This window comes from Hyperoodon ampullatus (genome assembly GCF_949752795.1).
Source record: "Hyperoodon ampullatus genome assembly, chromosome: 3".
In the NCBI taxonomy this organism is placed as follows: Eukaryota; Metazoa; Chordata; class Mammalia; order Artiodactyla; family Ziphiidae; genus Hyperoodon; species Hyperoodon ampullatus.
Window position 1 is genome coordinate 27326181 of NC_136916.1, and position 144179 is coordinate 27470359.

Sequence of the window (144179 nt, forward strand, 5' to 3'; positions counted from 1 at the left end):
AATATATGCACGTGGTAAGCTGCGAGAGGTAAAACTGCCACTCTCAGGAATGTGTATTATTTTACCATTTGAGTAACATGCCAAGTACTGCTCTAAAATATTCTTAGCAATTGATATTCCCACCAAATTATGTGGGAGGAGTTACTCGAGACAGCGACTGTTTTCAAACCTTAAATCTTTGCCAACTGGATTGGCTAAAAATGGTTTCACATTTTAATTTTCTTAGTTCTGAGTCTGAGGGTCTTTCTTTTTTGTTGGTCATTTGTAATTCTGTTTTTGAACCAACTCTCCCAATTTTTTGATTGGCATTTTTCTAAGAGATTTGTAAGAATTATTTGTATACTAAGGCCTTTTTCTCTCATGAGATTTGCAAATTTTTTTTATGGTTTGTTGGTCTTTTGTTTGTAATGATACTTTTGTTGCACACATATTTGAGAATTTTTACTGACAAATATACCAGTTTTTTTCTTTATGGATTCTGGATTTTTATACCATACTTATAAATAATTCCTAAATTATGTTTTACATTTACTCATCTTTTATGTTTTTATGAGCCCGTTTTATATTAAATGCATTGACCTATCTGGAATCTCTTTTGGTGTAAAGAATGGGTCAGTATTGAACTGATTTATCTCAACTTCGTTTCTTAAACAATCTTTTCCTCAATGACTTAAAATGCTTCCTTTATCGTATATGAAATTTCATATGTTCTGGGTCTATTTCTGGACACAGTATTCTGGGTCCCTGAGATCAATCTGTCTTTCCCCTCTTGAGCAGTAGCCACCTAGGCTGGTTTTCTAGGGTCGCAGGGGGACAAATACAACACTCTGGGGTCTTAAACAACAGTCATTCATTGTGTCTCAGTCCTGGAGGCTGGAAGTTTGAGATCAAGGTGTCGGCAGGGCTGGTTTCTCTGGAGGCCTCTCTTCTTGGCCTGTAGACGCTTTCTCCCTGTGTCCTCACATGGTCGTCCCTCTGTGTGTGTCTGTGTCTTCATCTTTTAAGGATACCAGTCAACTTGGATTAGTTCCCACCCACCCTAAACAATTTTATGTTAATCACCTCATTAAAGACCCCATCTCTAAGCAGTTAAATACTGAGGTCCCAGGGGGTCAGGGCTTTACAATATGCATGGGTGGGGGGGACACAGTTCGGCTTCTAACAGCATCTCATAACCATAGACAAAAGATGGGTCCAGCAGAAGCTAAAATCAGTTAGAATATAAACTCCTGTCTGTTTAATCCGTGGTGACTCGGGTCATTGTCCACTTTCAAAGCACTACTAAATGATCACAAATAGATAGTCCAACTTTTAGTTTCCCTAGAAATACATTAGACAAGAACACAAGGGTAGAAATGGGCCCATGAGTCACAGCAGACAGAATCTGCTTCCAGCTTATCTCTTAGGACCAGATTCCCCCCTCCCCTGCACACCATACACTTGCGGGGAAGCAGCACAGTGGAGAAGGACGTGCCGAAATCCCTCAGCAGCCTGTGCTTTGCCTCTGACCCACTTCCTTCTGCTCCAGTCACTGAGCCTTAGTTCTCTCTCTCCTTGGACGTGGACTTCATATTGGAATGTAGTCCTTCCCAACTTTGTATTTTCAAACTCAGGTGCCCTAAAGACCCTCGCATTAGAAATAAGACCAGTTCTGCTCTTCCCACTTTGGGAATATTATCAGTATTGCCCAAATTTGATATTATTTAATATTTGATAATTATCAGTTCCCAAATTGATAATATAGATAACATTATCAATATTATTGATACAAAAGTAATTGTAATGATTAGTACGTTAAGAGATCTGTTGAAATCAATCTACTTGAATGATGATATGGTCTCTGAGTTTAAAACAGGACCAATTGAGAATTAATTAAAAACAGCTTTTCCCCCATTGAGCTTTTTATTGTATAAGTATCCTGTTGCCTCTGGCTTGTTTCCAGTAAAAAGCCATCTCACTAATGAATATTTATTTCACTGCCACAAACAATAATACATTAAAATGCTGTATAAATGCTATCATGCGTATTCTTTTCCATCCTCCAACCTGCAATAGTACTCATCTATTCTTTCTCTGACAGATATTTGTATCAAAGCTCCAAAAAGTGATGTGTGAAAATTCAATTACAATATATTTTTTTCTATTTCTGGTGTGTTAAAATTCCCCCTTCACACAAGTAAGCTATAGTATTGTAGAATGTTTTGCTGAAAAAAAAAAACAATTTGGGAATAAACTTCACATTTGTTTCATGAAATAATGATTTTGACCAGTAAATAAAGTCAAGAAAGAAGCTCCGGGGAAAAACAAAAAAGAGTGAATGGATATCAACAGACTGCCTCTTTTTAGGAATAGAAACCCGACAATTTTGTTCTCAAATATCAACAACAGATTAGTAAGACATTAATTTTTACAACTAAATATTTTGTTTTTAAAGATTTCTGGCATTTCATAATATAGGAGGTGATTTATTTTAACATTATAGTAGGTAGCATAATGGCCCCAAAACATGCCACTTCCCAATCCCTGGAACCTGTGAGTCTGTTGTGATTTGTGGCAAGGGGAAATTAAGGTTGCCAGTCAGATGACCTTAAAATAAGGAGATTATTTTGGATTGTCTGGGTGGGCCCAGTGTAATTACAAGGGTGTTTAGATAGGGAAAAGGGAGGCAAAAGCATCAGATCCAGAGAAATGGCATCGGAAGAAAGACTTGGACCAGCCATTGCTGCCTTTGAAGTTGAAAAGAAGGTGCCATGAGTCAAGGAATGTGGGCATCCTCTAGAAGCTGGAACAGGCAAGAAAAAGGATTCTCCCCAAAGCCTCCAGAGGAAACACGCCCCTGCTGACACCTTGATTTTAGCCCAGCTAGACCAAAGGTCCCATAAAAGTAGGGGCCATGTCTTTAATCTCTGCCTGAAGAGGTAATTTCTAAAAATTTACCCAAAATTTAGCAGCAGAAAAGTATGTAGCCTGTCCTAGGAGCTCAAAAAAATTTTACCAACAAGAGAGTGATTATGAACACATTGCACTCCTACCTTGGAAACCGATTACAAAATTATTATAAAGTGTTACAAGTATTGTAAAATGATTTATCACATAAAGCAAGTAATTCATGACCATGGAGCAGCTAAAAGGTCAGACATGGAGCCTTGAACTGGATGGTTCTGTGTGGTAACCAACTGAGTAAACCATGGTTTAGTTTCGCAAGTTACCAAATCGTTCACAAAGAAACAGTAGCTTTTGAGTTGCTGTTAAAACATCTGAAACATATAAAACAATTAAAATTTGAGTAATGGCTACCCTTAGAAAAGAAACATTTGAAGAGAATAAATGTTGTTTTTGGCAGTTTCTAGGTTATAATTTTTTCCCTCTTCATTTTCTCATTTCCATCTGGCGATGAACCCTTTTCCCATATCCTTCGACATTCTTTCTGTATCCCCTGTCAGTCATGTTCCTTACACATGGTCAAGAAAAGTCATTCACTCTCAGTGTGATTTTGAGAAAATGGGTATTGCATTTTAAGCATTTTGCTGAATTTGGAACATAATTTTCTCCCACTGCGGTATTTCAGGCATCAGTGCATGCATGCTGAGGATGATGGGGTGGGAGGGAAGGTCCTTTCTCTGCTTCGACTCCAACTTAAAATTGCACCATGGGTCAGGGGGCCAACCTAATGACTCATTCTGCGGGCATTTTAATCTTCAGGATTTTTCTATTACAGAGAGCAGAAACAAAATTCAAACTACATGTATTAAAATCATAAGTGAGAAAAGTAAAACTTCTAAGTCCTTAGAAGTATAATATCACTGTGGCCTTGAGGTATGTACAAAGTGATTTGAAGTAGCAATTCCACTTTTTCCCCATGTAATTTACAAGATTTATTGAATCTGTTCTCCAGTGACCTATTGTAGGTGTCTGTTCCTGGCTTTTTCTAGATTCCTTCAGCCTCTTTGCCTCTCTCTCCCTCTGTGTTAATACACATTATCTTATTTGCTATAGCTTTGTAGACTTAATAAATCTAAAAGTCCTTAATAAGACTTTTTAAAATTCCTGCTAAAAGAAGTTTCCCACACTGTGCTTCAAAATTGCTTTGCCTGTTCTTTAGCCTTTTCTCCTTCATCTCTATCTTAGGATCACCTTGTGCTCATAATCTGTTGGGATTTTTATCAGAATTGCATTGCATTTTTGGAGGGGAATGACATCCTTATCATACTGAGCTTCCTGTCCATGGAAACAGAACCTCTTGCCCTTTATTTAGGTCTTTGTTAAATGCCTTTTGTTAAAGTGTTATATTAGGTTCACAATTAAGATCTCCTTTGACTCATTCCACTCAAATGCAAGTATATTTTCCCCACTCAAGTGAGAGCTTCAGCATGCATCCGGATTTTTTTTTTTTCTAATTTGTGCTAGATAGATAGATAGATATAGATGTAGATATAGATATATGAAAGATAGTGCATATCACTATTTCTACTATCTGTGTAGTATTTATATAAATGTGTTACATTTTATTTAAGAAAACTCCTCTTGGTAGACTTGTATGTTCAATATTTGTTGTAGTCAGACAGTGCTGCAGGGAACATCTTTATTTATACATTATTGTGCCCATGTGAGAATATAGCTGTAGGGTAATTTTCATGAAGTGAAATTTCTGGTGGATGAGTACATGCATTTAAAATATGTATAAATGATGCCAAAGTGCTTTCCAAAAGGTAAATATATATAGTATAGCTCCCAGAGCATAAAAATACCTGATCCCTGTAACTTCACAGACCTCACTAGCCTTGAGTTTTATCAAACTGTTACATTTGATAGATAATACCTCATTGTTATTTTAATGTACCTTTTCTTAACCATTAATCCTGGCCTTTTTGTCTCATAGTTATATGTAAATTTGTAAAGTTTTTTTTTTTTAAGTATTAAGGATTTTAGCCAAGAGGAATCTCAAAAACATCTTAGGTTTTCTAAAACAACTACTTAAAACACCCAAAGTTAAACTAATTGCAGGGGAAGAGGTGATGTGCATCAGAGGTGAACATCAGGGAATGTACCTAGAAGTAGAAATGAAATCAAAATCTGCCAAATTATGTGAATTTCTGAATGGGTCATTTTAAACAGACAAAACAGAAGGCTGAAGTCAGTGTGTGACCAACGTCAAAATTAAGACCTAAGATGACAAAACTATAGGACCTTAGGGTTGAAAGTCCACTCGGAGAAAATTGGGACCTCTTTCTCTTTACAGACGATACCGTTTTTATAAGCTCAACAGAAAGATAAAATGCTTTATGCAAACTTATCGGTAATGAAATGTTCAGTGGTTGCAAACAGGTGACACAGAATAAACATTTATTGAGTGAAAAAAAATAAAGAGTGCTAGGACTGCAGTTTGGGTTTTAGTCTGAGGCTGTTTCCCCTTATTTCATGTTATCAGCACTGAGTCTGTTGACATTTTATACCTTTCCTTCATGCCAACTTTGCAGACACACACTTTGCATTTCCAGCAGTCATCACTTGATTGCTGTTTATGAAGGATTCAGAAATAAGAGATTTGCAAAAGCATGCATTTTATCGATGACACGCAATCCTGGAAAACAACATATTCAGTTAAACTATTTCATATTTTCCTTCTGGAGGTAAAAGAACTTTGACATCTTGGTTCTTAGTTTGCTAGGGCTTTGTGACAAAGTACCACAAACTGGGTGGCTTAGCACAGCAGAAACTCACTGTCTCATCATTCCGGAGTCCAGAATTTGGAGATCAAGGTGTTGGCAGATTGGTTCATTTTGAGGCTGTGAGGGAGAATCCGTTCCTAGCTCTCCCCCAGCTTCTGGTGTTGCTGGTAATCCTTGGGTACCTTGGCTTGTAGAAGCATCTTTGCCTTCATCTTCATGTGGTCTTTTCCTGTGTGTGTCAAGGTGCCTAACTATCCCCTTTTAAAAGGACACCAGTCATATTGGATTATCATTTTAACTTGTTTACTTCAGTACAAACCCTATTTCTGAATGAGGCCACATTTTGAGGTTCTGGGGGTTAGGACTTCACCATATCTTTTTGGGGAGATACAATTCTACTCATGACACTCCGATATTCACTTGATTGCCTTTCTATGTCCCAGGCACAGTCTATTCTGAGAATGCTCACTTGCTAATCTTACTAGCACAACGTTTCATTATAACATAGGATTTTTTTTGGTAACACAGGATATTGCATAGACAATTTTTGATGTTTCTTTTCTACCTTGCAAAGATTTGTGTTAATGTAAATTGAGATTACATATGAATGTTAATATTATGTTGGTGCTGCTCAAAATAATTATGTATAAATTCTTAGCGTGTATGTGTGGGTCAGCCATCAGTGAGGTTTATCCTGTGGAAACATTCTACTAAGTGGCAATTACTGGATTTCTGTAGCATTTATTCTTCAGAGATCAAAATTCTAGAACCTTCCAGTGCCTCAGTTTCCTGCACAATCACAGCAGGGTTAATAACACCCAACTGTCTCCTCCAAGATCACAGAGATGTTGTGGGTCTAACATTTATCACCCAAATTCTCATCAGAGGAAAGGTATTTGCACGGAGTATGTTTGTGTCCGTACCTTCTCATCATTACCCTTGTTTGTCCTGGTTCAGCTGGATTCTCCACTGAATAACTGGTTAACTGCAGAATCCTCCGCATTGTGGAGAGGTTTTTGTAGGCTTTGGTGACTTTTCCTTGCCTTATTACCCTTTACGTTGCTGTCAGAGCGTTTCGTGTTCAAATCAGTTGCACCTGTCTACTTATTGTTCTTTCTTTAGAGCCTGGAGGAAGGAAGGGGCAGGGAGATATGAGTCCCTTTGAAGTCGTGGGATGGGGGAGGGGGTGGGTGGGATGCGGGAGTCGAGAGAATGGAGGAAACAAAAGCTCTGAGAAACTGAGGTCAGACTCGGGTCCTGCATTCTTCCAAGTCCCTCCCATACCGTGCCCAGGTGTGTTTAATCCCAAATGCCCCTGACAGCCCACAGCCTCCTGCCGGCCCACCCACTCATGCTCTGCCCTCCTGGAGCCAATCCCTGAGGTTCGAGTAGGCCACGTGTGTAGTCCCCCCAGGCACGAAATGCTGGTGGGGAGCTGCCCTGCGGTTTGCTGGGGATATTCTGGTTGGGACCGTTCGTAAGTAAGAGCATGACATCATGGAATCGTGGCCGTGGAAAGCAGGTGATGCAGTCCTCGAACCTTATCCACGAAGCTACACAGCCCGGGGCTAGGGCACCCGGCAGGAGCCTCAACCTGGACGCCCTTCTCACTTCACTGCCGGAGACCTGCTGATGGACGCCTGTACGCACAACTTCCATTCCGTAGACCAGCGTCCACCTGTGGCCAGAGGACCACGCAATTCACCTGGCTCAGCGTAAGTCCGCCCCTCCCCTGCACACGCCCGCCCCTCCCCTGCGCAGGCCCCGCCCCTCCCTACGCCTGCCCGTGGCTCTCAGCCCCGCCCCCCGTCGCTTCGCCCTCCCCGCCCTCGAGTCCCGCCCCGCCGCAGCGGGGCCCGCCCCCTTCCTCGCCAGCCTATTGGAGGAGCCGTCGCCCTGCGCGCTGGCCAATAGGGTGGAGGCCGGCTCGTCCCGCCCCGCGCCGTGCGTCGGGTTAAGTGGGGTCACGGCCGGCGGTGCGCTAGTCGGAAGCCATGTGGCGCAACGGGTGGAGAGGCAGGGTTGCTCTGCGGAGGCTGAGGGGCCGGTAAGAGGCGGCGGGGAGCGGGGAGGAGGAAAGGGGGAAGTTTGTGGGGAGCGAGGAAGGGGAGGGGAAAGGGAAGCGGGGAGGGAAGGTGGGCGGCGAGGGCGCCGGGAGCCCGGCGGGCGCTGGAGGCCTCGGGGTCTCTCTCTGGTCCGGGGTGCCGCACCTCAGCACCTTGTTCTGGGGCTCCCGGGGTCACTCTGCTTGGGGGCTCCGTCATCCCGGGGCCCCTCTGCTGGGGCGTCCCGCACCCCCGGCCCCCTCGTTTGGTGGCTCGTGCACCCCGGGGCCCCTCGCCCGGGACCTCCCGCTCCGAGAGCCCATCGGGATGGCAGAGCAGCCCCTCCAGTGGCCTCCCCCCAGAGGAACGGAGTTCCTGTCCAGTTACCAGGGTTGGGGTGCTGCAGCCAGGAAAGATTGGGGTACAGCCGTCGAGGACCTGGCCTGACCCCTCTCACTCCGGGCCTCCCAGAGCGGTGGCCCTGCGTGCAGGTTGTCGGGGTTTTTGAGGTGAAGATTGTCGTTGGTGTGGATTTTAATGCGAGAATAAAAATAGGCGGCAGTTACGGGTCTAATTAGGCGTTAACTCCAGTTCCCTGTGTGTAGTTGTGGGCAGGGAGGCCTCAGGCTCCGCAGCTGCGCTTACTTACCTGCGGCCTTGATGAGAGTGGCGACTCGGGGAGTGGAGGAGGTTTGTGTTTAATGAGAAGGTTTATGGAAAAGGAGTGTGTTTAGCTGCAAACCATGAATGACTATCATTTGTTTTGAGTTTGTAAAATAGGACAATATTTTACTTTTTAAACAAAGTGAATTGTTTAGTTTCATGCTAATTCACAGAATCTTGTTGAGTATGTAAAATACCGCAACATTTTACGTTTTAAAGGAAGATGAGTTGTTTAATTTCACGCTAATTCACAGAATCTTGTTGAGTTTGTGGTGGAGTTTAGCTGCTGTTAGCCCAGGGGAGGGAGCAGGGGGTTGTCTGTTGTTGGGCTGCCCTTATTGGTGTTTTGGGTTAAAATCCTCTATCTCATAATTGTAAGAGTGGCTAAATCGGGGAGGGAAGTGTTGGTTGTTTATAGAACATCCCGTACTATTGCCTGATATTGAATGAGTCAGTGTATTCTGTGCTTATCTTATATAAAAGAAATATTTTGGGGATACATCGTTAATGTAGAAAACACCATAAAACGTATAATGCAGTTGAGAGAAAAATTATTTAAAAATAAGCTGTGTCACCATTACCCAGTTTAAGATTACACCTTACCCATCCATCATACGTCATAATTCTCCTCCCTCTTAAATGAAATCGCCCTTCTGGTTTACAGAAATAACCTCCTTATTTTTCTTTGTGTTTTTACCATCCATCTATCCTCCCATGATACACCGTTACCTGATTGAACAGTACCTGTTTAGATTAATATTGTGTCTGTCCTTTGTAATTTTTTTTGGCTTAGCATCATGTGCCCACATCTTTGATACATACAGTTGTAGTCCATTCAGTCTTAGGACTAAGTTTATCAACTGAATAGTCCACAATTTATGTGTTCTCTGTTGCTGGACATCTGGGCCACTGGGGTTTGGGACTCTTGGGAATGGTGTATGCGTGTGTGTGTGTGTGTGTGTGTGTGTGTGTGTGTGTGTGTGTGTTTGTACACGTACGGGTGCGGGCACCAGGGCCTGAGCGCAGGTCTCCAGGGCACATACATCCAGGGGAATGAACTGCTAATCTGAATAAGGCCAGTGCTCTTCCGCAGTCTCCATTCAGTGTGCACACCCAGTGGCTGTGTGTGAGTACCTGGTAATAACTAGACTTCTTGGTTTTCACCCATTTGGTAGGTACGTAATGGGACTTCATTGTAGACTGAATTTATTGGCATACTGTGATTTTGACATGAGTTGTTTTTTACACAAGGGAAATGGGTGTCATAATTGTATTATAGTTATTTATGGACATGTACAAATAAAAGGTTTTCAACATTTATTTATTAGTTGACGTTGCATGAGTTGAGATAAAACTGAAAGAACTTTAATGGAAATTTCCTGGAATGTGTTTAGAAGATGCAGGTTTTCATTTTTCTTTGAATTCTTTATCCCATGACAGCGTTTTCATTATGTTGCTGAATTATGTTAGCTAATCTCCCTGCAAATCATGTAACTTTGATTACTTTCCTTAAACATAGCACCGCCAGCCTCGGAGCATGGAGGTGGGCGAGCACCATGGCCTGTGAGAGGGCGCTGCTGCGGTACCGGGTCGGAGAGAAGATCCACGGCTTCACTGTCAGCCAGGTAGGCCCTGTGTGCTCTTCCTGTGTCAGGTCCCAGAGCGGAGACCGCAGGGGGTTTTCATCTGTGTCCCCAGGCCCTGGCTTCCTCCTGTTTCACAGCAGGTGCTCAAAGGAGCAGAGTTTGCAAATGAAGGGATTTTCTGACTCTTAAATGAGTACAGATCCCTAACCCCTTCCCTGAACCCCTAGATGCCTCACATCTTTTCAGAGCTCAGAAAGTAAACTCATTTTTGTTTCTGCATCAGTCGTGACTGGTAATGAAGACTGAAGGCCCCACATCTATTCAGGTCAAGTTTCACCGTCGGCTGAGTTTGCTCCAAACTTAGGCAAAATCTTTCTGTTTTTGAGCCATTTGGGTTTCAGGATTATAGAAAAGAGATTGTGGGCCTATAGGTACTTAAGTTTATGTAAAAATGGGTTTTATTTGGCTATTGCTTTGTTTGGCTTAAACTTTCACATTGTTTTTTTCTTTAATGCTATAATTGAAAACAATGCACATCATATAATTGACTGGTTGCTGGTTTCACACTGTGCTTGACACTCTAATGAGAACAGAGGCAAGCAGCTCCCAGTCAGAAGGACACGTGTGCAGCTGCAGGACAAGGAACAGCTTGCTGAGGTGCAGAGAGCAAGAGGAAGACGCAGGAGAGGGGGCTGCTGGGCGCTGGGTGGGGACGGGTTTGTGGAGCAGGAAAGGAGAGCCGCCATCTGTCTCCAGGAAACGGGAGCGGGCCCAGCGCAGGGACAGGGAGTGTTCAAGGCAGGGTCCAGGAGCTTTGAGCCACTTAGAGGGGTGTGGGCGAGAGCATTTGTGAGGCCCCTAAAGACTTCTCAGGGGACTTGGGATTTCTAATACAGTTGTGGTTAATAATGCGTTGTTCAGAGACTGATTCTTTTCCTTTATGTTTCAAGTTTTGTAGAAACTTAGTTTATGGTAAGCTATCATGCTTTTTAGAAACAGTTACTGTGAAAGCTGTTTATGAGGCAGACTGGTTTTAAATTCATTGATCACATCTTACAAAGCACAGTTGTGAACTCTGAGGTATAAATGATTTCGAGACATAAATGATTTCATAGGTATAGCTTACGTGGGCATCAGTAGAACACTTGAAGCACATAGCTTTTGTGGCAGGGCCCCCAGAGCAGGCTCAGGACACCCGAGTTCTCATCTCTGCCCTGCCAGTAAGTTGTCAGCGAAGACAAGCCACTCTCACGGCTGTGTGGTGGTTACGATGACGTGGTGCTGCGGTTGAAGGAGAGGGGCCTTGACACAGTTGCTTTAGTACCGAGGACAGTGGAAGTTACGGAAGCACGCACGCATACACAGCCTCCAGCAGGGGTGAGAACGGGTTTGCCTCTGTGGGGAGTGATGTGTACCCTCATGGACCCTCCCACCAGGAATAAGTAAATGGTGATAGCCCCAGCTCACCGCCAGGAACTCATAAACCGGTAGAGGCAAAGTTTAGCCCCAAGAGCATCCTTCAGCTGCCCCAGGCTCAGGTCCATCCCTGTGTTTACCTCCTGGCCGGGCTGTTCTGAGCATCCCCGGAGATGAAGTGTGCGAGAGACACCACAGACATTCCACGCGAAAGCCTGATCTCCTTCGGGGCAGCCTGGTGTGACAGAAGGGGTCTCAGTCCAGGCTCTGTGGTCTTAGCAAACCGTCTCATCACCCTGATGGGGTGGGAATGCTTGCTTCCCAGCGTTACCTGTGGCGCAGTCAGGAAATCCCTAGCCAACAGTGAGCATTGAGGAGAGAAGGTGTGCCTTGTCCTCAGCCCCGGGTCCTGCCTTCCTGGTCTATGGGCTCTGCACGTGGTGGTTCCTGCCAGTACTGCCTTAGCCTCAGGCAGGCGAGCTGGTCCCACAGCCATGGATGCACTGTCACCGTCCTGGACGCCTTTCCAGCCGAGCTGAGTTGTTCCTGTTTTCCTCGTTGGTTCAGGTAACGTCTGTTCCTGAGCTATCCCTGACCGCCGTGAAACTCAGCCATGACAGCACGGGAGCACAGCACTTGCACCTGGCCAGAGAGGACAGAAACAACCTGTTCAGGTGTGTGCTGCGTCCTGAGGTCTCGATCTGGATGCTCTGCTCGGAGCATCTACTGCACCTTCAGCAGTTCACAGGGAGGGTAGAGGAGTTTCCCTCCGCTGCTCCCCACGGCCGGGCGGCGGCTGACCGGGTGTGGGCCCTGTCCCCGCAGCGTGCAGTTCCGCACCACCCCCGTGGACAGCAGCGGTGCCCCGCACGTCCTGGAGCACACGGTCCTGTGCGGCTCTCAGAGGTACCCCTGCCGGGACCCCTTCTTCAAGATGCTGAACAGGTCGCTGTCTACGTTCATGAACGCCTTCACGGGTGAGACGCGGTCTGGGGACGCAGCCTGCCTTCCTGCAGTTTCTGAGATTGCGGGAGGGTTGGGGTGTTGGCACTCAGGAGACTGGGGTAGATTTCCCATTCCCTGTCTGGAGGACGTTAGAAGCTTAATCATTTGGGAAAGCCAAATTGTGGTTGATTATAAAACCTGGAGTTTAGGAAAAATGTGTCTGAGTTTTGTCTGGAAAAGGTGACAGCCATTTTCTTTGGGGAGTAAAGTTATAAAGCTCAGCCTCTGGAGCTTAGGTTAGCGGTGATGGTGCTGGTGTCTGGGTGGTGACTGCAGGAAGCCGGGCAGTGACGGGCTGGCGACGGGGGCGGCTGGGCACACGCAGTGGGCGCTCCATGGGCCAGGCCGTCTCCTCTGGGCCCACGGTGACCCCGGCGCCAGACCTGCCGCCCAGAGTGGGCGCTGCTGCCTCTGTGCCCCTGCCAGGTCAGGCCTGCCGTGAGGCCGAGACGGGGCTGAGGTGGAGGAGTCCTGCGGGAACTGCTGTATTTAAAATCACCCTCTTCATTGTGTCCAGCTAGTGATTACACCCTGTACCCATTTTCTACACAAAACCCCAAGGACTTCCGGAACCTCCTATCCGTGTATTTGGATGCAGCCTTCTTTCCTTGCTTGCGGGAACTGGATTTCTGGTATGTTGTGATTGGTTAATTGATCTTTACCTTAGTGATAGAGTCACCGTCCCCATGTAATTGTTTGTTACTCTTTAGTCAGGAAGGATGGCGACTAGAACATGAGGATCCCAATGACCCCCAGACGCCCTTGGTCTTCAAAGGAGTCGTCTTTAACGAAATGAAGGGAGCGTTTGTGAGTGTTTTCCTTTTTCATGTTGGGCTAAATTATCTTACTGTATGAAGTGTTGAAGTACAAATAGGCTTGGTAGTTAGTTGGCATCCTCCCATGTCACAGTTTTTTCACTGTGAGAACAGGAATTAGCGGGCACAGTGCCGTGAGCAGGGACTGCAGGACGGTGAGCTGGACAGCAGTTCCCAGCTGTGATGTGGGAGCCACAGTGACCTGTGACCTGCAGGGTGTCAGCCAGGTGAAGACCGCGTTTCTGACGATCCCGAGTGTCTTTTCCACTCTCTCTTGCCCGAGTATACAGTGGGGTTTACAGATTTAATTACAAATCAAGGTATGAGTAAAGACCACTGCATAGAGTGAACGTCTCAGTCAGGCGGGTCACAGGGATTTTTGGCTCCCGGTGCGTGTAAAAGTTACGTGTACACTTTACTGTAGGGCTTAAAAGTGTGTGGTAGCACCACGCCTGAACAAACCGTACACACCTTAATTAACATCACTTCATGGCTGAAAGATGCATCGGTGGGCGTCCTCCTGTACCACGAGAACGGTTGTCCTTGCGGGATGTTGGTGGGTGTGCTCCCAGGACGTGGCTGATTTGTTGAATTACACGAACAGTCCCTGCGTTGGTCTTCACGTACACGTGTACTTTTACTTGAAGACAGATAACGAGAGGATGTTCTCGCAGCACGTTCAGAGCCGCCTGCTTCCCGACCACACGTACTCAGTGGTCTCCGGAGGGGACCCCTTGTGCATCCCGGACCTCACGTGGGAGCAGCTCAGACAGTTCCATGCCACACACTACCATCCCAGCAACGCCAGGTGACTGCCTTGTGAAGTTCGGTGCCAGGTGTTTGCTTTCCTTGCACTGTCATGCTTCTCTCCAGTTCGGCTTGGAAAGGTTTGCTTAACAATTGTGTGCGTGTAGACACTCCTTCGGGTCTGCAGCGGTAACTCTCACACACCCAGCACGCTGAGGGCCCGGCCTGCGCGCCCGCCTCCTCTGCGGCTCAGCTTTGTGCTGAGCGGGTGACGGGAGGCTGGCAGGTCCTCCTCGCAGGCTGACACGGACGCTGGAGAGGTGCCCCCGAAGTGGCGGCTGCATCAGTAAACCTCAGAGATTTACTTCCTGATAGATTGCTTGTGTAAGATACCGTTAATAATAAAACGCTAATAGCCGTGTTTGCAAATACATTAGGCGTTCACGTAAAGTCATACTTGCAAGATTATTTTAAGTGCAAAATTCTTAAATTTAAATTATGAAAAGCCTAAAGCATCTAGGAGAGTGTAGAGAGTAGAACAACGAACTCCGTACACTTACCGCATAGCTTCATCCTTTGGACGTGTACGTAGGTACATGTAGATACATGCAGATATGTTCGAGGATGTTCTTTTACATAAGATACTACCATTTTCACGTTTAACAAAATAAAAAATAATTGATTAAAACCACCTATACCTCAGCCCAAATTGATTTTCCAGTTGTCCCCGAAATATTTGATCAGATGAGGCCCACAAACTGCCTTTCCCCGCCGTGTCTCCTAAGCACCCTTTCTACTGGGACAGTTCCCCCTCCTCATTCTCATGGACCAGGCCCCCTCTTGACTTTCTCGCCTCCTGGGGTGTCTCGCCGCTTCTCTGGTATCGGCAGACGTGCTCCTGTGTTTCCTGAGAGCTGGACATGGGTCCAGAGACTGCCTGCACCCTCGTAGGTGATGCCTGCGGCACCCAGCGGGGATGCCAGGGCTGGTGGGATGGTGATGACGACCTCGCTCCACTGAAAGCCCGCTCCCCCTGCGGACCCAGGCCGTCTGCTGGGGTGGCGTGCTGGCCCCGAGAATATTCAGGCTCCTCACGGCCTGGGAGCGGCTCTCGTGTTCAGTGATAATTGTTGCCTGGAGCAGTTCCTGTGATAGGGTTTGCAAATTTTCTGAAGAATTCTGTAATTTCTTCTATATTTATTGGCTGGGTTTCTGTAAAGAAGAGTTTACCCTGAAGCACGGTTCTCCCGGGAGAGGCGGAGGGTGGGCAGTGGGAGTGAGGCTTCCCCCGGCTGTCCAGTTGTGGGGGCGGGCACTCCTCCAGTGACGACAGAAAGGACTTCTTTTTAGTCTTGTTTGAATTATTTCAGTTTTTAAAATATCGTTACAACCTCATGGAAACGTTTTCATATATGTATATATTTAAGGTGTGATCAAGTGAAATTAAAATAAATTTTTTTAATGCTCAAATTTGCCCCACTGTGGCCTAAGGAAGTTCCTTGACAGTCATCCTGTCTTTCTGAAGGTCTTTAGTCTTCAGTAACTTCACTGGTTTCTGCCCCAGCCCCAAATCCAGGCTCATCCTGCCCCCAGTCCGTAGCTGGCCTTTTCTCTAGGGAGTTTGGAGCTAAATGCAGACGGGCATATAGAGACTGTGTTTAGATGGCACCAGGGGTGCTTGTTGCCACTGGATTATCACATTCTAAATTCCGAGTGGGAGATGTGACGGGATCTTCAGGTTGCTACTTCCCTAGCCCTTAAGCGTAGCTCACACAGCATTCTATTACAAAGATGAAGTCTGTCATTGTCCTCTTTATCCCCGATGAATAATATGTTGTCTTAAAAACATGTGTGACCTGAAACTTGTAGCCTAAGTTTGAAGTTTGTGAATTAAATTTTGTTTGGTAGTCTTAGGTGGATTATTGTGTTACTGTAGCTAAGGTCTTAAGTATTTTAATGTGCAACTTATTTGGTTTTTGAAACACCTTTATAGTAGATTCAAAATGAAGAGCAGTTTTTGCCAGAGTACATTTAATTAATCCCTTTTGTACAATTTGTGTTTTGTTTGAACCACATCTTGTAAAAAGAGCAAAAGCCTCTTTGTTGTTTGTGGTTAAGTGAAAAAAGGTGTTCCTGTGTGAAGTTCACTTCAGCGTGGAAACTGGCTCGTTATCGGCTGTCATGTCCTGCACACCCTCCAGTTCATACAAAGCCGTCTGTGTTGATTTCTAATCTTTTAACCTAAAATAAACTAAGGTATTCTCTCAAAATTTCAGGTTCTTCACTTATGGTAATTTTCCGCTAGAACAGCATCTGAAACAAATCCATGAAGAAGCACTGAGTAAATTTCAGAGAATCAAGCCATGTACCGCAGTGCCAGCCCAGAAGCCTTGGGATAAGCCTGTAAGTGCCGGGTCCAGAGTCATCAGTGTCACCAGGCCTGTCAGATACGTGATACGGAGGCGCGGGCGTGTGTTAATAGGGTTTTCAGATGCCGTGGGCTGTGCCATGTACGTAACAGCTTTTCAAGCCTGAAGAGCAGTTATTTGTTTGGGAGGAAAGTTAATCTAGTGAAAAGTATCCCGTGGACCGTTTTACACATCAGGTAACCTGTGCTTGTTTGAAGCCCTTCACACATGCTCTGTCCTCTTCCAGAGGGAGTTCCAGATCACGTGTGCCCCGGACTCGCTGGCTGCGGGCTCCTCAGAGCAGACGACCATCAGTGTCAGCTTCCTCCTGCCAGAGTGAGTGTGCGTGGAGCTCATGCTGCTGACCCAGTGGGGACGGGGTAGCTGGGAGGTCGGGGGCGGAGGACTCCACTTGGGCGTAAGTGAGTGGACGGTAAGAATTGGGGAGTCCAGCAGTGTTAGGTGTGGGGTGTTTTTAACAACATCTGGCATGGTTTGGGTTTAGTGTTGGGGTCGGGGATGCCTCTGCGCGTGAGAAGAGCACTGTGAACTGTGGCCTTGAAAGAACCTTGTTCACACGAGACTGTAATCCCAGAGGCCTGGGCCCGCAGGAAGGGGTCCTGCCGCGCTGTCGGTGTCTGCCCTCTGCAGCTGCACAGCCTGACCGAATGGCCCCGTTTCCTGTGTGTGTCTCATTTGCGTGTGGGCGGTGCGGTTATACTGAAACAGTGCATGTCAGAGTGCTGGGCAACCCTGTCGTGTGATAGCATGCGTGTGCAGCTCTGTTAGCCTCAGGGTTTGGGAGCCCCAGAATGCCAGCATATGAGAGCTTTGAATATCAAAAAATACTCTCTCTACCCATGTAACTGTTAAAATAGAGGTTGAAATGCAAGAATTTCTAGTAGAATTTCAGTTTTGGGGGGAAATAAGTGTCAATTTAGTAGTGATTTTAATAATTTTGAAAACATATGGGCCAACCGTTTCCCTTTTTTCCTCCCCCCTCCCGTTTTTATAAATGAAGCATCACTGACACATTTGAAGCCTTCACGTTGAACCTTCTGTCTTCACTCTTGATCAGTGGCCCCAACTCCCCCTTCTACAAAGCCCTCATTGAATCTGGACTCGGCACAGACTTTTCCCCTGATGTTGGGTATGTTTTATTATCAGATCAGATCATTTGTCCACGATTAGGGGCAATTTTGACATTTCACAGTGTCTGGACACATTTTAGGTTGTTACAAGTGGCAGCTCATGGGCGGGGGTCGGGTGTAGATGCTCCACATTCCATAGTCACAGGACGGCCCTCTTCCCACCCCAGCTATGGTTCCAGGACAAGCTGTTTGTGTCCTCTGCAGGGGACATTTGGCAAAAAAAAACAAACAAAACCCAACAAGGTAGCTCTTCCAAGATCTCAGAATGGCATACTGCTGCCTGTTTTAAAAATCAGGCCATTAAATATTCTTTGAAGTCTTAAGATTTTGTAAAACTCTCTAGATTTATTCTGCCTTAAATCTAAAATTTAAATTGTGATTTTTAGAAATGTTAAAAGGGCATGAATGTAAATGTGACCAGTTGTGTCTGAGCAGCAAATACCCGAGGACGCTGCTTTACTGGCTTTCTCATGGGGGAGTCCTTGCCTGTGTCCTGTAGAGGATTTGATCTCAGTAAAGCATCTTATATACGAGTGATGGAGGCTGTACAGATTCTAACGCATTACCTGCTTTTGTATCCCAGGTACAATGGCTGCACACGGGAGGCCTACTTCAGCGTGGGCCTGCAGGGTATTGCAGAGAAGGACATTCAGACAGTCCAGGACCTCGTGGATAGGACACTGGATGACATCATCGAGTACGTGCGGTGTCTGTGGGGTTGGGCTGGAGTCCCCCCCTCCTGAGTGTAGGGGGCACTTTACGTCACAGAACACACGCTTCTTCATGGGAGCTGCCTTGTTCAGAAACATGGATTTCTTCTCAACATCTGAGTTCTTGGTGTTTCTATAGGAAAGGATTTGAAGATGATCGAATTGAAGCCTTACTTCATAAAATTGAGATACAGATGAAGCACCAGTCTGTCAGCTTTGGACTCACCCTGACGTCTGTGTGTATTGCTCAAACACCTCATTTCTCTTTTTGTTACCTTTATAATTAGTGGTTCTTGAAAATATAGATTGTTATTCACAGCACCTTTCATTTGAACCTTGAAAGTTATGGTGTTTCGGATCGGATATAAAATTACTGTTAATTTAATTTTAATAATACATTGGCTTGTCTTTTTACTAGCTTACTTCATTAGCTTTCCGATGTCTTATTTTTTAATAGGTTTATGCAGAGTGCTTTAAACAGATAGGGATTTATGATAAATATTAGTAATTATATTTTCCAAAAAGTACTTTTTGAACCTGTGCTTTTTAATTTGCTAGGAAAAAAACTCACATAAAATGAGTTTAGTTTTCCTTCTTCTAGCCAAAGAATGACTTAATTTTTGTCATGAGCAGTCATCTGTGGTATTTTTAAATATAGAAACTGATTCTTAATGAAAAGATAGGCTTGGATGTTGGCTGAACCGACACAGAGTTTACAGGTAACGTGCCACATGTTGTGACCCCTGTTGCAGTACGTAGCTTCCTGCTGGAATCATGATGGGGACCCCGTGGAGCTCCTGAAGCTCGGGAGTCAGGTGGCTCGGTTCCGGAAGTGCCTGGAGGAAAATCCAAAGTTTTTGCAAGAAAAAGTAAAACAGTATTTTAAGGTAAGAAACTTGGAGGATTTATGTCTGTAGTTTTGAAGTTGAATTTTATAACAATGAAGGGAGCGTTAGGAATATAATCTACATTGTATAAGTCCATTTCTGCTAATAGGCAGGTGATATAATTTCTTACTTACAAATTAAAATTGTAAATGGTTATATTAGCTTTAAAAATTCAATTTTCCAGATTCTTAGGTTGGTTTTATATGAATATGTGCATGTGTTTTTTTTACATATGAATGCGTGTAGGTATGTGTATAACAAAACATCTGCCCGTGTTTTTGTCGTGTTTTGGTAATAGGATATATAGGATACGAGAAGAGTCGCCTAAATGTGTAAATGTTCTGGTGGTTTTTACCAAGGCGTCTTCTGGTGCTCGCTTGTTTGTCTCCACAGATTTGTGGGCTTTTGTGCTTGGTGTGTGTTCCTTGGTGGATGGTCACTGATAGGACAGAATGTCATCCACCTCCCTTGCCCTGGGGGTCGGGGGGTGGGGGGACAACACCATCCTGCCGTGAGTGGAAGCCACGTTCCTGTGCACCAGCATTTGGGGCCATTAGGCCAGCAGTCTCTCTTGAGTTACGAGTTATTTCACATGAAGTGCTTGTCGTGCTGTAATTCTCCCACTCTGTGTAGTGTCACAGGTGAGCCTTTTGCGTGCGTGTGTTTCTAGTGGCTGCGTAAATCAGAGGCACATTAAGTCACCTAACATTTATTTTCACGTTAGGGCAATATCTGTTTTGTCCTCATAATTTATAAAATATTGAGTGCAGAATTTAGTCCCAGCCTTTGAGAAGTTAACAGTATAATGAAGACTAGATAAAAATTAAATTCCTTTATTCTGTGTTATTTTCCATTTAGACTAAAGCCAAAAGTTTATAATACTAAAAAGTGCAAGTGGTTTCTTTGTCCAACCAACGTGTAAAGGGAATGTCGAATGTCATCACGTTTGTGGTTAAGACGTAGTAACCACAGTGGTCGTGTAACAGCACTGGCTTGTGTGGAACACGTGGTCCCCGCAGAGCACATGGACCTCGAGGATTGCGTGTGGCTCACAGGCTCTCCACACACAGCCCTTTGGGGCGAGTTCTGTTGTTGTGACTGTGTGAAATGGGAAAATGGAACTGCAGGGCCCCGAGACCACCCTGCTCAAGGCTGGCTCGGTGCTGGACATGATAAAATCTTGTTTTAATTTGGCTTTTTTGTTGCAGAATAATCAGCATAAGTTGACTTTATCAATGAAACCAGACGACAAGTATTCCGAGAAACAAATGCAGCTGGAAACAGAAAAACTGAAGCAAAAGGTCAACTCTCTTTCACCGGAAGACAAGCAGCAGATCTATGAAAAAGGTCAGGCCTGGTAATTCCCTCGCCTTCACCCAACCCCACTGTGCTGTTTAGGGATAAGTGTCGTTTCAGCCAACAGTCCTCTGTTGGTTGCCTATGGAGTTCTCTGTTTGGTGCAGTGGGTTCAACCCCAGTAGGATTGACCCTGTTTTTAGAAAATCCACCCTGTGATTCAGCAGGAAAGGCAGGCATACTGGAAAAGAGGTGGCTTTATAAGGTTTATTCATTCACAGATTTTACAAATGCCTTTTCTATACCAGGGGCTGTAATAGGCCACTAAATGTGTGTTGTGTTGCAGTACATAATTAACTGCAAATAGGCCCTGTGTGAGCTGTGGGTTCAGGAGAGGCAGGTCTCGGGGGCGACACAGGCCTTGAGCTCCTCATGGAACCCCCCCTCCACCCCAGTCCCTGTGGTGCAGGTGCTATGAGCACAGAAAGGGGTCTGTGGTATCTTCCAGTGCTAACCTGCACTGCCTGTAAAGCCCGGTGGTCCTACTCCTGAGCATTTACCCAAGAGAAGTGAAAGCATCGGTCCACATGGAACTTGAGCCAGCCTCATTTCCACCCACGTGGTGTCCACACAGGGAAATACTGTGAAATATCCACACAGTGAAATGCTGCTCAGCCATAAAGGGGACCAAAATACTGATACACTCAATATCCGCGAGTCTCAAAGCATTGTGCTAAGTGCACAAAGGAACACCTGTGTAACAGGTTCATTTACCTGAAGCCCTAGAAATGGCGATGCTCTACTGACAGAGGCCGGTGAGTCCGGGAGCACAGTGGGGATCACCTGCGGGGAACCTTCCGGGGGTGATGGCACCTTCTGCATCATGATACCTTTGTCAGAATCCATTGGGTTGTATCTTTAAAGTTGTGAATTTTATCGTATGTGACTTATGTATTAATGAAGTCTATTAATATATATATGCATACACACAGTACACGCAAATACATATACACCCCCCAACCCCCCCCCGCCAAAAAAAGTTGGCTGGGATAACATGAAGAATTTATCAGGCTTGTCAGGAGGTGGATATGACTTGAAGTGAAAAGTAATTCCCTTTTATCATGCTAAGTTGGAGGTGATATAATTTTGTAAAGACACAATTAATGTCAACTTATAACCTATTTATAATCTCTGAATTCTTCTTTAGACATACAAAGAGTTAGTTACTTTAAGCTCTTGCATAAATTTTTTTTAATTGAAGTATAGTTGATTTACAATGTTGTGTTAGTTTCTGGTGTACAGCAAAGTGATTCAGATATAGCTATAGATTCTTTTTCAGATTTTTTTCCATTATAGTTTATTATAAAATATTATTTTTTTATACAGCAGTTTCTTATTAGTTATCCATTTTATACGTATTAGTGTACATATGTCAATCCCAATCTCCCAGTTCGTCACGTCACACCTCACCCCCCGCCCCCTTCGCCACTTTCCCACCTTGGTGTCCATACGTTTGTTCTCCACATCTGTGTCTCTGTTTCTTCCCTGCAAACCAGTTCATCTGTACCATTTTACTAGGCTCCACGTATATGCGTTAATATACGATATTTGTTTTGCTCTTTCTGACTTCACTCTGTATGACAGTCTCTAGATCCATCCACATCTCTATAAATTTCATTCCTTTCTATGGCTGAGTAATACTCCATTGTATATATGTACCACATCTTCTTTATCCATTCGTCTGTCGATGGGCATTTAGGTTGCTTCCTTGACCTGGCTATTGTAAATAGTGCTGCAATGAACATTGGGGTGCATGTGTCTTTTTGAATTATGGTTTCTCTGGGTATATGCCCAGTAGTGGGATTGCTGGGTCATATGGTAATTCTATTTTTGTTTTTTAAGGAACCTCCATACAATTCTCCATAGTGGCTATATCAATTTACATTCCCACCAACAGTTCAAGAGGGTTTGCTTTTTTCCACACCCTCTCCAGCATTTGTTGTTTGTAGATTTTCTTTTTTTTTTTTTTTTTTTTTTTTGCGGTATGCGGGCCTCTCACTGTTGTGGCCTCTCCCATTGCGGACGCGCAGGCTCAGTGGCCACGGCTCACGGGACCAACCGCTCCGCGGCATGTGGGATCCTCCCAGACTGGGGCACGAACCCGTGTCCCCTGCATCGGCAGGCGGACTCTCAACCACTGCGCCACCAGGGAAGCCCTTGTTGTTTGTAGATTTTCTGATGATGCTCATTCTAACTAGTGTGAAGTGATACGTCACTGTAGTTCTGATTTGCATTTCTCTAATAATTAGTGATGTTGAGCAGCTTTTCATGTGCTTCTTGGCCATCTGTATGTCTTCTTTGGAGGGATGTCTATTTAGGTCTTCTGCCCATTTTTGGATTGGGTTGTTTGTTTCTTTAATATTGAGTTGCATGAGCTATTTATATATTTGGAGATTAATCCTTTGTCCGTTGATTCATTTGCAAATATTTTCTCCCATTCTGAGAGTTTTCTTTTCGTCTTGTTTGCAGTTTCCTTTGCTTTGCAAAAGCTTTTAAGTTTCATTAGGTCTCCTTTGTTTTTTTGTTTTTTCTTTAGGAGGTGGATCAAAAAAGATCTTGCTGTGATTTATGTCAAAGAGTGTTCTTCCTATGTTTTCCTCTAAGAGTTTTATAGTGTCCAGTCTTACATTTAGGTCTTGAATCCATTTTGAGTTTATTTTTGTGTGTGGTGTTAGAGAGTGTTCTAATTTCATTCTTTTACATGTCTGTCCAGTTTTCCCAGCACCACTTATCGAAGAGACTGTCTTTTCTCCATTGTATATCCTTGCCTCCTTTGTCAAAGATTAGTTGACCATAGGTGTGTGGGTTTGTCTCTGGGCTTTCTATCCTGTTTCATTGATCTGTATTTCTGTTTTTGTGCCAGTACCATATTGTCTTGATTACTGTAGCTTTGTAGTATAGTCTGAAGTCAGGGAGTCTGATTCCTCCAGCTCCGTTTTTTTCCCTCAAGACTGCTTTGGCTATTCAGGGTCCTTTGTATCTCCGTACAGATTTTAAGATTTTTTGTTCTAGTTCTGTAAAAAATGCCATTGGTAGTTTGATGGGGATTGCATTGAATCTGTAGATTGCTTTGGGTAGTAGAGTCATTTTCACAATATTGATTCTTCCCATCCAAGAACATGGTATATCCCTCCATCTGTTTGTGTCATTTTTAATTTCTTTCATCAGTGTCTTACAGTTTTCTGCATACAGGTCTTTTGTCTCCCTAGGTAGGTTTATTCCTAGATATTTTATTCTCTTTGTTGCAGTGGTAAATGGGAGTGTTTCCTTAATTTCTCTTTGCCATTTTTCATCGTTAGTGTATACAAATGCAAGAGATTTCTGTGCATTAGTTTTGTATCCTGCAACTTTTAACAGATTCATTGATTAGCTCTAGTAGTTTTCTGGTGGCATCTTTAGGATTCTCTATGTAGAGTATCATGTCATCTACAGACAGTGACAGTTTTACTTCTTCTTTTCCAATTTGCATTCCTTTTATTTCTTTTTCTTCTCTGATTGCCATGGCTAGGACTTCCAAAACTATGTTGAATAATAGTGGCGAGAGTGGACATCCTTGTCTTGTTCCTGACCTTAGAGGAAATACTTTCAGGTTTTCACCATTGAGAATGATGTTTGCTGTGGGTTTGTCATATGGCCTTAATTATGTTGAGGTACATTCCCTCTATGCCCACTTTCTGGAGAGTTTTTATCATAAATGGGTGTTGAATTTTGTCAGAAAGCTTTTTCTGCGTCTATTGAGATGATCATATGGATTTTCTTCTTCAATTTCTTAACATGGTGTATCACAATGATTGATTTGCGTGTATTGAGGAATCCTTGCATCCCTGGGATAAACCCCACTTGATCATGGTGTGTGATCCTTTTCATGTGTTGTTGGATTGTGTTTCCTAGTATTTTATTGAGGAATTTTGCATCTATATTCATCAGTGATATTGGTCTGTAATTTTATTTTTTTGTAGTATCTTTGTCTGATTTGCTATCAGGGTGGTGGTGGCCTTATAGAATGAGTTTGGGAGTGTTCCTTCCTCTGCAGTTTATTGGAAGAGTTTGAGAAGGATGGGTGTTAGCTCTTCTCTAAATGTTTGGTAGAATTCACCTGTGAAGCCATCTGGTCCTGGACTTCTGTTTGTTGGAAGATTTTTAATCACAGTTTCAATTTCATTACTTGTGATTGGTCTGTTCGTATTTTCTTTTTCTTCATGCTTCAGTCTTGGAAGGTTATACCTTTCTAAGAATTTGTATGTTTCTTCTAGGCTGTCCATTTTATTGGCATAGAGTTGCTTGTAGTAGTCTCTTAGGATGCTTTGTATTTCTGCGGTGTCTGTTGTGACTTCTCCTTTTTCATTTCTAATTTTATTGATTTGAGTCCTCTTCCTCGTTTTCTTGATGAGTCTGGCTAATGGTTTATCAATTTTGTTTATCTTCTCAAAGAACAGCTTTTATTTCTATGGATGTTTGATATTGTTTTCTTTGTTTCTATTTCATTTATTTCTGCTCTAATCTTTATGATTTCTTTCCTTCTACTAACTTTGGGTTTTGTTTGTTCTTCTTTCTCTAGGCCCTTTAGGTGTAACGTTAGATTGTTTATTTGAAATTTTTCTTGTTTCTTGAGGTAAGCTTGTATTGCTATAAACTTCTTAGAACTGCTTTTGCTGCATCTCATAGGTTTTGGATCATTGTGTTTTCGTTGTAATTTCTCTCTAGGTATTTTTTGATTTCCTCTTTGATTTCTTCAGTGATCTCTTGGTTATTTAGTAATGTATTGTTTAACCTCCATGTGTTTGTGTGTTTTTTTATTTTTATTTTTTTTTTATTTTTTTATTTTTTTATTTTTATTTTTTGCTTTATCACAAATTTAATCAGTTATATGTATACATATGTTCCCATATCCCCTCCCTTTTGCGTCTCCCTCCCACCCTCCCTATCCCACCCCTCCAGGCGGTCACAAAGCACCGAGCTGATCTCCCTGTGCTATGCGGCTGCTTCCCACTAGCTATCTACCTTACGTTTGGTAGTGTATATATGTCCATGCCGCTCTTTCACTTTGTCACAGCTTACCGTTCCCCCTCCCCATATCCTCAAGTCCATTCTCTAGTAGGTCTGTGTCTTTATTCCTGTCTTACCCCTATGTTCTTCATGACCTTTTTTTTTCTTAAATTCCATATATATGTGTCAGCATACAGTATTTGTCTTTCTCTTTCTGACTTACTTCACTCTGTATGACAGACTCTAGGTCCATCCACCTCATTACAAATAGTTCAATTTCATTTCTTTTTATGGCTGAGTAATATTCCATTGTATGTATGTGCCACATCTTCTTTACCCATTCATCCAATGATGGACACTTAGGTTGTTTCCATCTCCGGGCTATTGTAAATAGGGCTGCTATGAACATTTTGGTACATGTCTCTTTTTGAATTATGGTTTTCTCAGGGTATATGCCCAGTAGTGGGATTGCAGGGTCATATGGTAGTTCTATTTGTAGTTTTTTAAGGAACCTCCATACCGTTCTCCATAGTGGCTGTACCAATTCACATTCCCACCAGCAGTGCAAGAGTGTTCCCTTTTCCCCACACCCTCTCCAGCATTTATTGTTTCTAGATTTCTTGATGATGGCCATTCTGACTGGTGTGAGATGATATCTCGTTGTAGTTTTGATTTGCATTTCTCTAATGATTAATGATGTTGAGCATTCTTTCATGTGTTTGTTGGCAGTCTGTATATCTTCTTTGGAGAAATGCCTATTTAAGTCTAATGCCTATTTACGGTTTTGTTGCCTGTAATTGATCTCTAACCTCGTAGCGTTGTGGTCAGAAAAGATCCTTGATATGATTTCAATTTTCTTAAATTTACTGAGGCTTGATTTGTGACCCAAGATGTGATCTATCCTGGAGAATGTTCCGTGCGCACTTGAGAAGAAAGTGTAATCTGCTATTGGATGGACTGTCCTATAAATATCAGTTAAAACTATCTGGTCTATTGTGTCATTTAAAGCTTGTGTTCCTTATTGATTTTCTGTTTGGATGATCTGTCTGTTGGGGTAAGTAAGTCCCCCACTATTATTGTGTTACTGTCGATTTCCTCTTTTAGAGCTCTTAGCAGTTGCCTTATGTATTGAGGTGCTCCTGTGTTGGGTGCATATATATTTATAATTGTTACATCTTCTTCTTGGATTGATCCCTTGATCATTATGTAGTGTCTTTCTTTGTCTCTTGTAACATTTTTCATTTCAAAGTCTATTTTATCTGATATGAGTATTGCTACTCCAGCTTTCTTTTGATTTCCGTTTACATGGAATGTCTTTTTCCATCCCCTCACTTTCAGTCTTTATGTGTCCCTAGGTCTGAAGTGGGTCTCTTGTAGATAGCATATATATGGGTCTTGTTTTTGTATCCATTCAACGAGCCTGTGTCTTTCTTTTTTTTTTTTTTTTTTTTTTTGCAGTACGCGGGCCTCTCACTGCTGTGGCCTCTCCCGCTGCGGAGCACAGGCTCCGGACGCGCAGGCCCAGCAGCCATGCCTCTCGGGGCCCAGCCACTCCGTGGCATATGGGATCCTCCAGGACCGGGGCACGAACCCACATCCCCTGCATCGGCAGGCGGACTCTCAACCACTGCGCCACCAGGGAGGCCCGAGCCTGTGTCTTTTGCTTGGAGCATTTAATCCATTCACTTTTAAGGTAGTTATTGATACGTATGTTCCTATGACCATTTTCTTAATTGTTTTGGGTTGGTTTTTGTAGATCCTTTTCTTCTCTTGTGTTTCCCACTTAGAGAAGTTCCTTTAGCATTTGTTGTAGAGCTGGTTTGGTGGTGCTGAATTCTCTTAGCTTTTGCTTGTCTGTAAAGCTTTTGATTTCTCCATCGAATCTGAATGAGATTCTGAATGAGATCCTTGCCGGGTAGAGTAACCTTGGTTGTAGGTTCTTCCCTTTCATCACTTTAAATATATCATGCCACTCCCTTCTGGGTTGTAGAGTTTCTGCTGAGAAATCAGCTGTTAACCTTATGGGAGTTCCCTTGTATGTTATTTGTCGTTTTTCCCCTGTTGGTTTAAATTTTTCTTTGTCTTTATTTTTTGTCAATTTCATTACTAGGTGTCTCGTGTTTCTCCTTGGGTTTATCCTGCCTGGGAATCTCTGCACTTCCTGGACTTGGGTGGCTGTTTCCTTTCCCATGTTAGGGAGGTTTCGACTCTAATCTCTTCAAATATTTTCTCATGTCTTTTCTCTCTCTCTTCTCCTTCTGGGACCCCTATAATGAAAATGTTGTTGCATTTAATGTTGTCCCAGAGGTCTCTTAGGCTGTCTTTATTTCTTTTCATTCTTTTTTCTTTATTCTGTTCCTCAGCAGTGAATTCCACCATTCTATCTTCCAGGTCACTTATCCGTTCTTCTGCCTCGGTTATTCTGCTGTTGATTCCTTCTGGTGTATTTTTCATTTGTTATTGTATTGTTCATGTCTTTTTGTTTGATCTTTAATTCTTCTTGGTGTTTGTTAGACATTTCTTGCATCTTCTCAATCTTTGTCTCCATTCGTTTTCCCAAGGTCCTGGATCATCTTCACTATCATTATTCTGAATTCTTTTTCTGGAAGTTTGCCTATCTAGTTGTTTTTCTGGGGTTTTATCTTGTTCCTTCATCTGGTACAAAGTCCTCTACTTTTTCATTTTGTCTGTCTTTCTGTGGATGTGGTTTTTGTTCCACAGGCTGCAGGATTGTAGTTCTTCTTGCTTCTGCTTTCTGCCCTCTGGTGGATGAGGCTGTCTGAGAGGCTTGTGCAAGTTTCCTGATGGGAGGGACTGGTGGTGGGTAGAACTGGGTGTTGCTCTGGTGGGCAGAGCTCAGTAAAACTTTAATCCGCTTGTCTGCTGATGGGTGGGGCTGGGTTCCCTCCCTGTTGGTTGTTTGGCCTGAAGCGGCCGAACACTGAAGCCTACGAACACTGAAGCCTACCGGCTCTTTGGTGGGGCTAATGGCGGACTCTGGGAGGGCTCACGCCAAGGATTACTTCCCAGAAATTCTGCTGCCAGTGTCCTTGTCCTCAGGGTGAGACACAGCCACTCCCCACCTCTGCAGGAGACTCTCCAACACTAGCAGGTAGGTCTGGCTCAGTCTCCTGTGGCGTCACTGCTCCTTCCCCTGGGTCCCGATACACACACTACTGTGTGTGTGCCCTCCAGTAGTGGAGTCTTTGTTTCCCCCAGTCTTGTCGAAGTCCTGCAGTCAGATCCCACTAGCCTTCAAAGTCTGATTCTCTAGGAATTCCTCCTCCCGTTGACGGACCCCCAGGTTGGGAAGCCTGACGTGGGGCTCAGAACCTTCACTCCAGTGGGTGGACTTCTGTGGTAGAAGTGTTCTCCAGTCTGTGAGTCACCCACCCACCAGCTATGGGATTTGATTTTACTGTGATTGCATCCCTCCTACCATCTCATTGTGGCTTCTCCTTTGTCTTTGGATGTGGGGTATCTTTTTTGTTGAGTCCAGTGTTTTCCTGTCAATGATTGTTCAGCAGTTAGTTGTGATTCCGGTGCTCTCACAAGAGGGAGTGAGCGCACGTCCTTCTACTCCGCCATCTTGAACCAATCTATTATAAAATATTGAATATGTTCCCTGTGCTATACAGTAGGACCTTGTTGTTTATCTGTTTTATATATAGTAGTGTGTATGCTAATCACAAACTCCTGATTTATCCCTCTTCCCTTTCCCTTTGGTAACCAGAAGTTTGTTTTCTGTCTGTCTGTTTTGTAAATAAGTTCATTTGTATCATATTTTAGATTGCACATATAAGTAATATCATTTGATACTTGTCTTTCTTTGTATGACTTCACTTAATATGATCATCTCAAAGTCCATCCATGTTGCTACAAATGTCTTCCATAAATTTAACATGCTAATTGTGATTAATATGATAAACTTCCGTTTTGTGAGTGCCAATTGACAAGTTCCATCTTCCTTTTTTTTAAGTTTTTTTTAAAATTGAGGAATAACTGACATAATGTATTAGTTTTCAGATGTACAACACACTGATTTGATGTATTTGTATATTGTGAGATGGTCACCACAATTAGTCTAGTTAACATCTGTCACCACATGTAGTTTTTTGTCTTGTGATGAGAACTTTTAAATTTTATCGTCTTAGCAATTTTAAAATCTCAATACAGTATTATTGACTTTAGTAACAGTGCTGTACATTACAACCTCAGGGATTACTTAGAACTGCAAACTTGTAGCTTTGACCCCTTCATCCATTTCTCCTCCTCGCCCCACCACAACCACCAGTCTGTTCTCTGTATATATGAGCTTGCTTTTTTGTGTTTTTGTTTTGTAGATTGCACCTATAAGTGAGATCATAGGTATTTATTTTTCTCTATCTGACTTATTTCACTAAGCATAATACTCTCAAGGTTCATCCACATTGTTGCAAATTGCAGCATTTCCTCCTTCGTGACTGAGTAGTGTTCCACTGTGTGTGTGTTTGTGTGTGTGTATCGCATCTTTTTTTTACCCATTCATCCGTCAGTGGACATTTAGTTTGTTTCCATATCTTGGCTGTTGTAAATAGTACTGCTGTGAATATTGGTGTGCGTATATCTTTTCAAATTAGTGTGTTTATTTTCTTCAGATAAATAACCAGGAGTAGGACTGCTGGGTCATATGGTAGTTCTAGTTTTAATATTTTGAGGAACCACCATACTGTTTTCCATAGTAGCTGCACCAATTTACGTTCCCACGAGCAGTGCACAAGGGTTCCCTTTTCTCCACATCCTCACCAACAGTTGTTATCGCTTGTCTTTTTTATTATAGCTATTCTGACAGGTGTGAGGTGATGTCTCATGTGTTTCGATTTGCATTTCCCTGATGAGTGATGTTGCGCACCTTTTCCTATAGCTGTTGGCCATCTGTGTGCTTCTTTGGAGAAATGCCTATTTAGGTCCTCAGCCCATTTTTTAGTTGGATCGTTTGTATTTTGCTATTGAGTTCGTTAAATATTTTGGATATTAGCCCCTTACCAGATAATATTTGATTTGCAAGTTTTCTCTCCCGCTGTGTACATGCCTTTTCATGTTGACAGTTTCCTTTGCTGTCAGAAGCTTTTTAGTTTGATGTGGTCCCACCCATCTTCCGTCTGTGCTTATAGCCATTTGTGGCACAGAAGGTAATTCCATGCCTCAGCACAGACCGTGCGTTCCCTGAGTTGTCAGGCGTCTGGCCTGGCCATGGAGGTGCGTGTGAAGGAATGCAGGGCCTGGTTAAAGAGCGTGTTTCTGTCTTCCAGATCACTGCACAGTCCCTTAGGGAGGACACAGTGCTAGAGCGTTTACCGTTAGGTCAGTAAGTCTTGAGTGTGGACTTCAGTGCAAAGAATCAGTGAGTCAGGGTCCAATCGAGATGAACACCAATGAGAAGTGGGAATGGGAGATTAATTTATTGGAAACATCAAACATTAAACAATCTTCCAGTTTGGGAGTCTGTGTATCGTGTGAAGGGGCGGGGCTGGGCCGTTGGGAGCCTGTGTCTGGTGGAGGAGAGTGCTCGCAGCCTCTGCTGCCCTGCTGCGTCTGCATCCCGCCCCCACCAGAGGAGCAGCATCCTGACAGCAGCAGCTGAGCCGGGGCCGCTGGGCATGTTCTCCGGGACAAGGGCAGGGGGCCAAACGCAGAGAACGAGGAAGCGTCTGAGGGTGGCGTTGGGGTGCTCTGCTTGACTGCGGGGAGACGGCCAGGTGGGGGGGCCTTGAAAGTGCAGGGGGTTCCTCAGAGCCTGGGGAGCCAGGTCCTCAGGCCTCCACGGGGCACAGGTGGGTGCCCGGGAGCAGCTGTGCTGAAACCCCTCTGTGGGCCCGGGGACCCGGTGCTGGGGACTTGGGGAGGCGGGCGTGGGGGTGAGGTGACAGCGGGAGCGCCGACTTTACCCCGTGACGTCCCCCAGCTACAGCCTGGGGCCCCTCCCCATGGGCTGCCCAGTCTGTACAAAAGGGGCATCTACCCTCTGATCAGGCCCAGAAAAGGTATTTTTTCCATTTTTGTAATTTGTGAACTTTATGTGATTACACAAGTGTATTGCTGAGGTTTGTGAAAATGACATAAGAATAAACAAGCACAAAAGTTAGTAAGTTTCAATCCACTAGTTCAGTCTCTAGTAGAAAATTTTGGTTGGGGGCAGAGAGGAAACTGCTTGAGCAAACTGCTCCCCCCTTCCCCCAGCAAAATCGTTCTCTTAAATCGCTGAGAATGAGAATTAGGAAGAGAGCTGCCTGCCCAGCTGGTTATTATGCTTCTAAATCTGGTTTCCTGGGAAACCTCTGAACCCCAGTGCTGACGGGCTCCCCACGCTTGGCATGGGAGAGGCTGAGTCTTAATGTAAGTTAATAAATAGGAGCTGAACCGAGTAAGACCTTCTAAGTATCGTTCTGGATGTTCATTCCCCTCTTAGGTTTGGAATTACAGGCTCAGCAAAGCCAACCTCAGGACGCGTCGTGTCTGCCCGCGTTGAAGGTGTCGGACATCGAGCCCCGCATCCCGTTCACGGAGGTGGAGGTGGCTCTGGCAGGTCAGTGGCGGGTCTTGGTGCCCCGGCTGGGGGTTAGGCTGCGTCTTGGGGAGAGTCACCAGTGGGTGTCTTCATAGGACGTTCAAGCCCCGTTCCTAGTCCAGCTCAGCGACGGCAGATGTGGACTCGAGGGCCTGCGTGTGTTTTTCCCTGGGTGGGTCCGACAGGGCTGAGCTGCCGCTGGGGGCGGGGAGGCCTCAGGTTCCGCTGTGTGTGTGTTCATGCAGTTCTCAAGGGCACGGGCGTCCTCTGGGCCCTTTGCCCACGCCCGCTCCTTAGCCCAGCCAGGGTCCAGAGGCCCACAGCACTAGGTGTCGCACTGTGGGGCACGGAGTGGGTGGCAGCCGCTCCTTCCTGGCATCCCCCCCCGTCTGTGCCCATCACTCACTTCTGCTGGACACAGGAGACGTGCCCTGTGGTGCTGACGTTTCTCTATATGGCCGTGATGTGACTTTGCTGCTCCTTCCTGAGCAGGTCTGACGACAGCCTTACACCTTCACTGGTTCCCGCGTCTAGTTTAGGATTCAGGCTGTGTGCAAGCATCCCTTTGACTTGTGTGACATGTCTGTTGTCCCGGGGCCTGTCCGGTTTACCACACCTGATGTATTCATTTGCGCATGTAAGTGAAGCCTCTTTTTTGGCCCAGGCTTCTGGGAAGTGAGGTTCACATCCCACTGATCGTTTAACCCCCACAGGTTTGGTTTATCAGTGAAGTTCATTGTGTTCAAGGAAGGAATCAGTGAAATAATTCGTCGTCAGTAGATGCCTTAGTTCCTCCGCTGGTTCAGGGCACTGTGCTCGGGATATAAAAAGTAGAACACACAGTTGTGAGGGAACTGGGGCCACAGAGGCCTGGGGTGTCGAGCGGGGTGGGTTCCAGTGTGCTGTGGGGCATGAGGGTCCTCGGGTTTGGGGACAGGACTTGTTAGGGGGTGAGTTGCGTTTGGGGTGGGTGAAAGTGAGGTCACCTGTTGTGGGAGTGGCCTGCCAGAGTCCCTGCCGATACCCAAGGAGGGTCTGGGTGCAGGTGGGGAGGGCGGCTGGACTGCAGCTGGACTGTGGGGTGTTTAGAAAACCCCAAGAACGTTCATACTCTGCTCTCGTTTTTCAAGAAGCACAAGGGTTACTTAGCGTTGAAGATTTTCAGCTTTTGTTGTGATGAAAGTACAAGAGGGAAATTTGTCTGAATTATGGCAAATGAATAGTGTTTTTTTGCTAATATAAAATGTAAACCCCCATCCTTGAAAAGCTTTAGCATTTTAAAAATATTAAATGATGGTTACATGGTTAAAACTTTACTGGTAAAAATTATAAAGAGGTGCCTTTGCTCCTGCAGCTGGGGACACGCCCGTCCAGTACTGCACACAGCCCACCAACGGCGTGATCTACTTCAGAGCCTTCTCGAGTCTGAACACCCTGCCCGAGGAGCTCCGGCCCTATGTGCCCCTCTTCTGCAACGTCCTCACCAAGTAAGGGGCTCCTTCTGGGGCGAAGATACGCATTTATAGAACTCTGCATGTCATTGCACATTTATTAGTGGATGTTTTCTGTGTGTGTTGTTTCAATGTATCAGTAATCAATTTTCAGTGAGTCATTTTAATTTTCAAATTCAGTGGTGTTACAGAAAGGTGGATGGTATATTTGTTGAGAATTTTCCTTATGGTAATCATACTTTCTTACTAAAATACAGTACATTAAAATATTTATAAATGTAGAGCGCAAGGTATTACAGGTATAGCTATATCTCAACAACTGAGTTCTTTTTAAGATTATGAAGAGATGATTATTTTCATCAGAAAATGTAAGCCTTTAAATATGACGCATAGGCCTGGGGTCACCCCCGGAGGAGGTGAACCTTTCCCGAGTTCTCTGCCCTTTTATCAGTATGGCTCCCACCGCCTGCCCTTCCACGGCAGCGTGGATTCAGGAAAAACTCAGTCATCACCTTGGCTTGAATTAGTTCTTACATTAGGAACAGCGATTAGAATGTTTCCTCCAAAAGAAGTTGAAGTGACTTTTTTTTTCTTAAGGCTCGTTCTTCAGATTTCACCCCCAAGACTACCTGACCAGAGCGGCTGCAGGCTGCAGAGTTTGGGGGGGAGGCGGGAGCAGCTGCTGGGCTGGCAGGCGGTGGTTGGGGGGACATGCCGCATGGGAACCCGGCCCGCCCCGGTGACTCCGCGCTCTCTCTGCACAGGCTGGGCTGCGGCAGCCTCGACTACAGGGAGCTGGCCCAGCAGGTGGACCTGAAGACGGGGGGCCTGGCTGCCACCCCCCACGTGCTCCCTGACGACTCGCACCTCGACACCTACGAGCAGGTAGCCATTTCCTCAGCTCAGGGTGGTGAGGGTTGGCTTCTCCGGCGTCTTTTAAATTACATCATAATTTCTTATTCTTTTTCTTCTGTCATGATTTATAGGGTGTGCTGTTTTCATCTTTCTGCCTCGATAGAAACCTACCAGACATGATGCATCTGTGGAGTGAAATCTTTAACAAGTAAGTAGACGTAAATCCCCGGACATGCCAGAGACCCGAGTCTGCCGGGTCCTGAGAGCGGAAGCTACATGCCTTTGTTGGTTGTTGGTTTCTTTCCCCCTGTGACTCCTGTGGACTCATGACATCTCCAGGGACGGTTTACATCATCTAAGAACCTACACTTAGCAAATGTCCCTGCTGTTGAAGGGGGCATGACTGGGTCTCATTTACTGCCTTTTCTTTCTCCACAGCCCCCGCTTTGAGGACGAGGAGCACTTCCGAGTGCTGGTGAAGATGACAGCTCAGGAGCTGTCCAACGGGGTCCCCGACGCAGGTCACCTTTACGCGTCCATCAGGGCGGGCAGGACGCTGGCGCCCGCGGGGGACTTGCAGGAGACCTTCGGGGGGATGGACCAGGTGACGCGCTCAGGGGTGGCTGGGTCTCCGGGGCTCATAATAGATTGTTCACGTCTCAGAAAGGCTAACTCAAACTGGCCAGGTTTCATGGGGAAAAAGTTTTTTCGCTCACCCTCCTCCTTCCAGCCTGCAGCCCCTCCCCCACCCCCCAGCGGAGCAAGTGTGAGTCCCCCGTGGGCACAGAACCTGGCCCTGCCGCCGCCCCACCCCATGTCCCCACGGGACCCCATGTCAGGGAAGTCTGGTCCAAGCCAAGGCGCGTCTATCTCTACCTATCGGTTCTCTGGCTTAGGTGAGGCTCATGAAGAGAATTGCAGAGATGACGGACATCAAGCCCATCCTGAGGAAGCTCCCGCGCATTAAGAAGCATCTTTTGAACTGTGATAACTTCAGGTGGGGCTGCAGTTTGTTTCTAAGCAAAGATTCCATCCTCATCCTGTGTCACCACGTGTAGTTTTAGATGCTTTTTAGAAAACGCTTGGTGGAGGCTACAGAATCGTTCTAGACTCCAGATGTTCTAACTGTGAAAGAGCTGTTTTATACAGAAGTTGAACAAGTGTCCTGGGAGGTGGGGAGGAGGGCAGGCTGCTTTAACCTGGAGCCACAGGTGGACTCCCTGCTGCATGACTCAACAGCCAATGTTCCGTAAATGAGCCTCAGCGAAACCCCGCCGAGGTCCTCTTGCCCGAGGCCACGGTGAAAGCGCGGAGGTTCTTGTGAGAGTAATTGTGCACCAGTTTGGGGTGAACACCACCCTCTGCACGTGGTCGGCCTTCAGCTCAGGTTGTGACACGAGCGAGACTTAAAGAGGACGACGGCTGTTGAGCTGGCAGCACCTGCCTCACCGCCAGCGCCGCCGCCTTAGCTGAGCTTGCAGCTCCATCCGTGGAACACGCCCCCGGACCTTGGCCCGGCAGTTCTTGGGAGTCACTAGCAGGCTCTCCTGGACCATCTGGGCAGCAGGAGGTTGGGGGCCTCTGGCCAGCAGAGCCGGCGCCCAGTTAGTTCCTGGGCTGCCTGTGCACTCACGGCTGGCGTCTCGGGGAACTTAACCACAGGGACCTTCTCTGTTTCCTCCATAAAACAGTCCTTTGCAGATTTAGGGCAAGGAAGGAGAGCATGTTTGCAAAGCAGTTGGTCTAGAGCCTAGAACACAGTGGTGTTGTCATGGTACCTGTTATTTCAACCAAAATAGACTTAGGATTTATGGCCAAAACCAAAAAGGATACAGTTTGTCAGTGTACTGTATGTATGATGGTATCTGTGATTCTGTAGAGTTCCGAAGAGCCACAGAGAAATGTTTTTTGGGATCGAGGCAGTTCTTTGCCTACTTAACACTTTTCTACTTTAATGACCGGTTCATTCTGTTCCAGACAATAATTGCGTTTTCAGTCCTCTGATGCTGTAGCCCTGAAGGCACCTTTGGAGATCTAGTCTCTGCATCCTCGTTCTCAGGAGAGCACAGAGCTTAGCGGAACTGGCTGTTTATTGTCTGGAACACACTGAGTTAAGGGACAGGCTTTTTCGTACCTGGAAAACATGTGGTGAAGGAAGACGGCTGTAGTGGTGCCTTGTTTGGCTGCTGTTTTATTCAGTTTTTGTTTTTACGTTTACATGTAAACGTTTTTACACTTTTGAGCATTATTTTGTATGTGATTCATTTTTGTTTTAATTATGCAAAATGTAACATTTTTATTTTTCATAGTAATGGTTTTCTGCACGTAGACTTTTTTAAACAGATGTTCCGTGAATGCTACTCCCCAGCAAATGTCTCAGGTGGAGAATTCGGTGGATAACTTCCTCAGGACCCTCAGCCGGAGTAAGGAGCGGAAGCCTGCGCACCTGCACGTGGTGGAGGTGAGGTTGTGCCCCCTGCCTGCCCGCGGGGCCAGTGAATCCAAACCCTGTAGTTTGGCCTTCGATCCTGTGCTCCCCTGTAGCCACTTGAGCCTTGCAGTGAAGCCTCCTGTTTGGAGGACCACTTGAACTGGGGATGCAGCAGCCTCAGAGCTTGAAGCCTCGAGCAGATGTACCCTGATGGCTTGTCGTGAGCTCTGTGCACTTCCTGGAACGTACCTTACCTGCCCACGTGAGCTTGGGCATTTTCTCATTTCTCTGGGAAACATTTTACTTTCAGAAACCTGCACCTAAGGGACCTGGCAGGCACTCCCCAGTCACGAGGAAGCTGGTGATGGTGAGTCCCTTCTGCTTAATGCCCTGCCTGCTGCGCATCCGTGGGCCCTTCCGTCACCAGCTGGGCGTCGTCGGGTAGGACCGCCAGGTGCTGTCTGTGTGGACGCCTCGTGTTCAGTCCACCTGCGTTTAAACGTCACTGCCACATGGGGGTCACCTCCCCTCCTGTGCACCCCGCTGCCCCCTGGTGGCTGGCCTGGCTTGTCCCGGGGGAGTGACCGAGCAAGGTCACACACACTGCCCTGGGAATGGCGTGGCATGAGATGGTCCCAGGGGAGTCTGGGTTGGGGGTAGTACACTTCATCTCAGCTCTGAGGTGAGGTTGTGTGGGACAAGGTCATCAGCACCTGGCTGTTACGTGTGGGGACGTGGCTGGTGCCGCCCAGGGCGTTGCAGTGTGGGGGGCTGGGTACTCGGGGGCACCTGCCCAGCTGGCCCCTGGGCCACACGTGGTGACGGCCTCTGCCCCCAGGACCCCACCTTCAACCCCTGCCCGATGAAGACGCACTTCCTGCTCCCGTTCCCGGTCAACTACGTAGCCGAGTGCATCCGGACCGCCCCGTACGCGGCCCCGGCCCACGCCAGGTGCGAGGGGGAGGGGCGCCGCCGGGACGCTTGATGGTGGGTGCGGAGCAGCTCCGGAGCGCGGCGCTGCCGCCGGGCTCACGGGAAAGGGTGTCTTTGGGAAGTGTCATCACAGCTCCGCTTTTCCGTCAGCTTGTTTCCGTGTTTACAGGAATCAAACGCGCTCTGCCAGGCCATCAGGAGTAGGAATGTATTTCTATATTGAATAGAAAGATGTAGGTTCAGAAACAAAAACAAGAGGTACCTACTCCTGGGTGCTGGGATCATAGGTGTTTTTTCCATTCTTTTGTATTTTATAATTTCCCTTACGTAACGGAAATAACAGAAGTTTCTGAAAAAAGATGCGTGGAGGGTGGACCTCCGTCCCTGTTGGGGATCGGGGCCTATCTGCACCCTCTCCCGGAGCCTCGGGTTCGCTCCTCCACTCGCGTCCCCTCTGCCTGTGCCGCCTGCTCTGTTGTAGAAAAGACCAGTCGGGCGGTGGGGGGGCATGAGCGGGTGAGGCCTCCGTCGGGTCGGCCTGGCTGCTGTCCTTCCGGAACCACCTCGGCTGTGCTGGGGCAGCAGCTGTCACTGCTCACGATGGAAGTCATGGGGATGTGGGACCCCTGATAGAAGCTCATGCTGTTGGAGTGTTTCCTGAGGGAGGGACACCTCGTGTGTACACACGTGAGCGCACAGGCTGACGCAGGGGTTTAAGTAAGTGATGGGCCACACGTTCACCTGTATCATGGAAACCACTCACTGCTAAACGTTCCGTGTGCCGCGGCAGGTCAAGCAGGAGGGACGTTCCTGTCCCACCCCCGTCACCCATCTTCCTCACATTTTTCTCTTAGCTTCTATTTTAAAATTAAAAAAAGGTCACGATGTACGTGTTGCTTTACTTGGTTCTCATTTTGTTCTTACTCAGACACACTTGCCATCGTCTTGGGTTACTCTGTTATATATTCAGTACTGCTCTGCCAGCCGCGTTGTCTTTAACTCACGTTTTTTTCATCTTTTCAGTCTCAAGATCCTGGCACGCTTGATGACAGCTAAATTCTTGCACACGGAGATTCGAGAAAAAGGCGGTGCTTATGGTGGAGGCGCCAGACTCAGCTATGGCGGGATCTTCACGCTCTACTCGTACAGGTGAGTTGGGCTGTCTGGCCCCGGTGTCCTCACACGCAGAGCAAACTTCAGAAAAACGCTTCCCCTGTCGTTGCTGGGCCAGCGTGTAACCCCACCCAGCAAGGTCCTTTCAGCTGCCGGCCTTAGGGATAGCGGGAGGGGACAGAAAATAGCTCTGGGGTTTGGTAACCAGGGTGTGTAAGGAGATGACCTGGAAGCTCTCCGGGGCCAGACTGTTCTGCCCTTTTACATCTCTGTTCTGTGGCCCTGCTGCCTTTCTGGCACCTCAGGGATGGAGGGTTTCTCTCTGCCCCCGACCGCTTCACGTCCCGTGACATGGGCTGATGTGGTCATGTGGGGGCTGCGGGTCTCGAGGGACATGAAAAACAAGGCGTTTCCCACAAGTCGCCCTCAGGACCACATGCACATGTGAATGAGGGGCCTTGGAGCTCTTTCTGTTCAGGGGAGGACCCCGGAAACTCGCCTCTGAGGGGTGATCATTGCGCTGTCTGGGTGCATCTTATGAGCGTGTTCTGTTCCTTTCGGCCGGTCCCCCGGCTCTCCTGGGTTACAGCGGTGTAGTCAGTGATCAGGTGGCGAAGTGCGGGTCACAGGTGAGGTCTGCAGGGAGAGTGTCGGTGGCTTGTGTGGCCACATGTCAATTTCCAGAGTACTGGGTTGTCTGGACTGTTAAAACAGCATTAACAACCCCGAAGCATGGAATAACTGAAGTCGTGCCTGGGTGTCCCCTATACTTTTTCTGCCAAACATGTGAGCCTGACTCCTTGGGTCCCCAGGGACCCGCATTCCACGGAGACGCTGCAGTCCTTCCTGAAGGCTGTCGACTGGGCCAAGTCTGGGAGGTTCACGCAGCAGGACATCAACGAGGCAAAGCTCTCTGTCTTCGCCGCCGTGGACGCTCCGGTGGCTCCTTCAGACAAAGGTATCTGGCGTAGGTAACGTGCCTCGAGCTGTGGTGGTGTCAACAGCCGGGACCCCCCGCCACGTGGCTCCCCGGGCTCGGGCCCTCCCAGCCTCCATGAGACTGCGTCTCAGCCGAGTTGGGAGGAGAGCGCACTGCGGGCGCATGACGGGCAGCGGTGTGACCTTTGGTGGAAACAGGCTGTAAAGGGCCACGGTAGCCACATGCCCCTCCATCCTGTTGCTTGTGCTCACTCAGGCCTGGACTGCTTCCTGTATGGCCTCTCGGATGAGGCGAAGCAGGCGCACCGCGAGCAGCTCTTCGCTGTCCGCCACGAGGATCTGGTTGACGTGAGCAACAGGTGAGTAGGTGCCAGGTGGTTTAGTGCCCAGACCCTGCGCCCCCCGCTGCTGCCTGGGTGACCCCCACCTGTCCACCTGCAGGTACCTGGGCGCCGGGAGCAGCACACATGGCATAGCTCTGCTCGGACCAGACAATGCAAGCATCACCAAGGACTCGTCGTGGATAGTTAGGTAGCAGATGACCCTGACTCCATGGGACTTGGCCCAGCCTTAGGCCTCCTGACACTGAGCTCTGTGCTTTTCTGGCCTTTAAGTTATTTTTTTTGCAAAACTCTTGATCATATATATATGTGATCATATATATGTATATATATCATTCTTATGGTTTTGCCTAAGGTATTGCCTGGCAAGTCAGACGAAAACTCTTCTGTCTTGAAGAAGGAAATAGAGTGATCACAAAGAAATTCATTGAAATAATCATGCACTAAGTGCCAGAGATGCACAGATTATAGTTTTTAAGACTTCCTAGTGCTATGAATGCTTATTTTACCTATTAATCCTAGAACATGTATTTTAAAAATAAAAGGTGACTCTGACCTGCCTGTGCTTTATAGTCATTATCATTTTAAATCACTTTTTGTTAAAGCAGTTTTTAGGGCCTTTATGGAGAAATGCACGAGCAAAGGGACAGAGGTGTCCCGACGTCTGCTTTCCACTCACCCCGGCGGTGGGGCCGTGGGGCGGCGGGTGCGGTGGACGTGCCTGGAGGATGTGGGGCTGGGAATGGCATCACCTTTGACTCCGGGATCTGACTCCTCCACCCCGGACAGAAAGGAAACTGCCGGCCCTGCTTTGAAAGGAACTGAATCCCCTCCTCCGCCTCCTGCAGGCGCACAGCAGGGGGGCAGAGGAGCTCATGTCTAAAGACTCAGGTGCGCATCCACCCCCGCCCCCCCGGGGGTATCACCTTACCTGGCGCCCTGGTCCAGGGCCCTCCTGGTGCACTGGGCGAGTCACCCACGCGCCTGCCCGTCAGAGTGTCACCTCTTTCCTCCGGGTGCTTCTGTCCTTGCCTGTCTCCTGGCTCCCCAGTTCCCTAGAAAATGTGTGCCTGTATCTGCCGACAAAACCCTGAGAGCCGCTCACACACCCTGAGGTTTTCAACTCCCGCTTAGAAAACAAAGAAACCGGGCACCGTGATTGGCTTTTAGCAAACGTTTAATTCTGCGGGATCCGCAGTTTGTGAAGCAGGACACACAAGACAGCACAGCTGACACCCCGTGCTGGGGGCCAGGGGACGGGGAAGGCGGGCCGCGCTCAGGGTTCACTTGGACGATGCTCGCATAAAGTGCTCATAAATAACTTAAACGTTACAAAATGGGCAGGTGGGGCGGCTAGATGGTGGCAGGCTCCTCGGGCCCGCGGGGCTGCACGGGCTCCAGCGGGCCCGCATCCGACACCTCGAAGCTGGCCTTGTACTTGGCCAGGATCTTCATGAGGGGCCGCAGCTTCAGCCACCACTGCTCCTTGGGGATCCTGTGCCTGCGGGAGGGGGATGGGCGGCTGAGCAGGGCCTGGGGCCCCCACCCAGTGGGCCTCCCTCCCCCTCCCTCCCCACAGGGCCCCGTGCACTTACTCGAAGTCCGTCTCCTCCTTCAGCTCGGCCACGGGCTGGAAGACCAGGTTTCTTTTGCTTATTCCCAGCACACAGACGGAATCATCACTTACAAATCTTTTTCCTATAAGACAGAAAAATGATGTAAGAAATTGAGGGGGTGAAGTCAAGGTATCGGCACAAATAACCACCGTCTGGAGTGAAGGGAGGACGAGGGCTGCAAGGCGCTGGAAAGAGAAGAGGGGATTACGAAGGTTTTCATGCTGAATCTTCTGAAAACTTAGATAAATGTTTAATTTCGTAGAAGATGAAAGATTCAAGGAACAAACACCAGCAGGTCTATAAACCCTGAAGAAATTCAGCCGTCAGCTTTCCCTGCACAGAAAGCAGAGCTGGGATGCAGGTAGAGGTTTAGCAAACATCCAAAAATCAAAACAAAACTTGCCTTAGAAATGCTCTCCCCGGGGAACGCCCCCCCCCCAGCCTCTTAGACGCTAGAACAAGGCTGCCCACCCCTACAATGGACAGGGACAGCGCGCATGGGGCCAGCCTGCGGTGAGAAGAGCGTGCACAGCCGGGGGTGTCGGGCGCACCCCAGGAAGGCGGGGTGGCGTTAGCGCTAGCAAGTCGGCTGAAGGAACTTCAAGTGACCGTCTCATTCGACGCAAAAGTGTTATCATAGCCTTCACGACTGAAAAACTACTTAATGAACATCAGAGGTATCCAGTAACGATCAAAGACCATCAGCAAATAATAAGTTGCAGAAAGAAAGACTTCAGTTAAATATTAGTAAGAATCCTCAGTCATGAAACATTGAAGGCGTTCCTTGTGCCATTAGGGTCGAGAACAAGACAGGAGTTCTGCTGTCACTATGTCAGGATTTCTCTGGAGGGAACAGAAACACCCACAAAAAGTATCAAGGAAAAAACCAAAAGGTCGTATACATATGCCATATGTGTGGATAATAAAAACCAAGAGAAAAAAATTGTATCTACAAATAATTACTAGAATTAAGAGTGTGTAGAAAGTTACGGATTGCAAAAATCAGTGTACAAAAATGAGTTGTGTTTCTGTACACCAGCTATAAGAAACTAATACCATTTGCAATAATATATGTTTTTAATTTATTTTTGGCTGCACTGGGTCTTCATTGCTGCTCGCAGGCTTTCCTTAGTTGCGGCGAGCAGGGGCTACTCTTTGTTGTTGCACGTGGGCTTCTCATTGCGGTGGCCTCTCGTTGCAAAGCACGGGCTGTAGGTGCACGGGCTCAGTAGTTGTGGCACCTGGGCTCAGTAGTTGTGGCTCACAGGCTCTAGAGTGCAGGCTCAGTAGTCATGGTGCACAGGCTTAGTTGCTCCACAGCATGTGGGAACTTCCCAGACCACGGATTGAACCTGTGTCCCCTGTGTTGGTAGGGGGATTCTTAACCACTGCACCACCGGGGAAGTCCCATACAATAATTTATTTTTAAACTCACTAAGGAATAAACTTATTAAAAGTTATGCAAGATCTTTATGTAAAACTGCTTTAATAAGATAACAAAAGGCCTAAATATATGGAGATTAAATGTTCATGAGTTAGAAGTTCAGTACTTTAAAAATGTCAATTCTTCCTCCAAAAGATTCATTATTTAAATGTAACCACCCCACCCCCCCAAAAAAATCCAACAGAATTGATGGACCTTGACACAAAGGGCCAGGAATAGCCCAAACTGGAAGAAGGCCCAGGTAGGACTTGCCCTACTAGGTATTAGTAATTGTTCACAAAACTGGAACATTGGCACGGATTGGTAACTGAATGCCAAAACATCAACCTAACAATCCAGAAATAGTGCCTTAAGTTTTTGGATACCTGGTCTATGATGGAGTTTATACTGCAGGGTGGGAAAAAAATGGATTTTTCAATGACTGGCACTCAAATAACTGTACACATGGAAAATATTACACCTTAAACTGCATATCAGTTCAAGTGGATTAAAGAACTAAATGTAAAAGGTGAATATTTTAGTAACACAAAAAGCTCAAATTTTCAAGGACAAAGTTAAAAAAATTGGGTACATTAAGATTAAGAGCACTGGGATTTCCCTGGTGGTCCAGTGGTAGAGAATCTGCCTTCCAATGCAGGGGACACGGGTTCGATCCCTGGTGGGGGAACTAGGTTCCCACACGCCACAGGGCAGCTAAGCCCAGGCGCCACAACTTCGGAGCTTGTGCTGCATGCCGCAAACTACAGAGCCCACGCGCCCTGGAACCCACGCGTCACAACTAGAGAGAGAAAACCCGCACGCCACAACTAGAGAGAAGCCCGCGTGCCGCAGCTAAGACCCAGTGCAGCCAAAAAAATAAAATGAATGTTAAAAAAATTAAAAGCACCTCATTAAAAGATGACAGGGTTTGCCACACATGGGAGACACATGTCTGCAACATGTGACTTTGACAGAATATAAAATATGGACTTCCTTATATTAAAAATTCCTCTAAATCAAAATATTTTTAAATCCTAAGAAATGATATAGACAAAACAAATCATCAGATAACACGAAGCAGTAACAGAATAAACAAGAATGATCCATAGGCAGGAAGGGCCTGGCATTTCCCTCATAACCTAGAGGTTTAGCCACTTAACAGCCACGGAGTGGGGGCCTGTCTCAGTCCCACCCAGTATCACAGCAATACTTCAAAGGGTGACGGATTCATCAGGTGTGGCCCAGGGAGGGAGGGGATCGCGCCCCGCAGGCGAGCTTGGGGTGGGTGAGACTGGTCTGGAGAACCGGCCCGCTCCTGGGTCAGGGCAGGACCCAGAGGCCCTGGTTGGGCCGGGTGGCGGGAGGGCAAGGGTGGGCCACAGCGATGGCCGGCCCTACAGGGAAACGCCCTCTGCTTCTCTCACCTAAACCACAAAACCAGAGCCTTTGAAGGTTTAATCCTACGAAGTCAAACCCTGAAGGAGAGCCGGGGAATTACATCACCAAATCCCGAGGTTGCTGCCAGTGGGACGGAGTCAAAAGTGGCGTGGCGGGAGGACCCACCAAGGAGGACACAGTCCGGGCACCTCCCCATCCTCTGTCATTTTCTCCAAAAAGAGAGGCCGTAAGGAATCAATGAAGAAGCCAAGTATCTTAAGTAAAAGCCAGTTCAGAGCGTCCACGAGGCAAAGAAACACAGCCAGGAAAGCTCCCATCTGGGGTCTTGCTAGCGGAGCCCTCACGAGCTGGCAGTTTTCCATTAAGGGAAGACATGTTGCCACGTGACTGGAACGCCTCCCTCAGTAATGAGCATTTTGTTTCGTTAATTACTTTTATTCCTAATTATAACCTGAGTCTTAAGCAGCAGCCAGAGTTGAGTGAGAGCTGGTTCTGTCCCGTGCAGTCCAAGGCCGGGTGGAAGCCAGGGAGAAACGGGGGCCCAGAGCACAGCCCCCCCAGCGCTGCGGCCGCCCCGCTGCCCACTTGGTACCTCTCCCCGCCGGCTCCTTCAGCTTCATGCTGATCCACTGCATGGCTCTGGCGGAAATTTTGGTTCCAAAGTTTCTATCAAATGGAGAAGGCGCCCCACCCTGTTGGTGGTTAGAATTACCTGAATGTTAGTTACACAGCGACACCTTTCTGGCTGTTAGTTTTTTAAAATGGAATAGAAATTAAAATGACTTAACAAAATTCACATCACATTTCTGAGAGACTCAAGTTTGTAAATATGGGTTTGGGGGGTTTTGTTGCGTATTGCTATCTCCTTCTGTATGGCTGGGACCAAACAAAGCAAAACAAACCCCGTAACTCCTGCAGCCAAAGCCCAGCCCATCAGGCATCTCGGTGCTTCCCCAAGGAGGAGGCTTTTAATCAACCAACTGGTCAACGAGCATCTTTGTTATTTTACAATCTTTAGCAGGATTCCTTAACCTTGTTTTGGGGTAGGTTACGGGGGGTGGGGAGGGGTGGTCACAGTTCCTTTAAGAATCTGATCAACTCTGTGGGCTCACTTTCACAAAGGCGCACACACGCCCACCAGTCCATCATGTAGTTTCAGGGGATTCATTGCATTAACGGGCCCTTACAAGTTCCTAAGACACAGGACTGAGCGGTGGTGATGGACAGGCCTGCTGTCAGGGGACCAGGTCCCTCCACGCCTGCCACCTGCCTTGTCTGGGTGCATTTATATGTGTACCCCAAGATTCTTCCCAAATCGCTCCAATTTGATGCAAATCTCAAAGAAGTATCATCTGTCTGAGATTCCAATTTAAATGGGTAATAAGGCCCGAAACTGAATCAAGTACTTAATTTGAACGTCTATCCACTCAACTGGTGTCACTATTTATATGAAAGTGGATGGTTTTCCTTAAAAAGCCCATCTGCCCAAATATCACAAACAGTGGAAAGGATTCCTGAGGCTGGTGATATCTGGTGTAACAACAACACAGGTCAGATGTTGATTTTAAGCATCTTGGAATTTACCCATGGATACACATTTCTTTCCAACACGGCTACAGGAGGACACCCATCTGAGAAAAGGCGCGGGCACCTGGCCGCCCCCCTAGCCCGCGGCCCACCTGCTGCATGTGGCCCAGCACGTTCTTCCTGCAGTCGAACACCCCCTTGCCCTCCTCTGAGTAGAGCTGGTAGATGAAGTCGGTGGTGTAGTTCACACTGCAGCTCTCGTTCCTGAAACACATGGCAGCTCGCTCCCATCCTGCCCGCCGCTGCACACGGCCTTCTCTATCAAGGTCACCGGCTTAGCTGAAGAAACGACTTGCAGAATCTTAAACAAGAAAACTGACTACACAGCAAAAATGAATTTTGAAAAATTACCATCCGATTATTTAAATGCCTGCAAGTCTGAACACAAAGCAGCACAGTGACTCCGCTCACTTCTCCAGGATTCAGAGCGAGATCGTGCAGAGAAGTGGCCGCTCGCGGGGGGTTAGGCGAAGCGGGTTCTTTCTGAGCAGCCGGGGCTCAGCTGGGGGCAGCCAGAGGTCCCTTACCTGAGCACGAGTCCCCTCTGGATGGTGGTCTTCATCTTCTCTGTCAGGTGCTCCACGTTGGACTAGGAAAAAGTGTTCCCTTAGGACACTTATTAAACGCCTACTGTATGCCGGGTACTGTCCGGCCCTGTGACAGTGGCAGCAGGGAAGTCGGGGCAGCTGCCCCGAGTTCACCTCGTAGCGGAGAGGACAGCAGACGAGTGACATATCAGCTAGTGACAAATGCCAGGGAACCTGTAACCCAGCAGCCCACAGCCACGGCAGGGGGAGGGGGGTGTCACTGAGTCAGTGCCACGCATGGCGTCCATGGGAGACGCTTGCCCAGATGAACAACTTCCCTTGAACACATTAGTGTGTGTATTCCATGTACTCGCCTAGAGCTGCTACTTTCCTCCACGGCTCCTGATCCATTTCCATGACAGTGTTTTCAGTCTCAGAGGAAAACACCTGTTACCTGACTTTATACAGAAACTCGTAAAACTGCCTACCAAGCATTTTCAGGCCAGGAGAAACCTAGAGAGTCAAATCGGTGCACAAATTTTCTGAGGAAGGACTGTTGTGTCTTGAGAAAGGAAATGTGCAAGAAAGGGAGAGAGTGACACAAAAGCAAACATTTTTAGACAGAAGCATGCTGCAGGTAGTGAGTGTATTTCCTGTCCTGGTTTTAGCTGAAAACACCTACTTTGCTGTGTCCCTGCCTGGTCAAGCCTCCCCGGTGGGCACCGGGCAGCCCTCATTACGTCCTGCAGTCCCTGGGGACGAGGGGCTCCTCCAGGCAGGGGTGCTGTCCTCCAGCTGCTGCACATTTTGCCCCACTCAGCCCCACAGGGACACCCGAGCTCTGGCCTTGTGTGTACCCCACAGCCTGGACATCCGTAGCCATCAGCCGGCAAAGCACCGGGCCCCCTGAACACGTCCGCATCCCTGTGGGTGTGGGGCCTTCCCAGGAAGGGCAATAACTGCTTCGTAGACAAAAGTGTAAGAGACAGAAACTTACAAGCTTGGGTTAAAGAGCAGCAGGTGCCCTGAAATGTGTCTGTTCCTGCTGTTACCCTGTCACCGCGGACAGAGCCCTAACGCCTCACTGGCGTGAGCGCCATCAATGGAGGGGGGGGCGGGTGCCGGAACCTGGCACATCACCAGCGCCTCTATCGACCCATCAGGCGTCAGCACCCCCAGCCCTGTGTCCACGTACCTGCAGGTCCCGGATGTCGAAAGGCTCCTCGAAGATGTAGGCGGCATCAGCGCCGGCAGCCAGCGCCCCCATGTTGGCCAGGTAGCCGCAGTAGCCCCCCATGGTCTCGATGATGAAGACGCGGCGCTTGGTCCCGCTGGCCGACTGCTTGATGCGGTCACACGTCTGCACAGAAGGACACGGTCAGGCCACATGGGACACCACCCCACAGCCCGGCCCTGACCTCGGTCGGTGCTCTGGGGCCCCTGCTCCCTCTGCCTGCGGCCTCGCAGGGCTGTGCTGCCGGGCTTGTCGGGCTCGGGCAGTGGGCAAATCCCTTGCTTTATTTTCTCCTGGAAAGCCCCGTGGACGCTTGGATCTGGCTGTCCTCAGTCTATCCCTGGACTACTTCCCGTGGGGCACCTCTCCCCAGAGCCGGACGATGGTTCCAGACCTGCCCCTGGAAGACTCGCCGATACACAGATGGCCATCCCTCCCCGCCCCCACCACCGCCCCAAGGAAACACCTGCACCGGGCCCTCGGGGACACAGAAACCCGTCCAGCCGCCGTCCTCTCTCGGGGGAGCCTGCAAGGCCCCTGCCCTGGTCTGTCCACCACACACGCTCGTGTCCACATCTTGCCTCGCTCAGCCCTTCAGGAGCATCACACCAGTCCCCCCGCCACCTGCTCCAGGGGCCTCTCACGCCCTGCTCGTGGGGGCTGGACTGCGGGCCCCAAAGACACCCAGGGCCTCGTGCCTGGAACCTGAGACCGAGCCCTCATGTGGGAATGAAATCCAGGATGCGTGGTCACCAGGACTGCAGGTCCCCTCTGCCAGGTGCTCTGGTGACACCTCGAGGCCTCTCTCCACAGGAGTCACCACAGCGCAGGTTTCTGCAACTCAGTAATTCTCTGATTCGGGGGTGGGGTGCCTTCCTCGCTAGACTGCAAATCCCATGAAGACAGGAATCTCACAGTCAGCGCTCAGTAAGTGTCTGACAATGAAAGAAAGAAAAGCAGGCAGCATCCTGCCCCATCCATCAACCAGTCACGGGTAACCGTACAGGGTTCCCTAAATCAGTCTGAACAGCTCTGAGACCAGAGTGAAATCTTAAATGGGGGCTGGGGGTGGGGGCTTGGGAGACCAGGGGTCACGTTTCGGGGAAAAGAGGTTTGTGCACCAAAGTATACCACCACCAGTGTGGAGGTCCTCACTCCAGTGCTTCGGGTTAGACGTGAAGGAGCGTCTTGATGAACAAACACAGGCTCCCTTCCATCATTCCTCACTATACTTTCAATGTGTTTGATGGATCATCACCCTCCCCAAATAGGTAGATTGATTTAATCAAAATGCAGTGCGCGCTTCAGCCGGTGGGCAGCTCTGCGTCCTCCAGGAGCCAGGATAGGAAGAAGAAATCGCATCAACGCGACCCACCCATCTTGTCTTCCCGGTACTTAGGCGGGGATGCGGTTTCCCGGCAGTGCGGGGGTCACAGGGGGCGGGAGGGTTTCCACGGGCTCCTTTACGTGGCCTTCGAGCACTTAAACCTCCCTGCCTGGTCTTTGTCTCAGAGGAATTCAGGGCTGGGGGGTGCACAGGCCCCTCCCAGAGCTGCAGGTCATGTGGGTTCCTTTCCTGACCCAGCCTGACACTGAAGGCGGAGAGTCACTGTCCCTAACGCAGAGAGCAGCACTGTAACCACCTGACGGCAAAACCCCTCTCCTCCGAGGCGAGTACCTGCGTCTCGGCCCCGACTCGGACCGCGAAGAGGGAGCCAACCGCGGGCGCCTGGCAGCTGACACGGCCTGGGCGGCTGGGAGCCCCGGGGAGCCAGGCGCTTAAACGCCTGTCAACTCTCTCATTCACCCAGGTTGTGTCTGAGGCTTGAGTTCACTTGATCTAAAAATAGCAAGTCCTCCCGGCAGCGTCTCAGCCAATTGCTGAGAGCAGGGCTGACACGGAAGAGGCCGCGGGACCGCGCGCCCCAGTCCCTGGTGGGTGGTACAGGGCCGGCTGGCTCTGACTTCTGGGGTGAGAGGAGGGCATCCAGGAGGGCCGACGCCCCTGCCCGGCGCGGACCAGCCCTGCCGCCATGGCCACTGCGGGAACATCCCCTCTCCCCAGCGCTGGCGCCCTCTGGCGGGGACAGAGGATTACCCAAGAAAAATACCCGGGAATTCTCCACTGGAGGAAAATCCTCAAGTTATTCAAAGTCCCAGAACTGCTCACATTTTGCCACATGGGTGTGGTAAACATAGAGCCCAATGTGAAAAGATGAGGTGGCGCTTGGAAGGGTGTTAAGATGGGAAAGAGCCCATGATCTCGGGCACGAGGACACCTCGGCGCCCAGTTACGCACCCCCTTGGGGGTTCCCATCCACAAGGCACAGGCGGCTGAGGTCGGGTGGTGGGTGACACGTGCCAGGTAGGGGTGGGAGGGTGACAATGCGTGCAGGCGTCTGGAGGTGCAGACAATGCCCTGCGGAGGAGTGGGGGGGTTATGCCCGCCCCACCCCCAGCATCCATGGCCAGGGCTACCTGATGGAAGTGGAGAGGCTACGTGCTGGGCCCACGGAGCCCCCATCTTGGGGAGCAGAATGCCCCAGACGTACCCGTCGGCCTGGATGGCGGAGATCCTGGTGACGGCCTCCCTGCCTTGCAGTCAGAGCCTGCACTGAACTGCTCATTCCCAGGGGTCTGTGCCCAGCTGAGCACGAGAACCCTCCAGCACAGAGGGCTCTGAACCTCTGAGGGGGTGGGGGGCTCGATGGGGCAGGACACGCCCCAGAGCAGAAGCCAGGTGGGCGGGGCTCGGAGGTGCTGGCCCTGCAGACAGAGCGCGGGTGACACCTGAGCTGCTGGATCCCCACTTGGATGCAGAGGGGAGGGGCTGCAGGTGAAGCCCCCGAGGGCAGCGCCCTCACACCACAAGGAAGGGCGTCTCCTCCCCGTGGCCCACAGTCGAGTGGACTCTCACGCCCCTCGGAACAGTCTACACTCCCCCGCCCCAACCTGCTCCATGTCCCGTCTCCTCCAGCGGACCATGCGGCCAGCTCGTCACCTGGGGACCTGGCAGCAGCCTCACCACACTGGGAGGCACCTCCAAGGGTGCAGGAACAGGGATCACCCAGAGCACCCATGGAACAGCCTAGTTTTAGTCGGCACAGGTGGGCTGACCTCCCCACCACAACCCCGAGAGACAGAGAAGCTGGGTGGGAAGTGACGCAAACTTGAGCTGATGATAAACTGGGCTCATTTGTCCTGGAAGATCGGATGGGGTCCCCCTTCCGTTTCTCCTTAAGGAGGAAAGACAGACCCTACAGGTTCCACCTCATGGGCTGTCTACTTGCGGCAAACAAACCACGACGGCAAACACGGAAGCTCTTACCTCCGTGACCACATTCAGGCCGATTTCAAAGCCCACGCTCAGGTCTGTGCCTGGGACGTTGTTGCTAAAGGTAGCGGGCACCAGGCAAAAGGGGACACAAAAGTCAGGGTAGCTATCGTGCTCCTTCAACAGCACCAGAGAGCTGTGGAGAGCATGAAGCAGGGTGGGTACAGGGTCAGAGGGAACCTGGATCCAAGGGGTTAAAGGAGATTAAGAAGTGTGGGACACGGGGTGCAGGAGGGGAGACTCAGAAGTGGGGGGCTTGGGGAGCAGGATGGGGGACCCAGCAGTGGGGGGACATGGAGTGCAATGGAGAGACTCAGAAGTTGGGGGCCTGGGGTGCAGGAGGGGGGACCCAGCAGTGGAGGAACATGGGGTGCAGGGGAGAGACTCAGAAGTGGGGGGCCTGGCGTGCAGGAGGGGGGACCCAACAGTGGAGGAACATGGGGTGCAGGAGGGGAGACTCAGAAGTGGGGGGCCTGGGGTGCAAGAAGGGAGAATCAGAAGTGGGGGGACATGGGGTAGAGTAGGAGGGACCCAGTAGTGGGGGGACAGGGGGTGCAGCAAGAGGGACCCAGCAGTGGGGGGACATGGAGTGCAGAGGAGAGACTCAGAAGTGGGGGGACATGGGGTGCAGGAGGGGGGACCCAGCAGTGGGGGAACTGGAGTGCACAGGGGAGACTCAGAAGTGGGGGACATGGGGTGCAGAAGGGGAGACTCAGAAGTAGGGGCGCCTGAGGTGCAGGAGGGGGGACCCAGCAGTGGGGGGACATGGAGTGCAGGAGGAGAGACTCAGAAGTGGGGGGAGATGGGGTACATACGGCAGAATCAGAAGTGGGGGGATACGGGGTGCAGGAGGGAAATTAAGAAGTAGGGGGGCCTAGAGTGCAGGGGGGAGCCAGCAGTGGGGGACTGGAGTACAGAGGGTAGACTCAGAAGTGGGGGGACATGGGGTGCGGGACAGGAGAGTTAAAAGTGGGGGATGGGGGGAAGGAGGGAGTACCCAGCACTGGGGAAACATAGGGTGCATGAGGGGAGACTCAGAAGTGGGGGGAGATGGGGTGCAGGAGGGGAGACTCAGAATTCGGGGCGCTGGGGTGCAGGGGAGGGGACCCAGCAGTGGGGGACATGGAGTGCAGGAGGGGACACTCAGAAGTGGGGTGACATGGGGTGCAGTAGGGGAGACATAGAAGTAGGGGGGCCTTGGGTGCAGGAGAGGGGACCAAGCAGGGAGGGGATATGGAGTGCAGGAGGGGACACTCAGAAGTGGGGGGCCTGGATGCAGGAGGGGGGACCCATCAGTGGGGGGACATGGAGTGCAGGAGGGGAGACTCAGAAGTGGGGGGACACGGAGTGGAAGAGGGGAAACTGTTGGGCTCAGATGTCAGAGAAGCGGGCCTTCTCAAGCACAGGTCTGGGGTACGGATCTCCCTCCTCAGTGTTAGTCAAAGTGGCTCATTAGTGACGCGGGTCCTGAAGCCACAGCTCCAAACACGGCCAGATGCTCAGCAGAACGTGTGCCCGATGGGCCTCCGCCCCGTCCGTCTTTATTCCTCCCGCCTAAAACCACTTCGGGGTGCCTTCTGCAGGAAAATTCACAGGCAGGATGGACCCCGGCCTCCCGGAGGGCTGTGCTCTCTGCCCACCCGCTACTCCTCCCTCCATCCATTCCCTAGAGTCCCAAACAGGCCGGGTTTTGGGCGGCTGCAGCCCAAGGACGCGTGCATGGAGGACCCGCGGTTGGTGAGTCCAGGGAGTGGCCGGGAGGAAGGTGAGGGGCTCCATGAGGGTTGCTCACCCGCCTCTTGCTCCCTCCACCCGGCCTGGCTCCCGCTCCCCACACGGACCCTCCTCCGCCCAGCGCAGCTCAGGACCACTGCAGGGCCGCCCAGACCCAGACGTGAGCCCCACAGTTAGACGGACTCCTGGGCTGTCTGAACCCCCGCCCCCGGGATACTCTGGGTCAGGGGGCGCACGGCGTAGGGGGCGGACAGGGGCGCCGGCACCTTGAAGTCTGACGGCGGCTCTACACCGGCAGGTACTCTCCACCCTCTGGTCACCATCACTCCCTTGCTTTTCCTCTGATCTCCAAGAAAACGGGAGGGACACTGGGGGCCCGGGACAAACCCTGTCCAGGACGCGAGCCCGAGGTCCTGGGGCCGACGCTGAGCCACCCACACTGACGTAATTCAGGGCCACCAGCAGAGCTGCAGCCACGGCCACCTCCCGGGGCCCGGGAAGCACCGAGGTCGCTTCAGCTGTGGTTCTGAAGGGGACGAGTGAGCTGGTTCTGAGGAGTAGGATGCAATGCACAGCCTCACCCTGTGGAGTCCCTAAAAACCTGCCCTGAGACGTTAACCCTGCCCCAGAGACGCCGGGACCTTACGAGGCATTAAATCCCCCGGGGATCTGTTTCGGGTGACATGTCTGTAAGCTCAGCGCACAGGCTGACAAGGAGGAGGTAGGAGGAGGTGACATGAGCACAGTGGTTAAGGGTCCAGAGGATGTGACAGCTGACCACGTGAGGCCACCTCGGGGTCCTCACCCTAGGCCCTGGGGACATTCTGGCCACCTCGGGCCCCTCCCCCAGCATGGTCCTGCCTGCTGTCCCACTTCTTGCAAGTGTCCGGCCCAGCCGAGGTCCAGCCCGAACCCAGGCCTCCTAAGAGACTCAGCCTCACTGTGGCTTAACACACACAACCCTGGGAGAAACCCAGCGACTTCAACACGCCAGCCCGGCCTTCTGTGCCCCCAGCTCCAGGATCCACTGAGCAGGCCTGGGGAGGGTCACCCTGACCACCCCCTGACCATCCTCATGAACCAGGACAAGACACCCTACTTAGGCCCTCGGAGCATCACTTCCACCTACCTTGTAAGGACGGCCCTGGCCCAGTCACGGACAGGCATTGCCCACTTTACAACTGTGAGCCTGGCTCCGAGAAACTTGAATGAATAAAAACCTGAATGTAAAGGATCGCGTAATCATCTCAAAATCCCCTGAAGGGAAGCAGGATGGATCATTTGGAATTTTCCCTAAACTTATTCTGGTTTTCAAATTTTCAACAACACACCTAAGAAATCTTTATCACCTGGAAAAACCATGCTTTGGAGCAAAGGAGCCTGGAATTATAAAGTGGGAGAATCCCGTCCTGCCTGAGGGCGCGTGAAACATCACAGGGCGGGGGAGCACCGACCTTGGCCAGGACCCACCAACGACCACTCCCAGGGTCCCCGCCACCCCAAGGGGGTCTAGTTAGGTGACAACTAGGAAATGAACTTCTGTTGCTTCTACTGCAAGCGTGGAGTGAGCAGATTCAGATCCAGCTATGCAGGAGAAGCAGTAACACAGTGATGACATTCATTTTGCGACAGACATGACCTTTCAACTCAGAGCTTGAGCACTGATGAGGAGCTGAATGAGTCCCACAGCAGCGAAAGCACAGACGGTGTCACCGGGGAGGCACAAGCAGCAGCAGGCAAGAGGGCGGGGACGTGAGTCAGGAGGTCCAGCGTGGGGACACAGGCGACACTGGAGGGCTTTTTAGTAAAGACACTGCGGAAAGTTTAAGAGGCTCAGCAAAGCAAGAAACAAGCATTGCTTACCAGGTAAATTCTATTTGAAAAGCTTTTCTTTTATCTACGAGCACCATAGAGACAGATTTGATGCCATGGGTTTAAGGAAAAATGCTTAGAAAAACAGTCACAAGATCTACGTCTTGCAAGGAAAATAAAATGTGAGAATTTAGTGAAAAATTTTAGATGCCGAATTTTTTAAAAAAGGGAGTGATGCATTCTGTGTTAGATACTGATCTTCAAACTCCAATGTGATTTCCCAAGCATGATTTACAAATACGATGATTAAGAGGTATTTCTACGTTTTGTTATGGCCTTTTGGCTAAAACAAACAAACAAAAAAAAAACACATTCAAATAACATCAATATTATTTTAGATGTGCTTTAGCGTCCCAGTCCACAAAGGGGAAGATGAGGATGAGGCTATCGGCCGAAACCAAAAATAATACGATTGTTTAAAAGAAGATTCAGGTCAATGAATAAAATTATAAAATCTTTAGTCCAGCTTCTACCCTCAAATATCAAAGCACGGGCCAGTGGACCCAGGATTTATCACAATAATGTGTTTTAGGCTTTTGGTAAATTTAGCTCAGCAAAAAAAAAAAAAAAAAAAAAAAGGCATTTAAATGAATATCCACGTCACTGTGACCCAAAACTACCCGCGCTACAGATGATGTCACTCTGGCCGCGGCACAGGAAAACGGTGGCAAAAGATCTTTGGAAGCCGAATCAGTGATTGTCAGACTTTCTTTTTTTTTTGGCTGCGTCAGCATGTAGGATCTTAGTTCCCCACCAGGGATCGAACCCGCGTTCCCTGCATTGGAAGCGCGGAGTCTTAACCACTGGACCTTTTTTTTTTTCTTTTTTTTAACTTTTCAACAAACCACCCTAGCGCCCTGGCTCTGCCTCGAGTGCACAGGTAGATAAAAGCGGGCCAGGCGCCCTGGGTTAGTGTCCGCGGCACCTGCTCTGCTGCCAGCACTCACGTCAGTGATGGTGTTGAGGGCAGTGTCTGCCCCGATGCTGAAATCGGAGCCGGGCACGTTGTTGGAGACGGTGGCGGGAACCATGACCATGGGGATGCAGAACTCCTTGTGCTTCTCCCGGGCGGCCGACAGCTCCAGCAGCCCCAGGTAGGCCTGCAGGTGGGTGTGTGCGGTTGTGGGGATGGGACGGGGGTAGGGAGGGAAACGCATCGCCATCACGGGCAGCGCTGCACCCAAGGTGAGGCTGCGGGCATCGTCCCGTCGGGGTGAGACTAAACCGCTCACGGGTGAGAGTCTGACTGTTTGAGGTTCTCACATTTTCTTTAAAGGAAACAGAAAGGTCATCATGGGACTGATCTCGGCTGAATATCAAAAATGAACGTGGACAGTCCAACATGTAGTTAAAAGATAATGACCTGGCCCCATCACTGCCCGCCTCTCCGAATAGCCAGTGGGCTTCCAGTTCAAGAGAGAAGGTCATCTCTACAGACTCGACAGAGGTGAGAACTCCCTGAGCGGACGGACCCTAGACGTGGAGTCGAGCTTTCGTTTCCCAATTGAGTCCCTTTACATAGCTGGGCCAGTGTCTGTCCCCGAGGGCGGCCACCTCTCATTCTCTGCATCACCATTACTCAGTGGCCGCTGGGCCCGAGGCTGCATGACCCCCGGTCACACCGAGGGACAGACGGCACGATGCTTACGGGAGCCGGCACGGGGTCCCCACTCAAACCAACAGCACTAGCCAGCCAGCAGGGGAGCAGAACGTACCTCGAATCCACCGATGACCAAGAGCGCGTTGATGCCATGGGTGCGCATCTGAGCGGCGATGTCCTTCAGGTACTTCCCGGGGAGGGTGCTGGGGACGGTTTAAGGGAGGGGCGGTCAGGCAGGACCCCCTTGGTGCCCCACCCTCCGAGGCTGAGCTGCACGGCACCGAGGGGCAGGGGGATGTCCGCTCCCTCGTCCACGCTGCTGGCGGACAGAGGGACTGGGGGACCACACGCAGCAGAGCGGCCAGCAGTCAGGTCTCAAAAGAGGGTCTTTTCCAAAGAAAAGGGGAAGAAACTTTGCAGCTGTCCAACACCTGGATCTCAAAGAACCCTGCTGCCTGGTTAGGAAAAAAAAATGAACCACAAAAGCTTTCAAGTGTTCACAGCAATAACTGGATGGAAACTTCCAGTGTTTGAGTCATGTACAGAGGACATGTACCTTACCCCATCTAAGCTCACTTAAAGTCACCTCCACGCACACTTGCTCATGTTGTCCCGTTTTACCACCTATTCAAACACGGCCGGCAAGTGGAAGAGACAAACGATAGTCAGCCGTGCCCCATCCTGAGACCAGCACCCACCCCGATCTTCCCCTTGTGCTGTCTGGGGAATCAGGGGTTTATACTTGGGGTGGATGTAGAGAAGTCATAGGACCTGGGTGGCCAGGGCACATGAGTGGTCATGATGTCGACTACAGGGTCCCTCCCAGCGTCTGAGCATCGTGAGAATACACTGCCAGCTGGCCCCTCCGGCCACCCCAGAGCAGCCCTGGGGTGGGGCTCGTGAAGCCGACTACACTGAGGCATTACAGTTGGTTGGAAGAGGCCTAGGAGGCAGCCTATAGGGCCCTGGCTCCTAACTGGAGCTCCGCTGTCCGAACGCTGTCCCCCGAGGGTGCCGGGGGGTGACGGGACCAAAAGAGCTTTGGAGAACTAGGCCAGCTCCACAGACTCCTGGGCGACGCGGGCACCCAGCTCCACAGCAGGACAGAGGCTGGGACGATTCCCCTGGACAACAAACAGGCTAACACTCACGTGGAGTGCAACACTCGTTAGGCTTAAGTACCAACTACTTCCTTTCCACATTAAAATGTGCCACATAGAGATGGCTGCACCCTGAGATCAGAGAAGAAACAGCTTCGTATTAAATCAGCGCCTCGGGAACACACCCCATCCCTGGCTGTGCCCGAGAACAGAAGTGGCTGCACTTCAGAAACGTGTGGTTCTGTGTGGAGCCCCCCAGGTCCTCCCCTCCAGCTGTGGGGACCTGGCGGCTCAGGCCTGCAGTCCCCACAACACTGAGCCACCATCAATCCTGTCTACACAGCAAGGTCACCGCAGCTCAGACATCCCTGCCTGCATCACCTCAAGCGAGATGAGGGGTTTCTGCCACCACTGGGTTCTTCCAATCAATGGAAACAAGAAATTATCAGAGGAAGCCATTCCCAGGTCCCCTGCTTTGTCTCTTTTTCAGGCCACATCTCATCAACTCCCCATAACACAACAGGGTCCCTCCCGGACTGGAGCCAGGACGTGAACCAATTCCTCCTGGGTTCCTTTACGGGAACTTAAAGCAGCATCTGCACCAGCTGCTCCCCGCAAGAACGTTCAGGTCAGAATCAAGACAGGAGAATTACCGTTTTGTCCCAAGAATGGAGCCGCCTTGGCCAGTCCAGCCGCCGACATCTGCCCAGCCAATTTCTTTTACCTAACGTGCAAACAGAAAGAAACAGCTGTTGCGAAAAAGAAAAAGGAATTAGAGAGCTTTCAAAACAGCTCAGATGTCTGCACCTCTGACAGGCTTCGTGTCTGTAAGGATTTGAGAAATGTTAGGAAACGGCTTTCATTTCAAGGCTGAATGAGCTGCGGCCTGAACCAGATTCTAAGGCTCAACAATTAGGAACACGGACAGGCAAAGCCCCCCGCATGTAGGAAGGACCCAGCATCTTATTCCCCGCCACGCCTATCAGAGGCATGCATTAGTTAGCCAAATCCGACCATTGCAAAGTAAAAGAAAAATTAATATTACAGTTTTCTTAATTAAACTAAGATTAAAAAAACGCTTCTTAAAAATTGAGAACCACCTACGAGCACCGATAAATGCCCAGTAGGTGTTTGCACAACACCCCACAGCCATAACAGCAAAACGCTTTCCCTTCCCCCCGGGGGCGGCCACAGTTTGGAATATCACCGGCCTCCAAACACGCATCTTTGCCCAGGTCTCCTGAAGGCCCCACACGGGGTGCCACCTGCTCACTGGGCACCTCCCACTCCATCCAAGTCCCAGCGCCTCTCAGATCTCCCACGTCCATCAGTTGCAACTCATTCCTGCCTCCTTTCTTCACACCTGTGCATACTTAGTACTAGAGCAAATCCTATTGGCCAGGCCTTCAAAATGCACCCAGACCGTGGAAGACTTCCCACGGACTCCGCCGTCGCCAGATTGGACCAAGCCGCCCGCATCCTGCCTGGGCTATTGCAGAAGTCCCCCAACTACTCTCCTGCTTCCCCACTCCTGCCTCCTATGGAAATCTGTCAGAACGCACCAGGCCCCTGCTCCAAACCCTCCTGTCTTTTCAAAGCAAAGGCCAGACCCCTTAGGATCACCTACAAACCCTCCGGCCCTCGCCTCCTTTTCCCTCACCCCTCTGCTGCGGTCACGTGAGCCCCTCCCACCCCACCCCCCAACAGCTCAGGGCCTTTGCACCACCCGCCCTGCCTGGGACCAAGGTCCAGTGTCCCCGAGGGCACTTGCTCAGCCCCTCACACGTTGGTCAGGGGTCACCTCCCAGCAGCACTGGCTGGAGGGCCTCAGTGAAGATGCCCACGGCACTCCAACCTCCTCCCCTGCATCTTTTTAGCCCCAGTCACGTTCTGATATCCTGGAGAGTTCACTCCACCGATTTTTACCTCTGTCATCTCCCTCCCTGAGATGCAGGGAGTCTTGTCTGCGTTCTTCACTAATTTGGTTCCACAGCCTAAGAACTCAGTAAGTAGCTGCTGAGTCACTGGGTGTATAAACACAGTCGCCCCCTTATCTGCAGGGAGTATGTTCCAAGACCCCCAGCGATGCTGGAACCCTACATACCCATCTTTCCCTATACATACATGCCTAGGATAAAATTTAATTTATAAATAGGCGCAGTAAGAGAATATCCAAATTGCCAGCATCACCCGTCTTGCACTTTGGGGACATTATTAAGTAAAGTAAGGATCACCTGAACTTAAGCACTGCCATACCATGAGGGTTGATCTGATCACCAAGTGACTAATGGGCAGGTACCCTGGACAAGTGGATGATTCATGTCCCGGTAGGACAGAGCTGACACTTGGGGATTTCATCCCGCTACTCACAGCGACACGCAATTTAAAACGTACAGATTGTCTATTCTGGAATTTTCCATTTAATATTCCTGGACCACAGGTAACAAACCGCAGAACTGAAACCTCGGGTGAGAGGGGACCAGGAAACACCCGGCTAAGAGCGTAGCGTCTGCAGCCTCCCCACGTGTTTAGCACCCTGCATCCTATGACCTTGGTCTTGTGAATTAAGACTCGGTGCCCCAGCTTTCTCATTAGGAAAATGGGGATAATATCTTAGATTTTTGAGAGATTTAAATGGGGTAACATAATAAGTAAATCGCGGAGGAGAGTAAGTGTATTCAGTAAGCACTCAAGCAGTTAATCGTCTCCCTAGGTTTTTATCGGAGTGGGCGCTCAGCGCACGGGCCTTGCGCATCACCCATGGCATCCCATGCACACCTCACGGCAGCCTCGTGCGCACGTGCCCCCCTTCCCACCTAATGCCCGGGTCCTCGGACCCCAGAGAGGCCCTCCCTACCACCTTTGAGAAATCCGGAATCTGCCTTCTCAGCAAGGACCTCCCTCGCCAGGCGCCCCCGGGACTCACCTGGCCTTTGGCGAAGCCCTCAAAGCCGTCGTACACAGCGAACATCTTGTGTCCTTCGGCGATGCCCACGCGCACAGCAGCGCGCACGGCCGCATTCATGCCGGCGGCGGGCGCACCCACGTTCACGACGCCCACATTGCAGTTGCTCTGTAAGTCGGGAGGAGGGGGCGTGTGGGTGTGTGCGTGTCGCTGCGGATACGGCTCGCACCGCTGCACCCTGGAGCCGGAGCGTACGGGCTGAGCGCGGGGCCCAGGCACCGGAACTGAAAAGCCGAGTCGCCCAGGTGGGAGGGGCAAGAGGAAAGGGTCGGCGGGGCGCGGGGCGGTCTCCTGGGAGCCAAGGCCCGAACTGGCCAGGGCAGAAGGGCACCCAGGCCAGAGGAGGACCCAGGCATTGCCGGAGGCGAGGACGTGGCGCACCACAACGTCTCCTACCTTAGGGATCTGGGAGTCCGGCAGCTTGATGGCGAGCCGCTTGTAGGTGTTCAGGTTGTTCTCGAAGCTCCTAGAAGAAAAGGACGGTGTCAGACCAAACGTTAGAATGTGGACGGAGCAGTATGGGCTCATCTGGGGAGATGGGGCCTCAGAGGACGCTTGTGCCGGACGCAGATGGCCCGCAGGTGCCAGCTTTGTGTCCGGGCTCTCAGGGAAGGCAGCCTCACGTGTTCCCAGTGACTGGAATGGATGTGCTATAAGGGGCTGAGGGGCAGGGGCGTTTAGGATGCAGCAAGTTTCTTTCCCCAAATGCTAGCAGCCACATGCCACTCTCTATCCTAATTTCATCAGCTTCTAAATGACCTGCCCCCCACAACCCTGCCAAAAAATAAATTTCTCTGTAATTAGTCACCCGACCATGACCTTTAGGAATAATGCCTTGACTGCATACTGTCTTAATTTCTGACTTCTTATGTTGATACAGAACAAGCACCGCCTGGAGGCACATTCTAACACCAGGCCTGACGAACAAAGGCTCCCAGCAAAACAGGTTTTTTCAGAAGACTCACCTTCCTCGGAGTTGCACAGCGTCCTTAAATCTCCTCTCATCCATGGCCTTTTGTACTTCCTGGGTCTTTAAGGAAATAACAAAAGGAAGAAAGGACATGTCAAGACGGTGCATCCTCAGATCCAGGCTAGGGACCTGGAACCAGCTTGGTCCTTGCATCCAGGTCCCTTCACGTCCAACCTTGTAGCCGGCAGCCTGGGGTCAGTGAGCCTGCACTGCCTGGCTACGGGGGGGAAGCCTAGGCCGCCCACCCAGGCTGCTTCGTAGAAAAGGACGAGGTGGGACCACTGGCCTTGCCAGAGTAAGTGGGTCCTGAAATCTTAGGGATTCCGGCCCATGAGAGCGAGGCCAGAAGGAAGCGGATCTCCCAGGCCAGGCTCTGAAAAATCCCCATTTGACGCTGGTGAGGAAAGAACAAACAGAACCATCCCTGTCCCCGGGGAGCGGAGGACGCAGGTGACGCTGTGCCAGGGGCGGGGGGCGGACTGTCCCGGGGGGTAGAGCGCTGCGGGACCAGCACCGGCCCCCTCCCCCTTCAACCTCAGGATCCCAGGCAAGTCATCCATCGCTCTGAGCTTCAGTTTCCTCCTCTGTGTGGTGAGAAAAATGCCTCTACTTCCATGTCATTGTGGTGGTGAACGCTGCCAGGCCCTTAGGAAAACACCTGGCAAGCAGTGGTCAGTGAGGGGCTGGCTGTGGCCTTGTGAACGGTCTGGCTGAGGCACCACAACGTACGGTGGTTCAAGGACAAGCTAGTGGTACCTACTGGCTGCCTGTCTCAAAACAGACAGAGAGACACTGGACAGAAGAAATGTGCTCACAATAAACTGCTCATCATTCCACGTTCTGTTCTTTTGAGCCACAGCCTCACAGTCCACACACGTGCACACACGCTCATACACACGTGCACACACATGCACACACACGCAGAGACTTCCTTTACTGCCATCGGCTTTTGGGAAGTATGTTTCTAAGGGGTTACTTTCAACAAGTCCTGTGACTTAATTACTTAATTACCTCTCTGTAAATGTTATAAAATACACCTCAGAGCCACTGGGAAGACCAAATAAAATGAGAGTCATGAATAGACTTTGCAAAATAAAAAATGGTAACAATTCCTAACACAACTCCACGGCCACCGCAGCTACTGGACGGTCAACTGGAAAACCATCCCCCGCTTCCCTGCAGCCACCGGCCTGCGCTCCACACCCAGAGGAGGCGGCGCACGTTGGGGTCCCCCCGAGTCGGCCATCCCCGTGTCACATCACAGGTGTGAGGGCCTCGGGGACGGGAGGGCAGGAGCAGCTGACCCTGGAGAGGCTGGATGGTGCCCTCCCAACCCCGAGAATCCCCCCGCGGTCCCTGCAGAGCCGTCTCCGGCCTGACCCGCCCACAGGAAGCGCCCAGGCACCCCGAGGACACCCCCTCCCGGCAAACTAGACTCGCGGAGGGGGCCTGCGTGCTCGGTGTCACGGGCCCGGGGAGGGGGCCCTGGGTCCCGGGGAAGGCTGTCTGCCCGTGCTGGGCGGGGCCCGGCCCCGCACTCACCATCTGCACGCATTCCATCAGCGGCAGCCGCACCGCCTGGTTCCCGCTCAGCGACACCACGCAGGCCGGGGTCTCGGGGGTGGCCTGGAGGAGGGCGACCACGGCCTCCACCCCCATGCGGCTGGCCTGGTAATGAGATAACGATGGTCGGAGCTGGCCCTGGGCCCGCCCGGAGACCAGCCCGGCGCCCACAGACAGAGGTCCCCCTCGTTCAGACGGGCCCAGCCATGTTCTCAGCTCCTCCGTCCTCAAGGCCCCCTCGCTTCTCCTGCACCGAGTCCCCGTTAGTTACCCAGAGCCCTTCCCGCTGACTTCTAACCCACCTCCAACAACAAGATCAACTCCGCTAGGAACCGGCGCGCTGGGGGGCGGGGCGGTCAGAGGCGAGCGGAGCAGGAAACCGAGAATCGGACTCTGGGTCTCTGTGGTCCCTGGGTCCATTTCTAGAAACCTGCCCGTGGACACCCCCTTTCCACCTTCTGGGTTTGTCCCCCACGTTTAGCGGGGTCTCTCAGTGTCTGGGTCACCAGGGGCCTAGGAAACCCCCTCGGCTAGCAGGTCTCCCTATGAGACTACGGGTCATAGCACCCTAGGGACAAGCCACCTGTCGCTGTGGGCAGACACGCCCTTTACCGATGGCTCTACTCAAGATCACCCAGTCTTCTTAGCAAACTGGTCCCTTTGCAATCCCAGAAGTGTTCCTCTCCTTGTGACGATGCCTGACCATTTCCAGCCTCACTTACCAAAATCCTGTCAAAGGCTGAAGGCGTCCCACCTCTCTGCACGTGTCCAAGGATGGTCACCCGAGTGTCATAACCCAGCTGTGTGACCACGAGCTGAGGGGAAACACAGGACATGGCCGGGCACATCAGCTTGTTCTAGGGATGGGGGCTGGGAGCAGGGGAAGTTCTCTCTCCCCTTTCTACACATCTATGTTGAAGAATGTTCTAGTTTCTAAATTTCACTTCCTGAATGCTTAACGGCTTGCTGAAATTAATATTTTTTAAAGAATACTTTTATCATCAAATAAAACCTTTGCGCTCCTACCTCGCAAGTGAACATAAGTAACACGATTTTTTAAAATCACTGTTTCTATAGCTTGTATTTCAAGCACATACTTTGTAAAAATATAAACATTTCCCTGAAATCACCTTGAATTTGTAAGGTTGTATTTGAAAAGCATGACACAGTAAAATCAAAGCATCCCCTCAGTCCAGGGCCCGGGTGAACCCAGCCAGGTGGCCGGGACAGGCTACCTGTCTTGACTGGCCCTCATTTACTTTATAAAAATGATGGGGCTGGGTCACAGGAATTCCATGGTCCCTTTTGGCTCTAATATTCCACAATCCAATCTCAACTTCAATTAAGTGGGAAGGAATATCTTTGCCCTGACTGTATTGATTACTTCTATAAATACTGGCAGATGACTTTCACAGATATTTTGATAATCAGGTGAAAAGCTGGTCAGGGAATAAATACGTAAAAGACATCAGAGAAACCAACTTGCAAAGCCAAGGTGATGATATGCTTTGCCCTGACGGGCGGCTTCCACCAGAGCCTGAGTCTGTCTCCCCAGCACTGTGTCCAGAACCTGCCCAGTTACCTGGGCAACCGGAGAGCACAGCAGATCCCTCCTGGGCCAGACAAGCCGGCACCCGCCGACCAAGCCCAACAGGACTCGGGCAACAGGACTGAGGGGTCGGCCTCCATGCAGGGCGGAGGAGCAGTGACTAAGGCCAGCCGAGCGGCTTTCTCTGTGAGTAAGGCCATGCTCAGCTGATGCTCCGGTGGGAGGGGGAACTCTGCTGACCTCCTAGCTCCTGGGCAGCCACGACCCAGAGCTGGAACCTTCTAACCCCACCCGATCGCATTTCCTCCGTCTCTGTCGGGGGAGCCCGGGGCCTTTGGGAATATTCCCAACAGTATTCCAGAGGCAGGGGCTCACCAGAAGCCAGGAGCTGTATGATTCTGCTGCTAATAAAGTTATGAGTCATTACGAAAATATTTTTAACGACCAAGAAGAACAAAAAATATTTAAACAATAGCGCATAGTTCCAGACTCCCGCCCTGCCCAGGGTGTCTAAATCTCCCGTTTCTAGACAGGCTCGGGGGGGTGAGAAGCCTGAGACACTCACCTCCTTGATTTGCTCAGAGGTGATGGGTTTGTTTTGGGTGTCGATGGCTCCTTCGGCCACAATGAGGATGTTCAGTCTTTTTTTCCGGGCTCGGTTCTAAGGAAACAAAAGGTGAAATCCTCAAATGCCTGAACTATTCTTAACGACACAACAGGGGCCTCTGCCCCACCTGAACTGGCCTCTCTCCAGGGAGAAACGGTCACCTGATTTCACATATGGTGGTTCCTAAGGACACAGGCAGGTCATGGTGCCCCAGGTGAGCAGGGGGGACAGGCCTGCAGACGCAGAAGCTGCTGTGACATCACCACAGATGGAGGCCGGCCCCCGCTGCCTTGGACCCAGATCCCCGGATGGTGATGAGCTCCGAGGCTGGGCTCTCCGGGGAGGGGGCTCTCTACTGCAAACCAGGCCCGAGAACTCCCCCAGAAGGCAGAGCTTCCTGCCACCTCACCCCAAGGAGGTCTGCACGTAAGACCAGACAGTTACAGAAATAATGGCGAATAAAAATCAGTGCTTAAAAACCGGTTCTTGCCTTTGTGATGGGCAGCGCCAGCCCCAGGCCTGGGCAGGAGGGGCACAGAGGGGAATGCGGGGCCCAGGCGGGGTCGGAGCCGCCCTGCAGGAACAGCCAGGCTGGCAGCGTCCAACACTGGGGGCCGCGGCGCTCCCGGGCTCCCGGCCAGCATCCTGTGATGCCCAAATCACTCTCAGGGAGTCTGTTCTCCCTCAAGTCCCCAGTCAAGGACCCTCCTCTGGGGGGTGTGAGCTGTGTGGGGCGGTGAGCCCAGAGTGGGCAGCACCTGAGGATGTCAGCCAAGGGGGCTCGGCCCGTCCTGCATCACAAACACACATGCTGTCTTGTTGGTTTATGATAGATACTAAATGTGCTACACTTTTTTTTTTTTTTTGGCCACACCACGTGGCATGTGGGATCTTAGTTCCCCAACCAGGGATCGAACCAGTGCCCCCTGCAGTGAAAGGTCAGAGTCTTAACCACTAGACCACCAGGGAAGTCCCAAAATGTGCTACACTTTGAAGAACTTATTAATCAGAGTACTTTCTAAAAGGTATAAAGATACGACAACAAGAATGATTATTTTAGCATCACTTGAAACAGCAAAAATGGAAGTAATGACTGGTCCACAAATATGGAATTGGCCAAATAGCCATACTTCATCCATACAATACACTATTCCAAAGCGGCTAAAAAAAAAATAATGGGGTCGGGGTCATCCCTCGTGGCGCAGTGGTTAAGAATCCGCCTGCCAATGAAGGGGACGCGGGTTCAAGCCCTGGTCCAGGAAGTTCCCACATGCCGCGGAGCAACTAAGCCCATGCGCCACAACTACTGAGCCTGCGCTCTAGAGCCCGCGAGCTACAGCTACTGAAGCCCATGAGCCACAACTACTGAAGCCCACATACCTAAAGCCCATGCTCCACAATAAGAGAAGCCACCGCAATGAGAAGCCCTTGCACTGCAACGAAGAGTAGCCCCTGCTCGCTGCAACTAGAGAAAGCCCCGGCATAGCAACAAAGACCCAACGCAGCCAAAGATAAATAAATAAATTTATAAAAAAAAAAATGGGGTCACCTATCCACTCAGGTGGGAAGACAGCCAGCTTGTCGGTGTAGTTCACTGACTGCCTCCTGGTCCCCCACCCGGATGGAGTCACTCATTCACTGAATCCTCACAAAATCTCTAAGGAGCAGCAGCATGACCCCGAGTTACAGCTGAGGAACTTAGGACATGAAGGGGAGGTCGTCTGTCCAAACATCGTTTGCCCCGTGGTTGGCAGAGCCAGGATCCAGCCCTGGGACTTCTGATGCCCCTGAGTCCTTTCCAACTTTATACCGAAATGCCCATGATTGGGGGGATGCTCTGGGGCTTGCTTCCTGGGCCAATTATCCGGTAAGGTGTTTAGAGAAACTCTCACAGTGCTACACTGATAACCGATAAAAATTAATGACAGGCACTACAATGTCAAGTGTTTCCACCCAAGTGAGCTCAAGCCATTAGTCCTAACTCTGCCAACGCTTAAGGGGGGATCCAAACACGTCCTAGCTGACAGGGCGCTTTACAATGTCCGAAACTCAAGGAGGTCTGCAGAGAGAGAAGACCGTACAGTTACAGAAATAACGGAGAAACCTGAAAATCAGCCCCACGGCCTCACTGCTGATCTTCTGACCAGCCAGGCGCTTCCTCACAGCCGGGGTGCTTCCGGCTCTCTGAGGGCATTAGACCTTGGCCTGTGCAGTGTCATCGTCAACGAGGGCAGGGACTCGGGAGGAGACGGGACAGATGCAGGGACAGGCACGTCCCTCAAGTAATGCCCCGTGGAATAGCAATTAAGCGGATGCCCTCAGCGCCACGATGAAGGACCTGCCTAACAGGAGGGCCAGTGCCCGACTCCTGCAACCAGCCATGTACCTTCCCACACCAGCTGGCCGGCACAGCATGCTGCCCAGGTCCCCAGGTCAGAACCAAGAGATAATGAACTCGTTTGTTACCTCAATGGTCACAGTCATCCCTGGGACGTGCCCCTGGCCTGCTGCAGCCTAGAGCTCCAGCCTCAAAAGGGTGCATGATTCTTCCCAGTAAAAGGACAGCTTTACCAACAGTTTCTTACAGAGGTTCTGGGTCAGCAAAGCTTATCTGGTTTGTTGCTGGAATTCCTTTCTTGGAACCCATCACTTTGAAGGCAATGGCCATATCTTATGAAACGTGGGTCCTGGTTGTATGCAACGCTTACGTGTTTGCTGAATGCAACGATAATTAGCCTCTGCCATACGTTTACTTTTTTGTCTATGGAACAGCGATAAGATGGTTATGAAAATAAGAGAAGGGAAATTCCATAAGCATTGGGATTTCTGTCCCGAAAGCTAACCGTTGTTTCCTATGAGGCCTCGCATGCCTTAGTTAGAAGCCTTAACTAGAGGAAATCTGCCCGACACTGATAATCCACGGAGTGAAACACAAGCCCAACCCACAGACAGAAGGAAGGAAAAGCCTGGCTCAGAGGAGACAGCAGGCCAACCCACAGCAAGGCCAGCACGGTGGGGACCCCACAGCGGAAGGAGCTGTCACCACGTGTGCCACACGGCAAGATGGGGGATTCAGATGGAGTCAACACGCAGGTCTCCTGTCCCTGTTACGTGGGGTCAGGGAGGCACCATGTTCCCCAGACCCTGGGCTCTCACCTCACCTCCTCTTTACAGTTGTAGCTGCTGCTTTGCGCGAGAAACACAAAGACGTCAGTTGTTTTCCCTCAAATCACTCTTTGCAACAGTAGGAGGTGGATGGACGCGTGAGGGGTCGAAGCCCCCAGCAACCAGCCTGAAGCCACTTTGGGCAGAAAGCTGTCACCTGTCTAAAACTCCGTCCAAACCGAACATGCTAACGGCCCCCGCAAATCATGGCCGGGGCAGCGCAACCAGAATTGCTGGCAGTTAAGACAGGCAAAATGTGGGTTTACCTCTGAGAGTTTGATGCACATGTTTTCCTGCCAACCTTCTTCTGGTGGAGACTCTGGAAGGAACACCCAGTCGGCCCCACAGGCCAGCGCACTCACCAGGGCCAGGTACCTGCACGGAGACAGCAATGACCTCGTGGGGCTGCGCCGGGCACCCCGAGCTCAGGGCCAGCCCTGGCAGACAGGATGCCGCTGGCTCCTCGGGAACCCTTCCTGGCACCTTCATGCTAGGGTGCGGGGCCCCGCAGGGACTGTGCTAGGGGTCCTCTCCATCCCAGCCGCATCCGCACGTACGTACCCGCAGTGCCTCCCCATGACTTCCAGCACGAAGGTCCTCTGGTGGCTGGAAAAGAGATAAAGGAAACATCCACTTAGCACCACCGGGAAGAGCAGGGAGAGCAAACAGAAAAGCCTGCTTTGTATTTACAGCAGGTACCTGAGCTGCCCCACAAATGACCCACTTTCTACACAAACAAATGCTATTGTGAGTGTGTTTCAAGCTCTTTTGAGCAAAGGGGCTGCGGCAGCGAGCAGCACCTCCCGGTTGTGTTTTATAGCAGGTGTGCTTGTGCCAGACACGCTCACGCTACCAGAACATTTGTGTGTGCTCTTCCCAAGACAACGGCTCTGCTGGGCAGCGTCAGCTGCTTCTCGGGCCACAACCGTGGGTTGGAGACCGCCCGCAGCAAGGCAGGACACGACAGTCACAGAGTCAGGTCCACACCCGGGGACCACAGCCTTTCCACAAATGGGAAACTAACCGCCACGAGTGACCCTGGGAACCCGAAGGGGACATGGTTTGCCACCGGTCACAGTTCCACTGGGCGTGGCCCTGAGACAGTGGCAAGTGCCTCATCCACGAAATGGAGGCACGTGTTCCATTTTCTCTCTCACGTGGCTTTCGTGAAAGTGCTTCAGAAACCCAAGGGCTCCACAGAAGGCATTGTGGTAAAGGTTCTGCCGTGAGTCTACAGCACGGAGACAGAAGGTCTCTGCCTCATCTACATGCTGGGAAATCCACAGGTGAGACGGGGAACAGGCGGGATGCTCACCCAGCTCTGATGACAGCTGTGCAAACTCGGGGCTTTACTTTCTGTGATTCCTGCAGGAGAGCTTTAGTTTGGACTTTATGTAATGCTGACTTTTTCTTTTTTCTAAATTCTCTCCAATGAACACGTTTTTCTTTTGTAATTGGGAAGCATTGACTTTTGAAAATTGAAAATAAAAAGTAAACCAATACAAAATTGTTTCTAATATCAAGTGACAAGACTTGTGGAACCTTCCAGAGTGGGCACTGAGGTCTCCGCAGCCCATGCCTCAAGCCCAGGGCCGCCCGCCCACCCACTGGGTTCCCGCGGCCACTACCTCTGGGCGGTCGTCATGATAGCGTCCACCACCTCGATGATGCGGTGCAGGGCAGAGTCCGTGCCGATGGTCATGTCGGTGCCGCAGAAGTCGTTGTCAATGGAGCCCACCATCCCCACCACGTTGAGGTACCCATGCTTCTGCACCTCCTCCGTGTTGATCTTGCCTGTGGGGGGACAAGCCGCACGCCCAGGATGACACGGGGAGGGGGGAGTGCACGCTTCGACACGGGTTTCTTACCCACTGCATCAGATCTGTACACGACCTGATCCTGCATACTGACGGAGAGAAAAGCCACACAAAGGTGGAGCTGGGGACAAGATAGGAGCAGTCATTTGACACCCAGACCAGAACACCGACCCAGGTGTAAAAATTAAAGGAAGGAAGGATCGCACGCTGCAGTCGGTGGATACAATCTGACTTCTGTCTGGCAACGGCCTTGGAAAACGGCCTGGCTCCGAACAAGACACGTCATCACCCCAGATCTAAGTCTGAAAGAATATTGTACAACTGGTATATTGACTCCTTACGGGCCCATGGGGGCTAATTAGTTGGTAGAGATCTACTTAGCGCTCTCAGGAAAGACCACCGGGGATGGTAGAGCTGCTTAAATGGGACCAGAAAGGTCAAGGTCAAGGGGAAGGCAGCTATCCCTCTCCTGAGTTACCACTCCACGCGCCTGCCTTACACCAGAGCACGGTGCAGAGACATCGTTAGGTCCTTTGCTGCTGGCGTCTGACAGCCCCTCTCCATTCCCCAAACAGACGTCACAGAACTTGGGGTCATCGCTTTAGTGCAAGTTTACGCTTTTCACAAGGTTGCTATTAGTTCAATTTGCTTCCACTGGCTATATTTTATATTAAAGTGGAATTTTGTAACAACATGTTTAAAAGACAAAAAACACAGAATATATAGGTTTCTCGAAAATCCTTTCCTACGATAAAGGACCATCCAGCAGCAGGTCGCTACCATCTAAATTCAAGTCTTGCAACAACTGATAGAAAGACCCCAGGGGAGCTGTTGGGGGGCAGCCACGGGCGTCTGAGGGCAGGTGTGAGCCGGAGCCACACTCATGGCTGTTTGGCTTCACCTCGAGCCCCTGACCCTCCTCTGTAAAGTGGGGATCGATACAAACCCTCTCAGATGGTTGTCACGAGCAGTGCACAAAGCCACCTATGTCAAAAGTGGAGCCGTGCCAGGCACGTAGGGTGGCAGAACGAATGTTATTCTTATTATCGTTACTGTCATTATTTGAGGCACGAATATAAGTGCTGAGGTGGCGACTGTAAGATCTGCCTCGCCACCAGCAGCAAATACCTGTGGGACGGTTAAGCAGGCAGAATGTATGAACTCAGAGCTCTCTGAGGGGATGGGGAGACGAATGGGGGGAGACAGAGCCCCACGAGAGTAATGTACGTGGAGACAGAGACACACCCTCCCGGGCCAGCTCCTCCAGCAGCCCACTCCACTCCTTCCGGAAGATATTGGCCCCGGTGAGACTCCCGTCCCCGCCGATCACACACAGGTTGGTGATGCCCAGCTGAACCAAGTTATGAGCAGCCTTCAGGCGGCCTTCCCGAGAACGGAAGTCCTTGCAACGGGCGCTGCCAATAATGGTCCCTCCCTGGAAAAGAAAGAAAACTGTGTTTATCTATTTCCTCCCATTTGGACAGAAAGATGGACAGATTGGTACATGTGAGTGCTGATGTAAAACCACAGGACTTCCAAAGCATAGGTTTCCCTCCTTTTCAGCTTTTGAATCGATCAGCTGTGAAAGTTCAGAGTTTTCCCATTTTTAGCTCTTTCCCAGAATTCAATGGCTAAAGACACTGCACCACTCCCAAAGGGGAACAGAGTAGGGGACAGAAATAAGGATGAACGGCAGCCATCAGCTAAATGCGTGGAGCAGAAGTCTGCAAGGGAACAACAGCCGTCCCGTGGGGAAGCTGCGCAGCACAGGGAGGGCTGGACCCTGCACACTCTCTGAGCCTAAGACGGGCCCAAGGCTGGTCAACAGCCACAGCCAGAGAAGCACCGTGTCCAGCAGCCCCAGGTAATAAGACTCCCCTTCTGTTAGTCAGGGCTCCCACAAGTGCCAGCAAAATAGAAATCTGTGAGCCAAAGGGATTTATTTTTGCACGAGATCTGCCCCACCCCTCCCTGCCCACACCCCTTTTTCAAGGTTAAATCTTAGTTGGATTATCCAAACTTCTGGGAGAGAGAAATCATGATTTTTCATACTTTGTTTTTCAAAAGCAAAGGATCCCTAGTTGTATTTAGAAAAATGCAGGATGCCTTTACACAAACCCTGCACACACTGATAAAACTTCAGTTTGTGCATGACGTTCCAAGTGCATGCCTGCTTCATAAAGCAAGGTGCCCATCAGCAGAAGTGATCCTGGGTTAATGATGACGGTCAGTGTGACAGGGGTGACGTCAGGACCTGGCACAGCACTGGGAAGCCTGGGTAGAAGGTGCAGGGTGCAGAACAAAGATAAGCCAGTCCTCTGGACTTTGATTTGACCAAGAGCGATTAGAGGGTCACATAATTTCTATCAAAGGGAAGTCAGCAACCCATAAACATTGAGGAGATAACAGGGACAGGGCCCCAGGAATGAAACCCAGGACCGAGTGGGTTGCAAAGAAGTGGACACCAGTCCCTCTCCCTCTCTCTCACTCACTCACACTCACACACACACACACACCATACTTGTATTTCCTATCTTTCTTCACAATCACCATAGCAGAGTGGAAATGCTCTCCTCACACGTGGGTTTCCTGGCTGGAATTCAGATGACAATGTCCTGACTTTTTGCAAATATTACTCTACCTAAGTACCCATGGTTGTCCAACTTCCCTTCAGGCTCTTCCCAGGAGCAGTAGAGCAAAAAGCCTCAAGTGCAGACGTAGGAATCTGTGACCGGCATTTCAACTCACACCCCACTAGCATCCGCCCCCGCACCCCAGCTTTACTGAGATGCAACTGACATACAACACTTGTAAGCTTAAGGTGCACACTGTGATGACTTGATACATGTATATATTGTGAAATGATGACCACCACAAGGTTAGTTAATACATCTACCAATCCACATAGCTACCTTTTTGTGGTGAGAACTTTCAAATATATAATACAGCATGGTTAACATTTTTAAAGGTATAGAACATGATAACTCAATATTGGTGCACATTGTGAAATGATCACCATGATCAAACTATTAACACCTCCATCACCTCATCTGGTTACGTGTGGGGGGGGGCGGGGTGAGAACATTACTCTCTTAGCAACTTGCAAGTATATAATACGGTAGTGTTAACTACAGTCACCATGCTGTACATTAGATCCAGAACTTATTCATCTTACAACTGGAAGCTTGTGTCCTTTGACCAGCACTTCTGCAACCCCCTCAGTCCCTGGCAACCACCATTCTACTCTGTTTCTCTTGAGTTTGCCTTTTTTAGATCCACGTATTAGTGAGATCATGCAGGGCTTGTCTCTCTGTGTCTGGCTTGTTTCATGTAACATAATGTCCTCAATGTTGTCATACATTGCCAGACTTCCTCTTCTGTGGCCAAATAATATTCCATTTATATCTATATGCCATATTTTTTCATCCCTTCTTCTGTTGCACTAGCACCACCTTCAGAGGGAATGGGACCGATCTCTTTGCTTTCAATTAAAAAAATACTCAACATGAGTCACACATGAATACATACATTTCAAAAGATCTAATCGCAAGTAAAGAGCTTTTCATGAAATCCATTCCTTCCATGGAATCTCTTTATTTCTCAACTGACTTGGAGTCTTCACTAAGCTACATTGTTCCAGGAATTTATTAGGCATGAAATATTCAGGCAAGAGGTTCCTTGAAGTTCCACGTGAGCAACTGTTTCGCCTGAAGTGGTGATTACTTCATCCTTGTGCACACCAAGGACATCAGCCCTGTCTGGGTCGGGGCAGAACAGGGATGCTGTGTTCCCACTAAAGCCACAGCCCCTGGAGGCTGCCGGTCGGGATCTTTCCCATGCTTTGTTACACTGATGCCAAATGACTCCCCAAACCCAACAGGCAAGGAGATTTGCCACTAAACACACAGCACCAACAAACCAAAACTGCCTCAACGTTAATCTGCTCTAAAAAAAGATACCAGAACCCCCCCTTCAAGTGCCACTAGCCACCACATGTAACTTTTTCTTGCAAGGATAATTCCTCAGTGTGCGTGATGTAGAGCTTCTTAAAAATTTTAATTAAATGGCAAATTAAGAATGTTTTCTTTCCATGCGAGTAGATAAGAATGATGCCAGGCAGCACTTTAATCTGTTGTAGGTATTACTGGAGCATAAGCACAAGCGGTTTCAAACCGAAGAGTTACTCAGAGAAAGAAGCAGGATGGAAGCTCAGCACGTACCACTTGCAGGATGCTGGAGACACTTTCCCAGTCGGCTTCCACAATGTTGCTGCCACCATCCACCAGGCCCTGGTAACCCTGGGGGAGGGAGGGAACATCTTTTTAAGACTGGGTTCAACTGTGTTGAGACATTAATTGATCCATGAGTTACATAAAATGGAAACTCCGATGACAATGCATCCAAATTCCTAAGAGCCCAATGGTGAGAAGACACAGTGTAATATTAGTGCTCCTTCCAAGTGCTACATTGTGGGAAAGCCTCTTAAGTTTCAACTCCAACACTGGGAATTTCCACCCAGACTCATCCAGAGTAGCACAGGGAGTCAGATAGTTTGCCTGGTGTCTACTGGCTCTTGAGAGATTGAAAAGGGACGTATTTACCCTAACACTGTTGGTGACTCAACACAAACTCACGGAGAGCAGTGGTGTCAATCACACCGCGTACAGGAAAGCATCTGCGGGGTAATCTGCGGCTCTCCACACACATGAAATACGGTCTAAAAGCACAGCTGGATGTCACCCCATCTTCATCTGCCTTACCTTCCAACTAGTGCCAGATTACTACACTGAGGGGAGACCCTGAGTGAATCTGGACGGCGATGCACATTTGACCAAAGACAATTACATTTCAACTCTAAATGCATCTCATTCTCCCCACAGATTGTACAAGATCAAGAATGATCCTGTGCCACAGCTAAGACTTGGCATGGCCAAATAAATAAATAAATACTTAAAAAAAAAAAAAAAAAGGAATGACAGAAATGTTCATTTGCATCTCTATCTATGTGACTCACCTTCCAGGGCATTTACCCCTGAAAAGGAATAGGCATTAGCCATTTAGAAAAGTTTATCGTAATAGATTATTGTTGTGGATTCCTATCTCCTGCCTCGTGGAAGTCAAGAGGGAAGGAAAAAAAGGAATATAGATTTTTAAAGATGAAACAGCCCATGGAGTATGGAGCAAAAATTAATCAACAGTGCAGCCACCTTTATGGGTGCTTAATTTGCATATTTATAAGTGTAAAATTTCCAACAAAATATAATACATATTATATATGATATATGACATTATAATTCTTATGTATAACACTATGTTATAAAACCTAACACTAGATTATAGACATTTATTATTTATATATTTCATATATAATATACACATATTATATATCATAAACTTTTGTACATTCTATAAATGAACCTGCTCTCAGCTTCTCTCTTTTCTATTTGATTCCATGCTCTTTCCCTTTCCTAGCTGTCACACATATTAACACAAGACTATACACACATGCACATATGTATTTATATATTGATACATTATATATAATAAATATCATTCATTATATACAGTATAATTATATTACACACATTATATTAATTACAATACAATACATATAATATCAATATTGTATAGAAGTACATCTATACCCATGTGTGTGTGTACAGTCTAGTGCTACACACGTGACAGATGCTCCCTCGGCCTCAGGACGGGCTGGGACAGGGACTCCCACAGCCTGGCCTTCATGGAGGAGCAGTGGAACTTCCTCCAGACACACCTCGGTCCAACTCTAAGATCACTTTTATCTTTTTGTCCCCATCTCCCTTCTTTCTGGAAACCGTAGACGGGTGTACATTTTTAGCCTGTTCCATTTAAAGTACTGAGCCTGGTATGGCTGTTACCGTGGAGGGCAAGGGTGACAAGCGTGACTGTGATGTGATCCAGCAGCCCCATCCCCCCGAGAGGGAGTGCTTATCAGAGGTGTAGTTTAAGTTGCATCCCGGCATGTAAGCTACCTGGGACAGGCTGGCCCACAGACCACCCTGCTGCTCTAGGAGTGGGCGCAAAACAAGGTCCTCTCCTCTTCTAAGTGGCCCCCAGGGAGCTTCTTTCCACAGAATATTAAAAATAGGTAGACAGACAGATGATAGGCAGCTAGACAGTGGCAGACAGATAACCGACCTTAGGTGACAGGTGACGCGGATCAGAGATACTGGCAGAGGTTAGACGGGAGAGAGAGGGAGAATGTGGCCTTAGGGCTGCCCTTTCAACGACCTCTCCCTCCTCCAGACTCCCAGGCCTCTGGTGGGAATGATGCTCACCCTGCGTGCACAAGGCAACTGAACAAACCACAGTCAGTGGACTTTCGTTTCTAAGGTGCCTGGGAGGCAGGGAAGGAGAACGCGAGCAGCCCCGGGGCCTGGGGCCAAGTTTCAGACCCTCAACTGCTGTGCTGACATGCACCCTGCGGGGAGGGGTGATGTTCAATCATCCAAACCCAAGTGCTTCTGAGAATGAGAGGAAACTTGATGGTAATTCAGTCTGAACAGCCGGCACAAACCCAGACCGACTCTGGCGGAGCAGGATGGGGAACTGGGCTGACCCAAAGGCTTTGACAAAACAGATAGTGAAAATCTTCTAATGCCCTCACACTGATAGCCACCGGGGAGATTTCTACACACTCAGATCTAGGTAAATAAAGAGACTAGGGAACCACTCCCCTAGTCTCTTACAAGGATGCTTACAAGGATGCTTACAAAGATGACGTCGACATAGCTACAGGGTCAGGGACTGCCGTGGGGCTGTGTCATCCGTGCAGGTGACAGCAGCAACTTCTAGATGATTCCTGCAGCACCTGCTCCTCAGCCAAGCACCACGGACGGTTAGCTGTTTAATACCTGCCCTATGGGGAATGGAAAAATTTCCTTTCCCTTGATCACTTCTGAGAATTTAAATACGGATTTAATAAAAGCATTTGCAAATCCCTTTGCTCCTACAGTGAGAACATGGCACACCGTTCTACAAACCATAACGCTTATTCTGAGAAGTAAAATGTTCTCCAGAAAGAATCTGCTTATTTCGTGTAGCCTAAATACATACAATAAAGAAAGTGACTAAGAAAGTGGATGATTTTGCCAGTGATGCACTCAAAGCAGCTCTCTATTGCGCCCATGGGCTGGGTCATAGGAAATGACTCACTCTGTAATTTGTGAAGTTGTTAGGCCCATGGAACATCTGAAGAATCACTACCAACTACAGTTTTAAGTTGTCTTTTGCTAACATAGAAGATGTTACTAAGTGAGGGAGACTAGATTTACACAAATGTACCACGATTTATAAATTCAGAGGAGATTTTTCAAGTTTCCTTAGAAGGTTGAACACTCATTCTGACGCAGCCAGAGCCCAAAATACTTTCTCAAATTCTGTTTCAGGATCTGCCTTCCGAGCCAGTTCTATGATTCACACAAGAAAGGCAAACCATAAAACCTTGGAAGCCACGCTTAGTTTTGGACCAAAAGTAACACTGTCTCGTTGGTCCTGGTTCATAAGGTGACCCCAGGAGACCCTCGGCTGGTTGTATCAAATCCAGCACTGATCCGTCTAAGAACATGCCAGAGGCTCTGAAAACATCTTGACTTCTTGTCTGGGATTGTTTTGAGCAAAACAGGCACAGTCTCCCAAATGATTATGTAGGAGATGCTGCCACATGTAGGGGTATTTATAGGCATTCGTTAAATCTGTTCTAAATAGGGTAAGAGTGAGTCCACCTGTGGGTGGCTTTCTCTTATAAGAAATCTCAGGTGTATTGTTTAAAATTAAAGCCCCAGAGGGAAATTATGATCTTGTGCTATGGCAAAGTTGGCTTTTTAAAAAAAAATTATTTTTAATTTATTTCATTTTTATTTTTTTCTGAGAGAGAAATTACAGTTTTATGCTATAACAAAGTTGGCTTTAAAATTTTTTTAATTTATCTTATTTTCATTTTTTCTGGGAGGTATATATCTATATATAATTATGGTATCACTAGTGTTTGCATTTGTCCAGACTCAAACCGTACATATTTACTATGTACAGTCCTTTGTATATCGATTATACCTTAATAAAACTTAAAAAAGATATTTGCAATATATACCAATTGAAGACAAAGGTGAAGGTGAAAGAAAACTACTGGTATTTTAACTCTGCCTGATGGCAACTTTGCCTCCATTTTTCTGATTACTTTCAAAGAGACGAAGCCTAATAGCCCACCTCTAGTCCTTTCTACTTATAGCCCACTGAATTAGTTGAATTAAATACAGAAGCCTTAAGGCCAGTTCTTGCGCTGAAGCCAGGTAAGATGCTTCTGCTCCGTTCAGTCTTGGCTTTTTTGTTTCAGAAAAGTGTCTGATGGGTCCCCATGTCTTCTCAACTTAGTGATGCTTTTCCCGAATCCTGGATTCTTCAGTCAGCAACTCTGTTTGAATGTCAAGCATTCCAAGGACCAGAGGAAACAATCTCTAAAAAGATAACAGTATCTAGAAAACACTTTTGAAGTGTGTTATCACTAACATTCAGAGACTTTTCCAGGGGTTCCAAGTAAATACCTGTGTTTGTTTCCTACAGAATGAAGCTTTTCCAAGTTAATTCCTTAATAAATAAACTTTTCACTTATAGGATTTAAGAGCCAGCACATAGAGGGGTTGGCTCTGAACTGCTCAAGGGTTAGTAAGAACATTGTGCTGAGCCAGGTGTGCGTGCAGGAGAGACAGGCGGTGACAGCTCTCCATGTTGATGGTTTTCAAGGTTTGGAAATCATGAGTTTATTCAGCGCATAGGAGACTCACGCGCAGAACCTCAGATCACACACTTCCTCCCTCACCCAGAGCCTGCTCGGCCTCTACTAGGTTCTAAATGCACAGACGCTCTGGTCCAGGGAACCAAGTCACTCCTGCTCGCTGATTTCCCAGCTTTGGGGAAAATGCCTTTGGGTTTGTCCTTGGTGAGATTTTGTCAACTCCAAACTTCTGAATGGGTTACAACACCATGAGTCATGGTACAGCCCTGAACTTTGTGCTTTTGGAAACCCAATGATTTATTGAGCCCTCTGGTGCTATTAGATTTCTTTAAGCCAAAGCTCATAATACACACTTCCTGGTATGTTATAAACCGAAAGTCACAGCAGGACAAAGCCAGTCGCATAAGCCAGCCCTCTTAGCTCACAGTGAATTATGTACTTAATTAGTGGTATCAGCTGGCAGGGCAGAGGCAGGGAGGGAGATGATCTTTTTTGCAACTTGGGCACTAAAACGGTACCTAGAACTAGGTGGTCTAAGCCCAAGGCAGATGTTGAAGGTGTGAGGATCAAGCCAGATCACACGGGAAGGATTCAGCTGGACCTGGCAGGGGGCAGGCATATGCAGTTAAAAAGGGTGCTCAGGGCCGCAACAGTTCACTCTTCCAGGAGTGCACAAGCCAGCCTGCCGCCTAGAAGGTAGGTCTCGCCCTGCATTCCCCAGGTCATCCACCTTTAGTGAATTAAAGAACTCAACCAAACCAGCAAGGGGCACATCAGCCAAAGGGCCAGGCCAGGCGGCACCGCCTCTCTCCTGGCTGCACAGTGAAGCTTCTACCTACACCTTCTGGCATCACTGTTACTATTTTTAGACGGGCGGTTAGTGGTTAAGGAGTTCTGTCTTTAAAGAAGTTAAAATGCAGAAATGGTACATGTAAAACCTCAAGGAAATGAGACAACGTGATTCTGGTCACCTCTCTTGGCCTTCATGGAACTATTGGGGGTGGTGAGGGTGGTGACCGCAGGCGAGAGCAAAGGGGTGACAAAGCCAGACACGTCCCCAAAGTTGACCTTCTAACCTGCTCTCTGTGCTGGAGGGTGGCTTTACCATCTGTCCTGCCCACACATCCCAGGATCACAGGACACCCAGCAAAGCCACCTGCGTCTCCCTCCCTCCCTCCTGCTCGAATCCCCTGCAGGGACGAGCCCGGGGGTTCCCACAGAAGAGCGGAGGTGGTGGTGGGATGAACTGGGAGACTGGGATTGAGATATATACACTAATATGTATAAAAGAGATAACTAATAAGAACGTGCTGTATAAAAAATAAATAAAATAAAATTCAAAAAAGAAGAGCGGAACCTCAGCTTCTGGGCCCACGCTGCCTCACTGGGAAAGTGAGTTTTTGTTGTCGTTTGGTCACAATGTGACATTTCTCACTTGAAAAATTGTGAAAGTGGGCAGTTCACCATATACAAGAAGAAAAATAACGTGCCTTTGTGGCAAACAGAGGCAAGGAAGGGAGACACGGTACCAGTCTATTAACTGACAACTAAAGCTTGCTCATCATCGTAGGATGCCAGGCCGGGATGCTGAGGGCCCTGACCAAGTGCAGCTCAGATTACAGGCTGGTCCGAGAGGGTCCCAGGGCTCCTGTGAGAAAGCCACTCACTGGACCTCCTGTGATGGCCGAGGAGACCAGAACGTTAGCTCCCGATCTTGTTCTGATGTCCCTGTTCTTTTACAGTAGGAAGTCCTGACTCATCTCACCCATTTAGAATGTGTTGTTTATAATAAGATGATTAGCTGCTGAAAGTGATGCTCTAACTCCTAGCCTTTCTTCAATGGGTGACGATGGTTGGGCCTGATATTCACAAATGCTGGGCTTGAGGAGGGCCAAGCCGTTAAGAGTTCTTTTAAAGAGGAAAGACTTTTAAGTTAGTCATAGTTAAAGAGCTATAATAAGAATAACGACTTCTTTTAATCTGCAGGAAAATCTGCACTTAATAGGATGTTGAACCTGCATATTAAATGAAACACATCTAGACTCTTTCTGTAGCCGAGATCAGAGCAGCAGGTAACTTAAGGACTCTCCCCACCCTGCTTCTCATCCACCTAAACCTGGGACAGCCCACCCTGAGCCCAGTCTTCTGCAAAAGGTATGTAATGTACTCACCCTCACTGTCTCCAAGAAGCTGAAGGCACCTTAAGTTTCTAAGGAAAACCCCTATCTTAAAAGGAAAAAACAGAAATAAATCTATAACTAGCTTGGTAGGTGGAAAGAATGGGTTAATCCACACCCCGCCCCATCCCTACCCGGAATGGCCCCCAAGGGCTGGCATGTATCACACGTAGACTTGTCCCAGATTTACAGCAGGCCCGGTGGCAGTCAGACAGAACAAATCCCGTGCCAGACCTTTAGCAGAAATACCAGTGTTTTCCGATCAATGTGCTTCCCACATGCTTTCTACTCAAGAAAAAGCCAAAAAACCTCCATTTAAATAATTGATGCCGACCTGTTTAACTGGTTTGGTGTTGGTAACCTGGAAAGCTCTAGCTGAACTTAGAAACTAGACTAGACACGGACAAATGTGTTGGATAAATTACCAAAAGATTCTTTAAAAAAAAAAAACACACACACACAAAACCAAACGTCTTCTAAATTTGAGCCCCAGTGGGTATAGGATGGTGGTCCCCAACTAGAGGACATCTGCTGACGTCTGGAGACATTTCTGGCTGTCACTGCTGTGGGCTCGGGGGTGGTCCTGGCTTCCGGTGGGCAGAGGCTCTAACCAGGGTGCACAGCCCAGCACCTGCACCCCCCAGATCCTCCAGCTGCAGGCGCCAACACTGCTGTGGCCAGGAAGGAAGCCATGCCCGATGGGACGTGACCCAGACTGCAGACATGTGGACGTCCACAGTCCTGAGACGGTCCACAGGGAAGTGATTCACCTGAGCCCCCAGTTCTGTGCCTGGCAACAACCAGAGGAGCCGAAGGCACCTGTAGCATCATGGCCCCCTTGACCAGTTTGGGCACAGGTTGTTTCCAAGTGCAAGTATGATTTTCACCAGACAGACGAGGAAGCTGGGCCAGAGGGTTAGCGTGTTGATTCCCAGCCACTGGCTACATATGTGGGTCCACAATCGCTTCCCCAAACCCTAGGGTCGGGAGGTGTGCCGGAATTTGGAAGGCTGGGATTTTAAGAAGCAGTATGGACACTACATGTCACCTGGCACTGTCAGCAGCGTGAACAAGCCTCCCCATTCCCCTCCTCCCCGCTCTGCCGCCCCGGGGACAGTCACACTAGAGGGCGAGTCTGGGTTACACACAGCTCCACCAAGGATTTGCTGCCCAAGTGAGTTCGGGAAAAGCTGGCAGATTTTAGAGATTTTTGGATTCCGGAATTACAGATGCAGAGTCGTTACACCTGCAGTGAAGGGGTGACTGGATTTAGGGAGATAATGTGGATACTGTCAGTGCCCAGGCCCTGGGTTGAGTGAGCCCTGAGGCAAGGGTGGCACTGAGGACCCCCTTCCATGGGGACGTAAACAACAGGCCCCGTTCACTAGCATCACTCTCTTTTTGGGGTGGGGGAGGGGTGTCATGAGAAGCACAGCATCACCTCCTAACAGGCGATTTCAGTTCAACTGTGTCCACCTCTAGGCTGTTTCTATTTTCCTCCAGAACATACGAACCTCAAAGTTCTGACCATTCCTAGGGCCGACCCACAAAGGCTGTGCTCAGCTGCCTGCCCTGAGATGCCCATAAAGCAGTTATCATGAGAATCAGAATCACTCCGATGCTGCTCCACACAAGGGTTCTCTTTGGCATCTTCCTGACAGAGGAACCACAGAATTCCCTGCTCCCTTAAAGGGGGTCTATCTGTTCAGACTCAGGACGCCTTGTGGCCCACCTGAAGGAGGGCAGGAAGCGGGGCTCCCACCGGCCGACTGTCCCCTCACCCCCACTCACCCTCATCCTGAGAGGAGGTGAAGAGTGCGGCCCCAGGACATCAGGAATAAGATCCCCATTACCCATGAGTAAAGTGGGCCCAGGAGCCCTTTCTGGTTGGCAACATGGGAATAAATCTGGCTTCTCTGTGTCGAGATTTCTCCAAAGTGAGCCCAAATGTTCTTAAAAGGGAGTCCAAGTGTTGGTAGGCTCAGGCCCACCTGATACATCCCCCCTCAATTCCTTCATTTTGAAATGTGCAAAGTCTGGTAGGTATAAGCCAAAATACACCAAAATGTCTCCAGAATACAGACACAGCCGCAGGACACAGTGCCAATAATAAACTAAAACCAAACCAAAACAAAAACAACAAAACTCTTTGATCTGAGAAAGATGATGTAAAGTTGACCAGGCACTACGTTGGTTCCAGTACCCACAGATGCCCCACCCCCCCCACCCGTCCCACCGACTTTCATGCCAAACACAGATGCGGCCCTTGGTTTAAGGCAGGGCATCACCAACTCTCGGCATCCCTGACGCATGCCGCGCGATGTGGCATGCTGAGCAGCATCCCTGGCCCATGAGATGCCAGTGGCACCACCAGTCCCCTAATAATGGGCCGATCAAAAACTGTCTCCAAGGCACCAGTGTCTGGGGGTGAGACATGCACCCCATCACTGGTTTGATGGGAGTGTGAGCTCCCATCTCAGCCCTGCCAGTGCCGAGGAGTGACACAGAGAAACTGAACCACCCACAACCAGTCCGGTTCTTCAATGAAGTAACTCAACCGACTTCCTTCCCTTCCCTCCCGGACCTGCAAGGTGGTCTTGAAGATCAAGTGAGTCACTGAAGGGAAGGAACTGCACCCCCGCCAGGGAGGCAACAAGAAGGGCAGTGGGCTAGGTAATCAAAGGTTTCCTGGGGAACAGGCTGCAAACCGGAAGCCTAAGGACATTTGTCTACTGCGAGTCTGAAAGCCTTTTGTTACTCGGAACACAAAAGCCTGATCTAAGGGTGCTCCACCCTCAGATGTTTAAAGCACGTTCACTCATCAGGCCAGCCTGGGGTGCCTTCTCTCAGTTTCTAAAGCAGAGCAACCCCTCCCCAAAGTAAAATAAAACAAAAAGGCAGAGGAAACTCTATGCCAGGCACACTCTCCAGTAGCAGCAGGAAAAGAATCAGCTTCAAGGTCAGAGGAAAGGGAAGAAGCAAGGTATGCAAGCTCATCACGGCGGCTGACGTGCTCCCTCCATGTCAGTGGTGGGGCCATGGCTGCCAGGCGAGGCCCAGGACACACAGGCACGAGGGCAATCTGACCATAAACACACCCCAATAGAAAATGACCAAACTATAGCTCTAGAAAGGCTTTGATAAGACCCACTGTTTCAACATTGTCCAAATCAGGTGAATACAAACCCCAAGCCCACAGAAAGTTTTAAAAAGCAAACCAGGAGAAGGAACCAAGATGGTGGAATAGAAGGACGTGCTCTCACTCCCTCTTGTGAGAAAACAAAATCACAACTAACTGCTGGATAATCATCGACAGAAAGACACTGGAACTCACCAAAAAAGATATCCCACATCCAAAGACAAAGGAGAAGCCACATGAGACAGTAGGAGGGGCACAATCACAGTAAAATCAAATCCCATAACTGCTGGGTGGGTGACTCACAGACTGGAGAACACTTATACCACAGAAGTCCACCCACTGGAGTGAAGATTCTAAGCCCCACATCAGGCTTCCCAACCTGGGGGTCCGGCAACGGGAGGAGAAATTCCTAGAGAACCAGACTTTGAAGCCTAGTGGGAATTGATTGCAGGACTTTGACAGGATTCGGGGAAACAGAGACTCCACTCTTGGAGGGCACACAAAAAGTAGTGTGTGCACTGGGACCCAGGGGCAGGAGCAGTGACCCCAGGGGAGACTGAACCAGACCTACCTGCTAGTGTTGGAGGGCCTCCTGCAGAGGCGGGGGGTGGGGGGGGCTGTGGCTCACCGTGGGGACAGGGACACTGGCAGCAGAGGTTCTGGGAAGTACTCCTTGGTGTGAGCCCTCCCAGAGTCCGCCATTAGCCAAACAACCAACAGGGAGGGAACCCAGCCCCACCCATTACCAGTCCAGTGGATTAAAGTTTTACTGAGCTCTGCCAACCAGAGCAACAGTCAGCTCTACCCACCACCAGTCCCTCCCATCAAACCTCTTAGATAGCCTCATCTACCAGAGGGCAGAGAGCAGAAGGAAGAAGAAATACAAACCTGAAGCCTGTGGAACAAAAACCACATTCACAGAAAGATAGACGAGATAAAAAGGCAGAGGGCTATGTACCAGATGAAGAAACAAGATAAAACCCCAGAAAAACAATTAAATGAAGTGGAGATAGGAAACCTTCCAGAAAAAGAATTCAGAATGATAGTGAAGATGATCCAGGACCACGGAAAAACAATGGAGGCAAAGATCGAGAAGATGCAAGAAATGTTTAACAAAGACCTAGAAGAACTAAAGAACATACAAACAGAGGTGAACAATACAATAACTGAAATGAAAACTACACTAGAAGGAATCAATAGCAGAATAACTGAGGCAGAAGAACGGATAAGTGACCTGGAAGACAGAATGGTGGAATTCACTGCCAAGGAAAAGAATAAAGAAAAAGAATGAAAAGAAATGAAGACAGCCTAAGAGACCTCTGGGACAACATTAAACGCAACAACATTTGCATTATAGGGGTCCCAGAAGGAGAAGACAGAGAGAAAGGACATGAGAAAATATTTGAAGACATTATAGTCGAAAACTTCCCTAACATGGGAAAGGAAATAGCCACCCAAGTCCAGGAAGCGCAGCAAGTCCCATACAGTATAAACCCAAGGAGAAACATGCCGAGACACCTAGTAATCAAATTGACAAAAATTAAAGACAAAATTTTTGAAAGCAGCAAGGGAAAAATGACAAGTAACGTACAAGGGAACTCCCATAAGGTTAACAGCTGATTTCTCAGCAGAAACTCTACAAGCCAGAAGGGAGTGGCATGATATACTTAAAGTGATGGAAGGGAAGAACCTACAACCAAGATTACTCTACCTGTCAAGAATCTCATTCAGATTCGATGGAGAAATCAAAAGCTTTACAGACAAGCAAAAGCTAAGAGAATTCAGCACTACAACAAATGCTAAAGGAACGTCTCTAAGTGAGAAACACAACAGAAGAAAAGGATCTACAAAAACAAACCCAAAACAATTAAGAAAATGGTCATAGGAACATACATATTGATAATTACCTTAAACATGAATGGATTAAATGCTCCAACCAAAAGACACAGGCTGGCTGAATGGATACAAAAACATGACCCATATATATGCTGTCTACAAGAGACCCACTTCAGACCTAGGGACACATACAAACTGAAAGTGAGGGGATGGAAAAAGATATTCCATGTAAACGGAAATCGAAAGAAAGCTGGAGTAGCAATACTCATATCAGATAAAATAGACTTTAAAATTAAGAATGTTACAAGAGACAAGGAAGGACACTACATAATGATCAAGGGATCAATCCAAGAAGAAGATACAACAATTATAAATATATATGCACCCAACATAGGAGCACCTCAATACATAAGGCAACTGCTAATAGCTATAAAAGAGGAAACCAACAGTAACACAGTAATACTGGGGGACTTTAACACCTCACTTACAATGAACAGATCATCCAAAAAGAAAATAAATAAGGAAACAGAAGCTTTAAATGACACAATAGACCAAATAGACTTAACTGATATTTATAAGACATTCCATCCAAAAAACAGCAGATTACACTTTCTTCTCAAGTGTGCACGGAACTATCTCCAGGATAGATCACATCCTGGGTCACAAATCAAGCCTCAGTAAATTTAAGAAAATTGAAATCATATCAAGCATCTTTTCTGACCACAACGTTATGGGATTAGAAATCAATTACAGGGAAAAAAACGTAAAAAACACAAACACATGGAGGCTAAACAATACGTTACTAAATATCCAAGAGATCACTGAAGAGATCAAAGAGGAAATCAAAAAATACCTAGAGACAAATGACAATGAAAACACGACGATCCAAAACCTATGGGAGGCAGCAAAAGCAGTTCTAAGAGGGAAGTTTATAGCTATACAAGCCTACCTCAAGAAATAAGAAATATCTCAAATAAACAATCTAACCTTACTACTAAAGTAACTAGAGAAAGAAAAACAAACAAAACCCAAAGTTAGAAGGAAAGAAATCATAAAGACCAGAGGGGAAATAAATGAAATAGAAACAAAGAAAACAATAGCAAAGATCAATAAAACTAAAAGCTGGTTCTTTGAGAAGATAAACAAAATTGATAAACCATTAGCCAGACTCAGCAAGAAAAAGAGGGAGAGGACTCAAATCAATAAAATTAGAAATGAAAAAGGAGAAGTTACAACAGACACTGAAGAAATACAAAGCATCCTAAGAGACTACTACAAGCAACTCTATGCCAATAAAATGAACAACCTGTAAGAAATGGACAGATTCTTAGAAAGGTATAACCTTCCAAGACTGAACCAGGAAGAAACAGAAAATATTAACAGACCAATCATAAGTAATGAAATTGGAAGTGTGATTAAAAATCTTCCAACAAACAAAAATCCAGGACCAGATGGCTTCACAGGTGAATTCTATCAAACATTTAGAGAAGAGCTAACACCCATCCTTCTCAAACTCTTCCAAAAAATTGCAGAGGAAGGAACACTCCCAAACTCATTCTATGAGGCCACCATCACCCTGATACCAAAACCAGACAAAGATACTACAAAAAAAAGAAAATTACAGACCAATATCACTGATGAATATAGATGCAGAAATCCTCAACAAAATACTAGCAAACAGAAACCAACAGCACATTAAAAGGATCATACACCACAATCAAGTGGGATTTATCCCAGGGATGCAAGGATTCTTCAATATACGCAAATCAATCAATGTGATACACCATATTAACAAATTGAAGAAAAACCATATGATCTCCTCAATAGATGCAGAAAAAGCTTTTGACAAAATCCAACACCCATTTATGATAAAAACTCTCCAGAAAGTGGGCATAGAGGGAACCTACCTCAACATAATAAAGGCCATATATGACAAACCCACAGCAAACATCATTCTCAATGGTGAAAAACTGAATGCATTTCCTCTAAGATCAGGAACGAGACAAGGATGTGCACTCTCACCACTATTATTCAACATAGTTTTGGAAGCCCTAGCCACGGCCATCAGAGAAGAAAAAGAAATAAAAGGAATACAAATTGGAAAAGAAGAAGTAAAACTGTCACTGTTTGCAGATGACATGATACTCTACATAGAGAATCCTAAAGATGCTACCAGAAAACTACTAGAACTAATCAATGAATTTGGTAAAGTAGCAGGATACAAAATTAATGCACAGAAATCTCTTGCATTCCTATACACTAATGATGAAAAATGTGAAAGAGAAATTAAGGAAACACTCCCATTTACCATTGCAACAAAAAGAATAAAATACCTAGGAATAAACCTACCTAGGGAGACAAAAGACCTGTATGCAGAAAACTATAAGACACTGATGAAAGAAATTAAAGATGATACAAACAGATGGAGAGATTATACCATGTTCTTGGATGGGAAGAATCAATACTGTGAAAATGACTATACTACCCAAAGCAATCTACAGATTCAATGCAATCTCTATCAAACTACCAATGGCATTTTTTGCAGAACTAGAACAAATCATCTTAAAATTTGTATGGAAACCCAAAAGACCCTGAATAGCCAAAGCAGTCTTGAGGGAAAAAAATGGAGCTGGAAGAATCAGACTCCCTGACTTCAGACTCTACTACAAAGCTACAGTATTCAAGACAATATGGTACTGGCACAAAAACAGAAACATAGATCAATGGGACAAGATAGAAAGCCCAGAGATAAACCCACGCACCTATGGTCAACTAATCTATGACAAAGGAGGCAAGGATATACAATGGAGAAAAGACAGTCTCTTCAATAAGTGGTGCTGGGAAAACTGGACAGCTACATGTAAAAGAATGAAATTAGAACACTCTCTAACACCATACACAAAAATAAACTCAAAATGGATTCGAGACCTAAATGTAAAAAAGGACACTATAAAACTCTTAGAGGAAAATATAGGAAGAACACTCTTTGACATAAATCGCAAGATCTTTTTTGATCCACGTCCTAGAGAAATGGAAATAAAAACAAAATAAACTAATGGGACCTAATGAAACTTCAAAGCTTTTGCACAGCAAAGGAAACCATAAACAAGACCAAAAGACAACCCTGAGAATGGGAGAAAATATTCGCAAATGAGTCAACGACAAAGGATTAATCTCCAAAATATATAAACAGCTCATGCAGCTCAATATTAAAGAAACAAACAACTCAATCCAAAAATGGGCAGGAGACCTAAATAGACATTTCTCCAAAGAAGACATACAAATGGCCAAGAAGAAAATGAAAAGCTGCTCAACATCACTCATTATTAGAGAAATGTAAATCAAAACTACAATGAGGTCTCTCCTCTCACCAGTTAGAATGGGCATCATCAGAAAATCTACAAACAACCAATGCTGGAGAGGGTGTGGAGAAAAGGGAACCCTCTTGCACTGTTGGTGGGAATGTAAATTGATACAGCCACTATGGAGAACAGTATGGAGTTTCCTCAAAAAACTAAAAATAGAATTACCATATGATCCAGCAATCTCACTACTGGGCATATACCCAGAGAAAACCACAATTCAAAAACACACATGCACCCCAATGTTCATTGCAGCACTATTTACAATAGCCAGGACATGGAAGCAACCTAAATGCCCATCGACAGATGAATGGATAAAGAATATGTGGTAGATACTAGGCTTAATCATGGTTAAAAAACTAAGAGATAGAGGACTTCCGGGTAAGATGGCGGAAGAGTAAGACGCGGAGATCACCTTCCTCCCCACGGATACACCAGAAATACAGCTACACGTGGAACAGCTCCTACAGAACACCTACTGAACGCTGGCAGAAGACCCCAGACCTCCCAAAAGGCAAGAAACTCCCCACATACCTGGGTAGGGCAAAGCGGAGAGATTCCCGCACAGAGGATCGGTGCCGAGCGGCACTCACCAGCCCGAGAGGCTTGTCTGCTCGCCCGCCGGGGCGGGCGGCGCTGGAAGCTGAGGCTCGGGCTTCGGTCAGAGCGCAGGGAGAGGACTGGGGCTGGCGGCGAGAACTCAGCCTGAAGGGGGCTAATGTCCCACAGCTAGCCGGAAGGGAGTCCGGGAAAACTCTGGAGCTGCCGAAGAGGCAAGAGACTTTTTCTTCCCTCTTGGTTTCCTGGTGCGCGAGGAGAGGGGATTAAGAGCGCTGCTTAAAGGGGCTCCACAGACGGGCGCGAGTCACAACTGAAAGCGCGGAGCCCAGTGACGGGCGTGGGACGCTGGGGCTGCTGCCGCCGCCGCCAAGAAGCCTGTGTGCGAGCGCAGGTCACTGTCCACACCGCCCTTCCGGGAGCCTGTGCAGCCCGCCACTGCCGGGGTCCCGGGATCCAGGGGCGGCTTCCCTGGGAGAACGCACGGCGCGCCTCGGGCTGGTGCAACGTCACGCCGACTTCTGCCGCTGCAGGCTCGCCCCGCACTCCGTGCCCCTCCCTCCCGCCCGGCCTGAGTGAGCCAGAGTCCCCGAAGAGGCTGCTCCTTTAACCCTGTCCTGTCTGAGCGAAGAACAGACGCCCTCCGGCGACCTACACGCAGAGGCGGGGCCAAATCCAAAGCTGAGACCCAGGAGCTGTGAGAACAAAGAAGAGAAAGGGAAACCTCTCCCAGCAGCCTCAGAAGCAGCAGATTAAAGCTCCACAATCAACTTGATGTACCCTGCATCTGTGGAATACATGAATAGACAACAAATCATCCCAAATTGAGGAGCCAGGAGTCAGTGCTGTGCCTCTGAGGTGGGAGAGCCAACTTCAGGACACTGGTCCACAAGAGACCTCCCAGCTCCACATAATATCAAACGGCGAAAATCTTCCAGAGATCTCCATCTCAACACCAGCACCCAGCTTCACTCAACGACCAGCAAGCTACAGTGCTGGACACCCTATGCCAAACAACTAGCAAGACAGGAACACAACGCCACCCATTAGCAGAGAGGTGGCCTAAAATCATAAAAAGCCCGCAGACACCCCAAAACACACCACCAGATGTGGACCTGCCCACCAGAAAGACAAGATCCAGCCTCATCCACCAGAACACAGGCACTAGTCCCCTCCACCAGGAAGCCTACACAACCCACTAAACCAACCTTAGCCACTGGGGACAGACACCAAAAACAACGGGAACTACGAACCTGCAGCCTGCAAAAAGGAGACCCCAAACACAGTAACATAAGCAAAATGAGAAGACAGAAAAACACACAGCAGGAGAAGGAGCAAGATAAGAACCCACCAGACCTAACAAATGAAGAGGTAATAGGCAGTCTACCTGAAAAAGAATTCAGAATAATGATGGTAAAGATGATCCAAGATTCTATTTCCCAGATCCAAAATCTTGGAAATAGAATAGACAAAATGCAAGAAACAGTTAACAAGGACCTAGAAGAACTAAAGATGAATCAAGCATCGATTAAAAACACAATAAATGAAATAAAAAATACTCTAGATGGGATCAATAGCAGAATAACTGAGGCAGAAGAACGGATAAGTGAGGTGGAAGATAAAATAGTGGAAATAACTGATGCAGAGAAAAATAAAGAAAAAAGAATGAAAAGAACAGAGGACAGTCTCAGAGACCTCTGGGACAACATTAAACGCACCAACATTCGAATTATAGGGGTTCCAGAAGAAGAAGAGAAAAAGAAAGGGACTGAGAAAATATTTGAAGAGATTATAGTTGAAAACTTCCCTAATATGGGAAAGGAAATAGTTAATCAAGTCCAGGAGGCACAGAGAGTCCCATACAGAATAAATCCAAGGAGAAATACGCCAAGACACATATTAATCAAACTGTCAAAAATTAAACACAAAGAAATCATATTAAAAGCAGCAAGGCAAAAACAACAAGTAACACACAAGGGAATCCCCATCAGGATAACAGCTGATCTCTCAGCAGAAACTCTACAAGCCAGAAGGGAGTGGCAGGACATAATTAAAGTGATGAAGGAGAAAAACCTGCAACCAAGACTACTCTACCCAGCAAGGATCTCATTCAGATTTGATGGAGAAATTAAAACGTTTACAGACAAGCAAAAGCTGAGAGAGTTCAGCACCACCAAACCAGCCTTACAACAAATGCTAAAGGAACTTCTTTAGTCAAGAAACACAACAGAAGGAAAAGACCTACAATAACGAACCCAAAACAATTAAGAAAATGGGAATAGGAACATACATATCAATAATTACCTTAAATGTAAATGGACTAAATGCTCCCACCAAAAGACACAGATTGGCTGAATGGATACAAAAACAAGACCCATATATATGCTGTCTACAAGAGACCCACTTCAGACCTAGAGACACATACAGACTGAAAGTAAGGGGATGGAAAAAGATATTCCATGCAAATGGAAACCAAAAGAAAGCTGGAGTAGCAATTCTCATATCAGACAAAATAGACTTTAAAATAAAGACTACTAGAAGAGACAAAGAAGGACACTACATAATGATCAAGGGGTCGATCCAAGAAGAAGATATAACAATTGTAAATATTTATGCACCAAACATAGGAACACCTCAATACATAAGGCAAACACTAACAGCCATAGAAGGAGAAATAGACAGTAACACAATCATAGTAGGGGACTTTAACACCCCACTTTCACCAATGGACAGGTCATCCAAAATGAAAATAAATAAGGAAACACAAGCTTTAAATGATACATTAAACAAGATGGACTTAATTGATATTTATAGGACATTCCATCCAAAAACAACAGGATACACATTTTTCTCAAGTGCTCATGGAACATTCTCCAGGATAGATCATATCTTGGGTCACAAATCAAGCCTTGGTAAATTTAAGAAAATTGAAATTGTATCAAGTATCTTTTCCGACCACAATGCTATGAGACTAGATATCAATTACAGGAAAAGAGCTGTAAAAAATACAAACACATGGAGGCTAACCATTACACTACTTAATAACGAAGTGATCACTGAAGAAATCAAAGAGGAAATTAAAAAATACCTAGAAACAAATGACAATGGAGACACAACGACCCAAAACCTATGGGATGCAGCAAAAGCAGTTCTAAGAGGGAAGTTTATAGCAATACAATCCCACCTTAAGAAACAGGAAACATCTCGAATAAACACCCTAACCTTGCACCTAAAGCAATTAGAGAAAGAAGAACAAAAACATCCCAAAGTTAGCAGAAGGAAAGAAATCATAAAAATCAGATCAGAAATAAATGAAAAAGAAATGAAGGAAACGATAGCAAAGATCAATAAAACTAAAAGCTGGTTCTTTGAGAAGATAAACAAAATTGATAAACCATTAGCCAGACTCATCAAGAAAAAAAGGGAGAAGACTCAAATCAATAGAATTAGAAATGAAAAAGGAGAAGTAACAACTGACACTGCAGAAATACAAAAGATCATGAGAGATTACTATAAGCAACTCTATGCCAATAAAATGGACAACCTGGAAGAAATGGACAAATTCTTAGAAATGCACAACCTGCCAAGACTGAATCAGGAAGAAATAGAAAATATGAACAGACCAATCACAAGCACTGAAATTGAAACTGTGATTAAAAATCTTCCAACAAACAAAAGCCCAGGACCAGATGGCTTCACAGGCGAATTCTATCAAGCATTTAGAGAAGAGCTAACACCTATCCTTCTCAAACTCTTCCAAAATATAGCAGAGGGAGGAACACTCCCAAACTCATTCTACGAGGCCACCATCACCTTGATACCAAAACCAGACAAGGATGTCACAAAGAAAGAAAACTACAGGCCAATATCACTGATGAACATAGATGCAAAAATCCTCAACAAAATACTAGCAAACAGAATCCAACAGCACATTAAAAGGATCATACACCATGATCAAGTGGGGTTTATTCCAGGAATGCAAGGATTCTTAAATATACGCAAATCAATCAACGTGATACACCATATTAACAAATTGAAGGAGAAAAACCATATGATCATCTCAATAGATGCAGAGAAAGCTTTCGACAAAATTCAACACCCATTTATGATAAAAACCCTGCAGAAAGTAAGCATAGAGGGAACTTTCCTCAACATAATAAAGGCCATATATGAGAAACCCACAGCCAGCATCGTCCTCAATGGTGAAAAACTGAAACCATTTCAACTAAGATCAGGAACAAGACAAGGTTGCCCACTCTCACCACTCTTATTCAACATAGTTTTGGAAGTTTTAGCCACAGCAATCAGAGAAGAAAAGGAAATAAAAGGAATCCAAATCAGAAAAGAAGAAGTAAAGCTGTCACTGTTTGCAGATGACATGATACTATACATAGAGAATCCTAAAGATGCTACCAGAAAACTACTAGAGCTAATCAATGAATTTGGTAAAGTTGCAGGATACAAAATTAATGCACAGAAATCTCTGGCATTCCTATATACTAATGATGAAAAATCTGAAAGTGAAATCAAGGAAACACTCCCATTTACCATTGCAACAAAAAGAATAAAATATCTAGGAATAAACCTACCTAAGGAGACAAAAGACCTGTATGCAGAAAATTATAAGACACTGATGAAAGAAATTAAAGAGGATACAAATAGATGGAGAGATGTACCATGTTCTTGGATTGGAAGAATCAACATTGTGAAAATGACTCTACTACCCAAAGCAATCTACAGATTCAATGCAATCCCTATCAAACTACCACTGGCATTTTTCACAGAACTAGAGCAAAAAATTTCACAATTTGTATGGAAACACAAAAGACCCCGAATAGCCAAAGCAATCTTGAGAACGAAAAATGGAGCTGGAGGAATCAGGCTCCCTGACTTCAGACTATACTACAAAGCTACAGTAATCAAGACAGTATGGTACTGGCACAAAAACAGAAAGATAGATCAATGGAACAGGATAGAAAGCCCAGAGATAAACCCACGCACATATGGTCACCTTATCTTTGATAAAGGAGGCAGGAATGTACAGTGGAGAAAGGACAGTCTCTTCAATAAGTGGTGCTGGGAAAACTGGACAGGGACATGTAAAAGTATGAGATTAGATCACTCCCTAACACCATACACAAAAATAAGCTCAAAATGGATTAAAGACCTAAATGTAAGGCCAGACACTATCAAACTCTTAGAGGAAAACATAGGCAGAACACTCTATGACATAAATCACAGCAAGATCCTTTTTGACCCACCTCCTAGAAAAATGGAAATAAAGACAAAAATAAACACATGGGACCTAATGAAACTTAAAAGCTTTTGCACAGCAAAGGAAACCATAAACAAGACCAAAAGACAACCCTCAGAATGGGAGAAAATATTTGCAAATGAAGCAACTGACAAAGGATTAATCTCCAAAATTTATAAGCAGCTCATGCAGCTCAATAACAAAAAAAACAAACAGCCCAATCCAAAAATGGGCAGAAGACCTAAATAGACATTTCTCCACAGAAGATATACAGACTGCCAACAAACACATGAAAGGATGCTCAACATCTTTACTCATTAGAGAAATGCAAATCAAAACTACAATGAGATATCATCTCACACCAGTCAGAATGGCCATCATCAAAAAATCTAGAAACAATAAATGCTGGAGAGGGTGTGGAAAAAAGGGAACCCTCTTGCACTGCTGGTGGGAATGTGAATTGGTACAGCCACTATGGAGAACGGTATGGAGGTTCCTTAAAAAACTACAAATAGAACTACCATATGACCCAGCAATCCCACTACTGGGCATATATCCTGAGAAAACCATAATTCAAAAAGAGACATGTACCAAAATGTTCATAGCAGCCCTATTTACAATAGCCCAGAGATGGAAACAACCTAAGTGTCCATCATCGGATGAATGGGTAAAGAAGATGTGGCACATATATACAATGGAATATTACTCAGCCATAAAAAGAAATGAAATTGAGCTATTTGTAATGAGGTGGATGGACCTAGAGTCTGTCATACAGAGTGAAGTAAGTCAGAAAGAGAAAGACAAATACTGTATGCTGACACATATATATGGAATTTAAGAAAAAAAAATGTCATGAAGAACATAGGGGTAAGACAGGAATAAAGACACAGACCTACTAGAGAATGGACTTGAGGACATGGGGAGGGGGAAGGGTAAGCTGTGACAAAGTGAAAGAGCGGCATGGACATATATACACTACCAAACGTAAGGTAGATAGCTAGTGGGAAGCAGCCGCATAGCACAGGGAGATCAGCTAGGTGCTTTGTGACCGCCTGGAGGGGTGGGATAGGGAGGGTGGGAGGGAGACGCAAAAGGGAGGGGATATGGGAACATATGTATATGTATAACTGATTAAATTTGTTATAAAGCAAAATAAATAAATAAATAAATTTAATTAAAAAAAAAAAGAATATGTGGTACATATATACAACAAAATATTACTCAGCAATAGAAAGGAATGAAATTGAGTTATTTGTTGAGACGTGGATGGATCTAGAGACTGTCATACAGAGTGAAGTAAGTCAGAAAGAGAGAAACAAATATCGTATATTAACGCACGTATGTGGAACCTAGAAAAATGTTACAGATGAACCGGTTTGCAGGGCAGAAGTTGAGACACAGATGTAGAGAACAAACGTATGGACACCAAGGGGGGAAAACCGCGGTGGGTGGGGATGGTGGTGTGTTGAATTGGGCGATTGGGATTGACATGTATACAGTGATGTGTATAAAACTGATGACTAATAAGAACCTGCAGTATAAAAAAACAAATAGGGGCTTCCCTGGTGGCGCAGTGTTTGAGAGTCCGCCTGCCGATGCAGGGGACACGGGTTTGTGCCCCGGTCCGGGAAGATCCCACATGCCACGGAGCGGCTGGGCCCGTGAGCCATGGCCGCTAGGCCTGCACATCCGGAACCTGTGCTCCGCAACAGGAGAGGCCACAACAGTGAGAGGCCCGTGTACCGCAAAAACAAACAAACAAACAAAAAAATAAACAACTAATACTAAACTTTCTTTGGGTTATTTCTATAGAAATATGTTAATATAAAAATTTCAGACATTACATGAAATTTCTAAAAATCTTATATGTTCTGGTATAATGTTATAAGTCATAATTCTAGTTATTACTTTAAAATGTATATCTCAGAAATAAATTTGTATGTCTCAGAAAACTAAATTTCCTTGTCAATTGCATTATTAAGAACTTTCATCAAATCTTTAACCGTGGTCAGTTTTAAGTCTTTTGTCATTTACAGACAGTTCTGGGTGTACTCTGATGCTTCCGCAAAAATGTCCTATAAAAGGGTTTTTTTTCAAGGAATTCATGGAAAAGACTATGAAAAGTACAGGTTTCTGGTAACTGACTATACTGCTGAACTGAATGAGTAAGCATTTTCAGAACTCTAATGGAAAACTGATGAATTCATAAAAGTGCTAACAAAAGATCAAGATGAAAAAAATTAATTACATGGGACTGAGTGAACTGATGAGGATGATTATAATTTTTGTGACTTTCTGTTTGAATAAAAATAAATAAATAAATAAATAAAAAGATAAAAAGAAAACCTAAGCCCAGGAAAAACCATCTTTCCCGCAAAGGAGAAACACATGGTCATTTGGACCAATGAGCAAAATCTGTGAGCAGCTACTTCTCAAGTAGAGAAAATGACTCAGTAAACAGATTCTGGAGCCCCGGCCAGCTTTCAGCAAGGTGGGCCGCACACACAGAACTGGCAGGGTTGGTGCCACCTGTGTGCCCGGCGTGGGCCTGGGATGGAACAAAGAAATCACTTTGGCGAGACACACTGAGACCCGTTAGGACGACCACCCCTTTTAACTCGGCGGATGCCGTATCCTGGGATCACAGCAACGATAGAAAGCATAGAACAGCTTCAAATATTAAATCTAGAGCTTGCTGTGTTAGGATAGTTGAAAAATGGGCAGTGACCTAAATATTTCTGGTGGCATAGGAATGCAAGGATCAAGTAGCTGAGGGGTCAGGTAAATGATGAGACATCAGGTTGATGGAATTTTACACAGACATTTAACGCGATAGTTGTGGAATATACATTAACACATACAAAATTGTCATAACATACTGGCAGGTAAAAAACATAGTATACAAAATACATTTGCTATGGTGCTAATAATGTATATATTTCCTTCCAGTATTTCACATGTATTACACTGGGAAGAATTAGAATAAAACACTAACAGTGATTTTGGAAGAAATAAGCAATTAAAAAAATGATTCTCTTATTTCCATTTTTAAGCTTTATTCTGTTTTATAAATTTAAAAACTAAATATGTTATTTTTTCTAATAGTTTTTGAAACAAATCATGTGGTCCAAGCTGTATGGGTGCCTTCCCTCCAAACACAACTTACTTCTAAGCTGCCAGGACCTCAAAAGCAGGAGATAATGGGCCATCTGTTTGCTTTCAGATGCTTCATTTTGAAGTTAAGGCATAAAGAGATACTAGGGAGGTGGTCTGGGTTTTACATTAATGATGAAAAGCCCAAAGTGGTCGCTCTACCCCCATTCAGCTTAATGTTTATTTAAATTCAGCCCCCATTTTTAGTGACTATATCACTTCTATAAGGAATGAGAACTACAAATAAATACAACCAGTTTGATATCATTAATCCTACAAGAACACTAGGTGGATATCAAAATGGCATTTTGAGCCCCGTTTCATCACCTTTCTTCCCTTGTTCCCTAATACAAATCTCACAGATGTGCATCTAGACCGGGGGTGTAACCTCTCCTGGTATCTGGGCTCCCCTATTGGTACCCAAGTGTGCCTGTCACTTGCTGCCTCTCGCCTGCAGTCAGCAGCCCCAGGCAGGCGTGAGGCCCCCAAGTGAATATGAGGCAGCGATTCCTCATACTCACTTACAAATTTTCAAATTACATTGAGCCAGCGAGAGTCAGAGAAAGCGGGAAGGGGACGTGACACTGACCTCGTAGATAAAGTACACTTTGGCTCCCACGTATATTCCCATGCGCACGACAGCTCGGACAGCAGCGTTCATACCTGCAAATGAATAGGGACAGTAGTTATTGAGGCGGCTGGGGAGAATCTAGTGATGCCATTTAATTAGCTGTGATGGTGGGAAAACCGTGTAACCTCTCGGACGGCCCCTCCTATGAAAAGTGGTCACAACACAGACCTCCAGGATTAGTGCAGGGAGAAAGAGAAAAAAGTACAAGTCAGGGACCAGCATGTTGTGGCCTAGTCCACAGATGAACAGAGCCTGGAGCACTGTTTAGAACATCGCTGTAAACACACTCGGAATATGAGCGACCTCAATTTGGTGTGAATTCGTAGGTTGATTCCATCCAATTGCAAAACAAAGAGGAGAGACATTTGTTTATAGGTAGCCAAATTCAAAGAAAATAGGCCTGAAAATGCCATTGATCTGGGGAGGAGATGAAAAATTATTACCAGCTACTAGTGTAAAAGAAAATAATTTAGTCAGTGGCCTTAAATATAAATCATGCAATTTTATTAAAAGAAAGATCAAATTAAACCAGTATACTATAAATAATACCTAATCAAGATAAATCTAGGCCGTTTTCCACACTTCCCCAGAGGGCCTTGAAGGAAGTTAAAAGTGCAATGTATCCTTGTATAAAACTGCTACACCCCATTCTGCTTTCCACTGAAGCACCGTTTTGGGGCAGCCAACTGTGCAATGGACCATAAGTCTAGACCTACGTGAACAGGTCAGGATTTCACATCTGTAAAACCCTGTATCATCATATCAGCTGATGAGCAAGGCCATCAGGAGAGCAGTGAGAAGGGAGGATCATTCCCCTCGTTAGGGATGCAGCCCTGAGCCTCAGAATATGCAGCACCTGGGCATCCAGCCTAACTGCTCCTGGGCCCCCAATAGTTCCAATCTGCCTCCTTCGTAAATTTAAATTTTGGGAACAAACTTCAGGACTAAAGGTGTTGGAGAACGTGGACCATACAGTAAGTGGTACTTCTGGTAAGTAAATAAACAAATGAAGGCACCTTGGGTCCCAGGGAATATACTCCACAGACAAGGAGATTAAATTTGTATGTATTTGGATGGTAAACCTGCTCAGAAGATGGTTACAAATTTTCAAATTACATTGAGCCAGGTTGGAAATCTGGAATGAGATTGTTGCCTCTGAAAGGTGACAATTTTGCAAGGCTACAGTGTTCACGGAGCCGGAAAAGCTGGAAATAAATCCATGTTAAATGTCTATCTAACATCTACGCACATGTAGACATTATGTATTTGGTAGTCTCACCACTTCATGTTCAAACCTAGTTTATTACACGAAGGATTTTTTTTTTTTTTTTCTCAGTACGCAGGCCTCTCACTGTTGTGGCCTCTCCCGTTGCGGAGCACAGGCTCCGGACGTGCCGCTTTGCAGCCATGGTTCATGGGCCCAGCCGCTCTGCGGCATGTGGGATCTTCCCGGACCGAGGCACGAACCCGTGTCCCCTGCATCGGCAGGCGGACTCTCAAACACTGTGCCACCAGGGAAGCCCTACACGAAGGATTTTAATGACCTACTGATTCATTGGTGGCTGTCTCTCACACCCTCAAACTCAGCATTTCAAGATGCAATAAATCATTTCACCTGCATCACCTTCTCCTCCTTTTCCTGTATTCTCTCACTCAGATCAGCAAAACTTTTCACTCTCGCACAAGCTGGATACTCCTGATACCCTCCACAGCTCCTGCTCATAAAACTGACATTTCCCTCCCCAAATTTCCCCTGAATCCACTATCTCCCTCTAACATTATTCACGTTATGGCCAGAATGAGTCAAGCAGCTTTTCCTCTTTTGTTATCATACAAGTAATTTATAAATGTATTCTTCTTATTAAAAAAAATTACATATGTCGGAAAAGGCAAAGCTGTGGAGACAGTAAAAAAAAAAAAAATCAATGGTTGTTGGGGGTTGGGGGAGGGGGATGAACAGGCAGAGGAGGGGGGATCAACAGGTGGATCACAGAGGATTTTCAGGGCAGTGAAACTGCTCTGTATGACGTTATAATAACGGATACACCTCGTTATACATTTGTCCAAACCCATAGAATGGGCAACACCAAGAGTGAACCCTAAAATATCAACTATGGACTCTGGGTGAGGATGACGTGTCCACGTAGGGTCATCAGTTATAACAAATGCACCATCTGGTGGGGGTGTTGATGGGGGGGGTCTGCATGGGTGGGGGCAGAAGATAGAGGGGAATCTCTGGACCTTCCCCTCAGTAAAACTCTGAAAAACACGGTTAAAAAAACAAACACAGGGCTTCCCTGGTGGCGCAGTGGTTGAGAGTCCGCCTGCTGATGCCGGGGGCGCGGGTTCATGCCCCGGTCCAGGAGGGTCCCGCATGACGCGGAGCAGCTGGGCCCGTGAGCCATGGCCGCTGAGCCTGCGCGTCCGGAGCCTGTGCTCCGCAACGGGAGAGGCCGAAGCGGTGAGAGGCCCGTGTACCGCAAAAAAAAAAAAAACCCACAAAAAACACAGGTGAGGCCGTGTCTTGCTTTCCCATGGCCGCCCCTTCGGAGCCCAGTGCATACACCCTGTAGACGCGCTCTCCTTGTGCCAGCTGTAATCTCACACACTTTTTTGAGATGTTTTCTATGTTAGCATCAGCATTCTTTCTCAAACTCAAAAACGCCCACGTTCCTCCCTGGATTCCCCAGGGCCTGTGCTCGTAAAACCAAGCTCTTCAGGTGAGATCTCCAGCCCCCCGGGCTCCTCCTACCTGCTCAGTCCCACCTGGACGCCCCGTCTACAAGTCAGGACTGCAGCTCCCCCAGAACTGCCACCGCGTCCCGGAGCCGCCCTCTCTCAACCTCCAGGAGGGACGGGGCTCCTGCACCTCCAGGAAGGCTCCCCCACCGGCCTTTCCTCACCGGCCTTCATGGCTCCCACCTGGGCGACACACCTGCATCTCATGCAGGCAGCCTCAGCCTTAACCGAACGGATAAACGAGCTCCTCTCGGCCCCTTCCCACGAACCCCACGATTCTAGGACTTCATTCTGTGGCCCTGGAATCGAGAGACTGACCACCAAACGCTGGAGCCCTACCAACCCTCCATCGCCAGGACGCAAGCGCACGGGTAACGCCGACTCCCTGGGCCCCGCCCACGAGCTTCTGGAGACCTCATTTCTGGCGGGGGGCGGGGAAGCTTTCATAAAGGCATGAACAAAGAGGAGTTGGGGGATTTTAGAAAGTGCAAGTGGAGAAAAAACGGCAGAAGGAACGACAAGTGGGACACAATCCAGAGGTGACCCCAGGGGTCCCCGTGTGGAAGAAAAACGTGCCCAGGGTGACCCCTGCCTTAAAGTTCTGACCACCTTCACAGCAGGCCTGGGGCCTGAACTCCTCCCCCGCCCCATGGGGTTGACCTGGACTCACCTGGGAAAGCGGCCCTCAGGGCTGGTCCCCCCTCAGCCCGCAGCAGGCCGGGGGTGGGGGTGGGGGGTGGGGGTGGGGGGGGGTTCCCAGGTCAGGGAGGGTCCTGAGCACCGTATTTCTCCCAACTTCCCAGGAGAGGAGGCTCCGCGCGTCTGAGCCTCAGCGCCCACCCCCCAAGGCTTTTATTCCAGGGTCGTTAAGGTAACTTGGCTACACCTGCTGCTTTCACGGGCGGCACGGAGCTGGCCGCCTTCTGATTGGGGCCTGAAAGGAGCTGTTCTCAGTGGTAAACAGGGCTGAGTGCTCTGAGCACCTGAGCTGATGCTCCCAGAAAGCGTGCGGGGCCTGGGTCCTCCTGGGAGATGAGGAAGTCAGGCTCTAAGTGGATAAATTAACAGCCGGGGGAACAAAACTTGTAAAAGGCAAAGCTGGAGTGTAAACCCTACTCTTCCTTTTATTTTAACTTAAAAGCCGTTATAATTCCCTCTAGTAGGAAGGAAACTTGGAGAAAAAAAATGCCCATGAGGGCCCAGTTCTTGTGTAATTGTTTGGGGAGGGGCCGGCTCTCCACTTGAATTTGGGAAGAACAGGACAGAGCTGCTATCTGGTGCTGGGCCCACAGCTGGGTGCTTTCAAGGAAGGGCCCAGAGGACAGAAACCAAGGACACAGGAGAGGCCAGTTTTCACCGACAGCCTCTTTGACACACGCGACTGGGATTCAGACATATGATTTGGGGTCTGAGGGCCTCCTGGGTGAGCAGGGCCGATTCTCTGGTTCTGTTGGATGCTGTCCTGTCCTGGACTGTCCACAGAGAGCACAGGGCACTCCAGCTGCTGTTTTCAATAAACGTTCAGACATAGTTGGGTTCCTTCCTTTTGTTTTTGGTTTTGTTTTGGCAGCCAGGCTCAGGAGTTCAAACAACTTCCATAATTGTTTCCATGGGAAACCATCATCCTGCCACCAGGAAAGAATCTTAGTATTTGGAAAGTATCCTCTTCTTCACTTGCAAAAATTAAAACCCTCGTCCTCAGGGAATGTGCAGACTTGCTACGGGAACCAAAAATAAACAAATCTTGAAAGAACCAGGGAGCAGCTAAGTGGAAAATGTGAGAAAATTACTTTAGGTGAGCTAGGAAGAAGAGACATATTGTTTTCTTGATGTGACATATTCTCAAATAGGTTCTTATTAAAGTATCATGCACGTAAGATAGTCATTAAGATAACTTCTTCCTTGAGGTCAGGGAAGCCGTGGACCCAAAGGTTTCCTGAGATTCTGTCCTGGTAACATTTATTTATTTATTTATTTAAATTTATTTATTTATTTATTTATGGCTGTGTTGGGTCTTCACTGCTGCACGTGGGCTTTCCCTAGTTGCGGTGAGCGGTGGCTACTCTTCGTTGCGGTGCACGGGCTTCTCATTGCAGTGGCTTCTCTTGCTATGGAGCACGGGCTTCAGTAGTTGTGGCAGGTGGGCTCAGTAGTTGTGGCTCACAGGCTCTAGAGTGCAGGCTTAGTAGTTGTGGCACACGGGCTTAGTTGCTCCGCGGCATGTGGGATCTTCCCAGACCAGGGCTCAAACCTTTGTCCCCTGCACTGGCAGGCAGATTCTTTTTTTTTTTTTTTTTTTTTTAACATCTTTATTGGGGTATAATTGCTTTACAATGGTTAGTTTCTGCTTTATAACAAAGTGAATCAGCTATATGCATATGTATATCCCCATATCCCCTCCCTCTTGCGTCTCCCTCCCACCCTCCTTATCCCACCCCTCTAGGTGGTCGCAAAGCACTGAGCTGATCTCCCTGTGCTATGCAGCTGCTTCCCACTAGCTATCTATTTTACATTTGGTAGTGTATATATGTCCATGCCACTCTCTCACTTCATCTCAGCTTACCCTTCCCCCTCCCCGTGTCCTCAAGTCCATTCTCTATGTCTGTGTCTTTATTCCTGTCTTCGCAGGCGGATTCTTAATCACTGTGCCACCAGGGAAGTCCCTCTGATAAAATTTAAACTTCAAGTAATTTGTTAGAAACAAGGACTGTGTTGATTCCAATAAAATAACTGGGGCTTTGTTTTACTTCCTATGTGGTCTGAAGAGTCTAATAAACCTCCTTACTTAGCCCTTTATGACCGTGTGGAGCTGTTTCCCCTGCTTATTTCTCAGTGCTCATAACCACTCCCTGACTAATTTCAATATTTAAGTTCCCTTTTGAAAAATAAGATCTGGTGCTTAATCCTCTTACTGGTTTCTCCCTGACTATATGGAGTTTTCACCTTTATACCAAAGCGAGGATAGGTCGCTTAGCATAGGTCAGAAAACAAACTTAAAGCGCACCTTATCTTGCTCTTGCTACTGATGTTCTCCATAAAGCTTCCTTGTTTAATAATTCAGGTGTGGGAGGGGAAAAAATGTCCTCAGGAGAAAGTGTCGGGATGCTGGATCCCCTGTGAATCAGTTACCAACCGGGGGTTTCTCATCATCCTGCAGTGTCCAAATCACCAAGTCTTGTCTTAGATGTCAGTGACATAAATCTCTGAGCGGGTTCAATCATTCATTTATTCATCTGTCCGTCCATCCAGGACACACGGATGGGGTGTCTTTTCTCTGCTGGCACTGCCGGGCGACGCAGTGACAAAAGAGGGGAAGGCGTGGCCCTGGTGGGGCTTGTTGCAGCCGGTAAACAACACACAACACACACACACATTTCACCCAGAGGCGGAGGAGAAAGAAGGAAAGCAGAGCAGGGCTGGGGGCTGCCATGGGGGCGTGCCGCCTTGAGACGCGCCATTTGGGAGAGAATGGAAGACGGCGACGGAGGCTGGCCAAGTGGCCATCTGGACGTCTGGGAAGGAGGACTACGGCAGACCCAGGGCCACTGCAGGCACCAGACCGCTGCCAGAGGTCCCCTGTGTGGCCCCTGACTGTGACATGAACACACAGGAGGGACCGTCTGAACCTGAGCGCCTCACACACCCCTCCCTCTAGACCCCCATCCACTGGGATCCCCACAGACCACACCAACACGCACTGGGGCAGACATACGTTGGATTTCAAAGGCTCAAGATGGAAAAAAGAATGTGAAACAGCTTATTAATCACCTTTGAATTGACAATGGGTTGAAACATTGGACTGAATAAAATAGAGGCTTAAATTAATTTCACCTGTTTCTGTTACATTTCCAAACGTGGTGACTAGTTTAAAATTACACAATCACACGTAAGCCTTGTCTCTGCCAGTTCCCTTGATCTTGAACCTGCTTTTAACCCCCAACAACGTGTGTCTATCTTGCCACACCTACCAGCGCGAAGTGATGCATATTCTATCCGGGATCCTAATGCAGCTCATTCCCTGTGATGATTTCCCGCTAGTTTCCCCACTATTCACTGGTATGAACACTGTGTCAGGAATGTCCTTCTGCCAACCTGCCTGTCCCCACCTGGGCTCCTCGTTTGGCCTTTCTTCCTGCTGCGTGGACCAGCTCCAGCCTGAGGCTCCACTGACACAGCCCACCCCCAACTCACCCTCCACGGCCCAGTCCGGCTCCTCAGGACACTGGGGCCCCCTCCCCAGCCCTCCTCTCCTCTCTCCGCAAAGCCGCCCTCATCAGAGGCAGCTGGCACCCAGGTGGCTTCCAGGTCACACGAGGTAAATCCAAAGTCCTCCCTGTGGCCCCTCCTGGCCCCGTCCCCACCCCTCACACTGGCCCAGCCGCTCTCTCCCAGCCCTGCCTGCTCCTGGCTACTTCCTGCTGGTCATCCCTTCCCCCTCCCGTGGCAGGTGGGGGGGCCGTCCCTGGGAGAAGGGGCTCCACCGTCAGCCTAAGGCAGGCCGAGGAGGCTGTTACTCATCTGGGGGACGATTTAACGAGAGAGAAAACAAAACCTGAGAATATTCAACCAGAGCTGAAAAAATAAGGAGGGATGGCAGCTCGAGGTCCACCTGGCCAGCCTTCAACACTTGTAATCAAAAGAACCCTGGCCCGACCACTTGCTCACACCTTTACACAAGGGGTCTCCATTCACTGATCTCCCCGTCAGAATCCTCACCAGAAAACCATCACAGGAAACATCAGATGGTCTGAACTGCCACCTGGACCCAGGACTCCAGCGAGGTCCTCGGCCGACCACAGGGACCCGTCGCTGCGGGTGTGACTGTCAGGCCTTCCCTGGACCCACAGAATCAGAATCTGCATCTCAGCCAGATCTTCAGGCAGCTGTCTGCATCCAGGATAAAGAAGGAGGCTGAGGGCCCTCGGGGGCAGCAGGGCCTCCCTGGGCCTGAGTAGTGCTGCCTTTTCTCTCCAGCAGGTCCTGCTTGAGACTCAAGGTTGTCTTAGGGGCAGGGGAAGGCGGGGGGAAGGGGAAGGGGAGAAAAAAAGAGCGGGGAGAAGACAGGGATTGCGTGATTCCACTTCGCGTTGCAAACCAACAGTCACAGGCCCTGTCCCACCAGGACTGCAGAGCAGAGCCAGACCCTGTAAGGAAGTCCCTTCATGCTCAGGACGCTGTTCGGCCACACACACACTATGCTGCCTCTTGTCCTGACAGCACAACGGCTGTGATTCCCAACACCCTAAGCGTGTGGTGGTGAAGACATGCGGAAGAGAGGGTGGGAGGAAACTGGGGCCCTGGAAGATGCTTTCTTACAAATAAAATACACCACCATACAGAGCTCGCTGCAAAGAATAACTCGAAAAGGTGACTCAGCTATTTTCTTAACATAAAGCCATCTGTTCTTTACGCAAAGACACCTTCCAACATGATTGCAATCATGGCGGGTATACATCTGTGCCCTTATGTCTGCCTGTAACATGTCACTACCCTATCCCCATACTTCTACTGTAACTGCTTCTGGCACCCCATCACATCCGTGTTCAAACAGCCCCAATTCTCCCAGATAAAAGGTTTGAGTCCTGTATCAAAGCTTTCAGTTTTCTGGAACCGAGCGGGAAAACATGTTTTGGAAAGATGACAAAATGTCTAATTTCTAAAGGTCATTTAAGTTGTCACACAACGGTATTTGCACTCCTAGAAAAGGGTGCAATTGCATGGATTTTCCACGGTACCCATGGGGTGAACACTAGCATTCTAGTGCACGGCCTCCTGGACCCAATAATTTTTGCTAAATTAATGATTACATTGTCAGTGGGAAAGATCCCATTACAGAATGTAAGTGCTCAGAGCCAGGGCAGGGAGGGCCCCAGAGCTGTGTGAGGTGAGATGCTCACTGTTCTCATCTTACTGGGCTCTCAGGCCCTCAAAGTTTTGGGTGGGCATGGAAGGAACCCACCCAAGCAGGGCCCAGATGCTGTGTTCAAGAAAACGTGTTCAGGGGAGAACCAACCAGCGCCCAGCTCTGGTTGACAGTACTTCACATTTCTGAGGACCGTTTTTAAGTTCTTATCTTGAGACATTAGTTGTTCCCAGATACAGCTCTGCAGATAAAAGAGTGCTTTTGTGTGGGAGTTCCCTGGTGGCCTAGTGGTTAGGATTCCAGGCTTTCACTGCCCTGACCGGGGTTCAATCCCTGGTCAGGGAACTGAGATCCTGCAAGCCACTCGGTGGGGCCAAAAAAAAAAAAGAGTGCTTTTGATTAGTGAAGGTTTAATTCATCAAAATGACTTCATGAGAGGGCTTCCCTGGTGGCGCAGTGCTTAAAAACCCACCTGCCAATGCAGGGGACACGGGTTCGAGCCCTGGTCCGGGAAGATCCCACATGCCGCGGAGCAACAAAGCCCGAGCGCTACAACCATCAAAGCCCACGCGCTTAGAGCCTGTGCTCCACAACAAGAGAAGCCACTGCAATGAGAAGCCCGCGCACTGTAATGAAGAGTAGCCCCCGCTTGCTGCAACTAGAGAAAGCCCACGCACAGCAACAAAGACCCAATGCAACCAGAACTAAATAATAAGTTAATTAATTTTTAAAAAGCATATTAAAAAAAAAGACTTCATGAGAAAAGACAGCCAGAACATCTAGTCGCCCACCATTTTGCAGAAGGAAGTGGTCCACACTCAGTGAGATCCCGGGAGGGAGACATTCAGCAAATATCTGGGTACCTGCTGAGTGCCCCGTACTGTGCTGGGGCACACCCTGGTGAATGGACATATGTCCTGGGCCACCCCTTCTCACTGCAGCCACGTGGCCTGGCCAGTTCATCTCAAAGCTCACTTGCTCATGCGTGAAACAGATGAGTCACTGCGTGGAAGCATTAGTGCCTACTGCTAAGCACATGGTCACTCGATGTTAGTCACTCTTTTTTTTTCTAATTTTATTGGAGTATAGTTGATTTACAATGTTGTGTTAGTTTCAGGTGTACAGCAAAGTGATTCAGTTATACATATACATATATCCATTCTTTTTCAGATTCTTTTTCCCATATAGGTTATTACAGAGTATTGAGTAGAGTTCCCTGTGCTATACAGCAGGTTCCTGTTGGTTGTCTATTTTATATATAGTCGTGTGTTAATCCCAAACTCCTAATTTATCCCTCCCCCCGCCTCCACGTTTCCCCTTTGGTCACCATAAGTTTGTTTTCTAAATCTGAATCTGTTTCTGTTTTGCAAATAAGTTCATTTATGTCATTTAAAAAAAAATTAGATTCCACATATGAGTGATATCATATGATATTTGTCTTTGTCTGACTTACTGTACTTAGTATGATACTCTCTAGGTCCATCCATGTTGCTGCAAATGGCAATATTTCATTCTTTTTTATGGCTAATTCTTCCTATTAGTGGAAAGGCTTATATAGACTCCATCTATGTGAGCTTTCTGCAAACAATGTCTTCATGCTTACTTTGCCACAGGCCAAAAAGAACTCAGCTTTCCTGTTCAGTCTACCCTCTGGGTCCATTTCTGTGCATTCTCAGCTGCACTGGGCCCTCGAGAAGCCCTCAATTTGTGTCTAAGACAATGAGTCATTTTTGGCGTATGACATAATGTTGCTTGGGGGTGGATACCTAGTCATGGTAAGTCTGTCCACTGACCTGGAACTTATTTTTAGTTAAAGTGAAAATCAATTTAAACTTGCAGACATTCCTTGTGACAATGGAAGCAACCCGAAGAATGAAAAAAACAAGAATTAGTCTTCGAAATAGTCTTCCTTAATGGCCAGGGCTGGGGGATTCAGGAATATAGCTGGGGGAATTTCATTTTATTCAATAATCATATTATACAAATTCCACTGGAAAACACGCATTTCATCACTTTGGTATCAGGTGTTATATCAATTTAGCCACTCCAATGCTCTTACTGTACAAACGCGTTTTCTGTTATCAAAGCTGTGTAAAAATCATCTGTATAGGGCTTCCCTGGTGGCGCAGTGGTTGAGAGTCCGCCTGCCAATGCAGGGGACACAGGTTCGTGCCCTGGTCTGGAAGGATCCCACATGCCGCGGAGCGGCTGGGCCCATGAGCCATGGCCGCTGGGCCTGCGCATCCGGAGCCTGTGCTTCCCAACGGGTGAGGCCACAGCATTGAGAGGCCCACGTACCGCAAAAAAAAAAAAAAAAAAAAAAAATCATCTGTATAATCTATGTAACATCTTCCATTTCTTTTGACTAGTAAGTAGGGTAGCTATTGTCTCATGTTTAAATATCTATCTGAAGTTTTAGATTCACTATTTGTTTTAGATGATTATAATTTACCTCTTCATTAACTTACTGAAGAAATCATTAAGGCATTTTATACCAATTAAATAGTTTATGTATTTTTAGTATGAGGAATTTCACACAGTGGTCCTGTTTTCCAGTGTAATTTGTAAAGCACAATCTTAAATTCCACTTGAGTTTTTAAAAAATTTTAAGTTTTTTTGTCTCTAATTTGAGAAAAAAATATTTGATTTGGGGCAAATTATTTAAATACTTCTTGATTTTTTAATCTGCAAAATGGAAAGAAAATGCCACCTGCCTTACCAAATAAAATTCTGGTGTTATGATAAAAAATAATCTGCATAATTTTGAGCAAACCAGGCTTTGCTCCTCTGAGTATTAATTAGTTGTTACAACCGTAAAAGTAGGGCTTACTGAAAAGTGTCTGGGGCTGAGACCTCACAGAACTTCATTTAAATCCTGCCATGGGGCCACCTATGAGCCTGCCACCTTAATGAGGTTACTTCTTTCCCCTTCAGCCTCTCTCGTCACCTCTGAAATGAGGATGTGTGTGTCTTAGAGCCAGGTAATCAGGCCTGGAGATAAGAACCATAAGCTCTTAGAAAATCAAGTGAGCTCAATAACTAGAAGCTATAGTCATCTCAACATGGAATTTTACCATAATTTCACATCTGATTCGAAAACTATCCTGAAATTAAGACTTGTGTTTATTCTCCTTGGTCTTTATTAGCTGTGAGCAAAACTCTCTCATCTCAGGGAAAATCAAGCACTGATACCATTTAGAGTCAAGATAAGATGGTAAAAGGATAGGGGTATAACAGGGAGCATCTCTAGGAATAACCTCCTCCAAGGGGCTGTAAGTCTGCTGCTGCCTGCCGAGATCAGTCCCTGGGTGCACATCTTAAGGTGAACTTTCTTGGAAAGAAATGCATTCAACTGTTCAGTCAGGTCTCAGGTAGGATCAAAAGAGGAGGTGGCTCTTGGCATGAAGTCCAAGAAGAAATGGAGACTACAGCCTCAGCTCTGCCTGAGGGAAAATGCCCAGATGCCCGGCCATGGTGGGCTCTCCAGGGACTGCCCAGATGTGTCAGTTCAGAGCATCAGGCGATCTCCCATTAACCTGACAATACACTGACCAAGCCACGTTCTCATATAATTTTGATTCTCAAAGTATCTTTTCCACTGACAAGAAGAGCTGTGGACTTACTGACCTCTATTATTCATAACTGCTCACAAGCTGCAGAGATAAGTAGCAGGTAAGTATCAGTAGCAGAAAAAATGCTGGTTCTGTCTATTGCATCATTACCTCAGTTGCCTTTGCACCAGCTACCAGGTAGCTGAGCAGACTTTTGGACAGGAACTCAAAAGAATGACCCATATTTTTTTCAACAGACAGAGCACCTTAATTCTAAAATGACCTTGAAACTCTGATCTTGAAGCCTGGAGGGTTAAGAGACCAGTTCCTCTTCCTGTGCCAACAATTTATTCTCTTTCCAAGACCGGGGTAAGAGTCACTCAAGATGCTTCCTAATTTGGGCTAGCCCACGTCTCCAGAGGCACGTGCTTTTGAAGCCCTTTGACGGGGAAGCCTCTCTCAGCCCCACCGCGACCCCGCCAGACCCCATCCGGCACATCATTTAAGTAACTTGGGCGATGTTATCTATTTCACTCTGCCACCTCCCCAACCCCAGCCTTGTTTATATCACAACATTTTCTCTCTTCAATGTTTATACCAGGGGCCACTTTACTAGAATACCAAATTAGACCAGCCCTGCCTCGCGCTGACGCAAAGGCAGGCTTGTGGGGCTGCGACAGTGACTGATGTCGCGAGCGCCACCTTCAATAGGACAGGGAGGGGCTTCCAAGGGACCCACTCGCCGGGGACCCCCACGCCTCCTGCCCGCCGCAGGCGGGGTGCCCAGGGTCAAGGGCGCGGGGCGCACAGGCGGTGACTGGCCAGGCATCACGTACGCGCCCGCGGCGGGCGGGGCTGCAACCTCAGCGCCCCACCTGTCGCACCCCCCCAGGCCCCGCCCGGCTCAAGGGCGAAGGGAAGGTCACGGGCAGGGTGGGCGGCAGGCGAGGGCGCCGGGCCCAACGTTTAAGCATCCCTGCACCGTGTGTGGTGAAAATGAGGCATCAGGGCCTTTCAACTCATCCGGGACAGGAGGAAGAAGGTAAAATAAAAACCAAAACCTAGCTCGAGAGGCGTCTCCGGCCTGCGATCCTCAGGCTCCAAGGACGCAGCCGCCTGAGCACAGCCCTGCTACTTTCTAGCGGTTGGCTCGCCCCACCCAGGTATTCACCGGGATCAGGAAATCCCAGCGTCTGGGAACCCCTGCGCCCCCATGTGCGCCCAGCGCTAGGGACCCGGGGCACGTCTGTGTCACCATCGCTTTACATTGAAATATTCTCTTCGTGTGTCCGTGGGCACCGAGTCTGGGTCCCCTTCTCCCCGCAATCAGCTTCCACGCCTGAGGGTGGGGGGCGGCTGCTGGAGTCCGCGCCTGCGGGGCTGGTGACGCCCCGGAGTCCCCGCTTCCTGTTCCTTCCCATCCAGGGGAGGCTGGCGGGGAGGGCTCAGTGACCCATTTCAGCTTTCAGTTTGGTGACGAGCCGGAAGGGGACAAGAGATTAGAGAGGAGGAGAACCGTTTTTAAAATTTCCCAGCGGAAACGCGAGGTGGTGCCGGGCCGCCGGGCAACCCCGGGCAGGGACCCCCGTGCGTCCCCCGCCGCGTCCCGCCGGACAGCAGCGGGGACGCCGCCCGCGCCCCTCGGGGGTCGCGAGGTTGCAGACGCGTCGCAGGGACCCAGCGGTTTTTTCCACGACATTGGGGGTGGGGAGCTGGGGAGGGAGCCGCGGCATCGGAAGTGGCCGCGCTGTAGCCAAGCTTTGGAGGGGCGTCCGGCTTCATCTTACGACTCGGAAGAGAAATGACCTCCGAGCGCGGTCCGGGCGACCCCGTAGCCAGTCGCAATTTAAAAAATAAACGTGAAGGTGGAAAACTGACCTTCCTGGTAAGGGATCCTACTGCCATATCCCTCCCTTCCCCCCCGCCCCGACTCCGCAGTGACTCCTTCTGAGGCTGCACGGCCCGCACCCCCTCCCGCCACAGGAAGGTACCCCCGAGGTTCCTGGGCGCGGGGATTCTCCCCCACCCTTCTCTTATCCCCGGTACCCGCTCTCCTCCTCTCTTCTCTTTGCTTCCCCCATCTCTTCTCCCTGGAGCCTCATCCTTTCTCTCTGGTCCCTGCTCCCCATCCCTTTTTCCCGGTACCCCCATCCTTTCTCCCAGGTACCCCCATCCTTTCTCCCAGGTACCCCCATCCTTTCTCCCGGTTACCCCCACATCCCTTCTCCCTAGTCCCCTCCCTTCGCCTCCGGCCCGGGACCCGGGGAGGCGGTGGCGCACCTTGGGCATCCCCGCCGCTGGTCAGCACGCCTATGGCTTTGCCGGCCCCGGAGAGTTGCTCCAGGAACTTTCGCAAGGAGCCCTTGGGGTTCGGGGAGACGTCGTGGTCGCCCATGGCGAGCAGGCCGGAGATCGCGCTCGGGAGGGTGCTCAGCAGGCACTGCGCCCTCCTGCGCCGCCGCCACTGGAACCGCCGGCCCCGCCCGCGCGGCGCGCGCCAATGGGCGGTCAAGGGCGGGCTCAGGGGCGCGGGTTAGGCGGGGCAGGCGGGACCGGGGGCGCCAGCTTTCAGGGAGCCGCGCGGGGGAGTACCACTTGGTGGGGGGGGGTTGCATCGCAGGTGGGAGGAGCGTTACGAGCCGGAAGCACCTCAGAGGGAGGAGAAGCACTGCAGGTGGGTGGGGAAATCACCGCAGGTGGGCGGAGCATCCCTGGTGGGGGAGGGGAAAGCACCCTAGGAGGGTGTGCAGCGAAGGTGGGAGGAGCATCGAGAGGGGGAAGCGCGGCAGTCAGGGGAAAGCACACCAGCTGGGTGGGAGCATCTCTGGGGAGCGCAGCAGGTGGGGGGAGTAGGGGGGAGGCGGGGCGCTACAGGTGGGCTGGATCACCGTAGTTGTGGGAGCGTGGCAGCATCACGCGCGGGGAGCGCAGTAAACGGGGGGGGGGGGGGGGGGGCGGGTGCGGAGCGCCGCAGGTGGGAGCGCCGGGCCCGCGGCAGCTGGGGGGACTGAACCGTCACAGGCGCACGCCCGTTCCCGCAAGATTCCTTCTGGGGGCGGCGTTCGTAGCCGCGGGCACCCCAGCTTTTCCTCAGGCCTGAGGTGAGGGAGGAAGGACACACCATCGGATCCTCCAGTCGGTGGGCGAACGTGGGCGGCGCTGGCTGCGACGACGAAGCGCCGGTTCCGTCCCCAGAGAGGCTCTGGCCGCACGAGGAGGAGAAGGAACGTGGCCTTAGAGGACGCGCGGGGACCCTGGCGACACCTGGCGCCAGGCCGAGCGCTGAGAATGGAAGGGGCGGGAGAAGGGCAGGAAAGTCCTGGAGGGGCGATAAGTGCTTGCGAAGGAAACCGCGGTGTCCTGTGTCGCCAGCCTGATGCTCGCAGCTCCGCTGGGAGCTCCGGGACTGAGGCGCTCACGTCCAGTCCGTTGGGTGATGGATGAACAAGGAGCCGACCCTTCCGGGAGCTTAATCTAGGCTGGTTTCCAGCCGCGAATGTGCGAACTGATGCTTCTCTGGGCGCAGTCTTGCGGCGCACACAGCGCTGAGCTTGGGGTAGGGTCATCCCCAGGAAAGAGTTTCATAAGCGGCCGCATCAGCAGTTCCAGTTGGGGCGGCACAGTATCCCGTACTACCTGCGCAACGGATGTGCGGTCAGGTGGATACAGAGGGAAAATAGGTTAAGTCAAGGCTGTCCCGTCCACCCGGAGCAGCCTGTGGTCGGCTGACAGCTGTTTACTGCGGGCCACCCTGGACAGAGGAGGGGGAGGGGTGCGCGCACTTAAGCCGCACTCTTTCTTGCCTTATCCTCCTGTTCATCCCTCTGAGCATCAAAAATGTATTGCAGTAGATAAACAAATACCTGTTGTGGACAAGGCCAGAGATCTGATCTCTGCCCTGGGCCGGAGGTAGTGGAGCAACTTCTAAACACCCGTGGTCATCTGAATCGCCTGGCCTGGTTTTTCCCTCTCCACCAGAACCACGGAAGTCCAGTTTCTGGGAGTGCTGCCAGAAAAGGTGTATTTTTAACAAGTTCCAACGCATTCTGATGACTGCAGAACCTGAGAGCACCTGTTCTAACGGGTTGAGCCTGAGCGAGTGATGCTGAGAAGATACTGGGCATCTTGAAGGTGTCCCAGGGGTGCCCTTCACTCTCCCGGCGCAGGAGAGCGGCGCCAGGCTGTGCAGCTCCGCCCAGAGGTGTCCCCGGCCCAGGATTTGTGCTGTAGAATCATCCATCCCTTTCTAGGGCATTCTACACTTTCCAAAGTTGGTGCACACTGAATTTTATTTTAGCCAAAAGGCCTTTATCTTCTTATAAAATTGATATTTTTGTAATTTAGAGGATTGGCCATTTGTCATCGAGTTGTCTGTCATATAGAAAACAATAGATACAAACTAAGAGTCCAAACAATGGGTTAAGTAAATTTTGATACAAATATATAAGTCATTTTCTATTGCTGGTGTGGTTATGAAGATAAATATCCATTTACATGGAAGTATATTCAGGATATATTAATAAATGAAGAAGCAGGGTCAGAAATACCGTGAACCTGTGTGTGTGTGTGTGTGTGTGCGCGTGTGCGCACGCACGTAAATTTAGATGTAAATAAATTTAGATATTTTAATTTCCTTTCTTCTTATTATAGGTATTGTCTTTTTCTCCAATGAACAAGTATTATTTTTGGAATAAAATATTATACTTCATTAAAAGCAATAACATTTAGAGTTGTCAGACCACTAAGGTTATGTCTGTTTTACAAAAGCTGAGGTCTCTTTAGCGGCATTGTGGTTCAGGCAGGTAATTCCTTACTCTTTCCAGTTAGGCGCATGAGCTCTGACCCATCGCTCAGTCTATCAGGGTGTAAAATACAGATGGCTGCAGCAACTATGGAAAGACATGGCCATCTCTCCCTGCTTTTTCTTTTGCAGTACATGTATTTTAGTAGTTCTTCAACTGGTGGTGGAGTTGTTTGTTTGTTTGTTTTAACTTTGGCCTTAGAAGAGGCTTCTCTGATACAAGAGGGAGAATTGCAGGGCATGTGGAGGGTACAGCTTACCTCCAGCAGGACATGCCACGTGCCTTAGCTCTCCATTGCTGCCTAAAAAATTACCCCGAGCTTTTGTGGCTTATATGAGCACCCATTTACATCACAGGAACATCATCCCAGGGCTTTGCAGGACTCTCTGCTCCTTGTCTCAGAAGCTGCAACAAGGTATCGGCCGGGGTCCAAAGTCTCATCTGATCCCTCATGTTGGCAGTTTCCTTCCGTCCCAAGCCCTGAGCTGACTTTGAGCTAATCTACAAGCACAGCTCCATAACCATCTTCCCTTTTCCTGCTGCCTCATCTTCCCTGTCCTTCTTCCCTAGGCTTTACAAAGCCCAAGAACAAATGCAACCACTTGCTAAACAAGGAAACGCCGCCTTCAACTCCCCCCGCCCGCCAGTTGTCTTTCAGTGTCTTTGTGCAAACTGAGAAATAATTCTGCTTTATATCTGGCAGCTACACTTTAAATTATATATAAAAGAGTTGGATGCCCTCCAAGACCTTGACGCAGAATCATGTTGTCCTGAACCAATTAAAGTCAATATTTAAACACTTTCCAAAAAAAAATTGGAAAGAAAGCCCGTCTCATTATTTCTGCAAAGTATGTGGCCATTAAAAGTTTTAAGCCCTCCAGGAAATATCATCGGTGATGTGCACTGGACCCTCTCACAGCACAACTATTTCCTTCTTCTGTGTTGATGAAAGTTGATTACTGGAGACTTCCTCAAAATTCCAACACTTCTCTCGTAACAGGAGAGCACAGGTGCTGATAAGGTAGAAGAAACGGACCTGTTCTTTCAGAGGAACTTCCATAATTGTGGTTATTTCAGAAAACAGAGGATAGGAGAGATGGCTGTCTGTTGAAAAACGAGTTATACAGGAATTTCCCAGTTAGGAAAGGAAATTATGATGATTTTAGCAGTGTGCCATGTGATGGTTAATTTTATGTGTCAACTTGGCTGGATCACGGGTGCCCAGATAGCTGGCAGAACATTGTCTCTGGATGGGATGGTGAGGATGTTTCCAATGAGATTAACATTTGAATCAGTGAACTGAGTGAAGCAGATCCCCTCCCTGATGTGGAGGTGTGAGGCTCAGCCAGCCCGCTGAGGGCCAGAGGAAGGGTGAATTTGTCCTCTTTCTCTCTCCCCATGTATATACATAGATACATCACAGGAATATCATATATATATGATATATGATATATCATATATATATGATATATATATCACTGGTTCTGCTTCTTTGGAGGAGCCTGACTAGTACATACATTCAGGTTAAATATGTTCATTCTATGTTTTAGTTGTGAGATGCTAAATCTGAATACCAATTTGCATATGGTCTATACAGAGTCCTGTGTCCCTGATGGTATTTACACGTTTGAATTTGAATTTGACGACAAGTTCTCAAAGCTCCCTTACTTCTGTATCAGAATCGAAGTGCTTCATGGCCAGCATTCAAGGACAAACATGCTGAAATATCCGAAACCAAAGCTATAAAAAATAGTGCTTTTCCAATTCGCAGACGGGCACACATGGACCATGCGTGTGTGATTGGCAATGCCAGCATATAGCAGGAGTTTTGAACGTTTTTGGGTGTAAAACTTCTAAGATTCCCATATAAGACACAGATGTCTTCCTCTACCCGAAGGTGCATATATACACACACACAACCCCCTGCATGTTGCATACGGTTTAGGGAACTCATGAGTCTGGTGACTGACCAGGCCACAGCCAAGGACAGAGGATGGAGCCTGGTCACAGGTCCAAGCGGCGGAAAGCTGAGTCCTCCCGAGCATCCTCCCTCTGGCTGCTCACCGTTCACCATTGGGACCTCGGCTTATCTCAGAGCCCAAGCTGACCCCAGGCCAGATGGGGACCGGGGGCCCGTTCCCGGGGAAGCACTGGGGTCTTAGTCCTGAGTCTGGGGGGAACACCCCTCCCCTCCCCTGTGATGCTGTTTGGAAAGCATCACTTTAAGAGCTCCAGCTGTCTCTCCGGTGAGGACGTGGTCCTTTGATCCTCTTTAGGAGCAGATTATTCTTTTGTCTATAAAACCTTTTTACCAGCATAGGCCATTCACTTAGAGCCATATTTCCACAATCATGAGGCATTTCTGCAGCAGTCGGGGCTGATCTTTTTGTCATGTGAGGTGATCTGAGTCCCTTCTGCCCTGGAGTCCATGGCCCTGTTCCACCCTCATCCCCCAGGGCCCTGGGGGCAGCCGGTCAGTGGAGCTTCTCTCCAGGTCACTTAGGGGGCTCTCTCCTTTCCTCTGTCCAGGTCACCGAGGGGCATAGGATGAAGGCCCTCCAGGAACTCCCACCCCAGCCTTTAGTGCCGGAGCCCATAGGAAGGACCCTTTCTGGGGTCACTGGATCATCAGGTGGAGAGAGTTTGCACAGCGAAAACAGAGAGATGAGAGATGGGGCGAGAGAGACAGAGACAGACAGACAGACAGAGACACAGAGACAGAGCCAGAGAGAGAAAGCAAAATCACAACATTCCTTAAGTTTGCCCCCACTCAAGCTGCCGTCCGGCTTCTGTGCTACGATAACCACCAAAAATGTTTAAAATTGCCACTGCCCCCTTCCACATCTTTCCCACTCCCTCAGACTCCCTGAAGTCCTCTTTCCTCTACTACAGCTTCTCTGAAACTTCTGAATGTCACCAACTGTCTGTCCAAACAGCCAGCCAATAAAACAGCTTTTGCAGCCAGTTACTCGGTTGCTTCTTGTTGATATTTTTCTAAACTCGATGGCGCTATTTCCTAATACCTCCTCCTAAAACCCTCTGTAGGTTGGATTTTTTGGTTTGTTTTTTGGTTGTGATTTTACATGAATTAACCTTAAAATAGAACAAAATAATGATGGTGAATGTAAATGAAGAGAAGATCAAGCACTTCAGGAATGATTTCTGTTCGTGGGCTCGTGCTCTTTAGAAAGCGTTGGGTCTCCTTCCCTCGCGGTTACAACGAGAACCTTAGCATTTAGACTTGCTCTGTGGAGAATAAAATGCCAGATAATAAGCATGAATCTCAAGGTTTCTCCTGCATCCAAAATTTTTTGTTTTAATTTTCCTTACGCTGGGTTGGTGCCTCCTGTGTCCTGTGTCCCAGAGATTCTGGAAGAAAGAACATTTGGGAAACCCTGGTTAGTCCCATGCAGTCTGTTGCATGGTGTTTAACATATTCTAACTCAGAATTACTGATTCACGGGACTTGAAGCCCCTTCTGGGATGCACCTTGCCCTGGCATGTTCTGATTCACTCAGAATACCTGTGGGCTTGGAGTTTAGACCCAATAAGTAGGGCAGGAAACAGCCTGAAGGAGGACTGCTATTAGCAAGGAAGACAAAATTATTCTGGAGACAATGTAACTGGTCACTAGAAACATGAAGATAGTTCTCTAGCTATGGGAGTTACTGACGATTCGGTTAAGTACCAATATTCAAAATAGCATCTTCAATATGTCAGCACTCACAGGGCGGATGTGGGGATAAAGGTCTGCCCTGCTCAGTGGGTCAGAGTCTCAGATTCTCCTACGAAGGGAATCGAATGGATCCCAGCTCTCACTTCCCCCACCCTGTGGGCCTCACACCCAGCCCCCAGGTGGGCAAGGAATGAGCCCATTCTGTCATTGCCTCACCTGACCTCGGCCTCTTTGGCTAGAACACATTTATTAATACTTCCCAAGACTCTCTGCACTGGAGCCACACACAGAAACCTTTGTCCCCCACTGGCTGCCCGCTTCTGGCGCAAGAGATGCTGGTCTCAGGCTGCTTGACTACTGGTCTTCCACTCTGTCTCCAAGATTTTGACCTCAGTGGAGGGTTCAGAAACTTTTTCAACTTATTCTTAGATTTTTTTTTTTAAGTCAAGCAACCAAAAAAACTAAAGGACACAACCAAAGTAAGGTGAGTCAGATGCCAGTGGAAAGTTTAGGTGATGAAATGGAATATGCATGTGTATTAACACTCAGTGTGGCTACCATACTGGGGGCTTGTTGGGCTGTGAGCTTCCTGACACCTGGAACCAAATAAAATAGACAAAAAGTAAGGAAATGCTGAGATTCTCTGTCAGGTCCTTAATGGGTTTTACAGACTTTTTCTTAAATTCTAGTGTTTTGGAGTCATAGAAATAATACAACAGGATCTCTTACGAGCAGTGTGGGCCTTCCCAGGCGGGCAGAAGAATTAGGAGCTGGTGTGCAGACCAGAGGGCAGTTTGTATAAATGGAATGAGTACAAAGGATGATGGATTATCTGATTGGAATTTTCTACCAAAACGTGAAATGGGGGCTTCCCTGGTGGCGCAGTGGTTGAGAGTCCGCCTGCTGATGCAGGGGACACGGGTTCGTGCCCCGGTCCGGGAAGATCCCACATGCTGCGGAGCAGCTGGGCCCGTGAGCCATGGCCGCTGAGCCTGTGCGTCTGGAGCCTGTGCTCTGCAACGGGAGAGGCCACAACAGTGAGAGGCCCGCGTACCGCAAAAAAAAAAAAAAAAAAAAAGTGAAATGGAGAATGCGGGGAGGGAGAGAGAGAGAGAGAGAAGAGCAGTTCATCACTTTTGCCCCAAGACCCTGGGCCGATTATCCAGACCACCCTCCCCTGCACCACAAGCATTCTGGAGAGAGACTGGTATAGCTGGTGCTGCAGCTCTCTTTCTAGAACATGCCATCCTCTGGCTGTTCTTGTTCTGCTCTTCACTCTCCATTTTGAAAATGAGGCCCTGTGTTTGGAGCTTGTTTTCACTTCTCGTTAGCTATGTCCTGGTGATGGTCCAGGAATGACTCCAATTTTATTAGCAAATGGGTCCTCAGATTTCTTTCCATGAAACGTGCTCCTGGAAGCCTTCCCTGGAGGCGGCTGATTCTAGACTGTGTTTATGGACTCCTGAGCTCTCCTTCAAATCAGGTGTTCCCTGACGCGTGTTTGTTCTCTGCATTGCTATATATGCATGTGTGGACAAAGGTACATGTGCACATACACACACACACACACACACACACCAGGTGATGAATCAAGCTTCCTTTGCGTCCCCAGCTTTCAGGAGGTGAAGCAGGGGCAGCTGCCACCCTGTGTTCTGTTCCCAGCCATGCGCTAGCCTCTTTTCCAGGATCAGGGGCGTTCCCCAAGGACTCGGCCTCAGGCCTGCACCCCTTTCCTGGGACTTGGCGTCCTCCGCCTCCTACTCACCTGCTGTGTCTTTGATGCCGCATCTCTGCCACCGTCGCCGAGCCAGCACGGGGTCCGCAGCTCCGGGAGGCTGACCACAGCGTGTGGTAGCGTGTTTGAGCATTCAGCAGGGTCCCTAGGGCCTTCAAACCGGCTTCCAGGAGTGGTGCTATGACCTGTGACTAGAGGGACAGGTAAGGGCTGGGAATGTTCTAGACCGAGGCCACGGGAAAGACGGATGTGAGCGGGGAGAAAGCCAGGCTTTGTGTGGGTGCTGTGCTGGGCGGTAGCCAGGAAGGGTATCGGGAGAGCTGGAGGAGAAGCAGCTGGCAGGTGGGGGCAGAACTCAGGTGCGGGGGTAAAGCATGGGGGGAGAGTGGCCGGCAGCTGGGCAGGTGCTGACTGGGGAGAGACCCCGAGCGTCTAGACTGCAGGGGGCTGCCCCTGGGGTCCTCGCGCTGGGGGTGTGGAGTCAGAGCTGTCCCCACACCCCTGCTGTTCACCCTGGGGACCAGGACAGACCCAGGCTGTCACCTCTGCAGCACTGGGCGGTGAGGGGCTGAAATTAATACACACCCCCCTCCTCCCTCCAGACCTGTGGTTCCCTTTACTCTTTTCAGGGTGGGGAGAAGTGGGACGGAGGTGTCACTCAGTGAGGGCCTGTGACTTTCCACCAAAAGACATAGTGGAGCAAGATGGTGTGTACTGCCAAGGAGGCCTTGTCTGCCCCGTCCTCCCCACCCTCCCTGCCCAGGACTTCCTTGTACAGCCAAACCCTGGAGCTGTGAGCCTGCTCTGGACCCCTTCGGAGGAGTCTGTCTGGGGCAGTGTTGGGCAGATTCCAGAGGCTGGGACGGGCGGAAGAAGAACATTTAGACAGGCCGGAGCTGCAGTCCTTGTGGTCACAAGGCCAGGACACTCGGGGCCTCTTTTCAGGCAGCAGGGAAGGGTTGGCAAGTCCGCTGCGGGTGGTAGGACCCCTGCGTCTGGGCGATGGAATCAGCTTGGGGGTTGGCGACCGGGGTGTTTCCTTTAATGCAAAGAAGGAAGATAGAAAATATATGAAGGTATCACATTTAGCAGGAGTAACTGCTGTTTTGTGAAACACTCCAGGGGTGTGACAGTCAGATAAGACTCCTTCCTTTGTGGGATTCATGGTTTGTAAAACATGGTTTCAGTGCATGATATTTCAGTAAATCTGTTAAAAATATCACTTGGAAATCCCGCACGGATGTGGGAGATGGTGCATCTGTTCTCCTTCTCTCTCCTCCTCCCCCCACCCTTCTTTCCTGCTGGGTGTCTTCTTGTTACTCCTTGAAGGCTGGGGCCAGGCCCCAAAGGGCCACTTAGTAGGACAAAGAGCAGGATGACATGGCATCCGTGTCCACAGGGGAAAATGCCCCTTCATCCTAAGGGCCTTTGTCCAGCACAGGGCCAGGCTCTTTGAGGACGGGGCTGTACTTGCTCAGCGTCCCACAGGGACCCAGGGACCCAGGTGCTGCTGGACCTGAACCTTCATGCTGGAATGGGAGCTGAGCTGCGTGTGCATTTCTATCTCTACTATTGGGAATACCAGGAATTTAGACACGTCATCTTTACTCTGTTCCCTAGTTCAAGTTGGAATTTAGAGAATATATACATACCCGAAAATCAGTTTCAAATAAATAAACTTTATATAAGTGGTACCATGACTGAATATTGAGAAAGTAAAATCCTGACCAAGCAGATGGGATTTCATTGGTTTCTGGAGAGTTGGCAAGATTCTGTCTCCTGACCCAGCTCAGTCTGGCTGGGAACACTGAGATCTAAGCTTAGCCAAAACTTTTCACTGCAGTCAGAGAAACTGTGTGTGTGTGTGTGTGTGTGAGTGTGATGTAATACTACATTCTTCTTTGGATTTATCTCAAGATATTAAAAAAACCCTTTGGAATTTGTTTCCATCTCTCCTCACTGCCTTGCTTCTCAAAGCGTCACCTGTGCCCTGGGAATCTACATCCCTGGGCCCTGTTAGAGATGCGGATTCTAAGACTTCATTCTCCAGGTGATCTTATGCGTATTAAATTGTGAGAAGCAATTTCATCACTAAGCTTGTATAGAAGACCCCTAAGCTTTAGACAACTGCCATCCCCTATAGCCTTTTCCATCTTTACCCTGTTCTTCCTCTAACAGAGATACAGGCAAACCTCTGACGTTTGTGCTCTTCTTCCTCTCCACGTGACGGCCCCAGAACTGTGGATGTGGAGACTTAGTCAGCCCTTTCGACAGTCATATAGATTCCCTGATTAAAAAATTAGAGGAACACTTAAATGCTCCTCTTAACAAATTTCAAGTGCACAATACAGTTTTAACTAGTCACCGTGCTATACATTAGATCCCCAGAATGTATTCCTCTTATAGCTGTGCATTAATTATACCTCAATCAAAAATGAGAAGAGAATGAATAATTTCCCTAACAAATAGACTTGAAATCCATTTATTTCCAAGGAATTTATTTCCCACGTAGTCAGGGATTAATGGGTCCCCGTTAGATAATGGGGTGTTTCTCCCTTCAATACAAAGCACTTCCTCAGATGTAGTGTGGATTTGAAATAAATAGTAACCAACTCAGAATTTATTCTTTTTCTTTTTTTAGGACACTAAGATTTACAGAAGTACCTCTGAGCTCAGTATTTTAAGTGAATCTGTATACCTTCAAATTCGAAGGTAAAGCCTTATCATATATTTTTGAGGCTTCAAAAGGACAAAATGTGTTTGATTCTTTGCTGTTCTGATAGCATTTTTCCTTTTCTCCTTTCTTGCTGCTTCACTGAGTCATCATTGAAGCACAGTAAACTGCACTTATTGATAACATGAATTCATGAGTTCGGACCTGGGTGCGTCAAGAACATGATGGGGTGGCCATCACCCCAAGAGTTTCCCTGAGCCCTCTCTCCTTCACCCCCACCAACCTCACAGAAAGAGCTGCCTTCTGTCACTGTAGACTTATTTACATTTTTTAGAATTGTATACAAATGAAATAATGTGTTATGTACTTTATTTTTGTTGGCTGTTCTTGTGGAGCATTATGATTTTGAGGTTCAACCATGCTGTAGCATGGATCCATAGCTCTTTCCTTTTTATTTACTGAACAGTTTTCCATTGTATGGACATCACTTGTTGATGGCTGTCGGGGTTATTTCCAGGCTTTGGTTTTTACAGATAAAGCTGCCGTAAGCACTGGTGTACAAGGCTTTGTGTGGGAATCTGCTACGATTTCTTTTGGGTCATTACCTGGGAGGAGAATGATTGGGTTATATGGACGTGTATGTTTAATTTTTAAACACACTGCCAAATTGTTTGTCGAAATGGTCGCACTGTGTTACCATTTTACAGCCCCACCAGTAGTGTGTGAAGTTCCAGCTGCTCCACATCCTCGCCAACACTTGGCAGAGTCAGCCTTTGACATTTTAGCCCTCCTGGGGGTGTGTGGAAGTACCTCCTACTGGTTTTAAACTGCATCTCCCTAACCACCAATGGTGTTCAGCATCTTTTCATATGCTTATCTGCCATCTGTGTATCACCTTTAGCAAAGGGTCTATTCAAATCTTTTGCCCACTTTTCAATTGGGTTGTTTGTTTTCTTATTATTGAATTGTGAGAACTCCTTATAAACTGTAGATACAAGCCCTCTGTCAGGTATATCTTTCACACATAATTTCTTCCAGCTTTTACCTTGAAGCTCAAAGCTGATGACTTTTGATGAGGTCCAGTTCATAAATTTTTAAGATGTTTTATGATTGTGCTTTTGGTGCCATCTCTAAGATATTTTTTATCTAACCCCATTTCACAATTAATTTTTGTATGTGGTGTGAGGTAAGGGTTGAGTTTTATCCTTTTTTCTTTTCATGTGCAGTGAATATGCTGCACTGTTTCAGAGCCGTTTGTTGAAAAGACTCACCATTTACATTGAATCACCTTTTCACCTCTGTTGAAAATCCATTGGCCATATAAGGGTGACTCTATTTCTGTGCTCTACCATTGATCAGTGTGTCTGTCCTTTCCCCAGTAACACATTCCTGGGGTGTCTTAGGATTGATAGAGACACTTGAAAGGAAGCAGTGTGAGTCTTATTTTGCTCTTTTTCCCTGGATGATAGCATGTTTTGAACCCATCATAATACAAGTTTTCTGAGGAAATTTGGCTGAAGTTTCAGTTTCTTATTTTTGTAAACTGACTTTGTTCATTTATGGGTCACAACAGTCAAATTGCACTTCACTGAATCTTAACTTCCATCTGCTCTACAATGAAGCACTGTTTTGTGTACTGACTGCAAACAAACAAATAAAAAGTCCTCTGGTTGTACTATGGATCCTGAGTTGGAGATATTAAAATGTTAAAAAATGTGCTTCAAGGTACAAAGGGAAAAATGTACTTGTTAGAAATTGATAACAGAGAGGGACAATTCATCATGGTTGCACAGTCCCCAGGAAAGCGGAAAGTTGTCTTGACTTCACAAATGAGCAGAATTTCCTTCCCTTGAAAGTGACCACTTCTGCTTCTCCATAAAAACTAGAAAATGGAGACATCCCTGGTGGCACAGTGGTTAAGAGCCCACCTGCCAATGCAGGACAAACAGGTTCGATCCCTGGTCCGGGAAGATCCCACATGCCGTGGAGCAACTAAGCCCATGAGTCACAACTACTGAGCCCACACCCTGCAACTACTGAAGCCCGTGCACTCTAGAGCCTACGTGCTACAACTACTGAAGCCTGCACACCTAGAGCCCGTGCTCCGCGACAAGAGAAGCCTCCACGACAAGAGAAGCCTCTGCAACAAGAGAAGCCTCCGCAGTGAGAAGCCTGCGCACCGCAACGAAGAGTAGCCCTCGCTCACTGCAACTGGAGAAAGCCCGCACGCAGCAATGAAGACCCAACGCAGTCAAAAAATAATTGAAACAAAAACAAAAACTAGAAAATGTGCCTTTACATCTAGGCAAAAACATCCATAGAACACCCCTGGGACCACCTATCACTGTTTTTTTTTTTTTTTCCTTTTTGGTCCTTGGAGATTTTTAGATTTTATCAGCAGTAACCAAGCCATTGGATGAGATCACATGTGCAATGCTGGGCTCATGGGCACAAATTTGCCGGTTTCTCTCCTCTTTCTGGTTTCAGATCTTGCCGCATCCTTCACTCTGACCTTGGAACCTTCACCATGGCCCTTTCTTCATTAGTTAATCTGCTCATCACAGGATAGAATCACCTGATGGACAGTTAAAAACACACAGGCAGGGCTTCCGTGGTGGCGCAGTGGTTGAGAGTCCGCCTGCCGATGCAGGGGACAAGGGTTCATGCCCCGGTCCAGGAGGATACCATATGCTGCAGAGCAGCTGGGCCCGTGAGCCATGGCTGCTGAGCCTGCGCGCCTGGGGCCTGTGCTCCGCAGCGGGAGAGGCCACAACAGTGAGAGGCCCGCGTACCGCAAAAAAAAAAAAAAACCCCAAAAAACAAACAAAAAAAAAACACACAGGCAATCTCTCAGGGGTTTTAGAATTGTGTTATTGCCATATAAGTGGAGCTGAAGTTTATTTAGCACATGCTGTGTGCAAGACACTGGTTTGAACAATTTGAACAATTTATTTAACCCTCATCACCCTCTTATAAAGCAGGCATGTCAGGACCCACATTTTATCACTTTGGTAGCTGAGTCTCAGAGAGGCTACAAACTTTCAGATGGCCACACAATTGTAATGAAGGAACCAAGACTAGAACCCACACAGCCTGACAGCAGAGCTGGGCCCGCACCTACCAGGCACCCTGTCCACCCTCCATCCCAGCCAGGCCCTTCATCCTGGACCCTGGGTCAGATGAATCTAGCTGGCAATTCTAGAAAAGTCCTTCCCCAGCATTTAATTTCTGATAAACAAAGCCTTAAAAATAAACCATAATTTCAGAGTTATCTATATTTGAACAGATGGTATTTGGTTACCATCTTGTATTCATGACCTATCTTTACTTCTTTTCTTTTTATGAGACAGTGATAGAAAATGAAATTTTTTATTCCTCACTATTTGATATTTGTGGCTTCTGATGTACTGACCTTCATTATGAATCTACATGAATGTTCTAGAGTCTAAGATTCTAAACTGCATTATAAAAATACTTTCACTATCCTAAATTGCTAATTTGTTCTGTTTCCCCCTCCAATACCTCCATGGCTGTGGGCTTGTGTATCATTGCCATTTGCCATTCACTAAAATTACATTTCCTCCTTTCTTCTGGAAGCCTTATTCCCCAAGGTTCTGAAATGATGCAATCCTTACCGACATTGGTTCATATTCTCATTCTTCCTTATTGTGTTAAGCATGTTTTTCTTCTCGATACTTTGACATATGGGGCTTTAGGTACCTGGAAGAAATGCCCACCCCAGGCACCCCCCAGTGTAGCTGATTCCTAGACGTATGAAAGGATTTGCTTGGGAGTGTGCCTTTTGTCTGCAGACCAACCAACTCAGAGCCCAAACCCCAAACCTCCCCTTTCTTGAGCTCTTAGATGCCCAGCCTCTCTCCCCCTGCCCTAGTCACCCAGGACCAGGTATCCGACAACTGGCCCCTTCTGGTCAGAACCCACTGAAATTATTCAAAGTAGCCAATCCTAAGCCTACTTGCCCCCCCACCCCTGGCTCTCATGCACGTATCCCCCCTCCCTCTGCCTCCCCACCTACCCTGGTGCCCCCCTCATGGCCCTGCTGGTGTGGCCTGCCCCCTCCTCTTGGAGCTGTGAGGAGAAAACCATCATGTCACGGACAGGGTCTCCTGACCTGTTGGCCCCGCCATCCCTGAATAATAATAAAACCTGCATTGTAAAACTTCTCTAGAAAGTATTTCTTTCTTCACAAGGGAAATATGTACTAATGAGACTAGAAAGATGTGAACAATGCATTTTGTAAGATGTGAGAATATGGATACTCTGTTAAATTCAAAGAGAAATGCTTAAGGCTGAGGCTATGGAACTCTGTATCTTATGCTCCAACAGATAGATTTGCTTTGAGAATGAAATGGCTCATTATTGCTTAAGTGTTTATAAGATAATATATCTGTGCAAAATATTTTCCCTTAGCAGGAAATAACTTACACAGCCATGAATTTATTATAATAAATGCGTAGCATCAGTCACTTGTAAATGTAGACAAACGGTATTTTATTTCAGAATCTCAAATTTCAAATTTGCTGAAAAATCTCCCTTACTCAGAAGTCGACTGCTTCTCAGCACAGATGGTGTTGTCCTGTTAAAAAAAAGTAGTTATTCATCATGGTTATGTTGAAACTCTCTTTTATAATGCTAAAGCAATAATGTTACGTAGAGTCCTCTAGTGAATGGTTCTCATTATACATCTGGTCAGCCAAAGTGTAAATATAATCATCAAGTCTCAGATGCTTTATAATTGTGTTTAACCCACATGACATTGAGCTTGAAATAAACAGCGGTGTTCTTGAATAGTACTGGTGTGTGTGTGTGTGTGTGTGTGTGTGTGTGTGTGTGTGTGTGTGTGTGAAAGAGAGAGAGTCTGGTGTTATCACATAGGACACGTCACAGTGCTTCTCAAACAAAGGACTCATTCTCAGTTCCTCTTCTAGGTAAAAAGTGGTTTCCTAGTAAAAATGAGCTTGAAACCCCACACTTGTTGCCACAGCAGAAAGAAGAAAACAAATCCGCCAAGGGGAACAGAGGGCACACACTCAGATGAGAGATGCTTTATTCCTATAAGCCATGTCCCAAATCTTCCAGAACATATCAGAGAGAGCACAGTTTAGCATAAACCAACTGGATATACAGACTATACTTGGAACAAGTTTATTGGCACAGACTACATTTTGGAATATAAACCTTGAAAGGAGAAGTAGACTTCTCAGTTTGATGGGGTCTGAGAATTAAGTGGGACCCAGAGCAAATGTGGCCTTGACCAGGAGAGAATGTTCCTGAGTAACAGTAGATAAAGGTGATCCCTGATTATCAAGTTCTGAGTAAATAAAACCAAAGTCCCTTTAATGTCTCTATGGCTCGTATTCTATTGAGTATGGTGAATAATTTGCTGGCTTTTGTTTGCATGAAGTTCCACTTAAATGAATTGCTCTGGATGTCCTGGGTTGACATTGGCTGTTGGCAGTGAAGAATTTGGTGCCAAGGACTGCAAAGCATCATGTTAACATCCCCCTTAAAGAATCTGGACTTTAGGGAGACAGTTTCTGGCTGAGGAAGTTGTGTTATATAAATACACTGCATTATTTTTCAAACCATCATTACTCAGCCCTAAGTGTTTCTCTGGGTCTAATGAAGGCAATATTTGCCTTAGAGAGACATGAATTAATTATTACTCTGAGTCCTCTGAGGAATCTTTTTAAGATGATGCTGAATCATGATAAATGCCTTTTGGAGCTGAGCTTTCCTTCTGGACATGAAGTTCCCATGTTTATAGAAAAATTGAATTATTAAATATTAAAATGGGGGGAGAGGAAAGAGTCCTAAAAGAATGACTTGATTTAAAACTACACACACACAAAATGCCTCAAATCTTAGGAACAGTCAGTCTAATGTTTAAAGGAGTGGTTGGGTTCTGATGTGATCATTGAGAACATTGGGAATTTTGCTATTTATTAATTTCAAGTTTTTAAATTTTTTTAGAAGGGGAAGCTGAGAATGTCAACATTGAAAGTTCACACTCTCAGCTTTACTATTTTAGTCACAATGACAAAATGGAATTCACAGTTACACAGAAAGGACAGGAGAATGATAGCTTCACTACTTTTCCTAATCCTTGGAGGAAAAGGGTCACTTTGACTCACTCGATGCCTCCACGTTCCTCAAATTCTCTTATTAAAACAAAGCTATTTTAAAATTACAGTGACACAGAGGAACTTCCGACTAAAACTCTTTACTGTATCTTCATTTTTTTCTACTTTGTTAAATGAAGATGCCTCATATATTTGACCTTGAGATAATTGAGAGTCTTTCCTAAATATCTGTCATACTTATTGACCCAGAAAAGAATTTATATCCTTTAAGGGTCTTTTCCCAAGGGCTCCACATTGTGCTAGGAGACATGGGCTGTATCAAACTCATGAGTTTGCTCTTTTGCGATCTTTTTTCCCTTTGTGTTGGTTATGCTTATAAGTCACACCCAACAAATACTGTGCAGATACTAATATGGTACAATTCAGAATAACATTGCCCCGTTTGGGGAGCTTTTACTGAAGAATCTCCGCACAGCAAGTCCTGGGTCTCAGTCACATGATGTCAACTTAAGTGTGGTCTTGGGATGTACTGTGCTGAGTAGTTTCCCAACGACTGTGATGATCCAGGCCAGGCGCTATGCCAAGCCCTTTAAGCATACCTGACTCCTATGATCATCCTCATAACCATGTGAGGAAGGTCCTGTTAGTCCCCGTTAACTAGACAAGGGCATTGAGTGACTGGCCTCTGTGACTCTGCCCACGACCACCACCAGGAGGGGCAGGTGGGGGCAGTCTGGCCCGAGCAGCAGCTACACGCTCTGCTGCTGCTCTCAAGGACCTCCCCATACAACCAATGGCATATTTTTATTTATAAAAATTTTTTATTTTTCATTTTTTAAAATAATTTTATTTTATTTTTGGCCGTGTTGGGTCTCCGTTGCTGCCCACGGACTTTCTTTAGTTGCGGCGAGCGGGGGTTCCTCTTCGTTGCAGTGCGTGGGCTTCTCATTGCAGTGGCTTCTCTTGTTGCAGAGCACGGGCTCTAGAGCACAGGCTCAGTAGCTGTGGCACACGGCCTCAGTTGCTCCGCGGTATGTGGGATCTTCCTGGACCAGGGCTCAAACCCATGTCCCCTGCATTGGCAGGCGGACTCTTAACCACTGCATCACCAGGGAAGCCCAACATATTTTTAAATATAATAATAATTTAGAGATAATGAGCTTGGGCTTTGGAGTCAGACTCTGGCTGGCATCTAGCTGAGCCACTTACTAGCAGGGTGAACTTCAGAAACGGATTTAACTGCCTTTGCCCCTGTGTCTTCTTGTCTGTGAAGCAAGAATAAGCCAACCTGTCAGGCTACTGACATAACTAGAGGAGGTGCACTAACCATCCAGCATGGCACCTGGGCTTTTGTAGCCCTTTGGAAGTAGCTATTAATTAACAACTGATTAAGTATTAATAAGGCAAAAAGAGTAGGAAAAAAGTATGGCTAAAAGCAAGGAATTTTGGAAACCACCTTCTTGCACGTAAATAATTGAGCCATGAGATATCCATTCTTCTAATCCACCAGCCTCCGTAAATGACAGGGGCAGCATCTCTGGGCAACAGTCACTCTTGGGTGTGGATGAACAGGAGTGGTACCATATAGATGGTCTCTTCTTTCTCCCCAGACACATCACTGATCACGTTCAAAATATCTTCCAAAGTATTTGTGGAATAACACACTATCTATTGATGGCAGCAATTTATATTTTCACTCTTGACAGGTTCCAAGGAAAGATCACTGCATCTTAGGTTCTATAAGGTGATTTAAGTCTACCTCCCCCTTATCCTCCAAGATCCGTTTTCCTCTTCCGGAGCTACATTAACATTTATGCAGCTTTTTGGTGATTATATTTTACTTTGTAATATGCACATATCATATCCAATACTAGTTTGTAAGTTACTTTCCAAGGTCAGGGCCATCGCAAACTTGACTTTCTACTGTCACCCAGCATGGAGTTTTAGGTACTAATGGTTTATCAGTTGTGTCATTAGTTTTCAGGTAGGAAACACATTCCATTTGGATGCGCGTTCAGCAATTTGACCAGTAAGGTAAGTGTTCACTTAACCAGTAAGGTGAGTGTTCTTGTTTCTTCTAGAACTTAATGTTGGTGGGTAAGACTGTAAAGGAATCAAAGCAGTAGGTTATGTTTCAAGTCAAGAAGCACTTCTTTCATGTCTGTAAAGAATCAATACCATTATCTTTCTGTAAGCAATCCCTTAGGTTCTAAATTATTTAAATGTTGGTGTTCTGGGTCATTGTTGTTCACTGCTATTATCTAATGTTCTAAATGAGAGTGAAGCCCAGTAAACCTTACACATCTGGCTTAATGGGAAACACGCGGATGGGGCTATTTTAGGATGGACTATAACAATTTACGATTTTTACATTTTAAATGTCATACAGTGGCAATGTAGAGCCAACTAAAATCTGGCAGCAAGAACAAAATCTCTGTTTCCGTTATTACAATTATTAATATTTTTGACCCCTGCTCCCTCCTGGGGCCCTTGTGGGAGATGATGGGATAAGTGTCATTTCGACCCGGGGAACTTGTAAATAGGGTCAGTGATGCTTGCTCAAGAGAAGCTACTCCTCTGAGGAGTGTCACGTTTATTCTGCATTTTGTTTCTGGAACCAGTGCCTGGGAGGTGGAAACTTCCAGAATGCCTTTAGCCACTTTCCCCAGTCCTGGAGGAATGGGCAATTTTCCACGATAGAAAATGAAACTTGACCCTACAACAGGTCACATTAATTTCCTCATTTTGCAGAAGATGAAATCATGGCACAGAGAGGTTAAGTAATAAGCCCCAAGGTTGCACAGCTAGGAAGAGGTGCGTCTGGGACTCAGATCTGGCCCCGGATTGGCGATGTCAACCACAGTACAATACTGCCTCTCAGGCAGGAGCGAGTCTCCAGGAGGCAGGTAAACAGCCACAGAACCATGACAGGCATTACGGGTACCGCTATATTGCAGCTGGTGGAGCTGGTGCTGTGTCCAGTCTACTCCCAGCCCAAGTCACTTCCAGCACTTGCTGCGGCTGGAGGTCACCACCAGGCTCACTCCAAGGTGTTTTCAGTCCTCGCTCTGGTCTAGTTTGTGCCCAGATCATCGTGGGAAGCTGTTTAGCTCCTCCTTGGTATCAGGTGAGTGTATCAGTTTCCTATTTGCTGCTGTAACACATGACCACAAACTCAGTGGTTTAAAACAACATACATTTCATATCTTGCAGTTCTGGGGGTCAGATGTCCAGAGTAGGTCTCATAGGGCTAAAACCAAGGAATCGGCAGGTGTTCCCTTCTGGAGGCCCTGGGAGAGCCTGTTCCTTCCCTTTCCCAGCATCGAGGTGCCTGCTTCCCGTGGCTGAGGGCCCGTCTCTCTCCAAAGCCGGGAGTGTGGCTGCTTCTCTCAGGTTTCTCTCCCATGATGGCCCCTGTGATCACATTGATCCCCTGGGATAATCTCACCATCTCATGACCATTAACACAATCACGCCTATAATGTCCTTTCTGCTGTTGGGTCCTGTGCTCACAGGCTCCAGGGATTAGGGCATGGACATCTTTGGGGGGAAGCATCACTCTATCATGGTATGGTTTGTAGACAGCTTCAGTCCACACAAAATCTATAAGACTCTGGAAGGTTGGTCCATGCCCAATTTCCATGTCTTTTTTTGCTTTCAGTTGTGGATGTCCTTCTCATTTTTCCTCTCCTTCTAGAGCAGCCGACAGAAAATGAAAGAAATAGGTTTAGTTGGTTAAAAAAAAAAAAATTCAAGTGAGATGTCAACGCTGAGCTTGGGTATCTTTGCAACCAAGGCACACGCTTCTCACTGAAGCGGTGGAGCAACCTGGCCAGCTCCGGGCAGCCCCATCCCTTTTAGGGGCTGAAAATGACTTTCGCTCATTTCCAGATGTTACGAAGGCAAGATGTGGCTTTACTGTGTGGATTTCTTGGCTGAGGTGCGTGTAATGGTGAGCAGTGCCCGTCCCTTTCTCCCTGCCCTTCCCGACCCCGTCTTCCCTCACCCCGGCTGCTCAGGCAGCGATGTTACACAGAGAGCGAGCACTAAATCAGATGGGCATCCTTGCCTGGTGCTGCGGGAGCATCCTTCCCAATCCTGGACTGCCCTGTTCCTCCTGTTCTTACACAACTTCTCACTGCAGCCAGGAACAGAACTGAGTTTTTTTTCCTGTCTCGTCCCATGCAGCTGGAAGAGGGGCCAGCACTGTCTTCTTCCCTTTCTAATTCCCCCTTCCTGAATCTGTGGAAAATTAAATTAGAAATGGGGAGGGGAAGGAAGGCAAGGCTCATTTCCGAGATGGAAAAACATCTGGATCACACTTTGAAGGATGTGGGTTTTGGGTGGTTCCTAACTCTGAGCCTTCCGTTCCTTTCAAATGCCCTTCTGCTTGTTTCCTTGTGGTCATTCAGTCCAGCTAAGAAAATCAGAGGCCACAGAAATAGGTGAATAAATAAAGACAACTCAGTGTAGCCACGTTTGTGTGGGCATTGCTTTTACATTCCATTTTCCCCCTTGTTGTAGGTGATTTCTCTGACGGGACTGTTTTCTTAGCTGGCTATGATGGTATTTCCATGCATCACATTTGCTGGGCCACGGTGCCCAGAAATGTGGTCAAACATTCTTGATGTTTCTGTGAAGCTGTTTATGGGTGAGGTTAACATTTAAATCAGTGGACCGTGAGTAGGGCAGGTGCCCCGCCTTGTGTGGTGGGCCGTGTCCAATCAGTTGAAGGCCTGGATAGAACAATGACTGAGCTCCCTGGACCAAGAGGGAATTGTCCAGCAGATGGCCTTTGAGCTCCAGCTGCAACTCTGCTCGTGTCTCCAGCCCTCTGGCCTCCCCCATCCCGAGGGGGATTTACCAAGTCTCCACAATAACATGAGCCAATTTCTTAAAATAAATCTCTTTCTATATATATATATATATAAAGATATCAGTATATCTTGTTGCTTCTCTTTCTCTGGAGCACGCTGGCCTTTTCACAGACATTTAACATGTTTATGAAGACAGGACGGGGTGGTACTTCATGGGCTGGGAGGGGCAGGAATGACAAGCACAGAATGAGTGTTGCGATCAGAGCTCTGCGATGTCATGGGAGAGGCAGAGGACTTCATCCCAGCTGACCAGGCTTAGTGTCCACTCCCCTGTTCACCACCTGGGTGAGCTTGGGAGGCTTGAGTAACAGACTGTGAAACGGCATGAACCGGCTTCTGGAGTGCTACAGTACAAACGGCTGGACAGAAGCACCATTATGAGGATAATTAGGAAAAAAGTCTGCCAGGCTTTGGTTTTTTTTGTTTTGTTTTGTTTTTTGAATTTTAGAATTTTATTTATTTTTTTATACAGCTGGTTCTTATTAGTTATCCATTTTATGCATATTAATGTATATATGTCAATCCCAATCTCCCAATTCATCACAGCACCAGAACCCACCCCCCGCCACTTTCCCACCTTGGTGTCCATACGTTTGTTCTCTACATCGGTGTCTCTCTTTCTTCCCTGCAAACTGGTTCATCTGTACCATTTCTCTAGGTTCCACATATATGCATTAATATACAATATTTGTTCTTCTCTTTCTGACTTACTTCACTCTGTAGGACAGTCTATAGGTCCATCCACATCTCTACAAATGACCCAATTTCGTTCTTTTTAATGGCTGAGTAATATTCCATAGTATATATGTACCACATCTTCTTTATCCATTCGTTTGTCAATGGGCATTTAGGTTGCTTCCATAACCTGGGTATTGTAAATAGTGCTGCAGTGAACATTGGGGTGCATGTGTCTTTTTGAATTATGGTTTTCTCTGAGTATATACCCAGTAGTGGGACTGCTGGGTTATATGGTAATTCTATTTTTAGTTTCTTAAGGAACCTCCATACTGTCCTCCATAGTGACTGTATCAATTTACATTCCCACCAACAGTGAAAGAGGGTTCCCTTTTCTCCACCCTCTCCAGCATTTATTGTTTGCGGATTTTCTGATGATGCCCATTCTAACTGGTGTGAGGTGATGCCTCATTTGTAGTTTTGATTTGCATTTCTCTAATAATTAGTGATGTTGAACAGCTTTTCATGTGCTTCTTAGCCATCTGTATGTCTTCTTTGGAAAAATGTCTATTTAGGTCTTCTGCCCATTTTCTGATTGGGTTGTGTTTTTTTAACATTGAGCTGCAGAGCTGTTTATATATTTTGGAGATTAATCCTTTGTCTGTTGATTTGTTGGCAAATATTTTCTCCCAATCTGAAGGCTGTCTTTTCATCTTGTTTGTAGTTTCCCTTGCTTTGCAAAAGCTTTTAAGTTTCATTAGGTCCCATTTGTTTACTTTTATTTCCATTACTCTAGGAGGTAGATCAAAAAAGATCTTGTTGTGATTTATGTCAAAGAGTGTTCTTCCTCTGTTTTCTTCTAAGAGTTTTATAGTGTCCATTCTTACATTTAGGTCTCTAATCCATTTTGAGTTTATTTTTGTTTGTGGTGTTAGGGAGTGTTCTAATTTCATTCTTTTACATGTAGCTGTCCAGTTTTCCCAGCACCACTTATTGAAGGGACTGTCTTTTCTCCATTGTATATCCTTGCCTCCTTTGTCAAAGATTAGTTGACCATAGATGCATGGGGCTATCTCTGGGCCTTCTATCCTGTTCCGTTAATCTTTATTTCTGTTTTTGTGCCTGTACCATATTGTCTTGAATACTGTAGCTTTGTAGTGTAGTCTGAAGTCAGGGAGTCTGATTCCTCCAGCTCTGCTTTTTTCCCCTCAAGACTGCTTTGACTATTTTGAGTCTTTTGTGTCTCCATACAAATTTTAAGATTTTTGTTCTAGTTCTATAAAAAATGCCATTGGTAATTTGATAGGGATTGTATTGAATCTGTAGATTGCTTTGGGTAGTAGAGTCATTTTCACAATATTGATTCTTCCAATCCAAGAGCATGGTATATCTCTCCATCTGTTTGTATCATCTTTAATTTCTTTCATCAGTGTCTTATAGTTTTCTGCATACAGGTCTTTTGTCTCCCTAGGTAGGTTTATTCCTAGGTATTTTATTCTTTATGTTGCAATGGTAAATGGGAGTGTTTCCTTAATTTCTCTTTCACATTTTTCATCATTAGTGTATAGGAATGCAAGAGATTTCTGTGCATTAATTTTGTATCCTGCAACTTTACCAAATTCATTGATTAGCTCTAGTAGTTTTCTGGTGGCATTATTAGGATTCTCTATGTATAGTATCATGTCATCTGCAAACAGTGACAGTTTTACTTCTTCTTTTCCAATTTGTATTCCTTTTATTTCTTTTTCTTCTCTGATGGCCGTGGCTAGGGCTTCCAAAACTATGTTGAATAATAGTGGTGAGAGTGCACATCCTTGTCTTGTTCCTGATCTTAGAGGAAATGCATTCAGTTTTTCACCATTGAGAATGATGTTTGGTGTGGGTTTGTCATATATGGCCTTTATTATGTTGAGGTAGGTTCCCTGTATGCTCACTTTCTGGAGAGTTTTTATCATAAATGGGTGGTGAATTTTGTCAAAAGCTTTTTCTGCATCTATTGAGATGATCATATGGTTTTTCTTCTTCAGTTTGTTAATATGGTGTATCACATTGATTGATTTGCATATATTGAAGAATCCTTGCATCACTGAGATAAATCCCACTTTGTCATGGTGTATGATCCGTTTAATGTGTTGTTGGATTCTGTTTGCTAGTAATGTGTTGAGGATTTTTGCATCTATATTCATCAGTGATATTGGTGTGTAATTTTCTTTTTTTTTTGTAGTATTTTGTCTGGTTTTGGTATCAGGTTGATGGTGGCCTCATAGAATGAGTTTGGGAGTGTTCCTTCCTCTGCAATTTTTTGGAAGAGTTTGAGAAGGATGGGTGTTAGCTCTTCTCTAAATGTTTGATAGAATTCACCTGTGAAGCCATCTGGTCCTGGACTTTTGTTTGTTGGAAGATTTTTAATCACAGTTTCAATTTCATTACTTGTGATTGGTCTGTTCATATTTTCTGTTTCTTCCTGGTTCAGTCTTGGAAGGTTATACCTTTCTAAGAATTTGTCCATTTCTTCCAGGTTGTCCATTTTATTGGCATAGAGTTTCTTGTAGTAGCCTCTTGGGATGCTTTGTATTTCTTCAGTGTCTGTTGTAACTTCTCCTTTTTCATTTCTAATTTTATTGATTTGGGTCCTCTCCCTCTTTTTCTTGCTGAGTCTGGCTAATGGTTTATCAATTTTGTTTATCTTCACAAAGAAGCAACTTTTAGTTTTATTGATCTTTGCTATTGTTTTCTTTGTTTCTACTTCATTTATTTCTGCTCTGATCTTTATGATTTCTTTCCTTCTGCTAACTTTGGGTTTTATTTGTTCTTCTTTCTCTAGTTCCTTTAGGTGTAAGGTTAGATGCTTTATTTGAGATTTTTCTTGTTTCTTGAGGTAGGCTTGTATTGCTATAAACTTCCCTCTTAGAACTGCATTTACTGCATCCGATAAGTTTTGGATCATTGTGTTTTCGTTGTAATTTGTCTCTAGGTATTTTTTGATTTCCTCTTTGATTTCTTCAGCGATCTCTTGGTTATTTAGTAATGTATGGTTTAGCCTCCATGTGTTTGTGTTTTTTATGGTTTTTTCCCTGTAATTGATTTCTAATCTCATAGCGTTGTGGTCAGAAAAGATGCTTCATATGATTTCAATTTTCTTAAATTTACTGAGGCTTGATTTGTGACCCAAGGTGTGATCTATCCTGGAAAATGTTCCGTGTGCACTTGAGAAGAAAGTGTGATCTGCTGTTTTTGGATGGAATGTCATATAAATATCAATTAAGTCTATCTGGTCTATTATGTCATTTAAAGCTTCTGTTTTCTTATTTATTTTCATTTTGGATGATCTGACCATTGGTGTAAGTGAGGTGTTAAAGTTCCCACTATTACTGTGTTACTGTCGGTTTCCTCTTTTATAGCTGTTAGCAGTTGCCTTATGTATTGAGGTGCTCCTATGTTGGGTGCATATATATTTATAATTGTTGTATCTTCTTCTTGGATTGATCCCTTGATCATTACATAGTGTCCTTCCTTGTCTCTTGTAACATTCTTTATTTTAAAGTCTGTTTTATCTGATATGAGTATTGCTACTCAAGCTTTCTTTTGATTTCCATTTGCATGGAATATCTTTTTCCTTCCCCTCACTTTCAGTCTGTATGTGTCCCTAGGTCTGAGGTGGGTCTCTTGTAGACAGCATATATATGTGTCTTGTTTTTGTATCCATTCAGTGAGCCTGTGTCTTTTGGTTGGAGCATTTAAGCCATTCAATTGAATGAGCATTAAATTCATTCAATTTAAGGTAATTATCGATATGTATGTTCCTATTATCATTTTCTTAATTGTTTTGGGTTTCTTTTTGTAGGTCCTTTTCTTCTCTTGTGTTTCCCGCTTAGAGAAGTTCCTTTAGCATTTGTTGTAGTGGTTTTGTGGTGCTGAATTCTGTTAGCTTTTGCTCATCTGTAAAGCTTTTGATTTCTCCATCGAATCTGAATGAGATCCTTGCCAGGTAGAGTAATCTTGGTTGTAGGTTCTTCCCTTTCATCACTTTAAATGTATCATGCCACTCCCCTCTGGCTTGTAGAGTTTCTGCTGAGAAATCAGCTGTTAACCTTATGGGAGTTCCCTTGTATGTTATTTGTCATTTTTCCCTTGTTGCTTTCAGTAATTTTTCTTTGTCTTTAATTTTTGTCTATTTGATTACTAGGTGTCTTGGCGTGTTTCTCCTTGCGTTTATCCTGCCTGGGAGTCTCTGCGCTTCCTGGATTTGGGTGGCTGTTTCCTTTCCCATGTTAGTGAAGTTTTCGACTATAATCTCTTCAAATATTTTCTTGGGTCCTTTTTCTCTCTCTTCTCCTCCCGGAACTCCTATAATGCGAATGTTGTTGCATTTAATGTTGTCCCAGAGGTCTCTTAGGCTGTCTTCATTTCTTTTCATTTTTTTTTCTTTATTCTGTTCCACAGCAGTGAATTCCACCTTTCTGTCTTCCAGGTCACTTATCCGTTCTTCTGCCTCAGTTATTCTGCTATTGATTCCTTCTAGTGTAGTTTTCATTTCAGTTATTGTGTTGTTCATCTCTGTTTGTTTGTTCTTTAATTCTTCTAGCTGTTTGTTCTTTAATTCTTCTAGGTCTTTGTTAAACATTTCTTGCATCTTCTCGATCTTTGCCTCCATTCTTTTTCCAGGGTCCTGGATCATCTTCACTATCATTATTCTGAATTCTTTTCCTGGAAGGTTGCCTATCTCCACTTCATTTAGTTGTTTTTCTGGGGTTTTATCTTTTTCCTTCATCTGTTACATAGCCGTCTGTCTTTTCATCTTGTCTATCTTACTATGGATATGGTTTTTGTTCCACAGGCTGCAGGATTGTAGTTCTTCTTGCTTCTGCTGTCTGCCCTCTGGTGGATGAGGCTATCTAAGAGGCTTGTGCAAGATTACTGATGGGAGGGACTGGTGGTGGGTAGAGCTGGGTGTTGCTCTGGTGTGCAGAGCTCAGTAAAACTTTAATCCACTTGTCTGCTGATGGGTGGGGTTGGGTTCCTTCCCTGTTGGTTATTTGGCCTGAGGCGACCCAACACTGGAGCCTACCTGGCTCTTTGGTGGGGCTAATGGCGGACTCTGGGAGGGCTCACACCAAGGAGTACTTCCCAGTACTTCTGCTGCCAGTGTCCTTGTCCTCATGGTGAGCCACAGCCACCCCCCGCCTCTGCAGAAGACCATCCAACACTAGCAGGTAGGTCTGGTTCAGTCTTCTATGGGGTCACTGCTCCTTCCCTTGGGTCCCGATGCACACACTACTTTGTGTGTGCCTTCCAAGAGTGGAGTTTCTGTTTCCCCCAGCCCTGTCAAAGTCCTGCAATCAAATCCCACTATCTTTCAAAGTTTGATTCTCTAGGAATTCCTCCTCCCATTTCCAGACTCTCAGGTTGGGAAGCCTGACGTGGGGCTCAGAACCTTCACTCCAGTGGGTGGACTTCTGTGGTATAAGTGTTCTCCAGTTTGTGAGTCACCCACCCAGCAGTTATGGGAATTTATGTTATTGTGATTGTGCCCCTCCTACCGTCTCATTGTGGCTCCTCCTTTGTCTTTGGATGTTGTGTATCTCTTTTGGTGAGTTCCAGTGTCTTCCTGTCGATGAGTGTTCAGCAGTTAGTTGTGATTCCATTGCTCTCGCAAGAGGGACTGAGCGCATGTCCTTCTACTCCACCATCTTGAACCCCAGGCTTTGTTTTAGAAAATGTGTTTTTTTGAGGAATCAGGAGAGACCAATGTAGATAATGTTCTTGTCTTGATTGTATCACAAAAAAGCTCATTTCTGGTCACAGAAAAATTGTTTCATAGTTTTGACCTTATACACAGGGAATTAAGCATTTAGCACTGAATGTTAAATTACCTCATGTGAACTTGCTTGAGGTTACATAGTTCTCCCTGAATAAAGGTAAGCTTTCATAACTCCTAGGTAAGATTTTTTGGAGAAGTTTTTATTTTATTTTTTAAAAATTTTATTTATTTATTTTTTGGCTGCACTGTGCAGCATGAGGGATATTACTTCCCTGACCAGGGATCAAAACCATGCCCCTGCGGTGGAAGCACAGATCCCTAACCACTGGAATGTCAGGGAATTCCCTTGGAGAAGTTTTTAAATAAAAATCTTTCATGAGTGAATATTTGGAATGTCATCATAGGGTCTTGATGTATGTTAAGAGATTAACATTATTAACTCAACACAAAAAGTAAAACCAAATCAAAAATGAGAAAAACACCTAAATAGACATTTCTCCAAAGAATATATAGAAATGGCCAATGAGGCCATGAAGAGATGCTTAACATCACTAATCCTTAGGGGAATGCAAATCAAAATCACAATAAGATACCATTTACACACATTAGAATGGCTACTACAAAAACCAAAAACCAAAAACAGAAGATAACAAGTGTGAGGATGTGGAAATTGGAACCATCATGCTCTGCTGGTGGGAATGTAAAATGGTACAGCCCCTGTGAAAAACAGAATGACAGCGTCTCAAAAAATTAAATATAGAATTACCATATGATCCAGGAATCCCACTTCTGGATATTTATCCAAAACAATGGAGTGCAGAGATGCAAACAGATCATGTTCATAACATGCACACTCATGTTCATAGCCACATTACTCACAATAGCTAAAACATGGAAGCAACCCAAGTGTCCATTGATAGATGAATGGACCAGCAAAATTGGGTATAAACACACAATGGAATATTATTCAGTCTTAAAAAAGAAGGAAATTGTGACACATGTTACAACATACATGAACCTTAAAGACATTATGTTAAGAGAAATAAGCCAGTCACAAAAAGACAAATACTGTATGATTCCACTTACATGAGGTCTTTAGAGTAGTCAAGTAATAGAGACAGAAAGTAGGATGGTGGGGGACAGGGTCTGGGGGAGGGGGGAATGGGGAGTTGATAATTAATGCAGACAGATTTTCAATTTGGGAAGATGAGAAAGTTCTGGAGACGGATGGTGGTGATGTTTGTACAACAATGTGAATGTACTTAATGCCACTGAATGTACACTTAAAAATGATTAAAATGGTAACTTTTATGATATGTATATTTTACCACAATAGTAAACGGAGATTAACATTATTTCTTTCAATGTTAGCCTTCTTGTCCTGATGTTGTATTTTTTTTACACTATGCCAACATCATACTTTCAGTTCCTGATAGCAATTTCTTCATAAATTAACTACACAAGATGATTTCCCAATTTGTTAGATAATCATCTCTGCTAATAATACAACTATCATTGGGTACAATTTCCAGGAAGTCTAAAAATCCTAGATTGGGGTTGCGTTTTTATGGTCACTGAAAAATAATTGCCTTGGTCAAAGCTTCAAGGAGGAGCCATTGAGCATTTAGCCCTACGTGGCCTTAGGGATTCAAACCGTGAGCCTCAGGTGCTACGTTGCTCATGTGATCCTAGACCTGAGGGCAGAGCTTCTGTTATTCACTCCTGTGTGCCCCGGATGTGGTGTGCCCTGGATGTGGCCCTCGTAGTGTAAAATCAGTTCTTGGTGAATAAATTATTGAATGTCCTTTGGAAGTCAATTCTGGGTGGATGAGTCTTGAAGACACATTAAAGTCATTCTTTCAGATTCATACTGAATCCGTGTGAAGCTAAGTTCTGCACATTGGGACCTGGCGATAGGTCCTCTGGCAGCTCTGCCCTCCAGTCTCCAGGGCCCCCTCACCGCCAGGGGCTGCTCTCATATACCAAGCAGTCCCATGGGACATCACGTGACCTTTATGAATACCTAGGGGTCCGTGTGCTTGCTCTGACAGTGCCCACCCCTGGGTCCCTGGAGAAATGCCCGAGGCACTTGCTGTGGACGCCACCCAGGGCTGGTCGCCATCCCTGTCCCCAACTTGGCAAATGCTGTGTGTGCCGTCTTCGCAACAGGAAGAGGCCTCCGAGGGCCTGTCTCTGTCCCGCTGGTGGGAATTGCACGATGCACCTTTACAGTCCCTTGTCCTGAAGGCTGTAATTTGGTGAGCCCCAGGTTCTAGAGCTCCAGAAAACTCATCACGTTACAAGTCCAGGGATGTCTGTGAGGCTTATCATCCATCCTCTGCCAGGCCTGTGACTTATCAGGGTGTTCACAGACCCTGCCATCAGCCGCTTACAGGTCCTGCTGGCCGTGCTGTCATCAGTGAGGTGGACAGTGTGATGCTGCCTGGAATGCCCAGGGCAGGGAGACCCACAGTCAGACCTGTGAGGTCCATGGGGCAGGGCCTGTCACCACACTGCCCTGGATGTGCTGTGAGTTCCTTGACCAGACGCAATGCTCTGGAGCATCATGATATGGACGACACATCCTGGGAGGCTGAAGATGATAGTTTCGGCAGAAGCTTTGCATGCAGGGAAGGCTTGCTTAGTCCATATCCCTGCTGAGTGTCTGTACCAGCAAGAACACAGGGCTGTCTCTCCCAGGAGAGAAGTGGTCCAATGTAACCAGCC

General features: G+C 47.5%; 2 protein-coding genes across 3 annotated transcripts; one reads left to right on the forward strand and one right to left on the reverse strand.

Annotated features, from left to right (window-relative positions):
• Positions 1-7663: 7663 nt before the first annotated feature.
• Positions 7664-40609, forward strand: PITRM1 (pitrilysin metallopeptidase 1; the record flags this gene model as incomplete). The annotated part of the gene is made up of 27 exons (XM_079700633.1): positions 7664-7716; positions 9897-10002; positions 11947-12053; positions 12205-12356; positions 12902-13016; positions 13095-13191; positions 13847-14007; positions 16223-16349; positions 16602-16690; positions 17376-17504; positions 18089-18202; positions 18355-18451; positions 18968-19102; positions 20311-20449; positions 31893-32009; positions 33346-33478; positions 34207-34327; positions 34429-34505; positions 34736-34901; positions 35194-35294; positions 36641-36758; positions 37039-37095; positions 37567-37679; positions 38685-38810; positions 39587-39732; positions 39970-40072; positions 40155-40609. The coding sequence occupies 27 exons, from the start codon at positions 7664-7666 to the stop codon at positions 40246-40248; spliced, it is 3093 nt and encodes a 1030-aa protein (XP_079556759.1). The 3' UTR covers positions 40249-40609.
• Positions 40610-41221: 612 nt separating this feature from the next.
• Positions 41222-113533, reverse strand: PFKP (phosphofructokinase, platelet). 2 transcript variants are annotated; one of them, XM_079699742.1, is made up of 22 exons: positions 113429-113533; positions 98954-99027; positions 74336-74413; positions 71361-71550; positions 69927-70092; positions 68860-68904; positions 68565-68673; positions 65092-65187; positions 63700-63792; positions 62957-63082; positions 61410-61474; positions 60841-60910; positions 60406-60552; positions 58133-58203; positions 56495-56582; positions 55727-55879; positions 47801-47965; positions 46606-46667; positions 46171-46282; positions 45084-45183; positions 41650-41752; positions 41222-41555 (listed from the first exon to the last, which is right to left on the reverse strand). In XM_079699742.1, exons 2-22 carry the CDS (start codon positions 99023-99025, stop codon positions 41408-41410), a joined length of 2259 nt encoding a protein of 752 aa, XP_079555868.1. In that variant the 5' UTR covers positions 99026-99027; positions 113429-113533; the 3' UTR covers positions 41222-41407. The 2 variants fall into 2 exon arrangements, with proteins under 2 accessions (XP_079555868.1, XP_079555869.1); XM_079699743.1 differs by lacking the exon at positions 55727-55879 and having other exon boundaries at positions 113429-113510.
• Between the last annotated feature and the right edge of the window lie 30646 nt (positions 113534-144179).

What these genes read in the sequence shown, in the direction of transcription:
- PFKP (XM_079699742.1), bottom strand. Translation starts at nt 99,025, where the DNA reads ATGAACGCTGCTGTCCGAGCTGTCGTGCGCATGGGAATATACGTGGGA. An exon ending in TGATGGAATGCGTGCAGATG is followed by an intron (nt 61,475 to 62,956) that starts GTGAGTGCGGGG and finishes ATTTCCTTAAAG; the next exon opens with ACCCAGGAAGTACAAAAGGC. An exon ending in TCCATTCTTGGGACAAAACG is followed by an intron (nt 56,583 to 58,132) that starts GTAATTCTCCTG and finishes AACCGTCCCCAG; the next exon opens with CACCCTCCCCGGGAAGTACC.